General features: G+C 41.8%; 5 protein-coding genes and 1 long non-coding RNA gene across 7 annotated transcripts; 2 read left to right on the top strand and 4 right to left on the bottom strand.

Moving 5' to 3' along the window:
- Nucleotides 1-3,268: 3,268 nt before the first annotated feature.
- prop1 (PROP paired-like homeobox 1) lies at nt 3,269-6,768 on the top strand. Its single transcript, XM_082556411.1, has 3 exons — nt 3,269-3,704; nt 4,655-4,884; nt 5,366-6,768. Exons 1-3 carry the CDS (start codon nt 3,611-3,613, stop codon nt 5,735-5,737), a joined length of 696 nt encoding a protein of 231 aa, XP_082412537.1. The 5' UTR covers nt 3,269-3,610; the 3' UTR covers nt 5,738-6,768.
- Nucleotides 6,769-7,573: 805 nt separating this feature from the next.
- mcfd2 (multiple coagulation factor deficiency 2, ER cargo receptor complex subunit) lies at nt 7,574-11,437 on the bottom strand. 2 transcript variants are annotated; one of them, XM_082556414.1, is made up of 4 exons: nt 11,316-11,437; nt 10,615-10,788; nt 10,361-10,520; nt 7,574-9,480 (listed from the first exon to the last, which is right to left on the bottom strand). In XM_082556414.1, the coding sequence occupies exons 2-4, from the start codon at nt 10,782-10,784 to the stop codon at nt 9,349-9,351; spliced, it is 462 nt and encodes a 153-aa protein (XP_082412540.1). In that variant the 5' UTR covers nt 10,785-10,788; nt 11,316-11,437; the 3' UTR covers nt 7,574-9,348. The 2 variants fall into 2 exon arrangements, with proteins under 2 accessions (XP_082412540.1, XP_082412541.1); XM_082556415.1 differs by having other exon boundaries at nt 10,615-10,785; nt 11,316-11,425.
- Nucleotides 11,438-13,534: 2,097 nt separating this feature from the next.
- Nucleotides 13,535-82,715, top strand: ttc7a (tetratricopeptide repeat domain 7A). The gene is made up of 21 exons (XM_082556388.1): nt 13,535-13,649; nt 14,418-14,604; nt 18,335-18,498; nt 18,691-18,859; nt 24,153-24,283; nt 24,461-24,585; nt 25,400-25,478; nt 26,426-26,595; nt 28,394-28,457; nt 28,792-28,929; nt 33,483-33,566; nt 34,161-34,265; nt 40,682-40,799; nt 42,454-42,511; nt 42,616-42,688; nt 42,797-42,957; nt 50,981-51,097; nt 54,288-54,400; nt 54,933-55,067; nt 58,609-58,811; nt 78,359-82,715. Exons 1-21 carry the CDS (start codon nt 13,593-13,595, stop codon nt 78,575-78,577), a joined length of 2,670 nt encoding a protein of 889 aa, XP_082412514.1. The 5' UTR covers nt 13,535-13,592; the 3' UTR covers nt 78,578-82,715.
- On the bottom strand, nt 56,008-74,066 carry LOC309719972. Its single transcript, XR_014280372.1, has 3 exons — nt 74,056-74,066; nt 64,212-64,251; nt 56,008-56,129 (listed from the first exon to the last, which is right to left on the bottom strand). It is a non-coding gene; the product is annotated as an uncharacterized lncRNA (long non-coding RNA).
- Nucleotides 82,716-88,656: 5,941 nt separating the features above from the next.
- Nucleotides 88,657-97,066, bottom strand: stpg4 (sperm-tail PG-rich repeat containing 4). The gene is made up of 9 exons (XM_082557648.1): nt 96,836-97,066; nt 96,277-96,395; nt 96,075-96,131; nt 95,447-95,701; nt 93,703-93,767; nt 93,376-93,421; nt 90,935-91,039; nt 89,610-89,664; nt 88,657-89,109 (listed from the first exon to the last, which is right to left on the bottom strand). The coding sequence occupies exons 2-9, from the start codon at nt 96,304-96,306 to the stop codon at nt 89,066-89,068; spliced, it is 657 nt and encodes a 218-aa protein (XP_082413774.1). The 5' UTR covers nt 96,307-96,395; nt 96,836-97,066; the 3' UTR covers nt 88,657-89,065.
- Nucleotides 97,067-99,101: 2,035 nt separating this feature from the next.
- On the bottom strand, nt 99,102-103,144 carry calm2a (calmodulin 2a (phosphorylase kinase, delta)). The gene is made up of 6 exons (XM_082557743.1): nt 103,014-103,144; nt 102,122-102,152; nt 100,969-101,112; nt 100,759-100,865; nt 100,541-100,676; nt 99,102-100,373 (listed from the first exon to the last, which is right to left on the bottom strand). Exons 1-6 carry the CDS (start codon nt 103,014-103,016, stop codon nt 100,345-100,347), a joined length of 450 nt encoding a protein of 149 aa, XP_082413869.1. The 5' UTR covers nt 103,017-103,144; the 3' UTR covers nt 99,102-100,344.
- Between the last annotated feature and the right edge of the window lie 14,791 nt (nt 103,145-117,935).

Raw genomic sequence — 117,935 nt, 5'->3', positions numbered from 1 at the left:
GCACAAGCTGCAGCCCAATAATAGAAAGATGGAAAGATAAACTTACGGGAACAGAAAAGGGGATGAAGTTTATTCTTTGCTTGCTATTGGTTTGTGCTGCGTTAAGCCCGTGTTGTAACAGGCCAGCAGGGACAGCGGTGTTCAATATTGCATTTGCTGTGACATGAAAAAGGCATGAATCACGTTAACGTGCGCAAACAAAAAGCGACATGTTTGCAGATAAAACGCTACGCACAGGCCTCCAAAGTGTTCACAAGCCATTTCACACACATGCTCCCAGTTACACATCATCTGCAATTTGTCAAGACTGTCACCTTCTAGTGAATCATCCTCGCCTATTATTCCAATCCACTGCTTTTGTGGACTTTTCAGGATATCTGCAGTTTGGGTTTGAACTTAAGCTCAAGAATAATGAAGCTTTTTAAAAAAGAATTTTTAGCCCACCATCACAGTTTGAGACTGTATATAAAGGACGGACCTGAAAAGTAAAGCCAGGCTAGACGGGCCTTAAACCTGCATTCTTTTAATGGTCAGCAGGGGGCGACTTTTCTATAAATCTGTGCCGTAGTTATTACTTGATGTATGATCTCAGTAAATATTTTGCAAATAGTGTTATGGTCTCAATTGCCAGATTTCCAAACACAAAATGTCATTTGTGTGGTAAATTCTGCACTCATAGGAAAATGGCCAGTAAAGCAGCGAGTGACTGAAGCCGTTATGCTGAGTGACGTTGTGTCTCTGACGTGTTTCTCAGTCAGAGCCAAAGTCCACTCATTCAGTATTCTGCTTTGCTAAAACAAACTCCAAAGAATTGCCGTTTCAGTTTTTGTTGGGTTTTCTAAGCCTGTTTTTCAGACGACAAAACAGAAATACCAGATTGAATTAGAAAGGAAACCTTGACACCCTTGGAGTGCTCAGAGTAGAAAAGTGCTATGTAAGTATCACTTAGTTATTTCAGCTGCTGCCTGCAGAGTGCCCGGATAAACTCACTAGCTGTTTAACACTAAACATAAAGTAACAGATCCCAGAGGATGACAGTCAATATTAGACAACAACAAAATATCCAAGTGAACTGTACACAGAGAGAATATGTTGTGTCTGGAGCTTGTTCATTAAACCCCAGGTTACCACAAATGAAATTAACAATCAGCCAATGTTACATTAAAGCAAGGTAAGCTATTTAATAAAACAGTTAGTGGAAGATCAGCACAAAGCTGCACAAGAAATACATTTTTTCACAGGCAGTTCTTCTGAAGGAACTTTAGTGTCATCATCTGATTCTTTAAAGCAGTGCTTGTGTTCATGTAAGTGGTCGGTGTTATCATTGTTCACGTAAAACCTGCGTTAGCTGTTTCACATTTTTGGCCTCAGGATAAACAAGCCGTGAGCACAAAATTAACAGCTTTAACTGGATATGTGGAACCTGTCAGCAGAAGCTGGCTTATTTCCACATCCAGCCTTTGGTTCCACTTCTGGTTAAAAGTTATTTTTAGTGGCTTAAATGAAGTTTGCGAAGCTCCGCATCTGGGACGAAGAAGAAGACGTATGATAACTTCCCCCTTTCTCTGAAATATGGCTTGGAGTTTGTGATATGGATGCTCTGTGCATTAAACCTCCCAGGAGTTTATTTTTCTCCATTGTCTTTAAACAAAAAAAGAGAAGAAGAAGATGGATTTTAAGAACGTTTTCCACATTTCAAGGAATTATATTTATTAAGAAGATAAAAGGAAGTGCAACTGCAAGTAAAACACACAGACAGGCTCGGGGGGGGTTTCTGGAGGGGTTTGTGGCTGGGTTGTCTGGAACAGGAAACGTGAGCTCTGAAGAGGCTTGGCACATGTGCATGCACAAATACACACACACACATAATGCAGGCAGGATGGAAGCTCTTCCTGGACACACAGGATTTGGCCCTGGCAGACGGCATGTCACAAGGAATCAAATTATATGTTAATACGCTGAGAACCCAGAACAAGGCGAGGGACTTTCTCAAGGAAAAGTTGGTTCAGACGATCATGCAGGCCTTGCTTATACAGTGAGCCATTCAATCACTCTACGTTGTCTGTTAGACTTTCCTGGCAGGGATCCTGGTCCCAGGCAGGACTACGATCTGCTGGATCACACACGTGTAGAGTCCAGCATTTGAACTTTTGATTTATTGGTTCTTGGGAATTGCACGTATGGCTCAGGCCAAATGGCATCTTATAATATTACACAAGGAGAGGGCCTGCTTAGAATGTACTCCTAATGTAAACGTGTAGTCTAATAGGGCCTCTTGCATAAGCTACTTAACAGTGGATATGTATATACGGAGCACATGTACAAACAAATAGCATTGTTCAACAAATATAGCGCGTGATGAATGGCCGTCTCGCGCTGATAAAAAGCCAGCTGCTGCTCTCCAACTATGTGAGCTGTCTTCTTGCTGCCCTGTCATGACTCAGTGCTGAGTGGGACATTAGTGGGTCTCTTCCTGGTATCAGGGCCATTCCTCTACACTGGGCCTGGACTCAGTTTAGCATCATGGGAATTTCTGAGAGCAGCTGAGGGTCCCGGGAGGTTACGCTGGAGTTCAGCTGAGTTAATCCAGCTGACGGGGTGCTCTTTCAGTCGGGAGACAGTGAACCGAAGGCTGGAGGTGACCACGGAGGGGTTGGGTTTATGGAGGATCCCCAGTCCCCCACCCCCCTACAGGCACCACATAAATCCATATGAAAAAATATTTATAATTCATGTTCAATCTTTGCCTCAACCTGACAGAACAGTGCCACCTGGTGGTCACATAGAGCAAAGAATATCCTCTTTAGCCCACATGTTCAAGTTTTTATTCCACATGTTCAACTTTCACTCAGTATATTTATTTCATATAGCTTTAACATTTTTTTTTACATATACACTTTTCTATATTTTCAGCTTTTATTAGATTTTTTTTGCATGTATTCAAGTTTTTATTCCACATGTTCATCTTTCATTCAACATATTTGAAGTTTGGATTTTACATTACTTCCCAGATTTGGATGTATATATTCATCTTTCACATATTTTCAGTTTTCTTCCCATAAGGGGAAGAAAACTGAAAATTTTTGTAATTTTTGTATATATACAGGGTTTTTTGTATATATTGATATTTCATTCCAAATATTAAACTTTCATTCTGTATATTAAAGGTTTTTAATTTTATATGTTCAACTTTTTTGCTAAAGACTTAATGTCTTGTCATGTAGTCAAGTTGTTATTCTAAATACTCAACTTTCATCCCATATATTCATGTTCTTTTGCATATGTTGACAATTTTATCCATATATTCAAGTTTTTATTTTATATCCTCTCTACATATGATACATTTCTTGCCGCTTTCTACTGAAATGTGCATTCTTTACATTCAACTTTCTTTGCATATATTCAAGTCTTTGCAATGGTGCACTGCAAAACTGTAGATGAGCATGAAGCTACTAGAACACAACCGTTGGTTTCTGTGCTGGACCAGCAGAAACATACGGTGCCTTTCACTCAACCGGCCCACCAACACAGGTGAAGGTAAAACAGATGGGTGGGACATGTGACTTTAAGTTTAGCTGCGTCTGTGTGAGGGGGGATCAGAAGTGAAGTGATGGCCCAGATGAAGGTAGCGGGAGAGAGTGTGAGGATCCACCAGGACAGCACGGATCTTTACTCCGACATGACTACAGTCAGCTCCAGTGCAGGTGAGTCAAACAACATCCTAATGACCCCGTTCTTGTGTTCTTCCACAGCATCTACATTAAATTAGTTCTAATTTTATTGACACACGAGTCGCACATTGTATATTGTCAGCTTTGTTATAAAGAGTTAGCAAAACCACTTTATGTAAAGAAGTGGTGTTATGTTAATTCCCTTTATTATACTGTCATCCTGCTGATTTGGTTTACTTTGCAACCTTTGGATCACCTTCTTAGCTTTTAAGGCAGTATTTTCTATGTTTACCATTGATAGATTATTTAATCAGCTGCGATGCTTTGTTGTTCTCGTACTCTTTAATAAACAGAGTATAGTAGTGTTGGAAAGTGATGAACACACGATATAAAAGTTTAAAGCTTTAGAAAAATAAACTGTTATATAAAACCTCCCTACTTTCAGCTTCTCTGATTTTCACAGCGGGGCAGCTCCGCATGTTTGATTTGGCAAATTTTTTCCCCCCGCTGGTTGCCCTTCCTGACACAATCCCCCCCCCGCAAGTTACCAAGTTTGCTCATGTAATCATAATAATTGCCTCTGCCATTCGACATCCAGCTGTTTTATAATGTCATCTGATACCAGCAGACCAAGTCGACTCATTTTAAGGAGATGAGTCCCTTTGCTGGTGATTGTGGTAATAATCTTGGACAAATCCTCCAGTTTCTGGTGTCTGTTTCTCACGAGCTTGTGTTTGCCAGCTAAAGCTCTCTGGCTCTCAGGTTGCCTGATGCCAGTGGGAACCAGAAAGTCGGGTAATCCCTCCTTTTTTTGAGACAGTCATTGGTGAATTGCTGCTTTTTCAGTTAAGGCCGCATTTCTTGTGTCATGTTGAGGAAGTGAAGAAATAAGACCTGGGAAATTTTTCCCTAAAAAACAAAAAAACAAAAAAAAAGGATCCACACAACCCCTTCCCCTTTTCTTTTCTCGCCCCTGAAAACAGATATAGGAGAGTCGGTGAGGAAGGGGACATTGTGCGAGACCTCTGTGGCTGTAGGATTCAATAGACGGAGCAGAGCATACCCCTCCCCAGCCAGAAGACGCCACCGCACCACCTTCAGCCACAAACAGCTGGAGCAGCTGGAAGTGGCGTTTGGACAAAATCAGTATCCTGACATCTACTACAGAGAGGAGCTGGCTCGAATCACTAAACTCAATGAGGCTCGCATACAGGTGGGATGGTCTTCATGTTAGAGCTCTCTGACAACTGTGGCTTTTTAGGAGTTGGGGTGTGCAACTCTAAAAAAAAGAAACAGGGCGGGGTGTTTTAGGCACAAATGCTCAAAACTGCTAATAAAACAGTTCAACAAAAGAGCTGGTCTACATCTGCAAGCCACTTTGCAACCCACCTCTAGTTCAGCTCTTTTTGTTCATTCTGTATCTCACTAAATCAGTAACAAATCACTGATACCTTTTGCTTTGGGAGGACCTGGGACAGTTACAAATATAAGGGACCCTGACCTCTGTGGCGTATCATTGTTGGATGAATGCTTCAGATTTTTGTCCCAAAGTTGTGTTGCAGGAATGCTGCGTGCAACAGTCTGATCAATGATCCTGATTTGGTTCAGTCTAATTCAGTGGTGGCCCTATTTGTTGCTGAACCCACCATGCTTTGTATGTAAAAGTCTCGACTAACCCATCCTTGTCTCAGCAGGTGTGGTTTCAGAACAGGAGAGCCAAACAGCGTAAGCAGGAGAGGGCCTCGCAGAAGGTTCTCCCAGTGGGAGTGATGCCAGGCCACAGGGCGCTTCTGGGAGGCGTGCACATCCAGCCGTCCGGCATGTCTCGGCAGTACTACCCCCAGCCCCTGCCCCACATCCCTCGCCTCTCTTCCATGTTGCCCTCAGGGGCATACACCCGCCACCCGGGGCCAGGTAGCCAGTGCCCATGTCCCGGCGCTTCCACTCAGCCAACCTCCCAGCGGCAGCATGACGACTGGTACGGCTCGCTGAGGAGCAACCTCACCTCGCCCATGTTCTCGCTCACCTCCATGCCTCCTCTGGATCCCACCTCTCACTGGAGCTAAGAAGCACCAGATGTTTCCACACAGAATACTAAGAAGCCTCTTTTTCATCTTCACAGTTACACACATCCTGTTTGCTCTCTCACTGCTGAATTTTCCAGCTAGTCTGTAAAATAAAATGTATCTTCTTAGCCACACCCGAGCTTCCCCAGTCCCTTGGCTGGAAACGACTGATGTCTACTGGATTTATAGAAATGCAATAAAAGGTTCTTTGAACATTAAGGATACTTTTTTTTTTTTTACTTTGCAAAAAAAGGTTAGCTCAAGGAGCACACACTAGAATTTGTTTTTAATTTTATAAACCTTTCAGCTTCATGTCATGGCTTTCATAGTTCCCTAATACACCTACAGGTAACATTACTACAACCTAAAGTTGGGATGTTAAATGAAATGTAAATAGAAACAGAATGCAATGATTTTCAAATCCCTGTTTGAATTTGACAAATTCAGGTAATCTGGCTTCTTCCCACAGTTTAAATACACACAGTTAGTGGGGTTAGGTGATTCTAAATTACCCATAGGTGTAAATGGTTGTCTGTTTCTGTGTTAGCCTTGTGATAGACTGGCGATTTGTCCTGCTTCTCTCCCTGTGACAGCTGGGATAAGTGGAAGAGGATGGATGGAGTTTAAAACTATGGTGAATGCAACAATGATGGTTCATGAGATTTGCAAATCACTGCATTCTGTTTTTCCATGTGTCCCTGTTGCAACACACATGAATACAATTCATTAGCAAGACACTATAGAACTTGCCTGCATGCTTAGGTGCCAGTTCAGCCATTTGATTCATGTTACAGCAGCTCATGAGTGAATGAACATGGTGCAATAAAAGTACTTTTAGAAGTACATTTTTCCAAACACTTACATTTACCTCATTTTACTTAAGTAGAGTTAGTGGTTGCCACTTCAGCATGCAGTCAAGTTCTATACTCTTGCTAATGACTTACTAATTTTATTCAGGTGTTGCAACAGGGACACATGGAAAAGTTGCAGGACACCGGCCCTCGAGGACTGGAGTTTGAGACCCCTGTGAGAATATCTCATTGGCATAATGCTTTCCCTAGCCCAGGGGTGGGCAACTTCAGGCCTCGAGGGCCGGTGTCCTGCAGGTTTTAGATGTGTCCTTGATCCAACACAGCTGATTCAAATGGCTAAATTACCCCCATAACATGTCTTGTAGTTCTCCAGAGGCCTGGTCACAAACTAGTCATGTGTTTCAGGTGTGCTGACCCAGGGTGAGATCTAAAACCTGCAGGACACCGGCCCTCGAGGCCTGGAGTTGCCCACCCCTGCCCCAGCCGCTTACCCCAACCATCAAAAATGAATGCCTAAACCTAACCATAACCTAACTTTAACACTAAAACCACATTTTGAGCCTAAAAAATGTTTTCAAACTCATGTGGATGGGCACTTTGTCCCCATAAGTGACTGTTGGTCCCAACAAGTATAGTAGCATGCCAATTTTCTGTCCTCACAAAGATGTCTAAACATGTGTATGTGTACACACACACAGACACGCACGCACAAATCCTTAATAGCCTCGCTGCCCCTGCAGCTTTGACATGAAATGTAATATTTATTTAGGATATGAAGACGTACTTGTTGTCCCCTTAAAGGAGGTGGAGTTCCCGCAGTATGTCTATATAAATAGTTTTATGTCCTGATATAATTATAATTATGTCCTACATAGAAACTGTGGACATACCTTCTGGATCTGATAATTGAAGCCAATGCACAACACTTTCAAGCTGCATTCTTTCTAGTGGTCAGCAGAGGGCGATCCTTCTATCGTATCTTCTTTTTCCAAACGTGACCAACAACAAATAACACAGACAGCACTACATGAAAAAGGTGTGCAGAATACAGTCTTCTTTTAATATTTCACATTACAGAGACAACACAGTCGCATCTGTTATGCTTTTTAAATATTTGCACTCAGAAAAACCTGAGTTGACTGAAGAGTTAATACTAGATGGCAAAAATATAGAGAAGTCATCAACGTGTGGCAAAAAAATAAAACTACTTCAGAAGAAATCACAGATGAATTGAACAGACCTAACCTGACATATTATACTCACGTCTGTTTTAAAGGCAGCTAAAGTCTGAAGCAAATGTGTTGTGTTCAAGTCCTTTCCTGAAGGCCCGTAAAACAGAGTCCGCTTTAAAAAACTAACGGCAGTGTGCGTTTAGTCTAGCTTATCCAGTGATGAAGAATCTGCAACACGCCGCTGCTTTACATTCACTCTGCGAGGACAGGTGTGCGTCGAGCTCCTGCTGACTCTGCGATTATCACGCCGGCTCATTTTTTTTGTCGTTTTAATCGGGAAGGTGTCACAACTGAAACACAGACAGTATTTCTGCTACTGTAACCTGCAGCCTCGGGCTTCACATCAAACATACGGACTGTGATCAAGTCAAGGTCACTTTCTGTTGTCATGGGAACCATCCTCACACAAACAGCAAATTAAACAGATTGACAGGAGGAACCATTTGGCCCGCTGTGTTCAGCATGAGTGTGCTTGTAAATGAGTGTGTCCGTCTGAAGCAGAACTACTTCACATAAAGGGGACCCATCATGTCATATAAATACACTTTTACAGTGTTGGATGTTCTTGGCTGTATATTAAAGTAAAGCTCAGGTTTCAGATTGATCTAAACGCTCCACTTACCTTTTTTTATTTTCAGTATGATGTCGATGAGAACAGATATCCTTAATGTGGTTGTGCAGTGGCCAATCAAAGATCAATAAGGCATATTCTGAACTCTGAATAACACAAAGCTACTCTCGAAAGTCCCAGAATAAAAATATAGAACTGGAAATGAGTAGAACAGGTCCCCTTTAATGTGAGGACACTCTATTTACAGACTGTTGTGCTGCCAGAGAGAATCAAAGTGTAGCACCACTAAAAGAAAACACTCTACCCAAGCTTTTGTACATGTCAAGGATCAGTTCACCCAAAATCAAAGGCAGCTTTGCTTAGAATACAGTATTTAGAATATAGTGAAGTCCAAGCTTCACTGTGGAAACCGGAAGTTACAGGCGGTTAACCAGGCCTCAGTTAACCACCTGCTTGTTGTACCTTAATCACTTCCTGTTCCTTTGTTTTTTTAATCCACACACTCGGAGTACTGCTCCTCCAGTCGTTCAGGGCTTGTGTGTGAATGAGGCCGCCTTAAAACTCCCCACCTGCACATATGCAGCTCCAAAAAACAGGGGATTCAGATCTGAAAGTATACTGCTAAGGATTAACTAGAAAAATACCAATTTAGGTGAACTGGCCCTTTGAAATGGCATCTACACACACACACACACACACACACACAAAAAAGGTCCTAATGAAGTGGAAGACTCCACCAGACTGAAACAAAGGGCATCCTGTGTTCCACCCTTTTTGTCATTTATCAGATTACTGCTGATTCAGCTTGGAAAAATCATCCGTCAGAAGTTTCACGAACGATCGATACTCCTGACCGATAATCTGTAAGAAAGAAATCAAAGACGGTCCTCTAAAAAGTTGTGCGGCTTCTCAGTTTTGGCTGCAGGTACGCTCACCCTCCAGCCTCTCTGCTGATTCCTCGCTGTCGTCGTGGACGGGAAGCAACAGAAAGACGCTCTACTCCAGCGATTTGGCGAACTCTGCGTAATCTATGTAGCCGTCATTGTTTTTGTCATCGTCCTTCAGAACGTCATCGATGAGAGCAATGAGTTCCTCCTCTTTCATTGGCTGGCTGCTCTCTCCTCTCTCCTAAACAGAGACGAGCAGAGCAGCGAAAACGATTGGACCTTTCTGTGCGCAGGAATCGTGAGGCGAAAAATGTGTCACAACAATATTTTTAATCACAGCCACAGAAATAAAGGAGCAGAAAACGTGTCAGCTAACAAAACTGTTTTTTAATCGCTTTGGTGTCACGTTGCATGAATTCTTTGTTTCCTAAGGGGTGATGGATCCGCATTGTCACCGATTTTGTCCCACACACACTTCCTGACACCTTCCTGAACATTTAAAAAGTTAGCGGGATAACAAAGATGAGGCTCAAAACCTACCAGCTAATTAAAGCTAGTAACGGGCTTAATGGGAGACAGTGTCAATAAAAGATTCAGAGAAGTCTCGGTGCACAAGGGACAAGGCCGAAAACCTGTACTGATTAGCTGTGACCTTTGTGTGTATTGCAACTTGGTGGCAAGTTGTGCCTTTGGTGAGAATACCTTATTTGTGCAAGACAATTCCTAACACACTGTGCAAATATTCCAACAGCATGACTCCCATATAAAGAAGTCCTGGAGCTTAAAGACCGCCTGCAGTACTGACCTGTCACCCACTGAAACATCTGGTGCGTTATGAAACAAATTTAAAAAATATTATGATGAGAAGAGACCCTGAACTGCAGACATGCTGATATTCTATATAAAAGAAAAAAAAACACTAGAGCAAAGCTAACATTTACAGAGTGCTGCTAAAAGATAGGTAAACATGCCCCTGTCCCAACTTTCTGAAACACAAAGCATTTAAATGTCTCAGTCCCATCCCACAATAAGAAGGGTATGAGGAAGTGGGAAAGTAACCGTTATGTATCCTTTTAATGCCAACTATGACAAAAAAAACGTGCTCACACATGAATTCTCACCTCTCTGTGTACATGTGAGATTGCTGTTGCAAGCTCCAGCCCGTCCAGCAGGTTGTTCCCATCGTAATCGTGCATTTTGAAATAGTGCAGCTGGAGCTCCTGGGGCGTCATGTCTTTCTCTGGTTTGTCTATGACGCCCTCTAAATGCTCCATGATGTGGCTGCCACCAGAGGAACAACAAACAAACACAGCTACTGATTAGACAGAACCCAAAGTTCACCTCGTCCTGAGTCGTGCACGGCCATGCCACTCACTCTTTGTCTTGAACCATGTTTCTATCCAGGCGATGTTGGCTGGCTGCACTTTCTACGATCTGCTGCTGATGGTGGTGGTCTGGGTTCATCTGAGCGTGAGCGCACAGAAAACAGCAGGATATAAAGAGGAGCATACCCCCCCACTGCACACTACACCTGCTGCTCCTCATTCTGCTGCGGAAAGGCAAAGACTGAGAGTCAGCAAGTTCAGGAACACAGCTCCTGAATATCTATGTTGGACATCACCTTCTTACTACTCAAATGTCCTCAGTTTAGCACCTCACTTACATCCAGCAACACATTTGAATGTCCTTCTTACCGATTAACATGTTTCTCCTGATCAAACTACATTCACACCTGTTTTATAAGTTTGATATCTGGCTCTATAAGACAACAGCAAGGTGCTACAAATAAGCACCATGTGTTTATGGCCCATTTTAACAAAAAACACCACAGACACACACAGTGCATGGACCGCACTAATAGGGATGTTTCTGCAGTAAACTGTGAGATTACACTGCTATGCTAACTCAGTTAAACAGCCACATTAAAAGAGGGATGTATGACCGTTAGCTTGAGAGCCATTATAAGATAAATACAGCAACAAGCTGCATCTCAGGGCTACGCTGAAATAACATAATTTCATGGGTCATGACTTGGTGTAACTGGTAAAGAAATAAAAAAGATGTATATGTACTTACGTTTAAATAATTTCTATCTTCACCTGTATCCGCGAACAGTTGTGCAGTTGTGCGTAGTTTGCTGCTTTAATGATCAATCCGAGCTTTCTCGGACTGAGCGGCTTTCCGTAGCTTCACTTTGACACGACAGCTCATTGTGATTGGCTGCAGCTATCCGAGAGCGCTCAACTGGGGCAAGATGATTCCCTCCACGTTATTCTGAATTCTTCGTCTTTCTCTGTCTAAAGCTAAAATTAGTTTTATTATTTTGTTGTGGGTTACAGTAAGATTCGTGTACAATTGCTATACATTAATAAGCTCAAACTAAACCTTGTAGAATATTCCGTATAGAATAATTTTATATATTTCTAGTGCTTTCCGTTTTCACGAACTAGCGTTTTGATCATTTGACAGAATTTACGAATTCATGCGACAGACATGCTGTTGAATCACCTTTAGCGGTAATAACTTGAAGGTTTTTTGTAAACTTTTAGTTTTTGTATGACTTTACAAGCCTCTCTCGTCATCGTGGAGGAATTTTGGCCCCAAAAAGTTGATTCTGTTCATCTGGACGTAGCGTTTTCAGTGGGAGATACGTTTCGTCACTCATCCAAGTGACTTCTTCAGTCTCAGCTGACTGCAGGTTTCCCCAATCTTATATTTGCACAATGACTAAAACCAGACCACTGAATGAACGAAGAGCTGTGAGGTCAGTTCCAACCTTTTGGGATTTACCTGGATGATTGAACATGCATCAAGAATTTGGTTCATTGGTCTTTGGTTGCATTCGTTTATGCACAGCTCTCCCAAGGTCCCAGCACAGCCTTTCAATTAAGTTTCAATCTGGACTTTGATCCAAACCGTCACCACTGTGCATGACACTATGAGGTGTTTGTGCTCTTATCCTGTGTTTGCTTTTGGCCAAACATCTCCAGTTTAGTCTTGAATCTCTTTAGTTCCTCAGAATCAGTAAGAATGTACTCCCCCCCCACAAGACTGTATGTGTCAGTGTTGTCTTCCCTAATAAAACATTAAACGATAGATGGATTTAAAAGAAAAATCTCAGTAAAGATTTCCTGTCACAGAGGCAGGCATATTTTCTCTAATGTTGGGTGTTTTTCACATCTCAAATATGAATATGCTTAATGACAAGTTTATGGAACCAGTGAATCTTTTGAGGCCAACCTAATTATTCCCATCCCACACAGCATTTGTGATCTCAGCCAATAGCAGCACAGCGTCAATTCCTCTCCTGTTGTGCTATGAGCATGCAGGGGTCACCACGGGAAAAAGATCCACATTGTTTCACTTCCTGACACAACCTTTGCCAGCTAAGGACTGGTGTTGTGCCAAGAAAAAAGTGATTTCCAGTATTTAAACTCTTATAAATGACCGATAACCTGTCAAATAGGGTTATGTCAAGAATCATATAAAGTCATTTTAAACCACAAGCAACTTTTCCTACCAGAAGGTAAAAGCAGCAATCAGTTTTTGGCAAAGTGAGTTTTATATACTATTGCTTTATCCAGCTAAAAAGACACATCAACATTAAAAATGTATTTTCTAAAGAGGAATATGGCCAAGAGGGCAGCAGAAATTGCAACAAATATAATGTAATAGCTCTCAAGAGATATTTTAAGTGGCCAAAAAGCACTAGATTGAATATAATGTAATTACAATAAGGCTGGATCATAAAGATACCAGCAAAACATGTCATTTCTTTCCTCTCCATATATAACCCCTCCATAAATCCTGTTGACTACAGTCTTTTTTACCAACATAATAAAATACGTTACCCATAAAAAACACACTCTCTTTTTTGGCACAACACCAGCTGAAGGAGTATACACTAGCTTGTGACCCTCTGATGTTGGGCTTTTCTTTGTCTGTCTCTTCCTTGAATAGAACCAGCAAACTTCACATCAAATTGTGTGACCCACCAAACCACGGAGCCACTCTAGAATTTGGGGTTGGCGAAAATTCCCACCGGGGTTCAGAGAGGCCTGGAGAATCCAATGATATGTCCCAGATATTTACATATGTAAAAGTATTCCTACCATAAAGTTCTAAATATCCATGAACACACACATACACACCTCCACTTAAAGAGCCCCCTTTTTGTATGCTCAAACGAAGCCACGCCCCCTGGTGGCGGACCTATCTTATCGGGTCACTTTGAGTTGAGACGTTCTCTACGTCAGCAGGGGGCGTGGCCGCTCAGCTGTGAGGTCTGTCAGCACCGCACGGCACAGGGTGGTGGACACGACAAGAGGGACGAGCGTCGTTTATGTCAAGCAAATGTCAACTTTCCAGAGAGAAAATGAAGCAGCTAAGTCTCTGTTCAGGAGGCTTGAGGTTTTATTTTAATGTCATAAAGTAGCTGATAGATCCTGAGTAGTCAGTGACCCTCGTTTCCTCTGTATGTGCACCCTGTGCTGTGGTTTCATGGGTAAATGCTCACTGTGTGATTCCCCCCAGCGTCCCCCATTTAGTTGAATTATATTTTACATCACATTCCTGAGCTTGAGCTTGATAAAGCGCAATTACACCTCACAGCGCAATAGCTGTCAGATGTACTGATCCAGCGTCAGTGAACCAAAGATTTACAACAGATTTTGTTTTTCACTCATTTATTTAAAAAAAACAACCCACAATATGTGTCTGTACTGTATATCCTGCCTCGGCTGGGTTGCCCACTTTGCTGCAGCATTCTTTGCATTGCTGTTTCTTAAGCTCTACCTGATCCAGTTAAAGTGTTGACGGCAAGAGATTAGGGGCATGGGTTTTAAGAGGACTTCCTTCCCTTCAAACAGCTACAGATCAAGTCCTCTCCAAATGCCACACTCATTTGAAGTTGAAGGGGGAAAAGCTTTAGACAGAAAAGCAGGAATGTGAATGTTATAATAAACACGAGCAATAGTTCCTGCACAAACAGAGTGTGCGGGTTCTTGGGGCTTCCTACAGATGTGTAATGTAACAGCAATTAAACCCATGTTAACGCCTGCATGTATTTCTCTGGACTTTGCTGCTGTTGACTTTCTGTGCCCGTAATAACCCACACCCCACCCTCCACCAGTCTCCCTCCGCACTCTGTGATTACACATTTATTTCTCCTGGTCCTAGTCTGCAGTTACTCCCATCGTGTCCGGGGAGTACAGTCACCATCGGGACAGAGCGGCGATGGCATCCCGGATTTCTTTCACTCAGGCCCGGCTGGAAGCGGAGCTGGAGCGCTACCGGGCCGAGTGCCAGTGGGACAAGATGCCGGCGATAGTTGAGCAGATGCAGGCTGCGCGGATCCACGAAGACGGTGAGTTGATGGTGGTATGCACCTGGGGTTTTTTTTAAAGTTCAGGTGGCTGTTGTCACTTCCTGGCTGTTTTTTAACTGTTCATTGATCTGTACACTGTAAAAAAAAGGAAAAAAAGAAAAAGTTTTTTAAGTTTCGGGAAGCTGCTTCCAGGGGAGAAGCGGTAAGAAATTCTCTTAAACAATTAAAAGTACTGAGGATTTATAGCAATATCCACGAGCTTTAGTTCTAATGATTTGCACAAAACACTCACTGAGTGTTGATCAAGCATGGACATTTTTTGCAGTGTTTTTTGCGCACAGGTTGGACCTTGATCTCTCAACACTGGCTTCTGCTTGTTGAAGTTTTTCTAAGCAAATCTATTCAAGCGTTGATATTACAGCAATAAATGTGATGTGCAGAGAGGGTCACACAGGGCAGTAGGATGGCCTCAATGAAAGTTTACAGTAGACACACTGAAAGGGTATATAAATAATTAAAGGAACTGAGTGGCCTTCTGCGTGCAAGATGAGCAGTATTGCCTGCATGCAAAACAAGATTTTTCCAACAGGTTATTAGCTGCCTGCCTCTGCCCTTGAAATCACTTGACACTGTACACGTGCTCAAAGAAATGCAAACACGCATATTGTTTCTGTGCCTCATAAAGCATTCATTTGGTAGCTCACTAATGCACCTGCCTCCAACCCTCACCTTAGCAGAGTAAATATGGGCTGAGGTCCTGGCTGATAGTGCAGACCAGCAGTTTCTCCTTGCTCGCACACGCGCTCATGTGTTAAATTAATGTGGTATTTCTGTGAGCATGCATGACTCACACTGTAGCTGATCTGTCAGGAACTGTGTGTGGAACGGTTTTTCTTTTTAGATTAGAGATAGAGGAACTTTGTTTCAAGTAAAGCAATAAGCTGTTAAACTTCCAACCAACTGTAAAACTGTAAAAAAGCAGTAATAGGTGGTGTACTCTGCTTTCAAGTTTCAAATGTTTTTCTTTGGGGAGTTTGCTGTAGGTGATGTTGTGAGGAAGATGTAACAGTCTGATTTTATCTCACTCAAACAGAAAGGACAGATGGGGGTAATGCGCTACTTAAAAACAGCAGATCTTTTAGGATAGCTACTTGGATAAGGTGTGTAAGGCAGACGAAGATTTGGAGCTTTTAGTAAAATACGGGAAGTACAGTATATTCTACTGTGTAGTAAATGTATTTATTTATTCATTTTTATTTGTGAATTTAAAAAACATTATGTGACCATTCATTTTATTCCCCACAGGTATCGCACGTATCCTTAAAGCTACTTTTTGTAAAAACCCTTTATAAATGTAATAAAAGCTTTCACCACAAGGTGTCTCCATTTTACCAGAAAGTTGTAGTGTAGCATTATATTCATCTGTGTACATCTGAAATTATTTCATATTAGAGCATTGAAATGTTGCTTCTAACTAATCTAATGTTTCAATCTCAATTTAAAAATGTCAATTTCTTCCTTAATCAAAAAAAATTGTGTTCTTCAGCTACTAAAACAGACCTCATAGTAACACAGTGTCTGGTTTCGTTAATTCACAGCAAAATCTCCAGTGTTAAATTAACACTAGAGAGTGTCTAAATGGGTCCACACCTCTGAGTGTTAAATACAACACTGTTGAGTGTTAAATTAACACTTTTGACAGTGTTATATGTTTAAAAGTAACCTAGTCAGTTTTGAAGATTAACAATGGCTAACACTGAGCAGTGCTGATTTTCTAACACTGGAATATTTCTAACATTTTGAGTTATTTTCCAGTGTTAGAAAATCATGGACGTGAGGCTTCTGAAGTCTCATTTTGAATCCTCAATATTAGCATTTTCACCATTACAGTTTTGGTTTAAAAATTCTGGGTGTAATGAGGAAAGGGATGTTGGATGTTATAAACTAAGCTGGAAAGTGTGTACTCAGGTCAAATTAGAAAGCTGTTTACCCACAGAGGTTTAGCTTAGAGGAACACAAGTTATTTTACAAAACAGGTGGCTTTCAGACATACCAGAGTGGAAGGCACGCCTGCACAGCTAACATCTTAGCAAACATTTAGAGTGGTGTTTCTGTCCACCTTAATGTTAGTGCAGTGCGTGCTATCTGTTACTCCATTTTGGTCTGCACTGACTTCTAAAGGGGTTATTTGGCTACTAAGCAACCAAATGCTCTACTACTTTAACTGACTAGCTAGCTAGTTGCTATACTTTATCTGCCTTAAATCACTCTTAGCATATTATTAGCATATCTGGTTACAGGGCTAACCATCAGCTAACCAGTAGTGTTTGAAAATTTGCAACTACCTCCACTTAATGTTAACATTAACTAACTGGATAGCTAGTTGCTGTACTTTATCTCCCTGCAAACCCTGAGTTTATAATCTTCATATATTAGCATATCTAGCTATAGGGCTAACCTTTAGCTAACCAGTAGTGTTTGATAATTTGCAACTACCTCCACTAAAACACAATGAAAAAAGTAATTTAGTAACTTCAGTGTTTCAAACAATCTTGAATGAGCTTCTTTTTTCCTTCTTTTTTATTTTTTTTTTAGCAAAAATAAATAAATAAATAAAATAAAAACAAGAAAGAATGCTGGCTCCCAGAGGGAGATGTCTGACAGGGACAAAGTAGGAACAGAAGAGACCAAATCAATGCTGTGAGTTTTTCATAAAAGAACAAGCAATGGGTTGAAAACATCCGGGAATTAGAACTAAAAAAGCAAACTTTCTTTGTGTTTATCACTATGAGTGACCTCTTTCATAAAGAGATCCATGTGCTACTATGAAAATATTGAAACCAGCATTATTACTCACGCTTCAAACAAAGTAAAGCTCATCAGTAATAGCAACGAACGCTTTGATCCTATTCACAGGAGGTTCAAATGTTTATTGAAATCCAAGGAAATTGTTGACTAAAGGGGAGGTGATTAGTAGGAAATGATAAGGCTGCTCCTAAAATGAAAATAGAGAAAATCAGATAATCAGAGCAATGATGATATTCAAGAGAACTGAGTGTGAGCAAACTACAGAGTAAATTTGATCTTTCTACTTGATAAGTCTTGAAGTGAAACCAGAATGTTTTTGTTTTTTTATCTCAGTCCTTACAACACCGATTCTTGCCAAAGTCTAGGCTCCAACTTGACGGTGCAGTTATTACATTGCTCCTAATGTGGCCACGGGCTGAGACACGTCCTGGTGTTTAGCCCCCACCTTCCCCTCGCAGATATTTTCAGCCTTGACTGTGCTGATAAACCAAACTTGCAAATATGTCAAGTATATCAGGGCATAAACACTGCGCGCAGAGCTGGCAGTGGTAAACACACATACGCACGGTGAAAAAGCCAAACAGGAAAGCTTTAATCGAGTGTGTGTACACAGACACTGAGGTTTACTACTGGACTGTAACTGAGTGCAAGGCTCCATCTGAAGCGGGTTGTTTTACTACACATGTAAACTTTAAATCGCTGTAGGTGGATGGGAGTGTTTATCTGCTGATACCGAGATTAAAGTTCTTTAGGAAAAATATTAGGAGAAATGGAAACTGTAGTTTCTAAACAGACTTAAGGACTCAGGCATGTTTAAACTGCTCTCCCTGGGAATTGCTGTTTTGAATGGACTGAGGGAGGTTTGCTTTGGCTACAGAAACAAATGACCTGTGACCTTTAGCTCAGACCTTCAGCATACTCCGCTCACTGTGAATCTTTTTGATGCCGCCCCCTCCTTTAGATGATTACGGGACGCTGCTGATGGCAGAGGCGCTGCTGGAGGAGTGCGTGCTGGAAAACATGGATCTGCTACGCAGGTCCAAACCTTTGGTGGACAAAACCCAGCCCAAACTGTGCAAGGCCAAAAGACTCCTCAATACCATCCTTAGCCGAGGCCGTCTAACAGTTAGTCTCATCTAACTTACTTCTGACATCTGAGTTTTAGACTTTGCTCTGCTTTTTAAAAAACGACTTCCTTCATTTAATCAAACAAAGCCCTAAAGCCATTGTTTCACAGAGCACCGACAGCTTCTATAAATTCCATCCTTTTCCGTGGCTTCTTCCTATTCAGCATTTCTTTATATTGCTGTCCTGCAGCCCCGGTATTTGAACGAGGCTCTGCTGCTGATGGCCAAAGTGCACTACGTGCAGGGACGCTACCGGGACGCCCAGGGAATGTGTGCCAGGGTGGGGCTGGAGGAGCTAACGCAGGATGACCAGCCGACCTACCACCTCCGCCTGCTGGCTGAGGCGTTCGTGATTAAAGGTAAAAAATGTTTTTCTTTCCTATTTCTAAGAGTTTAATTGGTTGGTTCTTGATAGCAAAGAAAAGAAAAACTAATTTTGAAGAGAAAACAAAGATAAACACTGCAGAGAATCCAATCTGTTGCATGTGCAGTAGGGAGTGTGTAGTTTTCTGCGCATGCTCTCTGCTCAGTTTTAACTGAATATAGTTGGTTACATAATCTTTCTGCACTTCCTGTCCTGTATGGCTGTCTACTGCGTGACTTTGTTTCTTTAAGCTGCCATGATCGACAGTCGTTGCAATGGGCAGCATTAAGAAAGAGATTTGCACATCCACTTTTTTGCAGGTACACCAAAGAGAAAGAAAATCCTACAGTGTCTTGAATGCATTTAAGTTAAGAGGAGTGAGCTTTAATCTTCGTACTCACACGGTAGTGGCTGTTTTTAAGCTGCAAGGCTGAAAGGTCGATGAAAAAGCAAAATCACTGACAACACGGCGCACTCACCAGCACCAGAGGACAACGAGGGGACAGCAGGAAGCAGGAGGGCTCGTGGGAAATGTCATGGGGGAGAAACTAGCTTAGTTTGGACCAGGACTTGAGGTTTTCCTGATCATTTTTATTTAATTTTAAAGGACGTTGGCAGTAGCTCCTTTGGGATGAGGGGGGTTACAGGGCAGGTAGCTCAGGTGTGTTCCACTTCATTCTGCAGATGCCCCTCAAAAGCATTTAGGTATGTGTCTAAGTAACGATGCATATGAACCCAAGGACACGAGGTTTCCCAATGCATTTCACTGTAAGGCGACAGCGAGTGCATGTGATTCACCTCACCTTCCTGTGATTTTGACTTGTGGCCGATCAGCGTGTACCGCTAACTGCAGCCGTGCTACTGGTTCTACACTATGTCACTGACTGACAGCTGGTGGCAGCAGCGCACCGCTAGCTACCAAGGACACGTAATAATAATAAAATCTCTTTAGACCTTAATTGATTTTTTCGCACTCAGCAGCAATAACATTTCTTTTAATTTAGAAACAGGATCATTACTTAAAAATATACCTGACAGAAGCCATTAAAACTTTTTCCTCTTACAAACAGTAGACTCTACACTTTAACGCTCCACTAACTCCAGGAACTCCTCTCTCCACTCCTGAATGTGTGATTTTAATGCCAACTGATTGTCACACAGTCTTTGTGTGAAAGAGTGACGATATGTCCTTATTAATGAAGCCTGTCCCAGTGAGCTCCATAAACCTCTAAAATCCTTGGAGGCACAGTTAGTATAAAAATGTCACGCAGGAGAAATTTGACTGCTTGTTAATACTGCCAGGTATGAGTGCTGAGACAGACCCGTGGTGGTTTTAAAGAATACTTGCGAGGTGGAAAGCATACATTATATATTGCAATCTCAATGTTTTCAGGACGTTCCACCAATGTCGCATCTGTGCAGTGGTCTCACTCTAACCCTATCTACATGAAATATAATGCACTTCATAACACAGCTGACAGTGTTTCAGTATGGCTTCTGGATGTCTGCTACACCGCTGCACAGTTTACATTTACAGCACATCTCCTGCTTGTCAGCCTGCACCTTCAGTAAGCAAAAGCAGCTCTAAGAACTGGCAGGTTTCCTTGAAAAACACCAGCAGCAAGGTTGAACTACTCTCGTCATACATTTCCTTAATGATCCCTTAACTAATCCCTCTGATAGGAGCTGTTACAGCCTTAAAATCACAATGACCTTTTATGGGGTTTGGAAGTGGAAATGGAAGGGAGGCAACGGGCCAGACTGTGGATTCAAACGTTGCACGACTGGAAAACATCAGCTTGATTGGGCACGGAGCTACTATTGTGTTTTAACCTTAAAGATCCTGATGAAGCGGTGCATTTTCTTTCTATGCATCGCTGTTCTGTCCCGCAGACACCTCGAGGGAGCAGATTGGGAATAAGCTAACAACGTAAAGCTCGTCTGGAAGCTGATTTCCCACCTCTGGTCTTTGTCTTGACACGTTTTTCTACAGATGCTTCTTTTAAAAGCACAACAATCATGAGTCATACGTGAAGGGAGGATTTACAGTTAGTCACAATCACAAGCTGTCTCAAGCCCAAACATGAACGCCCCCCTCCCCCTCCATCACTTTTTATTTTGGAGTCATTTTAAAAATATGCTCTTTCCAGTCAGATACAGCCTTAAGTGTTTTTTTTTTTTTTTTGCTCTAATGTGACTCACTGAATACCAGCATCATTAAAGGTCACAGATCACATTCACAGAACATTACACTGGAGGCCTGGATAATCTTGTTTCACTCATCATAATCATCATCATTACGCGGCTACACTCCCTGTTTCCTGATGATCGGATGTGACCTCACGCTCATCAAACTGGAGAGAATTTGTTGCAATAACTGTCAGATTTCTTTTGATTGCTTTGAAGCCCACTGAAGGATTGTCTTTGCAAACACTTTTAACGTAGATCAGATCCTCCGGGAGCTGCTTGTCTCCTTCCTGCACTTTTCCCAGGGTTGCTTTGGAAATGAAGTCAGATGTGAATACTTGGATGATGACGTCTCCTTATTTGATTTAGCTTGGCGTCTGGCTTGAGACTGCTGCCCGTCACAGGCCTCCTGCGGTCTCGAGAAGTCCTCCCCCCCCCCTCCCACTTGTTTGTACAAATAAGTGCACTAGCAGACATCATCTGGACAGCACCAGCCTGTTAACGGCCGCTTCTGTACTTGTGCATCAGAAATGCAATTATAAGTAGAAAAAACAAACAAACAAAAACAAAAGGACAGTGTTCAGTTCAATTTTTATGTATACAGCACAAAGCTTTAAATTTTAAGGTGAAAGCCCCTCCACAAAACCAAATGGAAGAAAGGAAGAAACCTCTGGGTGAACCAGCCATCTACCACAACTGACTAAGGGGGATTAGGGGAAAATGTAGGCAGGAAGGATGTTCATGAGCATAGAAATGCAGAAAGGAACTAGCCCTAACCCTCTACAGGAAGACAATCAAAGCCCTAAAGGTGATGCCTTCGTTTGTATAACTGAAAATGGCCATGCAGACAGGATAACCATAGTTATTAGATGCTCATCCTGAAGGAGACGCTAACATTTGTACCAATTTTCCATCCAAGAACTGCTGAGATACTTCACTTGAAATCACAAATACTAACCTTGAGAGATGCTCGAGGAAAAGTCATGGGATCATCTAAGATCAGGATTCATCCTCTGGGACTAGTAAATATTGTCAGAGCTGTCCAACGCACATCCGAGTCTCATTTTAACAGACTAAACTTACTTGTATTTTCAGATCTATCTCGGTGAAGTCTGTCAGAGCAACTGAGCATTGCAAGTGCAGACCGAGTAACGATGAATGGACAAACAGTTGAAGCAGTAAAGTTTGATTATCGCCACTTTCAGTCTATTTTGTGAGGCTCAGCCTCTGTATTTCACATATACGTCACAACATTTACCCCTAGCTGCCACATTTCGAAAAACCCTGTTTGAAATGTTGTTATTAGTAATACTAATGATTTTATCAGGTAAACTGACCTCTTCCAGTCACCCACAGCTCCTGTATTACATTTTCAGCTTAACCTGACCAGCTGAAAACTAAAGCAGTTACATTTTTAATGGTAGCTTTTGTTAGTTTGTTTGCTTACAGTGGGGCAAAAAAGTATTTAGTCAGCCACCGATTGTGCAAGTTCCCCCACTTAAAATGATGACAGAGGTCAGTAATTTGCACCAGAGGTACACTTCAACTGTGAGAGACAGAATGTGAAAAAAAAATCCATGAATCCACATGGTAGGATTTGTAAAGAATTTATTCGTAAACCAGGGTGGAAAATAAGTATTTGGTCACCTCAAACAAGGAAAATCTCTGGCTCTCACAGACCTGTAACGTCTTCTGTAAGAAGCTTTTCTGTTACCTGTATGAATGGCACCTGTTTGAACTCATCATCTGTATAAAAGACACCTGTCCACAGCCTCAAACAGTCAGACTCCAAACTCCGCCATGGCCAAGACCAAAGAGCTTTCGAAGGACACCAGGAAAAGTATTGTAGACCTGCACCAGACTGGGAAGAGTGAATCTACAATAGGCAAGCAGCTTGGTGTGAAAAAATCAACTGTGGGAGCAATCATCAGAAAATGGAAGACATACAAGACCACTGATAATCTCCCTCGATCTGGGGCTCCACGCAAGATCTCATCCCGTGGGGTCAAAATGATCATGAGAACGGTGAGCAAAGATCCCAGAACCACACGGGGGGACCTGGTGAATGACCTGCAGAGAGCTGGGACCAAAGTAACAAAGGTCACCATCAGTAACACACTACAACGGCAGGGAATCAAATCCCGCAGTGCCAGACGTGTTCCGCTGCTGAAGCCAGTGCATGTCCAGGCCCGTCTGAAGTTTGCCAGAGAGCACATGGAGGATACAGCAGAGGATTGGGAGAATGTCATGTGGTCAGATGAAACCAAAGTAGAACTTTTTGGTATAAACTCAACTCGTCGTGTTTGGAGGAAGAAGAATACTGAGTTGCATCCCAAGAACACCATACCTACTGTGAAGCATGGGGGTGGAAACATCATGCTATGGGGCTGTTTTTCTGCCAAGGGGACAGGACGACTGATCCGTGTTAAGGACAGAATGAATGGGGCCATGTATCGTGAGATTTTGAGCCAAAACCTCCTTCCATCAGTGAGAACTTTGAAGATGAAACGAGGCTGGGTCTTCCAACATGACAATGATCCAAAACACACCGCCCGGGCAACAAAGGAGTGGCTCCGTAAGAAGCATTTGAAAGTCCTGGAGTGGCCTAGCCAGTCTCCAGACCTCAACCCCATAGAAAATCTGTGGCGGGAGTTGAAAGTCCGTGTTGCTCGGCGACAGCCCCAAAACATCACTGCTCTCGAGAAGATCTGCATGGAGGAATGGGCCAAAATACCAGCTACTGTGTGTGCAAACCTGGTAAAGACCTATAGTAAACGTTTGACCTCTGTTATTGCCAACAAAGGTTATGTTACAAAGTATTGAGTTGTATTTTTGTTATTGACCAAATACTTATTTTCCACCCTGATTTACGAATAAATTCTTTACAAATCCTACCATGTGGATTCATGGATTTTTTTTTTCACATTCTGTCTCTCACAGTTGAAGTGTACCTCTGGTGCAAATTACTGACCTCTGTCATCATTTTAGGTGGGGGAACTTGCACAATCGGTGGCTGACTAAATACTTTTTTGCCCCACTGTAGTTAGTCGCTGAGAGCAGGTGCTCGTAAAAAAGCCACGGTCTCTCTCCGTGCGTTTCAGGTCTGTCTCTGGATCACCAGACGCTGTCTGCCGTGTCCCGTGTTCGTCTTTCTGAGAGAGAGGAGGAGTCCCTGTCCTGTTACCTCAGGGCCTGTGATGCAGCTCTGTCCTACCTGCAGGAGCTCGATAAGGTGGGCTTTTTATGCCCGTGTGAGAGCATGAGCGTGTGTGACCCTGTTATGGCTGTGTTTGGTTTGGCATTTTACTCCATTTTACTGTTTACTGAGTTGTTGTAATAATCTTTTGACAGAAACTTTAAATTTCATAGGGGGTTAATAATCTTGTCTGTTTTATCTCTGTGTTTTCAGGTTGTAACAACACCCCACATCAAGTCAGCCAAAACCATTTTACTTCACTCACCCAGTGATATTGAACTGGGCTACTTCCTGCAGGCTGCATTACAGAGTGCTTACCTTTGTCTGCTGCATAGGGGGTGAGGGTAGCAACCATAACAACCATATTATTTTTCAAAAGCAAAAAATAGACCAGCAAACATCTTTACACATGCTCACATGTGACAGTATAATTCCAACGTCTTTGATAAGAGTACAAGTCAGATGATTTCAATTTTGTTCTGATTATATTTACATAATTATTAAATAGAATTTGTTACATGTGTAGCTGCAGATTGGATTCTTGTTTTGTGCACTGCAGAGTTTTATTGCTGATTCCTCCTTTGATCACAAGACTCGCTCTGCGGAGCAGAGAGCTGTGTGCTCTGTCGTTTAGCTTGTGTTAAAGTGAAGAGGAGAAGAAGAAATCAAGCCTAAGCTTTCCAGCACCACTTGACCTTAGTGCACCACAGATGCATTTTTACTCGTGATCAATAGGTGGCAGTGTTGCTCTTAGACATAGAAAAGCAAGGTGCGTTTGAATGGTCACATAGGAACACCATCTCTGTAGAAAGTATAATATTATGTCTTACTCATTCATCCACTGCCCATAAATGAGGTCGCTGTGAGTAAAGAAGAGTTCGAGTGTGTTGTCTCAGTCAAAGAAAAACTTTTGCTTTGATTACATGGCAACAAACGTCCTGCAGGACTTTATCTCTGTAACACTGTGATACTAGATCGCCTAACTTCTTCTTCTTCTGCACATTTATTTTTGTTTAATGTTACACTTTCACACCTACATGTCACACTGATATATGCTTACTGTGTGTGTGTGTGTGTGTGTGTGTGTGTGTGTGTGTGTGTGTGTGTGTGTGTGTGTGTGTGTGTGTGTGTGTGTGTGTGTGTGTGTGTTAGTCATCTTGCACAGGGTGCTCACCAGCTGCGTAGAGTGCTGAGGGTGGTGGAGTCACGAGGGTCTCAGAACTTCAGAAAGGTGGGCCACCTCTCACACACACGCATGCACGCACACACACACACACACACACTGCACTGTATTCTAATACTTAACCATTGTGACATACTTCAAGTCCATTTACTCGACACCAGTCGTATGCTTTCACCAGCTTTCATGCAGTTTGTATGTGTAATATTATACATACACATACATAATAACACAAGAACAAGTACTAACTGACCTGCTGCCATATGATGTGCAGGTGATTGGTTCAGCACAATTTGTAATCTAGAGAGACTGTAGGCGAACGCGCCTTCCACCAAAGCCAGTGACCTGTCCACATTCAAATGTAATATTTTCTTTCTTTGGGACTGTTCCAACTCTGCACCAAATCTGATGAAGTCCAGTGTTTTGGCTTTAGAGAAAAACACTGAAAACACATCTTTATACGGGAATGTTTTCTGTAAAACGATCAGTAAAAAAAAAAGAAAAAAGAAAGTTATTTCTATTCTTATTATTATTATCATTCAAATTTTCAAGTGGACAGATTCTGCATTTTTCTGTCATGTGTATAAACTGTTACAGCGGTGAGTGGATGATCATATTAAACATGATCACATATAGTCAGATATGAGTAATCCCTGTAAACTGAAAGTTCAGGACTGTTCTTGAATCTGTATGATGCCAGTGAGAGCGGAGCTCCTAAAATACAATCAATTCAGTTACAAACTGTGGTTAAGAAGCCTTTGCGAGGGGCAGCCAATCAGGAGAAAGCGCACTTAACAGGAGGGGGAAGGGAGTTAAAATAGTTTGTTTCAGACAGACTTATTTATCGTATCCTGGCTGCTTGAGATGAATAAAGATTGAGAACTGAGAATCATACAAAGTTAAACCATGAAAGCTGAAAAACAGCATAAATACAGGACTCAAAGTATCAGTATTCCACACCTGCACTAATACAGCATCTGCATGTGGCTCCATCCTAGTCTGCAGCGAGAAAACTAGCAAAAGTGTTGCTGAGCTCTGTGAGCGAGGACAGCTACTGGCCCCCGCTGGGCCCCCCACCCTCAGCCTGGCTTCACAGAGAAGGAGCCGCCGCCTCCAAAGACGCCATCTACCCCACTGTTAAACCACCACATCGCTACAGCACAGAATGGTTTGTACACTCTCTGTTTCTTTTGTTTTCATTTCAGTATTTTTGGTTTTCTGTTTCAGTCTGCTCTAGTCTAATCGTGCTAAATGCAATTACTTGAGTCATGCTAAGTATTTAGCTTATAAAGCTATACATGACTGCTATGATGGTGTTAGTTACTTCACCGTATCAGCTGACAATAGTGGACAAAGATTATCTCACTAAGGAGTGTCGCTTTAGTACTTTGAGCCCACGAGTATCTCTTTTGTCTAAATTACCCTCCTGTTAAGACCTTGGTGCTTACTGCAGTATGACCCGAGTGTTGACCTGCTGCATGACAACCTACATTAACTCCCATGTCCACTGACTTAGCAACACTAAGATGAATTTCCCTTCCATCCATTTTCTTAACCACTGATCCAATTTCAGGATCTGGGAGGGCTGGAGTCTATCCCAGCTGTCATTTGGAGGGAGGTGGGGTACATGCTGGGCTGGCTGCCAGTCTATTAGAGACAAATGTGAAACAAGAAAATAGTTTTTTGGTTGGACACCATTAAGATGGCCCCCAAAAAACAATATTGTTCTTAATAATGTGATGCCTGTGATGGGATTTTGCTATTTTTGTCTCTTCTGTAAACACAACATGTCCATCAGTCATGGGTTCCCTCCTTTGTTACTTTCCCAGAGGCTGCTCTATTTTCTCTTTTCTGGGGCTGGGAGGGACGGTCTATATTCTTTATAGATTGTGAGATAAATTTGCTTTTTTTGTTTCCTAACAAAATTAACCTGATTTGTAACAAAACATAAGCATCGGAGTTAAAGAAGAACTATTACTTGTCAATAGTTTAGCTGAAGGTTGAACTTTTAAACAGGTTTTGTCTGGAGAAACAAAACAAATCACACGGTCTTTCAGGTCGTCTGTGATGTCTGAAGCTGATTCGGGTGGTTTTCACTGCGCCTGTGGTTCAGCTCTGTCCTGGAGAAACCACTAGAATGCCACTAGAGGTCATCACATCCCAGGCTTAATTAACACTGGCTGAAAACCTGCTTTAGAGGAGGTTAAAGGGCTCAGAGCGAAGCCAGACTTCAGTTCATTCATTAGTTCATTTCTGACACCAGAAAGCAGGCTGCTGTTTTATCTGTGCTATAGGGCGGTTCTTTGAACATAGTGCTTATATAACATAACATGTCAGCGTAGCGTAACGGCAGAAGGCAGAAGAAACCCTTGGCCAGCCCGGACAGGACAAACTGGTTATGTGCAACAGCACACAACAATGATCACCACATAGTTGTCTAGTTTCTGCCCTCTTTGCAAAGGAATCCTGCGCTTGTTGCTCGGGCCCTGCAAGCCATACTTAGTCACCGCAACATGACTAAGCTAGCCCACACTATCATAAGTGAAGATCTAAATCCATGTCTGAGATTTGAAGGAGAGAGGAGGAACAGGAGAAACAGGCTGTGCTTCGGCATTGTTCGTGGCTTTTGTTATCAGTTGCCTCCTGAAAAGGCCTCTGTGGTGTCTGGTAAACGTGTCCTTTAAAAGGACACGGAGTTGATGAGAGGGGCAAAGAAAGTGATGAATAGAAGGAAAAGTGTAAGACCCAAAGAGTGTGTGTTTGAGAGAGAGAGAGAGAGCGAGAGACATCTGAGATACTACTGTATAGTGATATATCCAGGGTGGTCTGTATTATGTTACAGCTCCACAGGTGAGACAGAAACGTGACACTCACACCAGTGTACTTCTGGATGTGTGTGTGTGTGAGTGAGAGAGGGATAAAATTCCCATTCTTGGTACTATTTCCTGCTTTCTGTGTCCTGGCAGTTGCTTCTGTCCTCAGGACGTGGTGGAGGAGGCCATTTTGCTGCTACTCATCACAGAATCCATGGTGAGATGCTCTCACACACACACACACAAACCACAACACACACACACGCACACATTCGTTTTCATATATTTGTGGGGACACCTCATTGACATAATGCTAACCATCCAAAATGAAGGCCTAAACCTAACCGTGACCTAACTGTAACCCCGACACTAAAACCACATTTTGAGTCAAACTCGTGGGGACCGGGATTTTGTCCCCATTAGGGCTGCTGGTCCCCATAAGCTTGGTAAAATTCCAGTTTTGGTCCCCACAAAGATATGTAAACACGCACACACACATCCACCTTTCCTTGCTTCCTCGTCTTCCTCATCCCGCGTCTCTCTTTATCCAGGCCAGCGGTGACGCGGTGATCAGTCGTCTGCCGGATCAGGCTGAGGCTCGCAAGACCAGTCTGCAGGACGCCACCTCAGTCTATGACCTGCTCACCATCGGCATGGTCAGGAGGGGGCAGTACGCCATGCTCTCTGAGGTGTTCTGACACACGCACGCATGCAGACGCACACTATGCTGGAGGTCTAAGGGGAGGCGAGCAAAAGAGGGAGAGATGAGATGTGTTAGTGAGAGCTTTGCCTTTGCCAAACTTTTTAATGAATGTCCTTATCACTTGGAGCACAGGGATTATGTGTCTTTTTCTCTCACTGCCTCTCAGTCTTTTCTTCATCTCTCACCATCCCCCACACTGCCTGTTCTTTTCTAGTTCTTCTTCTGGCTTTGAATTCCTCCTCCATTTTCTCATTTTTTGTTTAAACTGTCCCCCCCCCAGTGTGACTTTCTACCCAGATGTGGGAAGTTTAAGAGGCGGAGGTTAGCGGGGTTGTCTCAAATTAGGTTTGTCCACAAGTCTCACTGATTCATATATAGCATATGGGAGACCACACACGCTGAGGTAGTTCCACCTACACCAGTGGATCAATTTGCTGATGTATGAGGCCTGCATGGGCCATTTATTTAAAATCAGGTGTCAGCCAGTCAATACATTCCCTCTTTGACGTCGTGAATAAGACTGATTGCATCCTTACTGTAGCATCAGTCAGTCCATGGTGTCTCTGTGGTAAGAAATCATGTTTTAATTTCATACCAGGAATTCATATTATTGTTATGCTTTCCCTTCATATTCAAGGAAAAGGAAAATAAGCAACCTATTCCAAAGACTTGTCTATCAAAGTAGTAATACTAAGGAATATAAACGTTATCTCTTATTCATATACTGTAAAGATTTTATCTTACCACTGATGCATTTAAAAAACATAAATCTCTAGAGCTAGTTTACTCTTGTACGCATTCCAGTTCAGTTCAATACCCTTCCTGTCAGTGGAAGTCAGAGTCAAAGGTCACGGTTCTCATTTTGTGCACAGAATGTTTGTCTGAAGCACAAACTGTCACAGTCCTGGGTCGTAACCCTGTGTTTTTTCATTTTCTTATATTTTGATATTCATTGTTTATGTGCTCACGTCTATTTTGCCTACGTTGCCTTGTTATAGTTATCATCAGATTCCCCTTGTGTCTTCATCCCCTGTGTTTAAGTCCCCTTCGCCCTTCGTGTGTTTCTGCGTGGCTCATGTTATCAAGTTCGTGTCATGTCTGTGTCCCATCATGTTTCCTGTTTTACTTTGAAAGTCTTGTTTATATGTTCATCGTGCTTAGTGCTACTTTTCCCTGTGGCGTCATGATGTTCATTTTTGTCAGCTGTTTCTCCATATGTTTCCACTTCCCCTGATTACCTCCTGTGTGTATTTAGTCTGTGTGTTTTCATTCTGTCTTTGCTAGGTCGTCTGTGTTACCTCCCTCACGTCTTCTCATAGTTCTTAGAGTTGAGTCACAGTTTTCATAGTTTTTCGTTTTCCCAGTTTACGTTCTAGTTTAGTTTCGCTACTGTCCTTGTTGCTTTGTTTTGCCTTCTTGTAATCAGCCATGATAAAGGCTTGTTTTCCGTTTGAAACTTAAGTCAAGCTCCGCCTCCCTTTGTATCTGCATTTGGGTCCACAATTCACAGCTCACACAGTCTGCTCCCGCAGATCGTGACAGTAACTTAGTAACCTGAGTTGAAAAGTTCCACTCTTTGCTCTTTGTCTCCAAACAGTATTTCAGTCTTGAGCTGTGGAGGAGAGGAAAAAAGGCAAATGTTGTACTAAATAATTGGAAATAAAGTATCTGAATTTCAGAAGCGGGACCACGCCCCCAAACATGCTCCTTCCGGTTCTCATCTATATAGGTTCCCCCAGTTCTACAAGCTGTTCGTTCTTGTTTACATGCCCCTCCCTCACTCCCCTTTTAATTCTTTAACTTCTTCACTTATATTTAGTACACGAGGATCTGCCAGGCCCGGGAGCCGCGGCCAGTCCCCTTCAAGGCCTTCCTCAAACCGCAGCTCAATTCATGCCCAAGCCATTCACCTTTATCTACTAAAACGCTATCAAACCTCAAATGAAGACGTGGGCCCAGCAAGTGAAACTGAATGATATCCCTTTAATCTGTCAAGTATGTGCCGCAGCTCCATCTTAGTTTTATATAAGGTCTAACGTGTTTTTCCTGCTTACAGCACTGTTATGTCTCCTAATGTCCACTGTGAGTAGTAGCAGAAACACTTTCATTATAACATAAGCACCTGACTGAAAAACTTTAAAAGGACTATTGCTAATAAACTTAATTAAACTTTAGTAAATTTTATTTTTAAAATTTAAACTCTAGTAATTAATAATTCACACTAATCACTGGTGATGTCATAATTTATGTTTATTTATGTCAGTTTTTCAAACAGGAAATAATCATTTTATGAATTATACCCACTGGGATGGACTAGTGACCTGGGAGTACCCCACCCTCTCACCCAAAGTCAGCTGGGATAGGGTCCATCTCTCTAGTTAACAGGATGTCTGGATGGACAGATGGATAGATGTTTGGTCAGTCTCAGGGCTTCAAATGCTGCCCTTTAGTCGACACAGCTGGTTTCTCACCTGTAAGGTGTCTCTATGTGATAGTCAGCTTGTCAAATTTTACCTTAACCCACCCAAACATTGTCATTAACCCAGTCATGTAGTTTTGGCCTGATTATGAAACCAAACATGAACTGTAGTTTCCAGAATCAATGTTGTATAATTTAAACCTCCCACCCCCCACCTGCCTACTTGTGCACTCTTTAAAGGTACACCGTGTAAAATCTCACCGATAGAAGCTTGAAGACTGCAGTCAGCTGAATTCGGTTTTCTTACCCCTCCCAGTTCAAGTGCATAATTCTGGTGGTTGCTGTAATCCAAACAACTTTAGTCATCATTCATCTATAGTGAGTGTCTGTTGTTAGACCGCTGTTTATCCCACTTTTAAATATGACTGTCTGATGACAGCGATGCTAAAGAGAGTTACTGAGGATATCCTGAACTTTTCTGTCAGTAAGAGCTGCTGTTTTAGCCGCTGTTTTAGCTGCTGTTAGCTGCTGTTTTAGCCGCTGTTAGCCACTGTTTTAGCTGCTGTTTTAGCTGTTGTTAGCCGCTGTTAGTGAAACTTTCTTTGAAGTTAATTGAACATTGTTGGACTCTTAGTGATGTTTAGTAAATAAACTCATACGATGTGGGAATGTAATCAAGCGATTTTTAGGATACTCAAGCCTAATATTAGCCTGCATATTGTTAGCTTTTAACCAACTGTTGTTTCTTGTTTAGCCAGCCTGACAATATCTAGGAGTAACTGCAACGATATCGGGAATAAATAGTAATGTTTTTGCATGTTCCCTGACTTCAGGCATAAGGTGAATTTCATGTGGTGGGTTGAAGTGAGGAGGAAGAGGATGAAGTGGAAGTGGAGGAAGACATAATGAGAAAACGATGATGAAAACATAGCTGTGCATTTATTAGATGGTCATTATAGTTTAAAAGATTTAAAAGCTATTTGTGATATTTATAAGGTGTAGTTACGTAAGTGGTTGGAAGTTGCTGTTGGAAGACATAATTTCACACTAATGAATGAACACAATTTTATTTTTTTTCCGTTACATAATTCAGAAAATTACTTACTATATCCTTAAAACAAGTGGCATCCTTGCAAACACTGTTCATAGGTGGTTCTTGAACCAGTTTTTAGAAAAAGTTATCAATTAATAATATCTAATTAAATTAATTCCATCAATTTTCTTAAACACATATGTCTCAGCTGACACGTCTATCACAGGGCTAATTGTCATTCCATTGTTTGTTAATAGTGCAAAACTGTAAGCATTTAGTCCAGTTGATACAACAGTTATATATGGTGCAGCTCAAAGTACTGTACAGTAGGAGACTTAACGCACTTGTATCTTTTAACCTCTGTTATTACAATTTGGCTGAAGCTTACTTCGAGCTCTATATATTAACCCTTCTAAACAGAGGTTAAGTAGGGATTTGTAATGGTTTGGGGCCTGATTTAGCTGGGTTAACAAGGGTCAGCAATACTGCCAGTAGCAGCAGAGACAGTTGCAGCTTCATATAGCTTCATAAAAACCTGCAGTGAACCATTACATTTCTTACACGCTTCAGTTCATGTTAGAAAATACAGAGCCCATTCACGACTACAATTAGCTACATATTCCACACTCTCTTATTCAATTAAATCCTACAGAGGTTGGTATTGTGTGCCTTTGCTCTATTCAGCATGGCATCTTTGTCTGCATGTTACTTTGTGTGCAACCTTTCTAATAAGTGCACATTTTTTAATCCTACTACTTGGCAGACCTTTTTTCTTGATGTAGCTCGCTTCTGCATGACTGACAACATCTGAATGAGCGGCGCTCCACGCCATCCTGTGCTTGTCCACACACACATCACTCACATCATTATGTACTGAAACAGCACAGAGTGGGTGGTGAGCGCTGACTGACAATCGATTTTGAGCGAGAGGAATGTGACTACGAACACTGGCCATTCAGCTTTGTGACTGTAAAGGAAAACAAAAAGCTTAATGTCCACACCGAACCATCCACTCTTATCGGCGCACTCTACTTGTACAAAGTTTCATAACTTAAACATGTTTGTGTATTTGTTTTTCTCCTCGCAGTGTCTGGAACGAGCCATGAAGTTTTCATTCAACGAGTTTCACCTGTGGCACCAGTTGGGCCTGTCACTCATGGCCGCCCGGAAAGTGAGCTCATTTCTCCGTTTAAATCAAACACCACATCACACCCAAAGGAGATAGCTATCTTCTATCTATTCTATCTATCTAGGTATTCATGGTAATGAAATGTAATCTTAAAAAGGCACATTTTTTAAATGGGAGTCCTCAGAATACCTCACAGTGCTCTTTCAGTCTCTAAGTGTCTGTGTCTGCGTGTGTGTGCGCACAGAGCCATGCGTGTGACAGAAAAATTGATGTGGATTGCATGATAAAGTGACAGCAGATCAATGGTGAGATCTAGAAATAGGCTGCTCCCTAGAAGGAGAGGGACCGCCTCAGTGTTGTCAGATCTGCTTCTATTTAGGGCCCGCGGGCGTGCACGCGCACATGTGCTCACGCATGTGCACGTGCACGTGGTCCATTAATGATTGACCTACATGTATTAAGTGACCATGTGTCTAAATGGGTCTATTAGGGCTGTGTGAGGACAGTTAATGTATGTTTGATACAGTCGCTCAAAAGCGATCCATGTCATCTGTGGCTGAATGATAAGTGGCTGCTGTTTGCTCATTAATCACAATTTGTCATTGACATTTCCGTGTATGTGTGTGTGCGTTTCAGGGGGTTGGTGCTGTATCTGTATTTAAAGAGTGTGCCAGGATGAGACCAGAAGACCCTTCGTTGCCCTTGTTGGCTGCTAAAGTCTGCATTGATCAGCTGCATTGGGTAATTACACACGTAACATCTACTTGCAAAAAAGGGGGAAAAACTTCAACTTAAATACTTTCAAATAATTTCTGGCTAATTTGGCTTTATGCAGCTGCTACTTGCGGAAGCATGATTGGTCTGCAGCTCATTCAGGCAAAGAGCTTTAGGCAAGGCAAGTGTGTGTGTATATATATGTGTGTGTGTGTATGTATATATATATATATATATATATATATATATATATATATATATATATATATATATATATATATATATATATATATATATATATATATATATTCAGAATACTTTATTGATCCCTGGGGGAAATTATTTATATATATAGCACAATTCAACAACAAGGTGATTCAAAGTGCTTTACAGAGACATTAAAAACAAAAACAAATAAAAAGCATGATTTAAAATTTATTTAAAAAACAAATAAACAAAAAAAAAACAGTATATAAAATCAAAACAGATAAAATCAGAACAGTAGATAAAATCAGTAGTTAAAATATAAGTTTTGAAATTTAAGCTTAAAAGTGTGGATTTGGTGCTTTATTTAAATGCAGCTGAGAACAGGTGAGTCTTCAACCTGGATTTAAATAAACTGAGTGTTTCAGCTGATCTGAGGCTTTCTGGGAGTTTGTTCCAGATATAAGGAGCATAAAAGCTGAATGCAGCTTCTCCGTGTCTGGTTCTGACTGGGAACTGATAAAAGACCGGATCCAGATGACCTGAGGGATCTGGAAGGTTCATACTGGGTCAGGAGGTCACTGATGTATTTTGGTCCTAAACCATTCAGAGCTTTATAGACCAGCATCAGAACTTTAAAGTCTATCCTCTGACGGACAGGCAGCCAGTATAAAGACCTCAGAGCTGGACTGATGTGGTCCACTTTTTTGGTCTTAGTGAGGACTCGAGCAGCAGAGTTCTGAATGAGCTGTAGTTGTCTGACTGATTTTTTTAGGTAGACCTGTAAAGATGCTGTTACAGTAATCAAGCCTACTAAAGATGAATGCATGGACTAGTTTTTCCAGGTCCTGTTGAGACATCAGATCTTTTATCCTTGATATATTCTTGAGGTGATAGTAAGCTGATTTTGTTATTGTCTTAATGTGTTTTTCTAAGTTTAGGTCTGCATCCATCACTACACCCAAATATCTCACCTGGTTTGTGTTTTTTAGGTGTATAGATTGAAGTTCTCTGGTGACCTGTAATCGTTTTTCTTTGGGACCAAAGACTATTACTTCAGTTTTGTTTTTGTTTAGCTGGAGAAAATTGTGGCACAACCAGTCATTAATTTCCTCAATGCATTTACCAAGAGCCTGTACTTTACTTAACAGATGTCTATGCTTCTGATCAGTTGATAGAAAAATCTATTCAATGCTTAAATAAAGGAAAGAGAACTTAAAAAAAATGGTTGAAAAATGCTTTGATTAGAATGCTGATGATTTCCTTTGTTTGCATGACATGTACTTTTAGGGGCAGATCTGTAAGACTTGCCAGTTATATAATCATAATTATTATATTTTTAAAAAATGTTTAAGTTGTTTGACTTTCGCTGCGATGTTTGGACTAAATTTCCCAGGCACACATGTTGTGGTGTAAATTTACTATATATACACATTTCTGTAGGTGGAGCTGTTTTCCTTGTCTGTTTTGCAGTGTGCTGGAAATTATGCCATTAACTATAAAGAAGTGACACAGAGATGCAGAATAGCAAATATATCCTCATACATCCTGTGTCCAGGATTTCCAATATAAACATCAAAAGAAATTTGCATTAATGAAACACAAAGTATGACTGATTTATTGTTACATTGACTGTTCTCTCATTTCGGTCCTACTTTTTGAACTTTTTGTTTTGCAAATCACATCTACACATGGTAATAAAAGTAAAACATGACATACACAATGCTATTATTTGATTATCAAAACCAATGCAAAATTCAAAAGCAGCAAACTAAGTGAAAAACCAAGTACAACCATATTGGACCCATAGGAATTAAAAGGGTAATTAGCAGCAATTGATGGTTTTGACCATTCAGGTGTGTGTTAACTCAATACCAAGGAGGAATCTGCAGAGAAATTTCAACCATAAACATCATAAACTCTACAGTTACAATGTTAAAGTTCATGAGTAAAATTGGAAAAAGATTGAAAAAGTATGGCTTGCTTGGAAGTGAGAAAGACATGGCAGCACTGCTCAGCTTTGTGTTGCATCTGGACAAACCACACAACGTCTGGAACAGAAGTGTCCAACTCCAATCCTAGAGAAATACTGTCCTGCAGCTTTTAGATGTATCTTTACTCCAACACAGCTGAATCAAATGATTGGATTACCTCTTCAGCATGCCATCAAGTTAGGAAAACGCCTGGTAACAAGCTATTCATTTGATTCAGGTGTGACAGAACAAAGATGCATCTAAAAGCTGCAGGACAGTAGCTCTGTAGGACTGGAGTTGGACATCCCTGGTCTAGATCATGTTTAGCCATGATACACAGCGCCACGTTTGGCCAACAACACCTCATATCACATGTCAAGCACGGTGGAGATCTTAAAAATCAAGGTTTCTATATTCACCAAAATAACTGTGATTATTATTTTTGCCATAATGAAGCAGCCCTGTTTGCCACATGACAACGACTTTCACGTCTCTTCTTCTTAAAACGGATTTAGCAATTACATTGATACATACTAATTAGCTCTTTTCAATGAAGTCATGCACGCACCCCTGCATCTGCCCTCAAAGCTTAACATTTACTTTACATCTGGTAACATCTGCATGTCAGCACTGTCACGGTAAGTATATTAGCAGTCTGGTATTAGCATTTAGCTCAAGGCAAGGAGCAGCTAGCGTGATTGAGTGTTATTTCTTGATAATGTGAACGCTCATAACTGACAGAGATGCTGACAGCGTAAAAGGCTTGTCACACAACCAGCCTGCAAAACAGTATGCAAAAGTGTGGGACGCCACAAGCAAATGACGTAGTTCATTAGTTTTAAAATGAAACAACGTGCAGGAAACAAATCTTAGTGTACCGTTGCTTTATTTTAAACTTCAGAAATGGAAGATCAAGTTCACACGTATTTAGAGAGAGATTTTGTGTCATGATACGGCTGTGTGGCAGGCAGGATGAGGACCCAATCGCAAAAACTCACGGACTCAAGGGATGAAGCTTTATTGCTTAACAGAAGATGATAGGCGATACAAAACTAGACTGGGGAAAAACTAACATAAAGCTCACCAAGGAACACAGGGAAATCCACGCAGCATGAGGGAGAACGTGACACAGAACTGAGGGAGACGCAGACATAAATACACCAAGGGTTAACGAGCGGAGTGGGAGCACACGGGGAACACAGGTGACACTGATAATAATCACGAGACATGGCAGGAGTGAACACAACACTGACGGGAGAGGTGAAACAGGAAGTACAGAGGTTCAGACAGGAGGAGAGAGAGCACGAGTAGAACACCAACATAACGGGCAGGGGAGACACGGAATAAACACGAAAGGGGACGAGGGCTCATGAATACACAGAGGGGCACACAGGGGGTGAGAGTCACAAAGGGAAAGCACTCAGGGAACAACACAACAGGGCAACTCAGGAAACAGAGCCTAAACAGGGAACTGAATACAAAGACACATGAGAACTAAGAATACTGGGCCAACATGGCCCAGGATCATGACATTTTGAGCCTGACTTGCAACCACAGCCTTTTTAAGATCTCCTCCCAAATTTTTACTGATGTTCACATCCGGAATCTGTAGGGACTAGTCGGAAAACTTGAGCTTGCGTTTCTTGTTTGTGCGTCAGAGCTGCGTTGTGAAATGGTGCACTACCACGCTCATGTCAGTTAAACCTTCTTTTAGCTAATTTGCAGTCATATGGGGGTTTTACGTTGCCTTTCTACCCAGCAGCCATGTAAATTTGTTCTTCCAGAGCTTGCCTTTCTTTTCACAGTTGTCCTTAACTGACGTTTCTTAATGCCATTTTGGAAAGTGGGAATTACAAGCTGGAAGCCATTTGATATCATTTTATAGTTTTCCACTGCTTTGTGGGTGTCAGTTAAAAACATTTTTACACCCTCAGTCAGATGCTTGAAACAGCCCATGGTTTAGTGCTACTAAAAGATTTAAGTAGTTGGAAAACAGAACAGCTTTGCTTTTTAAACAATTATAAAACTAAGATTATTGGGATAAAATGACTTTTTGTGGTTAGTTTTTTTGCTGCAGAGCTCTAACTTTGTCACAAAAACATCACTCGACCCAATTGGCAGACCTTCCAACTAGCCATACTTCTTCAGTCTTTTTCTAATTGTACTGTCATGAATTTTAACATTTAACATGCTGGCTGAGGTCTGTAGAGTCTGAGATGTAGCTGCTGGGATTTTTGCAGTTTCTTTCCCTCTTGGGAACATTTAGCTTTGTGTTAAGAGATGCTCATACTTGCTGATGATTAGTTCATCAGGTGCATTTGATTAGCACCACCTGGCTGCTGCTTACCTTCTTAATTCCCATGGAAGCAGTTTTCTTGCACATGGTCAGCTTTGGCTAGTACTTACAAGAATATAACATAAAATCGAGTCACAGAATTGCATAGTGCATCTAATGTGCTGATCAAAAGTTGTAAGACGACATCACCGGGTCCTTAATATTTGGCAGGGGTCTCGAACTCCAGACCTCGAGGGCCGGTGGCCTGCAGGTTTTAGATGTGTCCTTGATCCAACACAGCAGATTTAAATGGCTAAGTTACCTCCTCAACATGTCTTGAAGGCCTGTTAATGAACTAATCATTTGATTCAGGTGTGTTGACCCAGGGTGAGATCTAAAACTGCAGGACACCGGCCCCTCGAGGCCTGGAGTTCGAGACCCCTGATATTTGGGATTAATGCTGGGGTCAGTCAGGCAGTTACACACTACTACTGTGAATCCCGGGCCTGCTTGGATACTCCTTCAGTGCATGATCTCAGCAGGAAAGAGAAAATAACATCAACAGTGTTATTTAGTGTAGAGGGAGAGAGGGAGTTGGAGAGAGAAAGAGAGATTAGAAAAGTGGAGCTAACAGAGGCAAATGGAGAGAGCACATCTGTCAGTGGCTGGAGATCATGGCAGGCTGGAAACACTAAGGAGCTTACAGCCGTAATCACAATGGGACACTATGGTCGTAGTGCAGTGTGGCATTACATAAATGTGCCACTGTTATCCACCATCAGCTCCACTGGACAGTCTGGGCTGATATTTACTGCAGCCAACAACGTTACGTATTTTAACATTTTTTGCTCTTTTCTGTGGTTTTTCGTAGGTTTCTTGTAGACATATCTGAAATCCCCCAAACCAGTGACATCACCATGAACTGTGGGACTCTCGATCTTGCACGTAAAGCTGCTTTTCTAAATTCCTGAAGAGCAGTTTTTTGCAGATTCAAGGTTTTCCACAGACAATGGCGACGTGTTCTTTCTCCACACTGTTCAAGGGGAGGAGAAAAAACAAAACAAAATCATAATCTGCCTAAAACATGCACAGACAGGGTCCGCGTGTAAACGGCTGGTCTATTGTGCGCAGGCTTTAAAAGAGCGAGGGCTGGATTCAGAGGAAGGGAGAGAGAACAGAGGAGGAGGATGAAGGGAGGAGGAGGACATGAAGCGGAGGGGGGGGGTGTCAGAGCAGTTTGCTTGCTGTTGCACTGGTGTGCTGTCAAAGGCATTACCCCCCCACCTCCACCCACGCCCATCTACCCACCTGCCCGCCCGCCACCAGCCATACCTCACACGGAGTGACACACTTTTTCCTCAGCTCAGAGCACCTCGGCTCGGCTCAGCCACACACCGCCTGCAGTCTACTGCTGTGTGTGTGGGCGAGCGTGTGTGTCCTTCAGCAAACTCTGCGCTGTCCTTCAAGCAAATCTGTCCGGACTGTCCTCGCACTAAACTCACGTCCCTCCCCACTGCATCGCAGACACATTTTGCTGGACAGACTGGCAAAGTTTTCAGCTCACTTTACAGTACCTCACAATTCACACAGCAAATATAGATTTTTTTTATTTTTATTTTTATGAGTTTTATCAGTCTTATCCATCATGCTCACCCATGAGGGAGGCATGTGATTGATCCCAGCTTCGCAATCAGAGTCTCAAAGAGCCACAAAAGCCCCAAAAAGAACAAGAAGTCGACTGAGTCGACTGTAACAGATGGTATGGCTTCTACAGAGCACTGATCTCCACATCACAGAGTCAGCTGGGGATTACGCAAAGAGATCGAAGACAAAGAGACAGTTCTGCGCGATGCTTCGAACAGCCCAATCTCCATGTAGCTTATTGTTTCACCAAAAATTGATTCAACTTGGGTGTTTTTCCTCGTCCCTCTGCCGCATATTCATCCCAGCTAACATCCTTCAGAGGTTAATGTGTTTATGTGTGTATGCAGATCAAGGAGGCAGAGGCTCTGTCCCAGAGTGTGGTGTCTATGGGGGAGGAAGCAGGAGAATTTCTGCCTAAAGCCTACCTGGCTCTGGGACTCTGCTGCAGTCTGCAGGCCTCTGATGGTAAATCTAACCACACAATCTGAAGAAATATATGGAGAACATCCTATCCAAAATAAAAACAATACCACTGGTCATTTGTTTGGAATTCCCTGAGAAAAGCAGCAGTTTGTGGTCATGCAAAGAAGAAGGCAGCCAGCTACAGAACCTTGTAATGAGTTCAGGGCTGATGTTGGGTTCACTTGATTTCCAATGGACACAGTTTAAATTGTGTCCACTGCCAGCAGGAAATAGCTTAGTCGACAAGTGTTAACTAGATCTTACTGTCTATGGGACTTTTTATTCTGGGTCTGTGAGAGTAGCATTGCCTGATTCAATAATTCATGTTTGCCTTATATTAGACTGGACCTTTATAAAACCTGTCAGTTCATCCACTCTCTGAAACAAGTTTATATCCTGGTATTCTTTTTTCAAACTGCTCCCCAAAAAAGGAACCGAGCAACAAGTGTAGGGAAACTATGTCCATAGCCAGAGCTTTGCCCTGAGCTTAGTGAATTATCTGCTCTCATTGACCTCATACGAAATGGAGCGTTGGAGCAATCTAAAACCTGAGCGTCAGTCAGCATAATGCAAAACTGTAAGTGAAGTGTAGGTGAAGGCAGCTAGCTAGAAAACCTTGCGATGAATTTGAGCTGTTCCATAGGACACAATTTACCGTATTTTTCTGACCATAAGGCGAACCGGATTATAAGGCGCATTAAGCGAAACAAAACAGTCAGATAAGTCAAACTTTACTCAACTCATTCTTCTTGCTTCCTCCTCTTCTGTACCATTGATCCATTAATGTAGAATTATCTCACAGCTGCTCTATTCCCATGTTGTTGCTGTATATTAATGACTAACCTCGTATTGTGGATGGATTATCTCATTTGTTCTCCCGACTGAAGTTTGATCTGTTTACAGCATCCTGCCACGTTAACTTTTATTGTGATAGCAGAGCTGTAAGTTTTAATGTTTCAGAAATCTCTCAGTCAGAACATGGTATATTATATTAAGGTAAAAAATAGCGAGCTAACTTTCTGCTAACTCCGTAAAATTTCAGAATTTCCGGTTTCATGGATGCCTGGATGTTAAACTTAATTGTTACACCTGGTTAAGCAGCAACGCTGATCATTTTATTAAAGATGAAAGAAATTAGACAGTTTTTAACTCTCAGTGTACCGCAGTGTTTGTTTGACTTTGGGACCTGAATATGACGGAGTTTTGGACCCAGATTACTCCTCGAGGCTCCTGCCTACGGCAGCCGTAATGCTCCGGCAAGCCATCAGGCGGTGCGGCTTCGTAGCTTACCAAAGTCGTACTAAAACATTATTTGACTAAAACAGATTTTTGAGCACCGTGTACCACATAAAATTGGTTCAAGGCCAGTAAGCACAACCAGAATTCATACATGCGGTGCACCGGATTATAAGGCGCACTGTCGATTTTGAGAAAATTAAAGGATTTTAAGTGCGCTTTATTAGTCCGAAAAATACGGTAGGTCTCATTTCTGGCTAATAGGAAATAGTTTAGTCAGAACTGTCTAAGCTACTTGTCAAGACACAGGCCTTCATATAACTGCCCCTGATTCCAACTCTTGTTTTAACTTGTTTGAACCGTAGTCCATCATCAGCTTTTATTTTTATCTGAAATTGTAAATTTCCCATTTTTCCTGCAGCTTCTCTGACCACAGACCGAAACGACTTCAACAAAAAGGCACTAAATGCTTTGAAAAAGTAAGTCAGGCTTGTTTCATTCTCTATCACGTGTTTCAGCCACGCAAGCGAGCCACACAGTTCAACAGTCCACCCTCACTGAGCTATTTGTCTTCCCTCTACAGAGCTCATTCACTGGACCCTCAGGATGCGCAGATTGCCATGTACCTGGCTCTGCAGCTGGCCATCGTACGCCAGGTAAAAGCAAGCCAATGGAATCAATACTGAAGCATATTTTTTTGTTTTTTTTTGACAAACTTGTTTTTTTTCTTTTTCTTTTTGACAAATTTGGTGTTTATCTGGCAGGTATCAGCAGCTATGGAGCCCCTTCAGGCAGCTTTATCTCTCTGTGGGGATGACTTACACTCCCTCCACCTGCTCACCCTGCTGCTCAGTGCCCAGAAACACCACCGTCATGCTCTGGACACCCTTACTTTGGCCCTCGGCCAGCACCCTGACAACTTCAAGTAAAACCTACTATGCCATCCCACACACACACATGCACACACGTACGCAACAGAAAATGTTGGTGGACTGAGGATAATTCAATCGATCGCTGCACTTCTAACACTTTGTAGATTGTTTTTTAAGTGTGTGTGTAAGAGAGCTCCAGAGAGCGGTGCAGCCAGGTTCTATCCTAACACCAGTCCTCTCCGTAGGGATAGGGTGTCTGCTCCGCTACACAAAAGGCCAAGCACACACCACACACACACACACACACACTTGAAGCCTTATTTAGACGTGCCAGAGTGGAAGTCTGCATTGCGGTACCGATGCCCCTCATACACCCTTACCCTTTTAACACTGCAGCTCTGACCCAGACCTAAGCACTGCTGTCCTGGCTGAGCTAAGACATCCTAACACATAAACCCACCTGTCCGCTACGCTAAGCACACACACTTTGACAATTGAAGTGAACTCATTTTGGGCATGGAGGAAAGTAGTGATGTGAAAGGACATGTTGCAGGTTTAAGGGCTTGAACCTTTGACCTTTGGCTTCAGGGCTGGTATTACTAACCATTTCTTCACCTTTGTGCAGAATCATATTCGACCAAGACTTTTAAAGTATACCAGAGTTAATAGATAAAGTATTGTAGTAGGCAAAGTACGCAAGATCATAAGTATGAGAAAGTGATAAGAACGATTTTTAATTAGAATCCGGTTTGATTTGAAGCAGGTTGGTTGCAGCATGAGCCCATAGCTCTAGTTTCTTTCCTAACAGTATTTCACTCACATAATTCTAGTCATCCGGCACAAAAACATCTAAAAAAAAAAAAAACATGCTCATTAGCAGTGGGAAAAGCTCTATTGTATCTGACACTGACAACATTAACTATCAAGGCCAATTATTTCACACTAACAATAATTTGGAAGCATGTTGCATCATCTTTCTGATGTGTTTTCTTTCTATCTCAAAGCCCAGTCAAGCATTACAGAGTACAGCCATTTGGGGTCAGTGTTGGCCTCCACGGTCGCAGAGCAGACAGATGGGGTGCATCCATAGATCAGGAGGGAGAGGAAATGCAGACAAGAAAAAAAACAACAAAACTGATCAAACAGCGAAAGGAAGGAAGGACACGAGAGCCTGACAGAAGGAGAAAAACACAGAGTGGGAAAATCCAGGAAAGACACTGTTGATTACAGAACTGATTTACCGATCTGTGCTGTAGGTACAGTCGGTAGCTCGCATGCGTTCTCCCACTGTCTCGATGCACAATCACACACTCTTAGACACACACACCTCCTTCGCAGAGACACTTGACTGCTTTGACCCATTTAAGAGCTCTTTTCCGGGCTCAGCCAATCACATCACTCTCTGCGCCAGGAATCCCCATCGCCCCGGTAACCATGAGGTCATATGGATAGAGCAGGCAGCATCGTTGTTGTTTCCAAACTGTTGTTACAGATCACTACCAAGACACTGAGTCAGAAAAAAAGGAAAGAAAGAAGGAAACATATCTTTTTGTTGGTAGTTTCCTGAAAGGAACAAATGAACCATTAATCGAGGTTTGCCAGATGTATTATTTGTTATTACCTGTAATAATAATTTACTGTCAAGTCAGTAACACATTGAAACTAAGCCATCAGATTAGTGGAGAGAGAGGCATACAGTAGCGATGTGAATAGGCTGGCTCTAGTTGCTTAAGCCCAAACTATTAGCCAATCAATAATCATGAAGTGCATAATAGCATTAAAAACATTATAGCTAAAGTGATAGCTGGTCTAAGTTGGATTACAAAGATAAAGTTATGAGCAGGGCACTGGTGAATATTTTTTTTTTGCATTAGCTTTATACTGAAAGATTTTCTAGTGTCAGTCAGTGTTGCCAACTTGGCGACTTTGTCGCTATATTTAGCTAGTTTTCAGACCCCTGAGTGACTTTTCTTCTAAAAAAAAGTCTCTAAAAAAAGACGTGAAAGTGCGTATCAACAAGCTGTAATGCAGTCAGTTCTTCTTTTACTCTTATGCTGTTTTGTGGATCACAAGGTTTAAAACTACTTATAAACACACACAAAGTAACTCCACCAGAGTGCCTATTTCGGGTCACTTTTGCCGGTCCAAGCCCGGGTAAAGGAGCAGGGTTGGAATTGTGACATTAAAAAAACAACAATTGCTAAAAGAAATTTAATTTGTAGTTCTAAATAAACTCTAAATGCATTTAGGACATTTTTTACTCACTTTATGTCTCTTCCACGATGTTATTTCTCTCTCCAACAACATAGGTTACAATTAGATTAGCATGACCAATTATGCAAATTAGGCGATGACGTCATTTAGCGACTTCTAGCGACTTTTAGGACAACCAATAGCAATTTTCCTTACTGAGGAGTTGGCAACACTGGTGTCAGTGTGTTCCCTTCTGCATCTCCCTCAGCTGCTCTCTTAGCAGCTGTTTTAGCAGCAGCAGCTAGCAGCTGATTAGCTTCTTGATATCCTCTTTCTTATCCTATTTTTATTTGCAGTAACTGTTTTTAGGTTTTTTTAAGTGATGTATGTGAAGCCAGTCAGATGAAGTGGAGCATTTTGGCAGCTTATGATGAAGTAGGTGGAGACCAAAAAAAGAGCCAAAAGAAGAGTCACCAGAAGTGCAACTCAAAATGCTAGTTGCTAGCTGCTAGTATCTGCCTCAATCGGTTCATTTTAACTATTCAAAATTGAATCTATGAAATAATGACAACCTTGTAATTCCCCTTTTCCTTCTTTTCACTTTCTTTCTCACCCTTAGCCAGCCAGCCTTTACATAATAAATTAGTGAGGAAAGCCAGATAAATTTAGTTTCAGTGCTAGCTATATAGCTAGCAAGTTGTAACCTGGTGGTGTTATTGAGTTGTGTGGATATGTACAGGCAAGAATAGCTTTTCCTAAAAAATTAACTAAATTTCTATGCAGATGACACTGTTGTGTGACTGTGTGGCAGCAGCTTTTTAGCTCACTGACTGAGCCATCTAAGGTTTTTCATAGGCACACCAGTGTTAAATCTCAAATTTATATAGTAATGCATCAATGTCTCCACCTGAACCTACAGAGTATGCTTGTTTCCATACTGTCATGCAGACAGAGAGGAATAGTCAAATATTATGACGGCCTTTTGCAAACACTGTATCACTGAACTTGCAATGCAATGCAACCAGCCACTGCAAACAGAAACATGGTCCTAAATCCATCCTAGAACATTCTGGACCATCTGGACTGAGGCCCATTTTCAGACCTCAAAGTCAGAGAATAAAAGATCCAAAAGACTTGGTGTGAAAGGATGTGTTTTCTCAGTAACGAGCTCATTGAATATCATTTGCTTTGAAAACGTGAGCGAGCATCTGAGATCAAAGCTCGCATTCCGCGACAGTCGTGCATGTGTGTGTTTTGTGTGTGTACTTGTCTGCTGTGGAGGGGGCGAAGAGGATGCGACCGTGTGTTTGAGATCGTAATCTTGCTCACGCATGTTTGTGTGTCACTGCATGTGTGCATGCATGTGTGTGATTCTTGTTTGCCACTGCCTCTCTGCACCACAGCAAACTGTCAGCTCACTGTAGCATACACAATTTCTCCTTCCTCCTTTTTCTCCCACATCCTCTACCCCCGGCTTCTGCCGTCTTCTGTCTCTCCGTCTCATCCTATCTCCTTCTTTCTTTCTCTTCCTTTTGTTGTCTCTCTTTTTTTTTTATCTTTCAGTCTCCATTTCTCCCTTTTCTTTGAAATTTTAATCACTCAGTAAAGAGGCATGCATTTCAATGTGAAATGGGATTCTGCTACAGATTGAGAGAGCTGAGGCAATACAGGGACGAGGGGGAGGGTTGCATGTGTGCATGTGTGTGTATGAGAGGGAGAGAGAGGAGTAGAGACAGTGATTGTGGTCTCACAGTTTGTACTAAAGAGAATGATTAATCCCAGCCTTTGATTCTGCATTCATCTAACGGGATGTTGCAGCAGGAGCGTGTACTGCTACATGTGTGTGTGTGATTCTGCACAAGCATGTGTTAGCCTGCACATGCAGGCCTGGATTACTATGTGCTCTGAGCAAGCATGGGTCTTGCGTGTTATTCTCTATGGATGTGCATACTGTATAACTGTATACTCATTATATACTCGAGTGTGACGCACACGTGCACTTTTCTGTGTGTGTGCGTGCACCCATCTGCCTGTAGAGTATCCGCACTCTGATCTGTGGGAGTGCAAAATGAGTAATACTGCACATGTACCACTTTTTCTAAGGAACATTATTAGCTATTTTTATATGGAGTTTACGCTGGTGCTCACCGCTCTTAGCCAGCCACCACTGAGCTCTTACTCTGAGCTACACTACTCACTGCTATGCATCCTCAAACACTCCACTCTGCACACACCAGGCTCACTCCCAGGAGGCTGGAAATGACAGCCTTTGTAATTTCATGTGCAGTTTTGAATGTTGTAATCTTGATGAAATCTGTCTGTTGTGGAGCTGTGAGGGAGAGCACTGATTGTAATAGAGGAAAAGGCTCTATCCTTGGATGACTTAGATCAGTTGATATTTCTTTTTTATGTTCACAGTGAATTAATCGTGCAAAAACACGCTGTAGAATGAATATATGACTTTACTGTGCTATATTTTCAACAAACTTGTTTTTTTATTTTTATACCTTCTAATATGCCATATTAGAAGCCCTATATCAGTGACGGTGACATCTTTTCCTAATTTTACCAATTTCATATGCCGATGTTCCTGTTTTCTGATTGCTACAAGAATAAAAATGTCTTGAATGCAAACATAAGTCTTTTTCAACCTTTCCGTTGTAACAGTTTGCTTCACTTTGCTGTTTTTCAGATGACGTTCATCATGTTTGATGCTACTGAAGCCTTTCACTAACCGAAAGGGCAAAACACATCCCTTTTTAAGCTTTTAATCTGAAAGTATATTCCAGCTGCTTTTACTTTTACCAACAAGTAAAAGATATTGGAATTAACTAGTAAATGATGACAATATTTGTACATAAAAGATGCAAGTAATGAAATTAATTGAGCTTTTCCCATCATTTTAGCTCCAGTTTTTATCAAAAGTAGTGCAGCCTAGTGAAATTTAGCACTACAAACATTATTCAAAAGCCTTTCAACACTTTCCAGAGGTCCGAAAACTCGCGTTTGATTATTTGTTACAGTATCAGAATATAGTTAGAAACTGGCATCTAGGGAATGATGATGGTCTAATCTAGCCATGAAGCCTACAGGTAGATGCCGGGGTGGTGGATGGGTTGAAAGAGCAAGCAGCAATGCAGGGCAGTAGTGGCAGCATTGACATATCAGCGGGAAATATGGGAAATTTACAATTAAATAGACCAGCAAATCGGGATGGTGTGTTTGCCATATTGCATGAGGGGAGCGAGGCGTGTAATTCACCATCCGCTGTCTCCCAAAAATATTTTTTTGATGCAACATTGCACCTAACAATGTCTGCAAAAGGCTCACATATAGTGGGAACTCAAGAGCTGAACTCATAGTGTTTATGCAGAGGAACACTTGAAGCTCTACAAATAAGATTTAGTTGATAGAAAATGACAACCATCTTCTTGAAGATGTTTGTTGTTGTGGGTGGCTATGGCTCCAGAGGTGGAGCAGGGTATCTACTAGTTTGAGGGTTGTTGGTTTAATTCCTGGTTGTTCTAGTCTGCATGCCAAAGTATTCCTGAAGAAGATACTGAACTCTGAGTTGCTCCTGATGAAATCATCAGAGAAAACACTTAAATATAGGGGAAAATTCTTGGGTTAATGACACATGTTGTATAAAGCACTTTAGGCGCTTCAGTACAATGGAAAAGCGTTATATTGAGGTGAGCCAGTCCTTTGAATATTCTAAAAGATGCAGGATATTAAAGCAGCAAGAGACATTTCTTTTTAGTTTTATAGTTTTATCGTTCATTGGATTATATTGTATCCATGTTTTCATGTTGTTTAGGCCAAATTGTGACGCTACCATCATAATGTTGCAACAGAGCAACATTTTTCCAGTCCTCTGTGGTCCAGTTTAGGTGAGCCTATGTATATTGTAGCCTCAGCTGACAGGAGAGGTACCCGCTGTGGTCTTCTGCTGCTGTAGCTTGTCTGCTTTAAGGTTTCATCTCTTGTGTGTTCAGAGATGGATGCCTTGGTTGTGGTGATTGGTTGTTTGAGCCCCTGTTTCCATCCTATTAGGTTGAAGCACTCTGGCCAATCTTCCCTTGGATCTCTGGTATCAACAAGGCATTTTCACCATTCCCTGCAAAGCTTAGAGATGGTTATGCGGGAAAATCCAAACAGATCAGCAGTTCCTGAAATACTCAGACCTGCCCGTCTGGCACCAACACTTAAATCACCTTTGGCTGATTAGAGAGTGATCAGTGAGTGTGCACAATATACAATAACTTGAACTTCATTAAATTAAACAAGGGATTCAGAACAACAGGGTATCTTTGCTGATTTCAAAGCACTTTTTTAGTTATGTAGCTCCATTAACCATATTAATGGCCTCCTATGAACTCCAGTTTTCTTTCAGTTTCAGAAGAAACTTGCAAATTTATTTCTTTGCAAGCTCTTATTTTGAAATTACCATGAAGGAGTGGGTTTCATTAATGACAAATTGAAACTGACTGGAAGAAAAAAGCAAGATTACTGTAATTTATCTATGAATGAGTATGAAATTTATATTATTTGTTGTACAAACATTACACAATATAAGTTTTACATGCTCATTTGAAACTCAGCAGCTTTATTAGAAAATAATTACAAACTTTCAGGTTACACGGTTCTTTGTTCACGTGAGATACACCCACACACACACACTTTGTCACATCTTAACACTTAGATGGGTTTACATCATCACAAAGCTTCTAAACGCTTTGTCACACCGGTAACGGGGAGTCTAGAGAGATGCACACAACCACACGTACACACTCTGGTGGACTCCTACTGGCAGGCGTATCCTTAACTCAGCGTCCCTCGGCAGCACTTGTCATCTGCATGTCAGCAAATCCAACCCCGTTCCTCCCACACTCGTACATTTTTTTCTTTTCAAAAATCCCTCCATCATTGCTTCACACCCTCCGCACACACTCCCTTCTCCCAGCCGTGCACCGACCCGTGAGTCAGTAACGAGGCGCATTTCAACAAGAGTTTTCTCCCCTGACACGAACTCCTTTCGCTCAGCCATTGATCCTCACCTTCCCTCCATCACTTCATCCACCTCTTCTTCATCCCACCGCCTCCCCCCTCCAGACTCCCTCCCTCCCCCTTGACAGGAGAGCACAGAATAATTGGAGGAGCCTTCAACAGAGGCAGTGGACAGCTTGGCGTCAGATGTTGCAAACACCATAGTCTCTCTGCCTCTTTCCCTCTCTCCCTCCTCACACTCATGGATGAGTGATGCCCATGACAGACCCCATCCTCTGAGAGCCCCTTCTGGCAATTACTACACACACACAACGGCAAACACACACAAACACACACACACACAAACACACAGACATACAGACTTTCACATCAGAGACTCCCACATCACTTAACCAGTTGTCTTCAACTAAAAGGGCCGAGCGGAAACACTCTACAGCCTCCTCTCATCAGCCTCTCAACACACACACAACTCTTAAAGGTTGTTGTTGATGACTATCTTTACTGTCTCTGCTTCTGTTGATCCATATGTGCATTATTCTACATGCAATATGTTTATGGGCTCTAAGCTCCCAGGTACTGCACTAGCACAAACACACATGCTTGCATGCAAATTTATGTCTTGTGATGTGTTTTCTAACTCTTGTAACCAAATAAGGTTAAAGTCTGTTGCAGGGGATAATAGCTGGTAGCTTTTACATCCCCTCCAATCTTTTATGTAACAATAAGAACTGTTCAAGGCTTTCAATCTCATGCACTCAGTTTACAGATTAATGTGCATATTAGTTAATCTTATATGAACAGATGTTCTGGTTATAAAAACAAAACAAAACAGTTCAAATTTAAACAAAAATGCATTGTGGCTTTTTCTTGTTCCAGTTTGCTGTTCACAAAGGTAAAGCTTGAAGAGGTGCTGCTCGGCCCGGCTGCAGCCCTGCATACCTGTGAGGAGATGTTGCAGCACTGGCAGAGCCGCTATGATGTCAGCCGCTCCAGGTGAGCATGCACAAGAGAGATAAGCATTGGCGCTACTTTGTTTATCGTGCGCTGCAAAATGTGCATTACCGTTTAGCTCAAATAGTTTCTGTGCTGTTGTGCACGATGAGGCTGGGAGGGGGCGGCTGTCTCTGCTACGGTGTTATTCAGTGTGTGTGTGTGTGTGTGTGTGTTCACGCATTAATGCTTTTTCTGATATAATGTTCTACCTGTGACCTGAGTGCTTTTGAGATGTTGACCTTTTTCATGTTTTGAATACCAGAACTGACATACAGCAAAGCTCATTATTACCCTTCATAATAACTGAACACTAAAGGCACTACCAAAACCAATACAAAAATACAAATATAAAAAAAAACAAATGCAAAAATTATATTTATTTATAAATGAAGGCTGGTAGAACGATTACAGACAAAAATTTGCATGGAATTTGTATTTTCTTTGTAAAAATTTCCCATCTAACTCTTTATTTTCATATAGTTCCTGAAGGAGCTAGGAGGATGAACAACAAATATACTCTTTGACCATTTCTTAATCAGAGTTTAGCATGAAGTCAGTTAAACATCTGGGATATTGATCTGGTCAGTTTGGCAGCAGAAGGGGTTCTCAATCAGTTTTAGCTCCTTCATGCCATTGCTCAAGAGCTCTCTCTTGGTGGTGGGTCAGTGAAGGTCTGTAGAAGCGTATCTGAGGAGAGACACACAGGCCTTACAGGGTAGGCATCAGCACCCTGACTGCCATTAGGTATTGGGTTAAAATTCTGGTATGGTGGGTCCTGTGTTTCTTTTGGTGCACAGCAATTCCTGGACTCATGTGACGAGAGTATGCAGGCAGCTCCTGGAGCATGAAGGAATTGATACCAACGACTGTCTCGTGCTCGCCTGACCAACATTTGGACAAAAAGTGGTGCACTAAGTTAAAGCATCAGCTAATGCTAGCTAGTTTGCTAAGCCAGGTACCTCCATAGACTCTATTTATGTATTACACAAACAAAATTATACCTAATAATAAATACTAAATGTTGACACATTAGAATTTCACTGACCAGAACACAAGAAAAAATAATTTAGATGGTCCATACCTCACATCAGGTGATAATCATTGCATCCAGTACATTGGAGAGGGCCACTTCAATGACTCAAAGTAGCTGATGACTGACTCTCAGGCATAGCTTCCACACTAAACTCCTTGTAGACGTGTGTGGGTAACACCAGTAGGTATTTTTTTGAAATCTCTATTTAAATTAGAATAAAGCTCATTTTAATAACTCCAGGTTTGAAAAAACTACATCTACTGACTCACCACTTGAATCTGATTAAAAACGACTTCACATTTTATGACTTTTTCCAGAAATAAGGTTTCAAATATCTTTTCCCCCTGAATGTTGTGCATTTACTATGCATCCACAAAGCTGAGGCTTCACTAATGGCTCAGTCAAGTGGTTCTTGAATAAATGGCATGCTGGAACTTCAGGAAGTGCAGTTTCTGCTACAGTAACAAGTATAATGCTCGACATCACACTGGTTACACTGTGAACCTCTGCATGGAAGCATGCATTAGTGTTGCTACACAGTAGAGCTGGGCGATATGAGATTTTTTCATATCACGATATGTTTTTTTCATTTCAGGCGATAACGATATCTATCACGATATAAGCCAAATAACTATATTTGTAAGATTTAAATGTGCCGTTGCTCACAAGTAAAATGTGAAATAATCAGCAGCTTGTTTTGATTTAAATATTTATTTCCCATAATAAGTTGAACAGAGTAGATGTACTTAAGGAACATGAGACTTTTTCAGATAAATAAAGGCAAATATTGCAAACTACACAAAAGGCAGCCGCTAAAGCGTTTAAGTTTCAAAATAGAACAAACAAAGCAGACTACTAAATTGTCAATTCCACTTAGAAACAAAATATTAATTCTAAAAATAAATCTTAGTTTGTTTTACAGAATAACAGAGAAAACTGACTAACTTTTGTCAATATCAAATAAACTGAGAACTAAAAGGAAATTCTCAATCTCTCCTTGTTGTATAGCTGAGCTTTTCAAACAGTTTTAACAGTTACTTTAGTCTGACAAAAGCCGAATGACGAATTAGCGCTTCCAGTCAGAGACTGAGCATGCACCGGTTTATTGTATTTCCAGACTTGCTTTCAGCACAATTTACAGTGCGCGCTACTCTGTTTGACTTGAAATAGCCGAAATACCTTCACACTACGGAGCTTCTATGGCTCTTCCATTCGACAATCTCTCCAGCATTGGAACCATCATCTGTTTTCTCTTCGGTAACCTTCAGTCACGCTCTCGGTTGATTTTCTCTAGTTGGCGCACTCATTTCCTCCATTACCCAGGCGGCACGGCGGCTGGCTGCTTCCCAAACAAATACACACGTGCGGCTTGGCACTTGTACTGTACGTAACAAGTCACGTGACGTGACGCTGCGGCTGTGATTGGTTCGGCTCTGCGCTACTTAATTTGGATTGGCTGTTCTTTTTTTTTTTTCTTTTTTTTAAGAGGACAAGAGCAGTGAGGCCTATCGCAATAGTTTAATTTTTCTATCGAGAAAAATTTATTTCGCAATACATATCGTTATCGTTCTATCGCCCAGCTCTACTACACAGTTAGCTCGCTAGCTCATGTTTCATTGGCTTTTTTCTTTGACCTCTCCTTCTAACTTGATACAGAGAAAAGATGCAGGAGGAAAGAACTGAGGAAGCTAATAAACTTTAATGTGCAATTTTTGAGACTGCATTTATTAAGGAAAAATGTTGTACAAATATGTATTTTTAAAAATGGACAAATACTTTTCAGAACAATGTAATTTAAGCTAGCCTAGCCATTTCAAAATGTTTAAGAATATCTATCTATCTATCTATCTATCTGTTGACCATTTCCTGACTTATTTTTCCTTTATGCTGCCTTCATGTTAAAAGTGAGTCATTGATACTTTTTAGCTTTAGCATAACCTTTAGCATAGCAAAATGCTAAAAGCAGAAGGAGGACCTGGCTATCGCACACCTTTGCTTTTCCTTTTCATTATTAGCAAGCGAGCTGTAATACACAAATTATGTGTATTAAAGCCAATTTATTTAAGATGGACTTGATCTTTAATTTCAGTCACAGGTGGAATCTCACGGATAAAAACAAAAACAGTACATGTGAATGTCCTCTCTGATGTGTTACAGCGAGACAGATGACAGCAGCAGTATACCGATGCCTGAGAGGACAGAGGTCAGCCCCAGCGGCAGGAAACCCTCCATCCACCTCATCCTGCCTGACTTCCAGGACACCTCCACTGGTCTGTTCTCTCGCTTGCTCAAATCTTTTAGAAACGACATGTCACTGTGCATATTTGGATTGCAACATGCCGAATTGATTAGTTTAAGTTAAACACATCCTGCTCTCTCTATGGCTTTGGGTAAATAGCAGTGAGAAAGGTGAATTTGTAGGTCAGTCTAAATCCCCCAGCTTTTGACCTATTCTGGATTAAAAGCCCTGTTTGCTTGTCTGCAACCCAGTTCCGGAAACCAGATGTGCTGTTTAAATATCAATGATGTGACTCACACCTGTGTTTAGAGCAGGATCTGCAACCTGCACATTTAGTGTTCAGGGATTCAGGACATTATAGTTACTGGCTTTGAAATATTTTACTTTTTTTTCTCTACGGAAGAAAACACAGTTTCTGTCTGCTTCTCATCAATGCTAACATATGCATATTCATTGTTCAGGTTGTAAATCACCACTTTAGTGTTTAGTTGGTTTAATGTGCAAGATGAGGAAACATTTGCAGCACTAACAGCTCCCATTTCTTACCTATGATCCTGCTTCAGGTTCACAGAGTCCTTCGTCAGTTGCACTATCCCGTCTTGAAGCGGCTCTGTCCGAGGTGTCAGACCTCAGCTCTACCCGTCGCCATGGGCCCACCTATATTTGGACCATCCTGGAACGCATTTGGCTGCAGGCTGGTATGAGAGCGCACACTTGAATGAAAATGATATTTCAGGAATTATTGTGGTTGGGATCTTTTGGGATTTGAACCTCTTTTCATCCTCATCCGAGATACAAGGTCAGCCCATATCGTGAAACCATGTTGGGGTCCATGAGCTTTAACTTACTGGTGAACTAAAAATGAAATAAAGACAAAGCTTGCATTAACTTTGCTGGACAAATGAATCAGATTCAATGTTTTATCCTAGTGATCTGAAGCCCAACAGTAAGAAACCATCCAGTTTTTTTTAAATAAAAGCTATGAAGTAGACAACGAGGCCACAGCTCAGCAAAGCATGACAGTGTTTTCATGAGCAGCACCCGTCTGCTAAAACACCATGCTAACACGTTAGCTGATAGATTACCTTGTTCACACTGCTGGTTCAGTATACTGGCATGCTAATGTTTATCAGTAAGCACTAAAGCCAGTCTGCAGTTCATGTAAAAAGATTGCAAAAAGATTGTGACTCGAGTCACTAAAGCCCCTTTTCCATTAGTACCTACTCACCCAATGAGAGTGGTTGTTGTTATAGTAATGTGTCCGTGCGTCCCGTGACGTAATTAGCGTGATCCACGAACGCTTAAACAAAGGTGGATGTCGACGCAACAGTATACCTGCTGGTTGGTCTGTAGCTTTTCGTCAGACTCGGGGACCACGGCGTTGTTGGTGGTTTTGATTTTCGTGAAGGAGACGCTCTCATGGCTCACTGAGTGATTCCCCGACCAGCCAATTGTTGGCATGCAGTCTGATGATGTCACATTTTAGTACCTGCTCAGATCGCTTATAACCCCGGCCGAGCAGGTACTATTTTAGTATCTGGTACCAGGTACTGTTATCTAATGGAACACCCTTAAACCGTAGTGAACCGTGCCGAGTCAATCCGAGTGGGTACTAATGGAAAAGGGGCTTTTAAGCAAAATGAATGACTGAAGCAAATTACTGGTAAACTGTTTGATAGTTATTGAAAACCTAAAACTTACATTGTTGACTTCATGCTGAGGCAAATATTAGGGGACCTTCAAAGTAAGTAGTCTTCATCCTGTGGCAACCATAAAAAATTCTGTGGTAGTCCTTTCAGTGAACTTCGACCAATGTCATAGATCTGCCTCGCTTTCTGTACATGATATTGACAACAGAGAGCGATCACATCCACGTCGAACGTGTGGAGATTTTAGTTCCTTTATGCTACTATACACTGTAAAAGGAGCATTTGAGTTGTAGTTCACATAATGTAGTGTTATAAATAATTGTCCATGATGCTCTGTTAATTTAGAGCAGCTTGTGGCATAAATCATACAGTGTGTGGCAGTCTAAGAAGTTATCTAAGCACTGTGCGTAGGTCTTTCTGGTGATGTCACAGAGCAGTACCAGTACCTGATACCACAACAGGGCATACTTTTCAAAATAAAACAGGAAGTAACTGGAAATGGCAACTGAGTTAACTCACTCAGACACCAGATGCAAATGTGTCTTTACAGTAATTGCCTCAATAGCTATTGAAACATTCGACTATGTGTCAGTGATGCCCTCACCAAAGAAATCCAGGTAACCCTACAGTAAATACAAATACAATCTCCGCTGGCACCTTTTAATGAATGTGCGATGTTGCAGTGAATGAAAGCTGTGCAGCCTCGCTGTCTTCCAACGCCTTGCTGACCTGTTTATCAGCTCAGATGAGTTTCAGTCGCTCAAGGGAGTGAGACACTGTTTGTGCGTTCGGTTCATTGTGAGCGTGCGTTTTTGTTTCGGGCACAACAGTCACTGAAATTCTCAGAGAATATTAATTTTGCTACATGCGAAACCCTGGAGAACGCAGCGTTACAGTATAGCAGATTTTTGGAAGAGAATATCTATTTGCAGGCTTGTTGGTGTTTAAAATGAAATAGCTGAATAGTTGACACTGACGTGTCTCAGTGCTTAAATACATTTGGCCACTGCTCTGTTAAGGAGACAATGCTCAGTTATCCACATTGCTGTTGCCTCCACCCTTCTTCAGCCTACCTGAGGAAGTTCACATAAAAGAGCAGAGCATGAGCAGGAAATGAAGGCCGAGGATCTGTTGCACTTGGCTTGAGTGGATGAGCCATGAGAGGCAAGAATGGAAATGCACACAGCGAAGATGCCTTTGCTGTATTCGATGCTTTACGACACAAGAGGGGTTGAATGGAGCCAAGCGGTCACGTCCCCCGTGGCTTTGTGTAATCTGAAGGTTATTTTCTATGTGTAACCTCTGAGCCTCTGCTATTCATCTGCTGAGAGCAGTGTGTGTGTGAGAGAAACCAAGGGTGTGGCCCCTGGCTCAAGGCTGGACACCAATCCCCCCCCCCCTTCATTCTTTCATAGCATTCCTCTTCTCATCGGTCACTTCCTCTTCTTATCTTACATTCTCTTTGGCCTAACAGAAAAACGCACACACACACACGGCTCTTTAAAAGGAATACATTTAGCAGTATGCGAGACTCACATACTTAGCTCTAAACATATAAATATTCTCTGTGCATGCAGGCACTGATCTAACAGTTTTTTCCTATGAGCAGCAGGAGAAAGTCTTACATAATCGCTCACTGAAACCTTTTTCCCCAAAATGAAGCCATGAAAAGGAACCCTGAGGCAGCTGAAAAGGGTTTTTGTTTTTTTTCTTCCGTTTTTTTGTTTTCTCATCTCGCAGAGGTAGCATGCGTGCACTAAGTATTTCCCATCTGTGCATCTCTGAGATACAGGTAAACAAACAAAACATCCGCTACCAAACACACACATGGGTTCTCTGCACTCGGGAGCAGACGGCTCTCTCGATGTATTTGCACAACAGCCCTCTCTGTAACACGTGCGCACAATGCTGTCAGTGTTTTAGAGCTGAAGGGTTTCCTTCTCAGGGTTTCTCTGCCTGTTGACCCAATGTCCTCTCACGTAAATGATTGACAGGTCTCGCTGAAGCATCCGGTCCGCACATTGGTCTGCTCCAGCTGAGGGGGCAGGTCCTGTGGTCAGCTCTTATTTTTGAGGTCTTATTGGAGAGTAAAGTGCTTGTGGGCGTGATTCTGACTTTGTGTGTGTGTAAACATTTGTGTGTGGGGTTTGTCCTCATCTTCCCAGCAGCAAAGAAAGGAGGCAGGCAGCTTTAATATGTGATGGCCATATTAGGCAACAGCTTCATGACTTTCAGCCACTACATCGCTCCGACTCTCACTTTCATGGTTTGCGTGTGTGTTTGTGTGTGTGTGTGTGTGTGTGTGGTTGTGTGTAGTATTTGAGCACTGCACAGATATTATTTTTACATGATGCTGCTGAACTCACAGCAAAGTTCATCACAGTTACTGTCACAGGGTTACTCAGGGCATTAATACTCTTATTCTCCTCTTTTTCTTTCTCTGGCTCTCCATCTTTGCTTCATCACTTCCTTTCTTTTATTGTTTTCCCTCCTCTGTCATTCTGTCCTTTTTCTTTCCCCCCTCCACCTCTTTTCCTTTCTTGACCTTTTCACCTCCTTTCTTTACTTCTCTCTCCGTGTCATCCTGCAGGAGAGCTGTTCATGGCAGACAGTCGGCTTAAGGAGGCTCAGTTCTGTATAGCCGAGGCCAGTTCGCTCTTCCCCAACTCTCACTCTGTGCTGCTGCAGCGGGGCCGCCTGGCCGAGCTCCGGGGCCACCTGGACGAAGCCAAAGGCCTGTATGACGAGGCCCTGGCCATGCATCCTACAGGAGAACGGATACTGGTGCACACGGTGAGAGATAGCGGATGCTTTAGAGGCTGCAAAATTAAGTTAGAACTTATGTAACGCTCTGCTCTTTCAAGTGTCACACATGCAAACATGGTGTTCAGTATCCTCTCTCACACACATGCACACAAACACATGATTGGCTACAGTGACATGTTTAAATGCTATAATTTAGTAAATTAAAAATTAAATCAAAACTGACGTAATATGCAAGCGGAACATGTGCAAACACTTATTTGATGTCTGCTAAAAACACACACACACACACACACACACACACACATATACACATATTAATGAAGTATTTGCAGTACTTCTAGTTGACTGAGCAAAGTTATATAAAAGTGTACTTCACGCGAGATCTTTTACATTTGGACTTGCTGTGGATTAGCTCACACGCTCTGACTCAGACAGTGTAGGGCTGTTTAATGAAGTTAAAAGTTTTCTCAAATTCACCAAGTTAAATTACGTCACAATTAAATTGCATCAGCTGCCTTCAGCCTTCATAAACACGCCTCCCAGAGAGTAGGAAAAGGCTTTCCTCGCAACAACAACAGCAATACGTGTAGATAAAAGTACATTTCAGGGGACTTTTGTCAGTCAGACTAAACCATGTCCCACTGTGGTCACATGTTCTTATAAGATAAGATAAGATAAGATAACCTTTATTAGTCCCACACGTGGGAAATTTGTTATATACACAGTAGCAACATGGCAGTGTGCGCACACATTTTTAATTTGATATTTAAACAATTTTTTGAGTTATTATATAGATTTTAATCCATCTGATCAAACAACTAAAGACAGCACTCAAGACACAGATGAATTTGAGCTCTTAGCACTTTTATATTCAGTTACTGTATTAAACTATAACCTATACACTGTATTAACAAAAGTAATCACTCACCCTTCCAAATCATTGAATTCTTGTTTTCCAGTCACATCCACTGGCTGACCTCATCAATGTGCTTCTGGGAGAACGGTCAAAAACTTCAATAAAGCCTTCCCAGATTAAGCTGTTATATCACATTTCGACATCATTTTAAACTCTATAGATTATGAATGTGACGTCACTCAAGCTCATATGTGTGTGAATGCAGACCAGTGAATACTTTTGCCAGTATAGTGTACATAAAATGAAGCGGCTGCGGATTTACTTTAAACCTGCAAACCAGCAGGCGGCGACTGCTCTGAATGCAAAAATGAAGACAGATTCTGTTGTGGTTTCTCACAGGGTGCGATTTGCACATTGCATGAGAGCTGTCTGCCGTGCTGGATGTGGTACAATCACTGGCTGATAGAGAAGAATGTGCATTTGCCCGACTGGTTGGCAGTGGTTCCTAGAGGTTGCTGGCTCTCACTGGGTGAAATCGGATTTAAAGAAGGTGCTCCACCAAAAAAACAAAACAAAAAACCCTACAGTGATTGCTTTGGTTGCTAACAGATTGCTACAGTTGGCGTTTGTCTGCAAAATCTTGCAAACTACTAGGCGAGTGGTAGTACAACTTAAAAAAGTGTGGCACAAATCAGAAATGGAGAAGGTTCACTTTCAAAGTAAAAGTTTTGCTCCACAGATACAGTCATGTTTAAGGAGTTTTACTTCTTAAACACGACTGGTGAACAGTCTCCATTTCCTGTTTGTTTTGCACTTTTCACAGTTTCCTTAGAGCTCGGAGAGTAGCTGTGTTTGTAGACAAGGACTTTGCTTCCATTCAAACTACAACCACTGCATTATGTTAGCAAGCAAAGCAATAACGAGGATGTTTTCACCAACCCATGCAGGAACACACATTTCTCCCTAGTGACAGATGGTTGCCAGGAGGAACACTTTCCATCTCTATGATTATGTGACTTCCTAGCGACTCCCATCAACCTGCAGCAACCACTTGCAATCATTCAAGGAATTTTCCCCTTGTGATGGGTGCTTGCCACATACTCGTGGACCTGTCTGTACATGTTCTCACTCCCAAAGTGTAACATTTTACGCTAGGTGACAAATCGTCGATATGTTACGCTTCCGGGCACCCAACATGTCCCTATATTACGAGATCGGAAAAATGAGGAAACATGAGAACCGTTTGGAATGAATCTACACATGCTTGTTCATTTTACTTAAATCGCTTTGTAAAACACTATCTAATGTCATTAAAGTTCTGGTTAACGTTAGGGATAAGGTTAGGGTCAGGGCTGGAATACATGGCTGGAACGAGTAGAGTCATTCTACTGGATTTCATCCATAACCAGGCGTGTAGCATAAAAACGCAGAAGGTTTTGCGTTCGCCTCTGGAGTGACAACGGGCTGGTCTGTAGGCCAGTATGACTGGCTTTTTCTTTTCATTTGAGCTTAAATAGTTGATTGTCACACGTCAGAAATGGTGGAAGAGTAACGTCACGTGGTTAAAGGTTATGCGTCTGCAAAACCTAAGAAGGAATCTGTGTGAAAGCAGCCCTCAGCTTCATCTATGACCTCAGAACACTTTTCTGACGAGTTTATGGTCTCATAGGCACAGCTTGAAGCTTCACAGCAGGACAGCAAACCAGTGGGTGATGTTGCCTTTATCATAAAGGCTATAATTGTAACAGATGCTTATTAGCTGCTAATATTAGCAATGGTAGCTTCTTTGCTCTTTTAGAAGCAAAACAAATCCCTCATGTTTCAAACGGCTGTAGATTATATTAGCCTCAGAAACTTAGTTGTACTGCAAGTTAATTTGGAATTTTCTTGTTTAAGCGCATTTTTTAAAGTTTGCCATGTGCTTCTAATAGTACTTACACTGTTATAAGTATAGTACACTTATACTGCCTCATACTGTTCATACTGTAATCGTGTAGTCTTTCTCTCCTCTGTGGCGTGCTGTACTGTGTCATTGTCAGAACTCTGAGTGGTTCAGTCCTGTTTATCGCAGTGCGTTGCTGTCGTCCTCTGAGACGTGCCAATTTGTTGCAGGCAAACCTGAAATTTCAGAAAATAGAAGCAAACAAATTTCGCTCCATCACCAGCAAATGAAAAATAGCGCTTAAAGACTCACTCTCTCTTTCCTGATCACTCCCCCACATTTCTTTCATCCCAGCAGATCCTCTTTCTCTCTCACTGCCGCACTGTAAAGATCCTCTCTCGCCCACTTCCACCCACTCCCTCGCTTCTCTCTCGCTCTCTCAGTCTGTCTTCCAGATGATCCACAGGATTAACCACAGCTCTTCTGACCTTTGAACTGACTCTGTTGTCACAGTGAACGAACCAGAGAGGGATATTCCTCAAATCCAAACGCAGCACTCGACACTCACACACACACACTCACACACAATGACTGCGGTCTCCATAGTGACCGGAGATGTGCTGGCTGATATCACTTTAGCCTTCTTGTGACCACATAAGGCTAGTGCTTTTGCTCCTGCAGCGCACTTTTGGATGCATGTGCGTGTGTCTGTGTGCGTAGAAGTGCAGTCCCACTGGGTTAGACAGAGGTACGCTTCTCTTCCATATTTGGCCTGTGGGAGAACCAATCCCAGGGGGTGAGAAGTTGAAACAAAGCCAGCTGGCAGCGTCCGTCTCTGGGTCTCTTACAGGACAGATGTGTTCTCAGTCTGAGTGTTTGAGTACGTGTACGCATGTGCATGTGTTTAGGCATGACTGTGTTTGTGTATGCCAGCCTTCCTCCACGGATTTGGAGCACATGTGGACTACTTGGGCTTGCTTTTTTTAAGTAAACTATATGTGTACACTTGGACAGAGGCACACATTGTAATAGACACAAATTGACCCAAATACAAAAATTCTGCTTGTAGAACACTAAAGTTTATGGACTATACTATGTTAGGCATGCTAATGGAGGCTTGCAGTAAATAACTGCATTCTTGCATTGTTATGGAGCCTGTGGGACAATGTGTGGGACATTTTATTTGGAGCTTCGCCCATATTTGTGACTTGCATCAGCCGGCCAGAAATGAGCCTACAGTTACTCTGTGGTGCTGTGCGGCTCTGCGTTCATCCATTTATTTTTACACAGTATCTGCTGTGGACATTTTGTGTGCCAGTGGCCCATTTTCTGCTGTGCCTTAAGGGGAATTCTTAAGATATTCTTGGTAGATATTCTTACACCTCAGTTATTATTCTGCAAAAGTACCTACTGTACTTTCCATGAATGTCCTTAAGATGTTTTCATGGTAACTATACTTTAAAGATGTCACCTTTCTGTGGCTCAGCAGTTAATGTGATCTGATATTTATTGTGGAAATGCAATTTCATTAGGAGCCTGTTTACAAGTGGTTTCCGTGGGCTTATCATGCGTGCTCAGTGTGTACTGCACTGTACATTGCTTTCACTAGAAGATCGGGGGCCTTTCTTAAAGTCATTTAAGCTGCATATAAACTGTAAAAGATACGTTGCTTCCAGATTTAGGAGTGAAGCCAGTGCATAACTACCTTAAACGTGTAATGTTTCTTACATCCAGTTGGGGGAGACTCATTGGATTGCAAGAAGCAGTGTATGTTTAGAAGTCAACAGAAAAACGGCTGCTGACTCGATCTATCCTCTCAGTAAATGCTACCTTGCTAGTTTCACGTCTTATTTAAAACAACATGATGTTAATTTTGTAAGCTATAGTCTGTTTTTTAAGTTAAAAAGTGTGACAAAGCTCAGAAGCTAGTGTCACCATTCAGCAGTCTTCTTGAAATGCTGCAGGCGTTGTCTGAATAATTTTCATTTCAAAAGTCACTGACATTAAACTGTTAGCTTCGATACAGTTCAGTTTAGTTCAGTTTTATAGATATAAAGCCAAATCACAACAACAGTTGCCCCAAGAGCCTTTACATTTTAAGGTAAAGACCCTACAATAATACAGGGAAAATAATCAGACGACCCTCTGTGAGCGAGCACTTTGGAGACAATGGGAAGGAAAAGCTTTTTTTAAAAAGGAAGAAACCTCCAGCAGAACCAGGAGCAGAGAAAGGTCTAAGTCTCCTAACAGCCTGTGAGGTTTCCATGGTGGGTTCTTGTCCTGCCTAATTGAATCCTACAGCAAGGCTTTGTGAGTCTGATGTTCCATTTGAAATCACATTTCCTCTTCAAGGAATACTTTTGTGAAAAAAAGTTATACTGTTAGATTTAGCTAAGAGCGTCAGGCCCAATCCACATGCCTGCGCATTAAACCAGAATTGAAAGGTGATTATGTCTGATTAGCCGAATTATCCAAAAGCCACCAAAGTTTTTCAAAGTTCTAAGACATTTTCTTTGACATGAGTCCTTTATAACACAGCATCGTGTAGATTTTCCACTCTACCCATGTTAGACGGGGAAAGGGAAATGTGAGTAAGAGAAACCCATTACTGGAATCGATGCAGAAGCTCACCAACCCATGCAATGTGGCTACCATCTTCCCTTATTCACCCGCACACTTCTTTACTCACTGCACTTCATGTTAGCATCAGCTGTGTCCACATGGTTTCTCTGTAAGAGAGGGAAAGAAACGAAGCCATCAGACGGTGACTCACTGCTCTGGTCAGCTGCTGGTTTTGGAGTATTTTTGGATGGATGGAGGGTGCGGTAGTGAGGGAAACCAGTATATGACTATAGTATGGTGTTTGTAAGTGTGCAAGTGTGTGTGTGTGTGTGAGACCAGGATTTTCAGTTTAATTTCTCGATCGCTGCAGTCCACTGGCTACAACTGAGCATGCATTACGTTTGTCTATCATGGGAGTAGCTATTACACATTTGTCTGTTTGTGCTGTTAACCTCATTATGGTAAGCATTTGGTCGACTTGTGCGTATGTGTGGCATGTGCGCGTGTGTGTTTGTGTTCTGACAGTTAGCTGATCCTGAAACATGGCCCAGCCTTGCTTCCGGCGCGGTATGCAATGAATCTGACCCACTCCCATCATCCTCCACATCTCATCTCTCCTGCTCTGTAGTGGAGCCTGCTCTGAGTCAGCCGCACACAACGAACCCATATTCGTACACAGCTTCACATATGCATGCATACTCTCAAGGACGAAGGCTTTGCGCTCAATGAATTAATCGCGTTCCAATTATCAAATGCCCCCCCATGCCTGTCTCACTCGCTCGCACTCTCTCTCCTCTCTGCGTGTGGGAGGGGGTGGTTGTCAGCTGATTAGATAATGCAAATACATTATTTATATCACTTTGCTCGTTCTCGCCGCTTTATGGGATTGCCTAGCAACCAGGGAAATTTATTCTATTGAGCACGACCTCTGATAACCATGGAGAGAGAGGGAGAGAGAGAGACTGACTGTATGTGAGAGAGTGAGAAGATGGGGTGGGTGAGTTGATGGTGGTGGTGGATGCAGGGAGGGGTGCAAAAAGAAAGACGATTGGGAGTTGGCTGGTGCCTCCGTTGCTATGTATGGCTCATCTGGGCTCACTTATTTTTTCCTTTTTCTTTGACGCCTCTCCTTTTTTTCCCCTTCCCCCCCCCCCCCCCCCCCCCTCTCTCTCTGTTCATTGTTCTCAGTTTAGCTCGTTCTTGCTCACTCACACTTCTTTCCTTCCTCTCTTTCTTTCTTTTCCTTACTTCTGAGACTCCAGTATCAACTCTGTCCTTCATTCTTTTCCTCTTTCCAAGTCGGTACGTGTGTTCGTGCAAGTTTGTGCGTCGGTCTTTGTTCCAGTATATATTTATATAGGCGATGTAATGTGCTGTAAGGTGAGAATGTACTTGAAGGAGTCAACCGTAGCCACACTGTATGTGCTGCTTTTTCCCCAAACAAACACACACAAACATGCCATCCAGGTGCGTGAAGATTTGTGTGGTCATATCACCCCAACAAAAGTGAAAGTAATTAATTAAAATGTTTTAATCTCGGTAGGAGTGTGTGTTATGTACTAAATTCTCCTGGACATCCAAATTAACCAGCGATGCCAAACAGATCAGGATGGGACAGCAGGCCTTTTGTACACTTTGAGGAACACCTCTACCAAAACTTGCTTATTCCCTTTCTGTTTGAGAGCTAGGAACAGGAATATTACCGCTCAACTACTTGAATGCTGAATATAAAATCACAGCCAGTCGGTATGTAGATTATCATGACACACATGAACCTTTTGGCAACCTTGAGTCAGAATATTTTCTACAGTTCTCAGTTCAAGGAATACTTGTGTGAAATAAGTTATACTGTTAGGTTTAGATAAGAGCATCGGGCCTTTTGACAGTTTCTTGAGTGTCCTGTCAGACACTCAAAGCACAACAGAAAATGGTCCAGCTCAGATTTTGCACTACAGGAAGGTGCCTGGATAGAGGGTGCAGGAAGCACCTCTAGGAGAGTATTGGCGCACTTTTTGCACAACAGCACAATCTCACATCGAATAGACTGTAGTGAGCTGGGAAGTTAAAGACCATCTTGCGTCCAATCCAACTAGACATTTGCACCTCTGTCAGGTATCGCCGTTGAAAAGTTCCCTAATTATCGCACTGTATGTTGTATTAAAGGTTAAAGTATCTCGAGACAGCCGGGGGTTAAGAACCCACTGTGGAGGTCCTAGTGGGACTAGATACCTTCTAACCCTTTAGTACCCAATGCCTTCAAAATATAAAGAGATATAATGGCTGGCCAGCAGTTGGCAACACAATGTCACCCCCTGTTTTGGACGTTTGAAGCTGTACATGTTCATTCTACGTTGGTTTGCCAAGTGGTGGATGACTCTGAGCAAGCTGATGGGATCTGTATAAAGAGTTTCATATTTCACTGAAGTCATAGTTCTCCACACATCTGGACTCTGCCTTCGGTTCATTTCTCCACGTATTGTTCTTGGTGTTTATTTACTGTTTGTTTGTTTGGTTTTTTTAAGGGTAACATTAAGAGCTCTTGCATACCAGCATTAATATATTTTCTAATGATAGGTGCACACACTACATTCACCATCTCATCAATCAACATACGTTTCCACAACTCAAAGCTCCTCTTCTGCTTTACTTTTGCTCTATGAAATAAACACTGAAGAATGGCGGTACGTCTAACAACCTCGAAAAGCTGCTTCAACTTGCCTCCCAAAATACTGAGCTGTCAATGGAAGAAACAGTAAACTTAATATTACTGCTGTCAGCGTTAATCTAGTTAAAATGATATTAACGCCATAACCGCATTATCGCGGCAAATCTCCGTTAGCTCGTTAACGCGGATTGCCGCGTGCGAGGGCTGCACGGCGTCAACGCTTTAGCGCGGTTAGCTCGTTAACGCGGTTAGCTCGTTAACGCGTTAGCGCCATGCAGCCCCATGCACGGGGCGATACGCGTTAACTCGCTAACAGAGATTATCCGCGTTGATGCAGTTATGGCGTTAACGTCATTTCAACAAGATTAATGCTGACAGCACTACTTAATATTAATCCAATAGCAGTCAAAGACAGGTCAAGCCAACATAGCAGAGGTAAATACTAGAGATGGACTGATCCGATATTACGTATCGGTATCGGTCCGATACTGACCTAAATTACTGGATCGGATATCGGAGAAAAATAAAAAATGTAATCCGATCCATTAAATATCACAAAAGCACCTCACAAAACTTGCAACACGCCGTAACTCGCCTCAGAACGTTAGCACGTCGAGCAGTATGCATCACGTGATAGAGCGGCTGTGGCATGCGGGACCTGTCGGTGGTCTGGATAGCATGTGGAGCTTCGCTAGCAACCCGGCATTTCATCTCCGACAAAGTTATCCCGAGAGAAGTAAAGCAAGTGTGTAAGTCCATCTTTGAATGTAAAGCATTCCTGCATTAAGCTTAACAAGCGATATATGGAGCGACTGCCTCTTCTTGCTGCTACTTCAATCATGAAACTGCTTAATGATCAGCTGATCGGCTTTTCTGTCGCGAGTCCGTTTCTCTTGTTTGTTTTTGGCCCACTTTGCACCAGAAAGAGGAAACCAGCGGCTGAACAACAGCAGCACGTTTAAGCTTGATAAGCTGTTGTTAGAATTTATTTATTATTACTTTCTACTTGAGGATCTTTTTCTACGTAGCTGACGCTGGTAACTGTGCAGGGGCAGATCTAGCAAAGTTTAGCCAGCGGGGCCGATAGGGCATTAACAGGGAAAAGGGGGCACAAAGACATACTTTTCTTTCTTATTCTCATTTAAAATGTCGAGCTTTTAATAAATAATTATCTGACACCCAAAGTTTTAATTTGATGTAAAATGAATAGAAGTCAATTACTGTATATAGTGACTATTAAGTCTAATATATATACCCTAGTAAGTGTTAAGGTTCAAAATTGAGGAGGAGAGTACAAACCACCCTTGGTCCAGAAGCTCTTGGTCAAACAATGATTTTTAATGAATACACACGTGTGGGAAGACACTCTGTACGCCGACAGCAAGTAGTCTTCAACTTAATCAAAGCATGAACAGATATTTTATAGCATCAGGGTTTGATTTACTGACGCCCCTTCATGCGTCACAGATACATTTTATACATAGATCAGATCAACACCACAATGACTTTTAACCCAGAAGATCATCTTCTATTTTCATGGATGGTACTTTCCGTTCTTGTCTTAAAGTGAATTGTTCCTCTTTCTTGCCAAGACAACAAATCTCTCCTCTAAATAAATCTAACTCATGTGTGTGTGTGTGTTGACCTCACATGCTCTTTGTGTCACCTCTTCACCTACTAACTGTCTGTGTCTCGTCCTCAAATGCTCTTTCTCAATTCACCTGTTGCACTTCTGACCTTTTACCAGAACAGAGGCTCATCCTTATGTGTTACAACCTAACTGAGACTATGTATATGTCCTCTACTAAATAAATGTTTTAACCAAGAACCTCTACTAAAACCTTAATATAAAATGACCTGATATAAGTGTTTTGTAAGCATGTATTGCAATTCCTTCTATGTTCTAGTTTTCCCTCAGCATGTATCACCTGAACAGTCACGTCAGTGAAGCTTAAGACCTTTAAAGAACCTGAACATCAACTCAAATAAGCACAGATATGCATTGTGTACACAATAGTTATAACTGCATCTGAAATACAAAATTAACATCATCATAAACATCTTAAGGCCATCTTAAAGCTATCTGTTACATTGTTAAAGCCTCGTCTTAGCCTGCTGCTCAAAATAACTTCCTGCTTCTGCAAACTCTCTGCAAGCCTGTTTCCTGTCAGCGTGTGACTTTTAGCCTTTCTGAAAGACACACACTGTTCAACCCCTGAATGCAATATAAACTCCAGATTATATTATTAATGCAATGGTAATAATGATGATTATTTAACAATAGCAGTAAAATAATTTCCCTGCTCCACATAAGCTACTTTTTCCTTTGGGAAGGTACCATCTGTGCAGTCTGCAATTTTGTTGAAGAAAGATGTTGAATCTATTTAATATTTCTTGAAAAATAATTGATTTCTGTGCATTTTTTTTTCACACTGCATCAAATTAAGGTTGATTACGTCGATTAAGCATCATGAGGTGGAGCGTGAGGGGTGGTTCCCTATTTTTTATTTATTTATTTTTGTTGTTGCTGGGAGTTGGAACCCTATTAGTTAGGTTGCTTAATATTTACGCTAAGCACTCTTTAAAATACCAAAATAGGGAGGATGGAGTAGGTTTAAGTTTATTAGATTGATCAGTATTGCTGAACTATGAAATATTTTTTTTTGCATACAGGTATAACAGAATAGCTTTAGTGTAGTTGTTGTTTTAAACTTGAGTATGAACTTATACAAAATGCAGCAAGATATTTAAAAAAACAGTTTTGTTGATTAAAAAACATTATATCGGATTCATATCGGTATCGGCAGATATCCAAATTTATGATATCGGTATCGGACATGAAAAAGTGGTATCGTGCCATCTCTAGTAAATACAATAATCTTGGCTCACTGTGCCCATACCTGCCCGTCCAGACTTGACTGATTAAAAGTTCAAGTAAAGTCTCTCGTCTTGGTTGAATGCGAGGGTATTATGCCATGACTTGTTCGTGTGTAGTTGATGTGTATAGATCAGCAGATGGTTTTGAGTGCTATACCAAACTGTAGGATCATTTAATTCTCTCTAGATCAGGTCTATATAGCCACTTGTACCTTAACTTCTAATTTCCTGGATTGTCTGGACAGTCACAGCTCTGTAGGCGGCACGGCTGACAACAGCAGATTGAAAATCCAAATTTAGAGTTCATCTGTCTCTCCGCTGTCTCAAAGACGTTAATTTTTTTATTCCTTTTTTTAAAACTGTGAAAATATTCATATGATCATCTTATCCCAAAATGATTTTGTGTTTATGCCCTTTAAGTATGTGACCATTATTCTGCCTTCACAAACCTTTTTAATCTATGTTTGGCTTAAGAGTTAGGCTGCGTTGTATCCAAGTACTTTGTATGCAAACTACGATGACTACGGACAATTGAGGCAGAAAAAGTTTTTGGTAATGAAGAAGTTATCGAATGAATATTATTCTTAATAAATCTCCGGGGAGCCTGCTTAGCTGCGGTTGGTATGCTAGAGTATTACAAAAACCTCTTTTTGTCTTTGTACTGTATGGAATATGAATAATATAATAATGCTGACACCAAAGAACAAGAACTCATTTCCCCAATGCTAATCAATTCTATAATCAAATCTCTGTTGGTTGTGCTTGTTTGCGACATCCAGGAAGCCTTTTTTTCCCCCCTTCTCTTCAGTCTAGTCGAAGGACGTTCACTTAATTAAATGTTGTTTGTAGTTTGAAGCATTTCAAAAGTTTGCTTAAAAAAATTGGCTTGAAAGACTGATGAAAACACCAGTGCCCACTCGTAGAGTTTGGCTCAGCTCAGTTCGGTTGTGCTTAAACGGCATGAAAAGAAACAAACCTGTGCTGCCAAGCTCACTGAGATCAGCTTTAGGTAAAACTGGAGACAGATGGCTGGGAGTAATTAAAGACCAACTATTAGATACCAGTTTTCTCCACGTAATGCCAGAAACATTTGATGGCAATTGAAATGCTTTTGAATTTGTTTGTTCTCTCTCCCACTCACTCACAATATATTATTTGTACTGGCTGAATTTCTAATCAAATTTGATCCAAAGACAGACACACTCACACATGCACACCAATGACACTGGGCAACAATGGCTTAACCGTCAGCATTTTTCACTGTGTTTTCCTCAGACAAGTGGACAGCAGGAGTGTCGGCCCTTTGATTAGTGGATGTCCTGTGTCTGGATTTCTCTTCTTGTAATAATTCAGCAAGAATCTGTCCTCTTCTTCTTTCTCTAAAATTATTTCTCAGTTTAGTAGTTTCATAAACATGCATTTGCTTTCCTTCCAAGGACATTAATTTCAGTCTCATATCTGTGCATTCATTGCCAAAGAAGATGTTGCAAAATGCTTTCTTAAAATCTTGTCTGGTCAGTAGTGAACAGTCACACTGGGGAATATAGTTGTTGGAGACTACGGTGCAACCAAAACCCCTGCGAGCAAGTACAATGGCCATGTGATCTTGTTGGCTTTGTAATGCTTGCTTCAAAGATGGGGACCAGGTTTGTAAATAATTGCAGCCAGTTGGCATCTTCAAAGCATGTTTGGTGTGTCAAGATGAAGATAAAATATGATGTCAGTCTACTATCAGTCTGCTACCGGTCTGCAATCAAATGAGAGCTGTTACCTGTTTAGGATAAAACAGTGATTCACTGTGATAAATTGGCAGAAATTGCATATCTAATCGGTTATGACTTCAGAGATTTAAAACTTAAATTCAGAATTTAAACGTAATTTTAAAACTTAAAAAAGAAAAATGACAGTGATTTAACTTCAGGGTGAAATATGAGATTTGCAAAAAGTCAGAAACCAGCAAAGAGATGCATGACAGCTGAGTTGCACTCATTGTCTCCAATTAACTCAGATTGATGCCAATGCGTTGACAATTTGTCTAAATGTATGAATGAAATAGCAATTATTTCAAAAATGTGTTTCCAGTCAGTCTGAGTCAGACTGCAATTATTTGGCAACAAGTTACCTCCCATCAAAATACCTGTTCAATTACCTTATTAATCCACAGTGGTCACCATTTGTCATTTATTCCATTGCTGGTCAACCTCTGTGCAGTAAGTTTGTCACTGTAACTGTTTACAATCAGTCACAGAAAGAAAACATTTCAGACACTGATTTTCTTACTTGTCACAGGTGGTTGTTGTTTTTATTCTACTGTGACTGAGACATAACTAACACTGTTGTGAGCCAGATGCTGGTGCTAATCATCTCTTGAGTTTGTGCCAGTCACATTCTGTTTTGTTCTCAAGAAACGTTATCGTTTCCTTCACTAGAAAAAGAGGGGAGCCAACTAATTGCTAATAACTGTCAATTAGCAAGCTCTAGTTTTGATTTGGCCTTCTGGTCCTGGAATCACATCCATGTGCTTTTTTGGATGGCTCAGTATCCTAAGTGTGAATGTTGTTCTTTCCCCTTCTGTGCTCGTCTGTTTTGAAGATAAAGGCTTTACCAGACTTGTTATCAGAACTACTGCTGCAGTAAATATACATTTTACCCCAGAGACCGGAGGTTTCCAGCCGATTGCATTGTTTCTAGGCCTGTTTCGCTACAGCAGTGAGAACACTACTTACTACAGCCTTAGTTAAATGATTGCATGTTCATTTTTTACTGACAATACATGAATTTAACTGGGCTTACGTTCTTCCTATATATTGTTATTCTGACTTGAGGGGAATTGAAGTTCATATTTCATTTACTCCATGAATGCACTATAAACCATCAGCATAATATGTCCTAAATGTTGAGTGGATGGGGCTCATAATCGTTATGATTTTCCTCAAAAAACAACAGCGATGGGATGCAATTGGTCAATTTGCTCAAAAGTGGAAATTCAGCTTCTGGTTTTTACAAGCAAATCCAGCATTATGTTGTGTCTGGATCTTAATGTTGTCACTATATTTATTAATCATATTGACTATTCACCCTAACTACTGTTCCCTGCTGCAGCCAGAGTCGCCACACAGGAGTGTCCTTGGTTTCACAGATAAACTGTCAACAAGCAGCTTAGAAACATACTTCCTCTAAATCGCCTCATACCCCTAAGTTAGACATTTCCCATCTGTTATTCTGAGCTTACCACATTCCACAAGCTGCCCTTTTATCTTACTTAAAGAAGAAAAAACTGTTTTTCAGTGTTTTACAAGAAACACTGATATTTACTGGAACCCAATGTCTGTCAGTTAAATACGGAAATGGCTTCCTGTAAAACACAGTACTGTATATTAAGTACAGTACGGTTAAGCTGACTGACCTATAAACATCAACTTTTCCATAGTTAACAGCCTAAAAGATATAGGTTACAGTGGAAGGCTAAGACTGTTGGTGTGTGTGTTAGTCCAGTAGTCAACTGTTAATACCAAAAACATGTTGGAACAATGTAGCCAATGTGAGTTTGGAGACAAGGGCACAGATAGTGAGATGTGGAAGCTAGTGACCAAACCAGCAGCAAGGACTGTATCATACATCCCTGCACATGTGTGCACTGATGCACACGTTTGTACACACTTTTACAAGCTTGGAGACCTGTGTGCACATCCTGCATTTCTCCGTACCAACAGTTTTGTTGTTTTTCCATGTATTCCACCCAGCAGAAGTGAGAAAAAGGAGAGCAGAGGAAAGAAGGAAGGCAGAGTGTGCACTCTTATTGAAAGTTGCATCAGAGCCCCTAGACAGCTTTGTGAATTTCAGCCCAATTAATCTCAAGCTTGTGAGCAGAGACTGCATAACAAGACTCGTCTGTCTGACCTCAGGCCATCTCAGAGTATGTGTGTTTGTGTGTGTGTTTGTGTGTGTGCCTGTGTGTGTGTGTGTAACAGATAGAGTAAGTCAAGGGATGATTGTGCAAGACTCGTTCCCTGTTGTCACCTTGAGTATGCATGTGACACTGGAGCTTGTGTGCGCGCCTTTAGACGATGCTTATATGTGAGGCAGATTTGACTCTGTGCAGTTGGTCAGTTGCATGAGGTTGTGTTGTGTCAGACTCCCCATGGAGCTGTGCTACAAAACGACAAAACCTAAGCAGTGGTATGATCTTTAACATGGTGACAACAGTTATCATCCACAATGTTCTTCTCTTTTGCACATACATTTTTTAAATATATGCACATCAGTGGTAATGATCTTACAGATTACCAAAAGTGCCAGCTATAGCTCATTCTTTCCTCTCCTCAGCTTTTTGTAAAGGAAAACCGTGGATTGTTTATGAACATACTGTATACATAGTATATAGAGTATGTTCATGAAGTGCAAAACCAGTGGGTGCATGCATACCTACCACAGTTCCTGGTCTAGCCTCAGGTAATAGTCACCCCCCACTGCAAATGAGCTTTTTGGGAAAATAACGTTCTGTACAGGACCATACCAATGTCTTTGAATGTTCTGGACAATTTAGTACCATCTGTGTAAACTTAAAAATTTGCCAAAGTTTGGAACTTGTGAAGCTTAAAGAGTTTTTCCTTATTATTGTTATATTTCCTTATTTTTACATAACGACATGACCGCCCAGTATTAAATAATAGGGATTATTCACAACAGTGAATCATGCAAAGCTACTGTAGTAGAGTCCAAAAATCGTGGAGCTGTAAATAAGCAAAAAAGGGACATTTAAGATGACTAATGACAGCGATTGCCAGTAATGGCCATAACATTGTTCTGAATACATGAAACAGTGAATCTGATATAAGCTGGTCTCTGTGTTTTTGGTAAAAAGTCTTTTGTTGAGGCTTTGATAATATTAGTAATGAGTAAAACTTACAAGAGACCAGTGGAGGATGCATTTACCAGTGGTTTCACTTGGAGTGCACAGCTTCTTGTGTGTAGTGAGACGTAAGCATGACTAACATCAGTGGTATGTGGCTTGACCTCGATTTTTAAAAAGTATGTTAAATATATTTACAAAATAAAAACTACAGCTGAATTGAAAGACTTGAAAACTGTGTGACATGGTTAACCATCAGTGTGTACAGGTGGATTAAAACGATTACTGAAAAATGAAAGTGGTATATTAACAAAACAGCTGGTTTGATCTTGTACATTCAGTCAAGCAAGTGATTTATGTTAATGTTAAAGTGTTGGTGGAGTCTTTTGGCCTAGGTAGATAGTAAGAACAAACTTATCTGTTAGATTCATAAATCACAGAGGTTTCCACACAATGGCCAGACGGTAACTGATCTCGACAGTGAAAGCAGAGCTAACAGCAGCTTGTCTAGCATGCTCGTCTCGCATCAGTTTCCTGCCAAAAACCAGACGTTTATCCACGTTGTGCATGTGCAAACAACCAGAAAAGGCTGCCGGTCTCCTTTTATTGGGACCTGGATACGGCCTGTGGGTGAGACCATTGTGAAACGGAGTTAAATTTTGCTTCCAGAGACAATAGGCAACAAGATAGTAGTTATTTCAAGGATTGATGCAGACCACTCTTTAACATGAAAGGAGAAAGATTCCTTTTACAATGGCAAATTTTAATGGTCTGTTATGAGCTCTCGTGGGATGCCACTGGCTAACAGTGGTGGTAAGCAAATACTCCTAGTGTGACATGCTAGCTGCATTGTAAACCTTTATCTTTCCCTGTAACCTTTTACCTACAAAATCTATCACATATGCATTCAGACAATTTGCAGTTTTTATAAGGCACCATTTAGCGTGGGAGATGATTAGCAAAATCATACTTGGTAGAGCAATGTCATTATAGCGGTAATACTTAATAACTCATGAATTAAACCTTTTCAGGTAACTTTCACATCAGTGAGGATCCTTTTTTTTTAATGCTGCTTAAGGGGAAAAACTTAAATTTTTTGTCTAATAGTTATTGTAGTGGTGGAGATGAGTGTCCTTCAAAGGGTGGCTGGGCTATCTCTTAGAGATAGGGTGAGGAGCTCGGTCCTTTAAGAGCTGCTGCACCTCCACATCAAAAGGAGCCAGCCGACTTGGATGAGTAGGATGTCTACTGGATGCCTCCTAGGCGAGGTGTTCTGAGCATGTCCTACCAGGAGGAAGCCCCAAGGCAGACCCATGACTTGCTGGAGAAAATATACCTCTCAACTGGCTTGGGAACGACTCAGTATTCCCCTGGATTAATTGGAAGAGGTAGCTGGGGTGAATAAAATGTCTGCGTCCAAATGGAGATAAGCGGTAGAGTATGGCTGGATAGAGTTACACAGCATTCTGGGAACATGTGACTGTTGTTATAATAATAAAGAGGTTCAAATGAGTCCGCAATAATTCTGAGATTTCTCACGGACTTCGATTATCGGTGTTGGGCATGCATTTGTGCTAAAAAAAAAAAAGGTACACAGATGCTAAACAATACAGTTTTTATTATTTCCGTCTGAAAATATTTTAATTGATAATTATGTTATGACAAACCCAAACCCAGTAAAACACAGTTAAGTCATTCAAAAAGTGACAGTCTGCGTTGGCAAATCATCTGCAGGAAGAGCAAGTAACTCGCATCTACTTAAAGGATCCCTTCAGGCCGTCTCTCTCGCTAACCCTAAGCCCACTATCAGTTTTCATCAGCGTATGTGTGCGCTTGTGCACGTGTTACTGTGTGCACACTAACATACTGCATCATCTTTCTGCAGAAGGTCGCTCCTAATCTCATCATTTGTGGATTTTCTCCCTTCAGCTGTACAATCCCAGCTGAATACATTTTTGTTTTTTGTCATCCTGACTCGTCTGCAGGACAGCAGGCATTCTAATCCAAGATTTGGGTTTTTAGCAAAAAGCCACCATCTGCTAGCTTGATCTTATCATGCCATAAAGCGTTTTGATGGTAGACATTTTGAGTAAAAACATAATATGAGCAACTAGGTACTAAAATTAAATGTAAAATCTCCATTCTGTGAAGAGTATGCCAAAGGTCATCTTTTATCCTCCAACTTTTTGAAAGTGATTATTATTCAGTTTTAATGTGTCAAACCTAGCTATCTTAAAATAAAAATGTAAATAAGTTTACTCGTTAGCAATGTTCCCTCTAAGCTGCTCACGTGCGCAATTGCGCACTGTTGGCACGGTCTCTGCGCACAGAAAATCTGCGTTGTGCACAAAAAAAAACTAACCTGAAATGAAATTAAAATTAATACTTCAACAATCATGTTTTGCAGTGTTAGTCAGTAAGTGACTGGCTGCTCCCATATGGGATTAGAACAATGCCACCTTATCCCATAGTTCAGCCGACGCGTATATACGCAGCCAATCAACGTCATTGACAGGCTATGACAGCGTCCTTATGTGCCGACACCGGTGTTTTAGTTAGCAAAGCGGCGTGGCTGATGTGGAGTGAAGCCACGTTAATGACAACGTGTACAACCATTGGAGATGTGAGCAGGACAGACGGAACAACTGACGGAAAAAGTGTGGACTTTATACCAGTTTTTAAATTGTGTTGATAGGCCACGTAAAACCAGAGTTGTGATAAAAATATGCAATGTTTGGTTTTCTTCCTGAATACTGTCGTTGTTTATATTTACTGCGGGAAGAAACGGTAAAAACGGCGTTTTATAAGCAAAAAGGCCTGTGAGCAAAAACACCCCCCCCCCCCCCCGTCCCCGCCTTTCCTATTGGTCCAAAAAAGTACCATGTCGACCAATCAAAAAATGGTATGGCAACGTGGCATCTTGTTGTTAAGAAACGGGGGGAAGTTTTAGGAGTGACGGCGGTGTTTTGAGATGTGAGAGATTCGAGACGTTTAGCACAAATCTTGTGTAGTTAGTGTGTAGTGTAGTCAATAGTTTTGTTGTGTGTGTCAGAACAACGAGGCGACTGCTGAATGTTACAGGTGTTACAGCAGTGATACATCTCCTGCTGTCAGGCCTGCAGGTATCAGGCTGTTGTTCTCCTTTATCTCATAGTGGACAGAAATTATGTTTTGGAGTGGCACAAATAATTTGTGTGGCATCAGATTTGATGCAGAACAGCTGATTGTTCTGTAAATAGTTTGAAATGTTTATTTTAAAAAACCGCCTTGGCTGCATTTAGAAAAATAGCTGCAAAAACTTTGTTGTTTGCCAAACTGAGTTACTTTTTTGAAGAAGTAACTATATAATTAATTGCCCAACATTGGTCATCATATACTGTATTTTGCAGACAGAGAGTTACAGGACTCTCTCCCAGACCACAGACTCATACTCATAATACAAGTCAGAGCTTTATAAAAAAAAAATTATAAAAAAAAAGTAAGTTGTGTTTTTACTTCCAATAGTGTTAACATACTACACAGTTCATGAACAAGATTTATTTATTAATTTTTATTGTAAGTGGGCTAAAGCAGTTAATTAAAAGTAGTCTAACATAAATGTAAGTGCACACGTCTGATGTCGCTCACATTGGTCAAAGGGATCGCTCAGGGAGTTTGTGTGTTCGCTCAGACACGTGAAAAATTAGAGGGAACATTGCTCGTTAGTTACTTTTTTCCCCAAAGGTTTTAGAAAAATCCAGTTTTTGTTTTCTAAGCAGGACACTTCTTTCTGTGCATAGAGAGTTTTAAGGTTTTGAAAACAACTTATGAAGTGTGACATTAATGCACGTAAATGTAAAACAATTTTTTCCTGCACCTCTCCATCATTCTGTTCATTTAGGGCCGTCTGCTGGTGAAAACTGGGCGTGTCCACCTAGGCGAGAAGGTTCTGCGTGATGCGGTTCAGATCCACAGCACCTCCCACGAAGCGTGGAGTGGACTGGGTGAAGCTCTTCAGTCTCGGGATTGCAACCAGGCCCCCGACTGTTTCTTGACAGCCCTGGAGTTGGAGGCCTCCAGTCCCGTCCGTCCCTTCACTGTCATCCCCAGAGAGCTCTGAGATGACGGCCTTGCAGTAGCATGGAGGTTTGGGTTGGGGTGAAGATTTTGGCTAAAATGTAATGATGAGCTGACGAAAAGACAATGGAAACATGAGCTTTAAATCAAAAGTTAGTTTTGGGTATTGGGTCTGTTTTCTTGCTGTTGGGGAGAACAGACTGGTATCACTCATGTATTTACAATATTTGAAGACAAAATAAAATAAAATAGTATCTATTTCCCCAACTAGTTGGCAAGTGGTTGCTGTAAGTGGCTGGTGGTTGCAAGCATCTAATTTGTTTCAAAGAGGTAAATTATGCAGCATGGAAGACCTTGATTTGACTGATTTGGTTGCTACCAGGTTGCCACAGTCAGGTTTGTAGTTTGAAAACTTGTCTGCAAACACTTGCCGAGTGGAAGTGAAACTGAAAAGTTCAACACAAACAGAAGATCGAGACTGCCCGAAGTCGAAGTAAAAGTTGTGTCTTTCATGCAAATTACAAACAACCCGGACAAGATAATGATGACAATCAGGTTTTTGGTGCAGCAGCCTCCAGCAGCCACTTGCCAACTGGGGCTTTGCAGGACTATGTTAATTATCAATTGTGGGAAAAGTAAGACTTTTTTCAACCAAAAGAAAAAACCAAGTTGACCAAGTAAGTGCACTTGGTCTGGAGAATTCCCAGTTAACCAAAAAAAAAAAAAAAAAGAAAGACCTCCAGCATAACCAGTCTCAGGAAGGGTGCTTCCATCCCTGTGTGCTGCAGTGTGCTGCAGGTCACTAAATTGAAGATATAAGTTTTCATTTTCTGAAAAATATTTATTTTGCTGTTTTGGACTGAACTAGGTGAGCTGTCTCCTCGTGTTTCATATTTTTCTTAAGCGTGACTTCAGGTTTAAGGGACAGAGGTTTGAGTGGTATTTATTTACTCATCTAACTCTAAGTTTGTTTTCCAAAATTTTAGCCATTCCTTCATCAAGTATATTTTAAAGAACAAACCGTTTAACAAATCACTTTTACCTCAACTTGAAAAAGTAATTAATCTCAGCAACTTTCTTTGTTTCTTTGATAATCCAATTGTTCAGTCTGACGTCACTAGCCGTGTCTGGGCCTAAACTCCGCTGCAGGTCCATATATCAAACGATCACTGTGGCATTACTGAGAGTTGAAAAACTGTCTAAAGTCTTTCATCTTTAATAAAATGATCAGCGTTCTGCTCTACCAGGTGTAACAATTGAGTTTAACATCCAGGCATCCATGAAAACGGAATTTATGACATTTAACGGAGTTAGAAGTTAGCAGGGAGTTAGCTCTCTAGCTTCTATCTAAATACAATATAGCATGTCCTGACTGCGGGGTTTTGGAAACAAATTAAAACGTACAGCTCTGCTATCACTTCCAGCATAAATGAAGACAGAAAACTAAACAGCAGTGACGTTTGTAGGGTTACTGAAGTTGGGCTAGCTGGTATATAATGATGTGCTACGTGACCACTAGCGACTTAGCTAGGTTAGCATAATATAAACAAGCTAACTTTTTTTCCCACTCGATAAAAGTTAACGTGAGTGTTCTCGGTGGTCAGGAACAAATGTAATCGCATGGCAGGATGCTGTAAAAGGACCAAACTTCAGCCAGGAGAACAACTGAGATAATCCATCCACAATACGAGGTTAGTCATTCATATACTGCTGCATGGGCTGTGCTGTAGTTATTACATCCTAAGGTTTAAAAACTGAGCTTAAATAAATGATTAGTGGTAATAAAAGCCGAGGGAGGTCAACAGGGATCACTGACTGTTTTAGGAGCTTTTTGAGATCAAATAGAAGAAAATACATAACATTAAACATGTTAACAACACAAAAGCCATATTAAACGCAGACTACTTTAGGCCCGGAAGTAGGATTCGTCGCATCATCACTGAACAACCGGATTATCAGTTTAATAGCTCCATAGTGTTAGAAGCTAGCAATGTGAACATTGCTAGCTTCTAACACCACCAATTGTATTAATGCAGTTTGTGCGGATAAAGAAAGAGAGGGCTTTAGGTCTTTGCATATAAAAAACGGCTGTATAGAAAGTTAATATTTTAGCATAAGTAGCGTTCTGTTGTAAATCGCCTATGGAGTCTATGGAGGGATATTTTTAATGATCGCAATCACCGGGTTCATAAATTCAGAGATGTGCCAGTTACATCTTGACATAAAAAGCATGTTGTTGTGTTCTGATACATGTGGCAGTGCAGATAGGTGGATATTGTACATGCTGTTTATCACAGCAGCAGCTCCACTTCATTATTATTTGGACCTTTGATGTATTTTTGATGATGGCCTTGACTGGTGTAGCTTTTTATGCAGGCACAAACACTCCCTCCTGCTCATCTTCAAAAGAACCAGCATGAACACGTCATTCCATATGGCATCATTATATGTGTGTACATGATGTATTTTAATACATGTGTATCTGCTCCCTCTGAATGATCCCTCTGGGATGTTAGCAATCTTCTGTTTGTACGGTACAGTAGGCCCTCATCCATGCACATATGCATGGGTGTGTGTGTGTGTGTTTTGGGGGGTGGGGGTGGGGGGGTGCTTGACTCATCTGTTCATAATGCCGTCCATTATAAACAACAATGGCTTTTAAAAATCACTGCTGGATTTTGTATCTTCACCTGCCTTGTCACTTGTGACTAATGGGCATCACTTCCGAGTGCCTAACCACATAAATGTGAGCAGTGGGACTGGGCTGCTGGCTTATGTAATACTGCCAGCACAGTTTTCTGCCTCCAAACTCCCTCCTCCTTTCCCTCCCTCTTTCTATTGCTCTCTCTTGCTCTCTCTCGCTCCCGCTAACCCTCTATGTCTCTTGCCCTCTCCCAGCTTGGCTGATGTGATGTGATGTGGCTTCGTTGCCTAGCAGCCATCCCCTTGTTTGAGTAACTGGGGAAGTGGAGAGAGATCTGGTCCTCTGAACAGCATACATATACAGTGGGAAGACACAAACAGTCACTACACACACATACACACAGATGCACGACGTGTGGTTTTACAAGTTTGACAGTGTCTGTTTGATGTCTGCTGCTACCATGTGAGGAATGAACCAGCTATAATCAATGTCTCGGGCTGGTGTAAATTGATTTGTGTTATGGGAAGAGTCCCTGGCTTTGCTTTTAGAGAAAAAAAAAGCCGTCTGTTCTTCTCCCTCCCTGCAGCGTTGCAAGCACCAATCTCTACCTTCCCTGTATTCTTTTTTTTTTTTAAAGAACCGCCCACGCCCCGATCGCTCTTGGCATGAAAATCCCTCATTCATCAATACTTCGATTTTTGGACATGGAGGTTATCTATCACTATCGCCTCTTTTCTGCCATCGGAATAGTCTATTTTTACTCTTTCTCCCTCCTCACTCACCGACTCTCCCTTGTTCCGTCCTCTCCTCATTAGCACCATGTGAGACACCTACACAGGGGCTTCGGGAGATGAATGGTCTAATCCTCAAGGGGAAGGAGTGAAGTATTACATGGTGCACAAAGATACACACATACTCTGACAATGAGAGACATGCGATGAAGTCATTTTGAGGTACAGCACAAGTATATATGCTTAAACATATAGTATACACACACATGTACACACATTCATACTTACACTGTCACTGTGATGCCACCCATGCACATCACTCTGGTGTCACTTTCATACCTGAGCAACACACCCTCCACACCTCATGATAAACAAACGTACATGAACCGCGGTGACCGTTTTGGGGGAGGTTTCTATGCAAGCGTGGTATTCAGGTCATCAACGTGGATGCCAACCCGGCAGGGGCACATAGAGGGCACGGGCTGGGCGGTGCTGCTGCTGCGGGGCGCCAACAAGGAAACTGTAAACCATCACTGTGATGACCAAACAAGGCTGGGGAGTCATGGATGGGTGAGGGGTGTGATGGAGGTTATAAGGATCAGATGTGGTTTCATAATCTCATTTATTAATAAAATGACAGATGCGTCGGAGTTGATCCCCAAGGGGAAAATGTGTTCGAGCATTTTCAGTGTTCACGCGTTGACATAAGAATGTATTCAAAATGCTGTAAAAATCATTTGTAAAATAAAAATGAAAATGTTTTGATGATTGAGATGAATTTTCAGTTAAAAAACACTAACAAAAAACCTCAAATGTTTGCCTGTAGTTTTACTATGAGTTACACTATGGTGCTGTTAATAGCTTCAAATTAGCATCTGCCTGAATCAATATACTTTTGGCTATAATGAAAATGTATCATCATAAAATCCACAAGTGTCATTTTCAAAGGTTGGCTAAAAGGCAAGGCAAGTTTATTTGTATAGCACAATTCCACAACAAGGTGATTCAAAGTGCTTTACAGAGACATTAGAAACACAAACAAATAAAAATCATGATTTAAAATTGATTAAAACAAGCAAACAAACAAACTAACTAATTAACAAACAAACAAACAAACAAAACAGTATATAAAATCAAAACAGATAAAATCAGAACAGTAGATAAAATCAGTAGTTAAAATGTAAGTTTTGAAATTTAAGCTTAAAGTGTGGATTTGGTGCTTTATTCAAATGCAGCTGAGAACAGGTGAGTCTTCAACCTGGATTTAAATAAACTGAGTGTTTCAGCTGATCTGAGGCTTTCTGGGAGTTTGTTCCAGATATAAGGAGCATAAAAGCTGAATGCAGCTTCTCCGTGTCTGGTTCTGACTCTGGGAACTGATAAAAGACCGGATCCAGATGACCTGAGGGATCTGGAAGGTTCATACTGGGTCAGGAGGTCACTGATGTATTTTGGTCCTAAACCATTCAGAGCTTTATAGACCAGCATCAGAACTTTAAAGTCTATCCTCTGACGGACAGGCAGCCAGTGTAAAGACCTCAGAGCTGGACTGATGTGGTCCACTTTTTTGGACTTAGTGAGGTCTTAAAAGACATATCTAACATATCTAACATTTTTTCTCATGACTGCGTGCTTTCTGCAGACTTACTGTACTAGCTAGTAGGCAGTTAGCTTGACCTAGCATAAAGTTTAAGCTAATAGAGGAAAAGGATTTTTTTTTCTAAAGGTAAGTAAATCTGTTTACTGTAACTTCAAAAGGTCGATATTTAACACAATGTGTAAAGTCCAAAGTTGTGGAATTTATGCCATTTTTTTTAATAATGCAAAATAGATTTTTGTACTAAGCTATGCTAGCCTTAAATTTACATTTAACAAACAGATATCAGAGCTATATTTACTTTAGTGCCATTCCACAATTCTGACTCTTATGTTACAATTCCCAGTGTTACAGCCTGACAAAAAGTGTTTACAGGTTGGTATACAAGACATTTTTGCCACTGCTGATAGACGGATGCCAACACTGTTAGCTAGCTATGGATACAAGTTGCTAACCTTTCTAGTATTATTAACTTAGCCCTCCACCTTCCTGTGTGAATAAGGTCAGTTGTAGCTCTGAAAGAATCTACATGCACCATCTAAAATCCTTTGCCAGACACTAGAATATCTGATATACCTGCTTATTGATATAAAATAGGTGTTATATTACTCTCACATTGTTGCCACCCTGCTGCCAGCCTAATATTTTGGACATGCTCTGGCACTCATTTTTATGAGGCTGAAATTTTCAAGCAAGCAGGCCCAATAACGCCACAGTAAACAGCAGCCTGGCCAGCAGTTTGTTGTCTTCCATCAATCGCCAGATCCAAAACTTGATAGCCCTCCAGCGCTGTTGGTCCACGTTCCACACACTGTGCGCCAGCGCCAGCACCATTACCCACTTATACAATGACCCCCTTGTTCACTAACAGTTGCTCATTGGAGCTGATTAAATTTTTAAATGTCATTTAATAGAAGTGTAATGTACCTCCTTTGTGTCTGTCAGCAGCTTGAGATGGGCGGTGAAAGGATACCTAGTTAACCTCCCGGTGTGTCGGACCGCCTGCTAAATTCCTTGGTCGTCACCCTTAGTGTAGGGCTGTAGTGTTGAAAGTGAATGAGCCTGAAGCCCTCTGAACATAAACCTGCAAATCTCTTTGTCTATCCCCACTCCTGGTGTTTCAAGGTGATGTGTTATACAGATGGAGCAAGATGGAGCTAGTACTGCAGGGCCATTTTAACTCAACGCAATGTCAGTGAAAACAATGGCTGCACTGTTCAAGGGTTTATTTGTTTGGAGAACTTTAGCTGGGACTTAACAAACCAATAAGAAGTCCCACACCAGTGCTGGATTAGAGTATTTTTAAGTAACCTCACATTCTTTGAAAATTCCAGTGGTCTGCCTTCGTCATCGCTCCGAAGCTGGGTCACATTTTCTCAGCATGTTGTTTAGTGTTAGCTGTTAATTTGACATCCTCAACTCTGGCCCAACGGTGGAGCTGAGTAGCACGGTCAAATCTTGCTGTAAGCTGCCAAAAACACAGATTTATTCCAGACGTTCAGTGATGCGCTGCATTGCTTCCTGAATGGCGACCGGATCTCATTAAGCTGTTCCCAGAAAGAGGAGTCAATGTTTGGGCTGCTTGTACGACTTACCCTGGCACCAGATGTTCTTGTACCCATTAAATGAGAGAATTCCACTGTGCCAGCGCAACTGAAATCATGCTTAAAACACATTTGCCGCCACATGAAAAACTAGCAGAGGTAAGAAACAAAAAGAAGGACAATGTGTTACTTTGATGTTTGTACTCATCATAGATTAAGAAAAATTGATATGTTGGATTATGTTGATTCCCCACGGAGCCTTTAAGAAATGAGTGTGTGTGCACGTGCTCGCAGGTTTGCGCATCAGTTTGCAAAGCGCATTTTTAAAAAGCAAAAGATCACAAGCGCGTGTGCATTCGCTGCATTGCATGGATGTGCAAGTGTTTATTTTAATGCACCGTGCATCTACGAGGGTGAGCTTGATTGACAACAGAGGAGCGGGTGCCTGGCCGTGCCTGTGGTCAAGGCAGGCTGTGGGAGGTGGAGGGTGTTAAGTCATCAGTATGAGGCATATGTCAGAGATCAGTGCTGTACTGCGGAGATCATTTAGATGAGAAGGGAGGAAGGGCACCAGGGATTGACGGAGTCAGAGATTACTGGCGGCTTGGTGCCTTGACCGCAGGCCATTCTGGCTGTTTGTTACACACAAACACGCACACATATCTCTCCTACTGTATCTTCCTTGCAAGTGCTGACTGTGGAGATCCAGCTCTCCAGAGAGTGTATGCAAAGCCCCGTGTTAATAAGATTGCCTTCCACTCTGAGTGGTAGTGTATCCTCTTTTGTCTCTGGAATAATGACAGGGGGAATAAGAGACTGGCCCTTCAACCTCATCAAGCTTTTAAGTGTCAGCAACTGAAGGAAAACAGAGTGTGTGTGTGTGTGTGTGTGTGTGGGAGGGCTTTAACTGTTAATCTAAGTAGATGTGCTATGATAGTGCTGCACAAGACTTCCATGACCACCGTCCCAAATAGTCATGTCAAGACCGTGGCTCAGGGGGTTGGGAATCGCATCTGTAACCGGAAGGTCGCCGGTTCGATCCCTGGGCTCTCTGTCCTGGTCATTGTGTCCTTGGGCAAGACACTTTACCCTACTTGCCTACTGGTGTTGGCCAGAGGGGCCGATGGCGCGATATGGCAGCCTTGCTTCTGTCAGTCTGCCCCAGGTCAGCTGTGGCTACAACTGTAGCTGCCTCCACCAGTGTATGAATGTGAGATTGAATAGTGGTATTGTAAAGCGCTTTGGGTGCCTAGAAAAGCGCTATATAAATCCAATCCATTATTATTATAAAAGATTCAGCCGGATGCCTCAGAAGTAGTTTGTAACCTCTTCCACAGCAGCTGGCTGAATTGTCAGTGGTGTTTTTTGTTACCTCGCAGATGTTTATTGTCTGCTTGGAATGATAATGTGAAAAATCACTGTGGAAATCCTCCATTTTAACATACTGAACCAGACCTAGTGAATTAGTCCCACTTCATGGATTACAGCAGTGAAAGATGCATTTAAATGGGTGTTTTTCTAGAATCATTCGGTCGTTCGGTAAAACAATAAGCTGTAAATGCAACGCTTAGATACAATCAGCTGTACTAAATTGAAATTGTAAGTTCAATTCAATTCAGTTTTATTTGCAAAGAGCAAATTCCCTGAATGAGCTCTGTATTGTAAAATAAAGACTCTACAATATTAGAGAGGAAATCCCAACAAGTACACGACCACTTATGAGCAAGCACTTAGTGACAGTGGGAAGGAAAAACTTCCTTTTAACAGGAAGAAACCTCCAGCAGATCGAGGCTCAGGCAGCATCAGCCATCTGCCGTGACCAGTTGGTAAAAACAGGGATACCTATGAAACTCTAGTTGTCTGGACCAGCGGTCCCCAACCTTTTTTGCGCTACGGACCCGTTTATGTCCGATAATATTTTGGACTGGCCTATAAGGTGTTGTGGATAAATACAACAAAATAAAAACAGTACCGGTACCCCCCCCCCCCCCCCCCCAAAAAAAAAAAAAGATGTGTTCATAATACACGGGAAAAGACACAGGGAAACCGAGTTAATGATAAAAACTATTTAAAAAAAAACAATAAAAACCCTGAAAACCATACATTTCACACCCGAGCCTTAACTCTCGTGGCCCGGTACCAAACGGTTCATGCACTGGTACCAGTCCGTGGCCCGGGGGTTGGAGACCGCTGGTATAGTTGGTCTCCAATGACTCTCCGTAGTCTCTTTTTACCTGCTGAAAGTTTCCCTGTGAATACATCAGCCAGATAAATAGCTTGTAAGTCTGCTGTTTGGGCCTACACATAAGAACGAAGCAAAGGGCTGAAAAGCCCTAAAATATTTCACACAGATGAAGGAAGATGCGATTGCGTGATTACAAAAATCCATTTGATCCCCCATGAATATGAAGAGTATAGGTGAGTGCAGCTTCAGTGTTCAACTAGCAAAGAGATTAGGGTATGCTTTTTTTAAAGTGAGGTAGCTACTGGTGCTCAAACACTTGATGGGAAATTTACAGATTCTGGCCGATTTTCTTTTCTGTGAATCAGCTTTAACATAACTGTTCTTCGTCCTTACAATATTACTGTATGCGTTGGACTCAGTGTTGGTCAAGTTACTTGAAAAAACTAATCAGTAACTAATTACTGTAATCCCGTTACTTTACTGATTACTTATTTTCAAAAGTAATTAATTACTTAGTTACTTGGTTACTTTTTAAAAACACGATTTACAAACTGAATAGGTAATAAAGAAATAGATCTTTCAGCCCAATTCTACTTTTTCTGCATAACCCCATCCATCCATCCATCCATCCATCCATCCATCCATTCGCTTCCGCTTATCCTTTTCAGGGTCGCGGGGGGCGCTGGAGCCTATCCCAGCTGTCAAAATGTAATCAAATGGAAACATCTCTTTTTAAAACTTTAAATCCGTTAAATTTATGTATCAAGCAAAAATTTAATTATATGCAACATTGTCTGACTGGAAGAAATTTGTTTAAACCTATTTTCTGCACATTCCAGCACATAAAAGAAAATATTTTTTTTGTGTTTACACTCACTCTTTCAAATAGATGTAAGTGAAACACAGCAGAAAATAAATAAAATCAAAGACTCAGCGGTCCTGTTGCTCTATTTTCACCTGTAAAGCAGGAGTAGGGTAGGCAGAGGTTTACCCTGATGCAGGTGTGCCGCGGCGGTCAGTTGAAGAATCCGCGAGTTTCTCTGTGAATTTCCCATTACGTCGTTGCGCACTCGGTGCTTGCTTGGAAGTTTAGGGGTCCTTTTCGCTGTAAAAGAAGTTTTCTTCCCACGCACAACGGACGCTAATGTTTTTGTCACTTTTTATGGAATCAAACTCAAAGTAAGGTCAGTACTTCCACGCTTTAAACGCTGCACGCTCATACTCTCTCCCACACTTGATATATGATCCACTGTTGATCTGCACACAGCTGTTGTCACAAACGTCGCACTCGCTTACGTCACTGTCGTGAGACATTCTCGCAAAAAAAATCACGGTTTTAGTAACGCAGTAACGCAGCGTTCCTACGGGAAAGTAACGGTAATCTAATTACCGTTCTTGCAATAGTAATCCCTTACATTACTCGTTACTTGAAAAAAGTAATCAGATTACGCGTTACTGCCCATCTCTGGTTGTACTTAACACAACACTCAAATACTTAATAAAGTGGGCTTTAATCCCTGGATCTCATTAACAGAGTCTGGCTGGGACGAAGAGCTGAGTACACCTCAGTTCCCTCAACAACTCTACAATAAAGCAGTGCATGCATGCTCAGCAAAAGTCCTGTCTGGGTAAATAACAGTGTCCAGATTCCTAACAGTAACAGCTTGTTTGTTATATCTGTGCCTATCCCATATTGCATTGTAATCTACAACAGCATTATGTTCACTTAGAGGCGATTCCTATCTGCGCCGCTCTCCGTGTCCCAAGCTTGTTTGTTTCGTTGAAAGAAAGAGCGAGTATGTGGAGTAGGTAGCGATAAGAATAGCTGTTTTATTGTGTGCCACTGCCTTGGCCTCTAATACCGAATGTGTTATCTGAGGGTGCAGCATGCCACACTAAGCTATGTGCATGTGACGCATGGCTGAGCAGCATTCCTCCTCCTGAGTGCATCGCAGGGCAGAGATAGTAGGAAGGCAAAGGCAGCCTGACTGCCAACAGAGAGGGAAAGAGGAGCGAGAGAGGGAAGAGAGATGAAGGGAGGGCGCAATACCGGGAACATGTAGTTAAGTGGAATGAAGTACCCTTTGTTGTAGATAAGATCATTCTGCTTCCCTGGCCGGCGTCACTAAAGCAATTTGAGCACGACGAATGTAGCTGATTATGTTGTTGGCAGACCACAAAATCCCTCACTGACATGCAGATAAACGTTGCTCCAAGTAATAAAAGACCAAAGGTTTCCCCTCTTTCATGCAGCCATGATTTTACTTTTATCTTATATTTAAAACACTGGATTATGTGACTTCACTCTGTAAGTTGAAACAATGACTAAATGCAGGGATGCTTGTATCGTGGAAAATTAAGACGGCTCCTTAACATCTTTGTGCAAACGACTTCCTGAAAGGATCATAGGCCCCCGGTCCTGGAGTGTTCTGTGAAATACACAAGTAACTGTAATTACTTTTCAATTTATAATATATTGTCAGTTTGTAGCTTTCTAGTATGAATTCAAATAATTCTAAATGCTGTAACCTTTGATTGCTAACAAACAGGAGACTGCAACCAAAGAAACAAACAAAGTGTAAGCAATATGGGGTCTAAGCTTCAACACATCTCAGTATTTAATATCCAAGTACTCCAAACACTACAGGAAGAAGGGAACGCCATTCATTCAGAAGATATCCCCTCAGTTGGTGTTTGGTGCAGAGCGGTTTCTATCACATCCATTTAAAAATTACCCATGAGTGTTCAGCTGAAAGCCTAATCATACAATTCACACCATTAGCTTTCTTATAAGATCGTTCAGTGAGACTCTACGGCCCATGGACGGAGGCATTGTCTTCCTGAAAGAGAGCACTCCATCGGAATGGAAATGTTCACAGTATATAGATTATAAATTAGAACAACTTTGTATTGATCCGCAATACAAAAGGCATGTCTGTGAGAATCGTAATGTATGGATGTTACTACAGGTTGAACCCTAATGTATCTGTAATAATTTATAGACTACATCTACTCTGCTGAAACAATCTGATAGAAATAGTTGCTCTTTTATTCTATATTCTGCTCTATGCATACTGTTACAATGGTCCATACTTATATGCAATAAATAAATATGGTCAATGTTTCAAATAATGAGAATACCTGCGAGCCAAAACTGTGCAATGCATTAAATTGTCGGCCATATTTCCTAAATGCAGCTGTTATTTTAGGCACTTTCCTTACTGAAACACTAACCAGTTGATCACTATTGACTAAATATCCTGCCATCTGTGCCTCAACCCTCTATTGAAGTCATTTAGGACTTTTCCTCCTGCAGTCTTATGCAAAATTAGAATCATCCGCGCCTGCTAGACTCATTGTTTTGCTTTGCATCTGCTTTCTCTTTTAATCTGTCTCCAGTCCGTGTTATCCGTGCCCCATTAAATAAATTCGGTGTGTGTTTGATTTCTTTATCTGTTACATAATCTTGTGATGTTATATTTTATTTACAGGAGTTATCTAAATCCCGTTTAATAACTAATCCCTTTAAAATCAGATGAATTTCCATTAAAAGCATGTAAAAATATGATCATCATTGAAACAAATTGAAAAAGCACCTAATAACATAAAAATGTTCTAATGCAGCTAATGTAAAATACGAAGTCTTAAATTAGTAATTACGGCATGTAGAAAAACACAAGAAATGTAAATAAGACTCACTGAGTGCACACCGTGTAGCCGCGGCAACGTGGATTTGAAACAGGAAGTGATGGCTTTAGCTGGTTTGGTCTGTGGGTTGTAGTGGCATGGAGCAGGGCCATCTTTCTGAAGGAAATAGCAAGAAAATATTGATGTGTCTAGCTCTGTGATTAACCTCCAGGGTGCTTACCCACCAAGCTTAGAGCAAAATTGTCGAAGACTAAATAGAAGATGAAGATGTAGCACCAAGATGGCCAAAATGCTCCAGAACAAGAAGCTTCACCAACTAAAGGTTGATATCAGCCATTTCTATCTTTTATATACAGTTCACAGGTTCATGGTGCACTACTATTGCACACCATGTCCTCTATCATTTTTAATTCCTTGGCTCTTTGATGTTTGCTCATGAAAACCTGTTGTTGTCCCAGTCTGATACTCAGTGATCTGAAGGATGTGCTAACCATGTACACCACTTCTATTTCGAGGTCTTACATTTAAGACATACAATATATCAATTCAGTCCTGACTTTTTAACCTTTGCCAGCAGATGTGTGGTACACAGATTAGCAGCGCGGTCACTGGTTCAAGCCCTGACTGGAGCCTCTCTGCGTGGCGTTTGGATGTCCTACCTGTACTTGTGTGGGTTTCCTCTTCTTCCCACATTCTAAAGACATGTTAGGTTAACTGGTGAGTGTATATGAGATAAAGTGTATGGAATAAAGCACAGTATGAACTTATGGCATTAGTCACACGTGTCTTGGCTAAAGAGCTTTGAGTGGTCGCTACAACAAGACAAGCACTTATATAAATATCAGCGCATTTCATCACAGGTACATTCAAGGCTAGTTTCTGTCAGAACTCGGTCAGTCCTTCTTCCTCTCTGTGCCTTTCACTTCTCCTTTCCCGTTACCCACTAACACACATACTGGTCATCACCAGCGGCGTGCCATGCAGAAATAGCATCACCCCTCCTCCGCTCTCCTCCCCAGACATAAGACTGTCGTCCTGTCCCTGAACACAGGACGGGCCTTTTATTTTCCATCCCTCCTTGATTCTGACAGAAGAAGACAGGATAGTGCTTTTTTCCCCTCTACCCTTCTCCTTGCAGCAGTGGCTACTACCATTACATGCCATTTGATTCCAGTTGCCAGCTCACTTGATCCTCGGTACCCTGCCTGCCAGCACCTCGGCACGCCTGCCTCATGCTAACAGAGGTGCTAATGCAGGTGTATTTCATGGGAGTCATCAGGCAGCTGTGAAACTCTTGTGCATGTGTGTTTGGGCCAAAGCACTTGGCATACTTTCCTGCTGCGGTACAGTGTGTAAGAAAGGCTCTCCTGGGCGACGTAGGTACCTGGCATATTCTGCAAATGTCTGTGAAACTTTTAAACTTTGACGTCTTTTTCCACCGGTGCCTTGATATTCATTAAAGTTTTAAACCTTTCTAAGATTAGGTGAAATCAAAAAAAGAAAGAAATATCTCTAAAAGATTTTCTTAAGGAAAGTTTTATAGAACTTTGCAGTTTTCAGTTGTGTAGTTGAAGGTATCACTACTTTATGGGAAAAGTACAAATGGAAAATAATAATAACTCCACCCACTGGGTAGATCTCAAATATGTTCAGCCGATTAGAAAAGACATGAGATTTCTTCCTCTGGGGGTCCTAAATGAATGCCACTGCCAGCTGTACAGTAGGCCACATTAACAGATAACAATAGAGAACATCCACATCAGAATATGTGCAATTTTTAAATGAATTCAGGTGAGTTTAAATCTCAAGGCTTAAATCTCAGGTAGTGCAGTTAAATCAAAAGAACAACATATAAATCTGAGACGCAAAATTTCACCAGAAAGGAGAAATTAAGTCAAATCAAGCTAAATAAGTAAATTAAATAAATATACTCCATGTAAGAAAGTCAGATTCGTGTTTTTCTGAGTTACAAGTGGAAAGAAATTTCACACCGACTTCTTCATCACATACCATTAAGACTCCTCAGCTTTGATATTCTAATGTTTCCCACATGCAGCTGCTTAACCTTTGACAAAAAAATCTTGTCTCTGAGTTGCTTTGACACCAGCGATGGCAGAAAACTGCTCCCAGCTCTGTAGTAATAACACCCTCGGGATTTCTTAGCGCCTTTCCTTCTCTGTCAACACTCAGCAGCTGCCAGCGCAGCTCAAATATCCATCGGCTACCAGCACCGACGCTGCAATTTGAACCAAAGCTGACTGGTCAACCAGAGCAGTGCCATAACAGGCCTTCAAATGGGGGAAAACGATACAGTCAGAGCGCCCTGGGATCGGTTTTCTTCAACCCTTGCGGTTGTCATAACTGCCTTGTGCACATTAGGTCATAGCTTGTAATCAAAACCTATTGAAAGTGTATTGTAAGGAAACTTTTTGTGGACAATGGAAAGACTGAATGGTGTTAATAATTGGTCCTGGCGATCAGATCCTACTTACAGGCAGAAAGCTGATCCGCTGCACAGTCGAGCGAAACATCACATGCCTACGAGAACAGGAGATAAGAGAAGGAAGGGGGCAAAAGAGCAAATAACAATAAGGAGAAAAAGTGAGAGAAGAAATGGATAAGGAAGTTTGTGAATGACGGCAGAGGAAAGGAGAGAGCAACCTGGTGATTGCTCCTCCATCTTTGAGCTGCATGGAGGTGAGAGAGGGAACCAGAAAGCCGGATGAGGAGGAAGGATTTCGCGATCAAGGGATGATTCATGGCTTGTCTGCGCCGCTGTGATCTGAAAGTTAAAGAGTGGCTGTTTGTCGAGCGCTTACTTGCAGGGAATCTTCTCCACTGGTCTCGCTGTCACATTGTAGTCACATGGCGAAGTGTTTATGTGCTGGCAGAAGGAGAATAAGAAGATAAAGATGTTTTTTTTAATATATACACCAAAGTATCACCCTGAGTTAGTTTTTGTTTTTTGAGGGGGGCACCTATTGTGCTTTAAGTAAAGTATGGATGATAGCTGGTTACATCCAAACAGACTTCCACAACGGAGCAGTGAATAAATATTGCTGAAGTAAATTACACCCCTAGGCTAGTGAAAGCAGAAGTCTATCATTCAAAAGTTTCTGCTCATAATGACTTCAGTCTCTATGGGGAGGTTCCCAGGTTTGACTCCAGGGCCTGAAATCTATACCTGCTAAACTTTACTGTTAGTATATGTGGCTGTAAAATAAAAGATTTTTCTCTTTTTTATTGTTTTAACAAATAACCATTTACTCTTCCACGCATCAATAACCTTGACTTGCTGTATTTATTTTTAGTTGCATAAGAGCCAGATTAGTTTGATCATATTTTCTTGTGCTGTGTGGCACAAAGTGAATTCAGCTATGTGAAGGAAAACGTTTCCACTGGACTATATGCAGTGCTATGGAAAGCTAAGTAAAGCCTTGCTGTTTCTATTGGATTTAATGGGGCTGGTAATGTGGTCTAATGTCTAATCAGATGCATTTGATTGATTGATCATTAGCAAACGCAAGCATTTCTAGTTTGCTCGTCTGGAGCATTCATGTGTGTGTTAACTGCAAATTCAGGGTCAGACCGTACAATGCACAGAGAAACTGCAAAAAACAAAGGGTTGTCAAGCTAATATGTCTTGTTTTAAGTAAAAAAAAAATGCCAATGAAACCAGTGAAACTTCTCCAGTTTTTCTCTAGTTTCAAAATTCACTGTTTGAAACAAGTTCCTTCGACTCACTGAAATGTTGCCCTGTAGCTGATTGTGTCTTCTTTTAAGTGTAATGAGATAATTTTGACTAGAAAATAAGACAAATATATTTGGTAAGATTTTGAGTTTTTGTAGTGTAGTGGACAGCGCTGTGTTTGGCAAATCCACACAGAACATATCAGCACAAACACCTGATACCAAGTGTCAAGGACAATGGTGGAGGGCTGGTTATTTGGGCTTGTTTTGCAGCCACGGGACCTGGGAACCTTGTACTCATTGAGTCAGCCATGAACTCCTCTGTAGAGTGTTCTGCAGTCAAATGTGAGGCCCTCTGTCCAACAGCTCAACATTGGCCCAAACTGAGTCATGCAACAGGACAATGATCCTAAACACAGCAGCAAATCCGCAACAGGATGCGTTAAAATGTCTCAGAGTCTAAACTGAAATGCTGTGGCAGGACCTTTAGAAAGCTGTGTATAAACTAATGCCTTTAAGAAACTGATAGTCGTAAAGAAGCTCCCCACCTTGATTTGTTGACATCATACTGGGTTATTTAAGCTATCTCAGTGATTAAATGTTAAGTATAACTTCTTCACGCTAAAAGAAAGGGGAACAATTTAGAGGTGCACCTTGTTTTACCGGTTAGTAGGTAGTTACTGGAGCCACCTAATATTGAACTGGGCTGTACCTGACCCACAATGTAAACCTTTGTTAACTCAAGAAAAGAAGCTTCATACTCAGCAGCAACTGGTTGGTTACACATGGCTTCTGTCTCAAGTGAAAGCAAAACTAGAAAGCAAAAACTATGAAAACTTTCAAAAAGGATCAGTAAATGAGTCTCAGTGCTACCTTGTCTCTAATTCCAAGGGTGAAAATGTCGGGTCGGGGGCAGTTCTTGAAAGAGTAGGAAGCCTGGTGCATCAGGACTTCCTGGGTGGAGTCTGTATATTCATACGCTCCAGGCAGCAGCAGATCCCCCTTACGCACACCCAGGGTCTGAGTTTTTCTGCCCACACCTTTGAAGCCGTAAGTTTTTTTCACAGGGTTCAGGTCAGCCTCCTCAACGAAGTCTCGGACGTGGTAGGTTCCCGGGATGGGTGTGTCCTGGAAGAGTGGGAGCATGGGGAATCTCTGACCCACGTTTCTTAATTTCATAACTATTTTACAACAGTTCAAAGTCTGACATTTTGGAACAATGCAAGAGCAATGCTGCAGTAAGTTCATGGATGGGTGACCTCATGAGAGACAGCTGTTGAATTCCACTGAAGATGCCAATTTCACTCAATTTCCAGCAACCAGAATGATCGAAATCATTGATTAGTTGAAGGTTAATATTAATGTCATTATTTTCTAATGCCTGTCGTTGTGATGTGTCATTTTACTCATGCATGTAAGTGGCATGTGGGTTTTGGGCTGTGCTGAAGCACACACTTGGTTTCAGAGAGTCCGTGAAACCAAACAGCAGTGCGACACCTACTCTCAGTGCTCCCAGCCACCAGCTCCCCCGGCCACACAGCTCCACCGTGTCATCACCCTGCAGATAGGGACGAGGCACAGGTCACACCAGACTGCTTCTGCTATGATGACATCGCTATGCCAACGATGTGTTGATTCGTCTCCCACCTTGTCCTCATGAAACCACACACAGAGTTATGAGGGTTTTAAAGATAAAGCCTCACCTTATCTGTCCTGTGACCACTCCGGGACATGTCACCGGCTTCAGAGGCGACTTTGTTTCATCGTCCTGCGCCGCGCTCGCTGTCGTTCACTATCTGCTTAGTGGGAGATCCAGTGACACCTGACCACCATTAAAACAGGGATCGTTACTATAGCAGCAACTCCACTATCGATCAATTTTTCAACAAGCTGGCCTCGCAAGGGGAGCTAAATTTAGATTGGCTAGTTTGGCTGAGAGTAAGACACATCGGTGAGTCAGCACCGAGTTGCTGTAGGTGCTGCAGGTGGTTATGTGGTTGTCACTGTCTGCATCCCATCCATCCATCCATCATCTTTCATTGTCCAGTTTCCATAATCATAGGGATGGCAGTATTCAACATGTGATATATGGAGGAATACTGTCAATTTAATAAGAATACACAGAAAACAAAGCAAGACTGCATCTCTTCTTCATCACTGTCTGCAGGAAAACTGTGTGTGTGTGTGTGTGTGTGTGTGTGTGTGTGTGTGTGTGTGTGTGTGTGTGTGTGTGTGTGTGTGTGTGTGTGCAAACGCTCACACCTGAGATCGTACTCCAGGATGAACTCTTCTTCCCTCTTTATTTCAGTACAGCAAAATTCAAGACCGCCAGCTGAAGCGAAAATCTCACTCTGGGAACAGAAAGCGCTACACTCGGCCCGGTTGCCAGGCTACATGCAGCACATGGCTGGAAGGAGCCAAGAATTCATGCTTCCGCTGCTTGTCAAGGAAGTCTCATGTGACACCACAGCGCACTAGGAGACATACACACATCTTCACCCTGACTCCCTCATGTACAGTCATCTCCAGTTCGGACAAGGCATGAATGCAGGAGACAGCTTCAGCCTAGTGTCGCATGTGCAGCGTAATTAACAACTTTTTTTATAAGCAGGCTGCGATGACACTTCATCTGTGAGGGTAATTTTTTTTCTTTTTTAAAAAAAAGTCTTGTGATAATTGGTTTTAACACGATCAGAGTTTCTTGTGTGATCGATTCACACCTGAAATCGCCGTGGTGTTCCTTTTCGTTCTGTGCCTTGGAACTGCAGCTGGTGCCGCGTGAAAGCAAGAACCCACTCATTTGTGTCACTGCACATGACACGAGATGAAGCAGAGTCAGATCGGGGGGTAGTGCAGTTACCTTTTCTGTGTGCTAGCTGTTACCTCGGTGCATTTTGTAATGCTCTAAATGTTTAAATGTGCTTCCACAAGGGAGCTCTGAGTATGCATGATTGGCCAAGCCACAAACAACTGCAGCCTGCACTGCTCCCGGGGGGGTGGAGGTCAGACCCTTCACATAACTTCACACATAAGACAAGTTTCATCCGGTTCAGCATTATGATAAAAGCTACAACACCACACTTGGTGGATGTTCATTCAACTTTTACAGCAAATGAACAAATCACCAGTACAGTGCTGTGCAAAAGTCTCGAGTCTTAATATTTTGCTGAGAAAATGAGAAATAGGTGCAAATTTAAATAGAAATTCAATGTATGAGGCAAAAAAAAAGACTTTGTACAATTCTAATTAGCTTGAAATTCAATATGACCACCTTTGTTGTTTAACTGTAGACACTCAGTGCTGTACCTTCCTCCTGACATCTTCCACACATGTTGATGATGATTTGAACCAGAGATTCTACATTTGGATTCATCACTCCATGAGACCTGTTGCTTCTGATTTTCAGTCTAGTTATTGTGTAATTTGGTGATGCAGCCTTTTCCCCGTTACCTTTCCTTGAGAATGATCTTCCGACAGCCACCCACTCCACTGAGGGTATTTCTGATGAGGCCTCAGTGAAACATAGATGGATCAACCAAAGCACCAGACACAGGTCTCAGGTCTGTGTCAAGTCTTTGCCGGGTTTCTATTTCCTAAGGAAGTGACTTTCAGATCCTCGCCACATGCTATTGATTTTGAAAGCTGCCACTTCTTCCGTCCCCGACTTGTCTAGGTTTCTCAGTTTTTCAAGGACACACTTCACACTGTCAACAAGTTTTCAGCTTGTTGGTGCAAAATAGCTACTTTATGCCTGTCAAACATATCTTTGACATTTTTCATAGATTAAAAGTACAAGTCTGGATCATTGGATGTAAAATACAAATATATAAGGAGCGGTTCCAGACATTTGTTCAGTACCATATGACACAAAAATACTTGTACTAAATATTCAGGCTTTCAGGTACATGCATCCAGCAAACTCAGTTAAATTATTTTGATTCGTCATAGATATGGTTGGAATAAAATCAAGAACAAGATCATCCCTAGTAATGAAAAATTAAATTGTACGTTTGGGTTTTTTAGCTTAGTTTTCTGACCTGACACTTTCCCATCTACCTGTATGTGTTACTTTTATAACCTTCATTATAAAAGATTGGGACCTGATCCAAATTTTAGACAGCTGAGAACACCCAGCATCTTCTGTCAGTCTTTGGATTCCCTACTTGAATAGGTCGTCTGATCATCCTATCATTTAACCTGTCAGCGCTCCTGTTTGGAACATGTTTCCTTTCAGTCACCCAGTTGCAGCAGCTCATTAAGGTATGCACACTGTTTTAAAATGTATTTGCATATTTTGATTTGTGCAGATATTTGTATTAGAAATGCAAATTACAAGGTGATTCCTTGATCCCTACCACCAGTGGATTCAACAACAATAAACTTAGCTGTATGCAACATCACATTTACTGCAACGCTGCAAAAGCCAGATGCACATCGTCAAAGTGCGGTGATTGCATCCCCCCTCCCAAAATGGGCTGCAAAAAAAAAAAAAAAAAAACAGCAAACAAATGTCACACGGGAGGCAGCACAGAGGTCCACAATAGAGCTTTATTTTGTCATTCATCAAAATAACAAACTTAGTATCTCTGCAAGCTACTGTAACAAACTCATCAGAAATAAAACAGAAAATAAGAGTCCCACACAGGTACACCTATTTACACCATGGTTTCTGATACATGTTCAGTCACCCACATCTTATGATTGGGGGCAAATGCCACGCAAGACATGAGGCAGTCAGGTCCTACATGGTGCTGTGCTGGCTCTAACACACGGCCTATGCAGTCAGATGGGCGAGCTGGACAGTACAAGGCTAATCTAATTTCGAGTACCATTGTGTGTACTTCAAAATAGAAGCCTTTGATCCCACTCAGTGCTTTTATTTTAATGACAATGCACATCTGATGTGAGCTTTTCTGAACATTAAGAGGCATTGGCTGATGCTCCTCAGTGCTGTGGGGAGGGGGGTTAACAGGGGGACTTAATTGGTAAACATCTCATGTATTCCAAGCAACAAGAAGAGAAAAAGAAAAAAACCAAACCTATCAAAACTGGAGCATCCTGTCTTCAATACAAAATGGGAATTATTACAGGGTATACAAACTCAACAATCCATAACCGAAAACAAGACAATTTTCAAATATGGGTAGATTGTAAATTTTATTGGAAAAAAAAATATACAACTTGGAATGGATTATTTGACCTGTGGTCATTTAAAAAAAAAAAAGAAAAGAAAAGAAAAAAAAAAAGAAGTAGTGAGTAAAACATTAAAAAGCATGGTAAAATTTGTGATTTTTCTGGTATATAGAACAGCAGATACAAAAAGAGTTTGTACGAGTACCTAGGAGATACACCCGTGTCATTTTTTTGCAGTAGTGCAATGCTGAGATTTCCATATATACTTTGTCCGTAGTCCATGCAGAGTTTCAACTTCTCTACATCGTTTCCATGCCAACAGTGTTGCCAAGTGACAACCAGCTGACAGGTTTCCAATGTCACCATGCGTGGAGGGGGCCCCGAGCACATAACAGGAAAATTCCAAGTTCTCCAGCTTCCAGGGGCCTCCACGGCATCTGGTTGTATGACCGTTCTGTCACTCCAAAACACCATGACAGCAAAAGAAAGGGACATGGGGACAAGAGCCTATGCAGTTTACATGCAGTTCCTTTGGACAGCAGAAGGGGCAGGGATGAATAGGGGCTATTAAGATTTTACAGATAAATTACACAAAGAAAAAAGGCAAATTATTTATATACGAAATCTGTACAAGGCCTTCACTTCGCCGTCATCATTTGTACGAACTCTGCAGGGTTGAAGAGGGGGGAAAAAAAAAAAAAAAAATTATAAAATTTTACATTTAAAATGTCAGCCCAAAATTTTTCCAAAAAAAAAAAAAAAAAAAAAAACAAAAACAAAAAACACACAAACAAAAACAACAACCCCCCCACTAATAGAGAACTATATACCAACCTTCATAGTTGACCTGTCCATCCCCATCAATGTCTGCTTCTCTGATCATTTCATCCACCTCTTCATCAGTCAACTTCTCACCAAGGTTTGTCATCACATGGCGCAGCTCAGCAGCACTGATGTAGCCATTCCCATCCTGAGAAATCAGGTCAGTCAGTGAGCTCCCCTTCTTACAAACTACAGTGCATATGTACACTAGAGCGGCTGGATGCATTTACCTTGTCAAAGACACGGAATGCTTCTCTGATCTCCTCCTCGCTGTCTGTGTCCTTCATCTTCCTGGCCATCATGGTAAGAAATTCTGGGAAGTCTATCGTTCCATTTCCTGAAGAAAAGAAGTTTTTAAGAAGCAGCACATTTGAGCTACTGACATCTAGCACAGTGACTGTAAACTGCTGGAAGCCTTTGAGGTTTGATCGAGTTCTCACCATCAGCATCCACTTCATTGATCATGTCCTGCAGTTCTGCCTCTGTGGGATTCTGGCCCAGAGAGCGCATGACTGTGCCCAGCTCTTTGGTTGTGATGGTGCCATCTCCATCCTTGTCAAAGAGTGAGAAGGCCTCCTTGAATTCTAGTTGCAACAAAGAGAGTTGGCTTTTTAGTGAGGGGAAAAAACAAAACAAAAACCACACCTGTAAAGCAATTGGCAACAACTGGCAAGACACCACAACATCATGTCAAAGCCCACTTTTAAGACCAAGCTCATAATTGTATCATTAAATGTCCATATAAATCAACTCCGAGATACTGATGAGACCCTCTTGAGTTCCAACTACAAGTTTCTGGCTAAACAAGAGCACCGACCGCGAGGCGGAGCAGCAGAGGGCAAAGTTGTGCTACATCAACGACAAATGACAGCCCCGTGCAGCTTTGGTGGAGCCCTGAGGGATGACGAACAATGACACACTCATCAAGCGTGATGAGGCCAACGGGAAATGTGTAGTGGCGTGCAGCAGCTTGTCAGTGTCAGGAAAACTATGAACCTGCCCTGCCATTTCCAGGGTCAAACACATAGGGCAACACCCCTTTTTTGTTCTGACAGAGAGGGCCTGCTGTGCACAGCGGGAATATCAACAGGGACCGATTTCCGTGGGACAAGCCGCAGGTCATGCGGGAAGGTATAAGGAAGCCACTAAATCGTATGAATCATCTTTATAGACTTTACAGGCCTGCATTATTTACATAACACCTTATTGTAGCATACCAGCGCACCAAGCCCAGTATACTACCACAAATGTTCTTGTAGCACTCCCATTTCATGAGCAAGTACCTCACACCATACGCAAGCATATAAAGGTGAGCACCAACAGCTCGCCAGAACGCACAGCTCTGTCAGATTACATCATTTATTACATGGCAACCATGAAAATGCAAAGTTTTCCATGAGGGAGTCCTTAAGCGCTCCAGTGCCAGTAAGCAACAGCGGTTTCTTTCATTCCAGTTTTATGACCAGCAGGCTGCTCTGTGGAACGCCTTAAAAGGCAAAAGTATAAATCCACTGCAATGGGATGCAAAGATCCATAAGGTAGGCCACTTGCAGTTATGAGGAAAAGTAGAAGATCAATGCAGCCATGTCTTACCAGCAATCTGCTCTTCTGTAAGTTGATCAGCCTGCAATATACACGAACAAAAAACAGCTTTTAGTATGCCAGACAAGAAAAATAAAAAATATACACACGCCTCGCGTTACACTTAACCCCCCCATGCTGGTTTACGTGGATTCTCTCAAATCTACAGCCGCGTTTTGGCACAGCTGCTACAGCTGACGAAAATTATGTTATTACAACAGCAATATTTAGTACTACCAGTAAATTTGCACAAAGGCATTTTCTTGACTGTAAGCCAACACTTTGTCCTACAGAAGAAGGAAAGAAAAAAAAAATCGCCACGCCATTGGCAATTGCGCGAAATATTGGAGCGATCTTCGAAGACCCCAAATTTGCGGTATAAAATTAATGTTGTACAATTTGGCGGTAAACGTTAGCTAGGCAGAGCCGCACTTAGCTAGCTACCATTACATGCCGGTTCATCAACTCAAGACAACGCCACACACGTTCAGCACAATGAGTGACTAATACAGCAAGTAATACCGCGTTTAGCAAATAGTCACAATACAGCTTACTCGGTTAAAGGATACTAGGCGGGACACTAGCTAGGACGCAGCTGAACTGCCATAAAAAGCAACGTTATTGGGACACTCGACGCACATGCACCATTTTAAGTGTAAATGCGTAAACGGTGCTCAACAGACGTTATACTTTCATTCAGACTAAACAGAAGCTTCCTCGGACGGGTTAGTTTTGCCTATCTACTGTAAAGAAGACGTTTACTCGGCTAGCAATGCGGTAGTTACAGCAGGCATTTTTGAGTTACGTTTTATTTCCGTTCATTCCGACCGGAAAAAAAAATAACGGGTTAGAGGTTTACGAACGGATCCAACCCGCAAATGAAAGCCAGTCTTATTTCCCTTACCATTTCGATGTAGATGTAGTGGCTGGTTCACGACAAATTCGTAATAACCCTAAGCCGAATAAGCTTTCAACACTCTCTATGAACACACTGACACAGAGGCAACTGGACTCGCCTTTAACGGCTATTCGAAACTCCTCCTCTTTTTTAATATCAATCCGCCAACTCGCCTCTTCTACAGGTCCCTAATTATTATTATTTTAAAAATCGTAATCGATATCTATACAGTAAGAACAAGAAACAAGTTAAACATTCATCTATGAATGCTGTGAAGGTTTCGGCTCTGATATTTATAATCACACCGCGTATCCCCTGCGGTCTACATAACGGCGGATTAATACTTTCTGCTACTACGTGATGGGGCACAAGCTGTAGCCGAAAGAAATCGCGCTTTCTGATTGGTTTGTTTGTACCTGCAATGCGTCACTCCCATGGTCTGCGCTGCCGCTGCATCTTATCCATAGACATCTCAGTCAGTGCCACAGGCACAGCAGACAAGCTTGTTGCATAGTGTGTATACATATGGGCAACGTCTTCAGAGAAGCACAATAACACAATTCTGATAAGTAATTAGCTACCAGTAAGAAAAATGATTACTTGTAAATGAGCTAGCACTGACCCAGTTTGTGCTTCTATTTATTCTATTACTGCAGTTTTCTCATTTCTGATTGCATTACTTATATTTTATTAGTGTGCTGATAGCCATGCTGTTTTAAATGGCTGTTACAAGGTTACCCCAGACTGATCCTGCGTTCCTCCTTTCTGCTGTGCAAGTGTTCATCACTTTGAATTTTATGCATAATTAGATGCAGCGTCAGGGATGGAGTGTTTGGGTCTAATAGTTAGGTGTTACAGCTCATGCATGTGTGCGAGTGTGTGCACTGTGCACATTTAGATGTGTAATATGTAAGTGGGTCTGTTGCTGTCAGATGATGCTCGGGTCTCATTGTGCTGCTGCTGGTGTGGATTGGAGTATCTGATAGCCTGATTGCTTATGCCTGACTGCTCTCCTGTCTCCCAGTGACCACCTGTCTCTACCCTGGCCACGTGGGAGACGGCGGGGAAGAAGGTGGAGGAGGGTGGACAGAGATGTGTGAGGAGAAAGATTTGAAGAACAACTCTGGAATGTACTAGAATCTCCAATGTGCCTAAACAGCCTCAACCCCCTGCCTTTCTCCCAGTTCTTCTTATTATTAGAGACGAATGTCACACTATAAGCACAAGCAGAATTTGTCACATTTATATGGAAGAAATGATGACCCAGAGTGCTTTCCGATTCCATCTGGGCTGTTTACAGAAGTGCTGTTGATCGTGCCCTGTGAGCCGCTGAGCAGCCTCAGAATGAGCCGGCCAAGCCCACTCTACAATTGCGAAACAAAAAGTAACTAATCTGAATCGTACTGGATTCTTTTCATTGAACTCTGTTTTGTTATTTTCCCCTATTGAGGTTTTTGTCACTGTGCAGATTAGGCAATGCCAGAGGTGACGGCACAGAAGCCTGAATCGGTCACAAGAACCAGTTAAGCTGATCCATGTGCGATGACTGTACACTGAGATGTACGAATTCACTTTGCGTCTCCTTAAAAACACTTGGCAAACAGGACAATGTGGACTTTTATGCACTTTTGTCAATGCCGCAGACATTTAACTGCTTTCAGCTCTCACGTTATTAAGGAACGTCAATGGGGAATTGCTCTAATAAGACCTTTTTAGACACAATGGTACACTGTTGGGCCATAAATATTTCAAAAACATAATAGCTTTCCACTTTGGCCTCCTGCCCCGGTTTCTATAGCTACACTTTATCTAATGTGCAGTATCGGCTGTTTGATTGGTTGATAAAGTGACTTTCAATGCCCCCCAGGTCTCAGAGCGCCTCGTTCCGGGTCAAAGGTATGTACGGGCTGGATTTTAATAAGGATTGGGCATACTGGAACTAAAGAGGTGTTACTTAATGGTCTATAAAACTTGAAACCAGGCTCCATGATGTAAGCCAAGCAGGCTTTAAAATGAACACTAGGCTTAACATGGAACACTATACAGTATTTGTTGCAGGCATGTTTTGGCATTATGGATGTTGGGTATCGTGTTAACTCCGGGGTATTATTTTTTTTTATTATTTATTTAGTTGCTCAGATTAATCACAATGCTCAAACCACTGCAGGGCACTAGCACATATTACGTCTCCCCTCTTCTTATCAGCTCTGTGAATATGTAACTACCTCACGTATTGCTTTCTTATCAAACGCTGCCCAGCCCAGAGCTTGTTTTCTTTTTATAATACTGCAGTTTTCATTACTGTACTGCAGGGGTCAAAGTTCGCTTTAGTTCAGTGGAAATCAGCTCAAGTCAGCCCTCCATCTTCATTAATACATTGCTTCCCCCAACACGTTAATGCTCCTTCCCACTGACAGCAGTTAGCTTTAGAGGTGGGTGGATCGATCCAGATATTGATGGTATGGATACCAATGCTGCTATTGGTACTGGAATGATACCAGTACAATAGGAGGGATACTTTGTTCTATCCTCTAGGTTCAGTATGCAGCCCACTGAATTGTGTTAAATAAACTACCTTATTGGAAATGCTATTTATAGCCTATAGCATGTTTAAACAACAGAAGCGGACCCAAAGCGCTTTAAGAGACAGCCATTTACATCCTATGTGCTAGCCCTGCGACAGACTGGTGATCTCTCCGAGCTGTACTCCGCGTCTCGCCCTATGGTAGCTGGCATAGGCTCTCAAACAAAACAGCTTTCAAGCAAGTTGTGCGAGGACTTTGAGGGATGTGAACCGCGGGTGACAAATATGAGACGATGTTTACCTGTGTAACCGAAAGACGCGGGCGCCATTTTTAATGGATGAGGATTTGTAATGCACCTGCTGTTTCAGTGCCAAGTGAGAGGATTGCCTTTCATGGCAGAGAATGGCTGTTAGCCGTGTGTCAAGCCAGTAGTGAAAAGAGTTTTTGCATCGTGTCAGCAACGTACACATCGGGCGCTGCACCTGTTTGCTTTGGAGAGCGTGTTAGAACATCTGAATGCAACTGTGTATGTTGACATGCAGGGATGGTCAAACAGCAGGGGGGAAGGGTACGTTTTGTGCATGTATGTATTTTATTTTATCTTCTTATGAGGAGAAAATTCAAGGGAAAAACAAGTATCTCAACAAGGTGTCTGAAATAGCTTCACTGTTCCTTAGCACTGATTCTCACAGTATGTGGCTCTCTGCTGGAGGGATGGAGCACCATTTTTCTATAGTGTTTTGGTGAATTCTCTCCCAGAATGGGAGGCAGAGCCTTCACCTTTCAGGCCTCTCTTCTGTGGAGCCAGCTTCTTTAACTTTAGGCTTAAACTTTCCTTTTTGATAAAACAAGTAGTTAGCGCTGGATCAATGACTCCGAACCCTCAGTAAGTTAAGTCTAGGCTTATATGCTGATATAACGAGTGGTTCTTCTTCACTCACCTCTTATTGCTCACTATGCATATACATCACTTTGCACTTAATCATTAGTTACTATTACTCTCTGGCTCTCTTTCACAGCGTATCTTTTGTCCCGTCTTCCTCGCCTCACCCCCAACCAGTTGTGGCAGATGGCCGCCCCTCCCAAAGCCTTGTTGTGCTGGAGGTTTCTTCCTGTTAAAGGGGAGTTTTTCCCTCCCACTATTGCCAAGTGCTTGTTCACAGGGAGCTGATTGTTGGAGTTTTCTCTCTATTATTGTAGGGTCTTTATCTTATAATATAAAGTAATTTGAAGTCACTGCTGTGATTTGGTGCCATACAACTAAAACTGAACTGAACTGCATCACTGGGTGTTCAAGCGGGTTGAGATCGGTTTCCTGCAAAGATCATGACACATGGAAGGGACCGCTGTTAGCAGGATAGAAAGAGAAAAAAGGTGACTACTTGGAATATCTCTCTATTGATTTACAGCATTTCCCTCTAATTAAAACCCTCCCATGCCATAGGTACATGTCACTGTACTTTGACCCCTTGTTAGGAACAAAGGTTTGGGTTTTTCCTTTAATCTGTCACCTGTCTGTACATCTGACCAGCCTCTGCAAATAATTCCTGATTACTAGCAATAGTTCCCAGCACACAGTGGCCAGACATCTGGTCCATTCAGTAACGCTGGAAACCACTCCCTGTCAGCAAGAATGGCTTTATAGCCATTCAATAAGGGTATTAGCCATATAAGGTCTAACAATGGGCTAGCCGCTCATGAGTCAATCCCATAGGGCACCCTGGCCTACCTGTTACTGAGAAAAGACTTGTTTTTCAAAATTACATCATGAGGCAGAAATGATTAATGGTTTCAAATCGTATAAGAGGATATAGTGTTAAGCATGCACTTAGTTTCCTACCCCCTCCTCCCGAAATGTGTTACTGTTTGTAAAGCCTGGCACTAAATCAAGTGGAATGCACCCCCCTCCACCAAAAAACAAAACCTGCACATGCTAGTAGTTTTATTTGATAGGATCTGAAGGACAAAACCACTTACTGGCTGTCACTACAGTCACTACAGTTTATCTTTACTCGCTGGCTTTTTATTTTCCCTCCTGCAATTCCCCCACCCGCCCGCCCCAACACAAACTCTTTCCTTGACTCTGTCTAACTCTGCCCTTCTCCCTTCCACCCTTTCTCTCACTGGCTCGCCTCCAGGTTGTCTGCTGCAGAGTTCAAACACTGCAGCCTTCAGCAGCACAGTACTGCTTGGAACCATCCAGAAAGGTGGCACTACAAAGCTCCGATGCCAAGGTGAATTCATCCTCACAGGTGCTACCCGTGCTTTCGCACAGGGGTCGCAGGGGTCAGGAGCTCAGCTTATTGTCTGTGCTTCTTTCTTTCCAGAAGTTCCCCGTACAAATGTTCTGTGTAGTGTGGGTGTAATCTCAGTTTACTCTCTCAGTCAGCCCTGTAGAAAGTGAAACCAGAGGAATCAACGAGCATCACAGAGGTTAGGCAGGGGCATTTCTGTGCACGAGCACCTTCTCTGGTGTGCAAAAGAAGTGACGGGGTAGAGAGTTGCAGCAGCTCTCGCGTCCTTGACCCTTGCTGGAGTGCGGGCCAAGTCTGTCTCCGCAGTGGCAGGGACCTGCAGGGCTGCCTCGCTCCGTGCCCCCTTTCAGATGATCTCATTCTGCAGGGGGTAGCTCTCTCTGCTGCATGCTGCAGCCGCTTCCAGATGAAGGCTGCAGAACAGGTGTCAGGCTGTCTGTGTGTGCGTTTATGTGAAGCTGTGGGAGTGCTGTTTCTGCTCAGACCCAGCTCGTAAACAAATGTGATTGAGCCAGTTTGTGTGGAAAGTCTCAGCTCTGACCCCTGGTGGTAGGAGCAGGAATTGCATGAAGAGTTGTGAAAGGAATACTAATCAAATGCAATCCTGGAAAATAACTGTCTATTTCGCTAAGTGCTGTATAGAAATATAAGTATGAGGTTACTTTAATTTACATTAGGATACAAAGATATAGTTAATAAACAGTCAGAAAGGGAGCATTAAGCCTGTAAGTACTTATTTTATTTAAAGTACACTTTGTGGATAATACTTTGGAACTTTTACTGAAGGTTTTTACAAAACTTTATGTACATGCAGTATTACAGAGTACCTCTCCTTTCAGTTCAACATATTAACTAACAAGCATACAAATCTTTTAACTGCCGATTGGTTGAGTAGGTGTGGTTCTTTGTTACAGGCAGCAAAGATTAAACTGCTACAGGACTGTTGTGGTTGTTTAGACTGTCCACTTGTTTAAATAACATAAAACCCATGTCCCCAAAGGCTGACGCCCTTATTACCATCCATGGCATAAAATACATAATCAGCTAAAATTTAGACCTTTTTTGACCAACACTATCCTGTCTTCCTTCTCTCACCCCAACCAGTCACGGCAGAGAGCCCCCCCCCCCCCCCCCCCCCCCCCGAGCCTGGATCTGCTGGAGGTTTCTTCCTGTTAAAAGGGAGTTTTTCATTCCCACTGTCGCCAAAGTGCTCATAGGGGGGGTCATATGATTGTTGGCTTTTTCTCTGTATGTATTATTGTAGGGTCTACCTTAGGGTCTACGTTGCCTTGAGGCAACACTGTTGTGATTTGACGCTGTATAAATAAAACTGAATTGAATAATTGAATTCTATTAGCACGATCCAGCTGTCAGCAGCTTCAGTATGACTCGTATCAGCTGGCAAGAGGATGTTTGCACATCTGTACTATCCTTAGCCAAACAATCATTTTGTACCCAGCATTATAAAGTGACATGATTGATGCAATAGCAAAATTCATTGCATCCACCCTTTCCGCTCTTGAAACAATATCACAGGGTTGCTAAAGTGGCATTTTATTTAGACTTAGAAATGGTTCTTACTTGCAGAGTCTGGGAGGTTTTACGACTGACAGCTTCCAGCTGCAGCACTGAATCACTCTTGCTTTGTCAAATTTATTGGGACACAGTCAATCAATAAACAATAAAGGGTGTCACTTTCACAGCAGATAAATACCTTTTAAAAAACAGCGACATCTACTTTTCATGGATTGAAGTCTCGGCAGAATAATAACACAAATTGAATTCATTGTGTTTTACTGGGTATGAGTGCTGCTGGTTTTGTCAGTAGGGATTAATTTTACTTAATTTATTGTGAGCAGATCCTGACATCGGGTATTCTGACAAATGCTAATGTTGCTATCAAACAAGCTGTTGGCGTTGGATCAGCTGGAAACCAAGGACCACTGCAGTGGTTTACTTTTCATCAGCGTCTCCAGCCAAGAGGTTGTCGAATTCTGCTGGGTAAGACTCTGACTCTAAACTGTCGATCTTGGCACATCCTTCACTGGATCAATGGAGAGGATTGGAAATAACTGTCTTTTAAAGTCACTCGGGTTTGATTACTTCTTTGTGATGGGATAAATCAAAATCTGTCATCTCAACATTTTTAAACACCTAATGATTAGCCACAACATTAAAACCACTGTTAGGGAAAGTGACAGCCCTCTGGCATCCCTGGGGCGTGAATTAGTGATGTTTATCATACAGGACTAATTTGCGCTCATTCTCCTTTGCATGGATGCCTTGACGCATGTAGCATAAGAGACACTGAGCAGCCATCCCCTGTCGCTCGTCATGTGTCAAAAACATAGCTGGGGGGTACGTTTTAACCAAAACCACCATCTCTTCCTTAACCCTAACCAACCAAGTTGTTTTTACAGAATAAACTGAGTGGAAGTGAAAGCAACAAGCACGGAGGAACAAATAAGTGCAAAACCAGCGCTCAATTACACCTCATGCTTACAGTGCATCAAGATGAGAAGACACTAGAAATGAACAACATTCTGCCCCAGCACCTCACCGACGGCAGCCTCCTCCCCAGCAGAAAAATACACCATGACTTCACAGCAATTTCTTAAAGATAACAACAAAAAGAGGCTGACCCATAGTTTCATACTCCACAGAGTCCACAGGATGCCCTAAAACAGCCCACAGCCGCAATGATCCACAGCTGAGACCACAAGACGCCTCATCAAGAGGTCCCATGTCGACGCGCTGATGGCTGAGAGGTGATCTGGGGCACGAGGGTGGCATACACAATTGTGTACTGTATGTGGTTTTAATGTTGTGGTTGATAAGATGCAAATGTGCGTGAGATGTATGCAGCTGTAAGCGTGTGCTATCTATGGCGCTGCCTTGGTACGTAGTAGTCCAGGATTCGAGGGCTGCAGTGAGTAATGTACTGCAGAGCCGGGTCTGAATAGTTGAAGGGTGGAGGGTTGTACTGCTCCGGGATGTAGTTTGGATACAGGTGGGGGATTCTGGAAGAAAACACACAGGCCAGTCATACTGAAGAAGTAAACATGAAATCACCGCAGTCTACAGGTCATGATTCTGTATTCATATGTGCATTTTTCCAGACAAGGAGATGGTGGCAGAGTCTTGGATTAAATGGGTCCATATGTAGTACAGCCTGGTTGCAGCATCGACCTCTATCGATAGCAGGTGTTCTCTGTAGATTCTACTGTATTTTCTTCTAATCTGATTAATACCCGTCCACGTTTCCACACAATAGACAATAATTTCAGTCAAATTTATGGAAATGTTTGGATGGGCAGCAGTTGTTGTGGAATACTCACTGACTCATGCATATTCATGCAGGCTCCAGCACAGTGTTGAAAGAGGTTGAAATCTGGGGCTAAAGCTGATTAAAAACATGAAACACACATCCCGAATGGCTCTCTAGATTCACCGTCGTCTGATTAGCCATTCACTGGTGTCTGATGGTGTATAATTACAGTTGTTCTTTGTGCAAATATGTATATCCTCAATGATAATGAGGTACAGGCTGTGGAACCTGCTGTACCATGAGTCATTCTGTGAATAACAGACCCAAAACAAAAACACATATCTTGCCAAGTGATTCTTTGTAATGCTGCCAATTGAATGTGCAAACCTCCTCAGACCCTTTGTTTGTTTCTTTATTAGAGTAAATTTTGTGATATTGCTCAGTCTAAACTGCAGTCGGAGTGTTGAAATGTTATATCCAGAGCTGATTTTATAAGATATTTGATGCAGCCTGATGGAAAAAGTGAAAAGAAGGAAATAAAACTATAGCTGCTCTATCATAAGGACTACAATGGTATTATTAAGTAATCCAAGTATCTGTTTTTCTCTGAAAACATGATAACTACCTCCCTGGATTTTTATTGTTCACTTTACTTTAACAATCTCAGAATGCTTGTACCGTCCCCTCCCTGTCTCTTGGTAAATGGCAAACGTCAGACTCTTATATAGTGCTTTTCTACTCTCGGAGTACTCAAAGTGTGCATACAACATGCCTCATTCACCCATTCACACCAACTCATACAATATATCCTCAAGTGCAATCTCACCAATTGCACTTCAGTGAATGCATTCACACTCTGACGGACACATCGGAGAGCAACTTGGGGTTAGTATCTTGCCCAAGGATATTTGGCATGCAGACTGGGGAAGCCAAGGATCGAACCACCAACCTTCCAGTCAGTAGCTGATCTGCTCTACATCCTGGGCCTCAGAAAACCAACAGCAAGCCACTCTATTACCTTGTTTGGATGCTCTACGTCCGTGCGGAAGTCATAAACAGATCTGCGGTGCACTTTTTAACGCACACACACACACACACAGATATATATTTAATATTTATCTGGATATATCAGGTCATCGAAAGGACTACATAAAAAACACATAATATAAAAAGCTTAAAAAGATCAAAAACTACAGTTTTTGTTGTTGGTTTTTTTTGAAGAAGACATTTCAAAATACAGTTTTTTCCCCCCACACTATAAGGCACACTGAAAATCCTTTAATTTTCTCAAAAATCAACAGTGTGCCTTATGTATTAATTCTGGTTGTGCTTACTGACCTCGAACTGATTTTATGTGGTACTTTGGTAAGCTATGAAGCCGCACCGCTAGATTGTCGGAGCATTACTGCTACTATAGTCAGGAGTCTTGCAGAGTAATACCTACTGTGCTTCAACATAATATTATGGTGTGTGTATAAGGACCCCGAAATGGCACCTGTTAAGAGACACGCTGAAATTCCCCAACTGTCAAACTCAGACACTGAAGATGAAGAATTTGATGGATTTGTGGAAGAGGAATGAACTGAAAAAGCGAGTGTATTGTTCTACACTTTTTGTGTTACAACTGAACAATGTTGAGAGTTATTTTGAATCAGTTGAATAAAGTTCGACTTATCTGACAGTTTTGTTTCGCTTTATGCGCCTTATAATCCGGTGCGCCCTGTAGTCCAAAAAATAAGGTGTAAATTGTAACTTTCTTGCTTTCTTTCCTGGAGCACTCTGTGAACCAGAATCTAGCAACTAGCAATAAATAAATAAACAAAAACATGTTTGGGAATTTGAAGTCATTTCCAGTCCATTGAGATGAAAAAACTAAAGTCAATATTTTAGATGAAAAATACACAACCTAAAAGTCAGTTGCATGAATTAAAGACAAAGCAAGCTCATAAAGAAAGCGCAAATAATGTGTGTCTTCCTCACAGCTCTAATTCCCTGCACCTGTGAACCAGTTTTCTTATTTTGGCTGCTCATAAAGAAGGGGAAGGGGTTATCTGTCTCACCCTAGCGCTAGCATCCTCCTTCACTACATCTATGAATCTTCACTGTGGTCTTCGCTTTCTCTTCCTGCCTTGCAGCTCCAGCTTCAACATCTGTTGTTCAATACAGGGAGTGCAGAATTATTAGGCAAATGAGTATTTTGTCCACATCATCCTCTTCATGCATGTTGTCTTACTCCAAGCTGTATAGGCTCGAAAGCCTACTACCAATTAAGCATATTAGGTGATGTGCATCTCTGTAATGAGAAGGGGTGTGGTCTAATGACATCAACACCCTATATCAGGTGTGCATAATTATTAGGCAACGTCCTTTCCTTTGGCAAAATGGGTCAAAAGAAGGACTTGACAGGCTCAGAAAAGTCAAAAATAGTGAGATATCTTGCAGAGGGATGCAGCAGTCTCAAAATTGCAAAGCTTCTGAAGCGTGATCATCGAACAATCAAGCGTTTCATTCAACATAGTCAACAGGGTCGCAAGAAGCGTGTGGAAAAACCAAGGTGCAAAATAACTGCCCATGAACTGAGAAAAGTCAAGCGTGCAGCTGCCAAGATGCCACTTGCCACCAGTTTGGCCATATTTCAGAGCTGCAACATCACTGGAGTGCCCAAAAGCACAAGGTGTGCAATACTCAGAGACATGGCCAAGGTAAGAAAGGCTGAAAGACGACCACCACTGAACAAGACACACAAGCTGAAACGTCAAGACTGGGCCAAGAAATATCTCAAGACTGGTTTTTCTAAGGTTTTATGGACTGATGAAATGAGAGTGAGTCTTGATGGGCCAGATGGATGGGCCCGTGGCTGGATTGGTAAAGGGCAGAGAGCTCCAGTCCGACTCAGACGCCAGCAAGGTGGAGGTGGAGTACTGGTTTGGGCTGCTATCATCAAAGATGAGCTTGTGGGGCCTTTTCGGGTTGAGGATGGAGTCAAGCTCAACTCCCAGTCCTACTGCCAGTTTCTGGAAGACACCTTCTTCAAGCAGTGGTACAGGAAGAAGTCTGCATCCTTCAAGAAAAACATGATTTTCATGCAGGACAATGCTCCATCACACGCGTCCAAGTACTCCACAGCGTGGCTGGCAAGAAAGGGAATAAAAGAAGAAAAACTAATGACATGGCCTCCTCGTTCACCTGATCTGAACCCCATTGAGAACCTGTGGTCCATCATCAAATGTGAGATTTACAAGGAGGGAAAACAGTACACCTCTCTGAACAGTGTCTGGGAGGCTGTGGTTGCTGCTGCACGCAATGTTGATGGTGAACAGATCAAAACACTGACAGAATCCATGGATGGCAGGCTTTTGAGTGTCCTTGCAAAGAAAGGTGGCTATATTGGTCGCTGATTTGTTTTTGTTTTGTTTTTGAATGTCAGAAATGTATATTTGTGAATGTGGAGATGTTATATTGGTTTCACTGGTAAAAATAAATAATTGAAATGGGTATATATTTGTTTTTTGTTAAGTTGCCTAATAATTATGCACAGTAATAGTCACCTGCACACACAGATATCCCCCTAAAATAGCTAAAACTAAAAACAAACTAAAAACTACTTCCAAAAACATTCAGCTTTGATATTAATGAGTTTTTTGGGTTCATTGAGAACATGGTTGTTGTTCAATAATAAAATTATTCCTCAAAAATACAACTTGCCTAATAATTCTGCACTCCCTGTATATCTGCTACCCCTCCTCTTCAAATGTCCAAACCATGTCAACCCTTTCTAACTTTCTATCCTTTTGTCATTAACCGCCCTTAATACTCGTCTGCATCCACTCCACCCCATCCACACTGTCTTCATTGTGCATTGCATCTGTTGCTTTGGATGGTTGACCCCAGCTATTTAACTCATCCATCTTTACTACCTCTAGTCCTTGCACGTTCACTGTTACATGACTTTAGATACTGCCGCCCTCTTATTCACATACATGTATTCAGTCTTGTTTCCACTGCCTTTCATGCTCTCAAATTACAATGTGATCTGTGAACATCATAGTCCATGGACACACCCTTCTGACCTCATGCCTTCGTTAGTCTAACAGTGACCACTCTGAAGCCTGTGCCCCCAGTGCCCAACACCTACATCTAACATCAACATGTAACAAAATTCGATACCTGATATACTGGGTATATTTTCAATACCAAATTATACACAAAGCTAGCAGCTAGCAGTTTCCCCATTGCCTGCCTTCATGCTAAGCTACGTTCCTGCTCTCTGTAACTTCATATTTACCACACAGATATAAACGTAGTAACTTTCTCAGGTAAGTCAGCACACAAGAAAATAGTAGTCAGTAGTTTCCCTTTCAAAAAAGGTTTAAGCTATTTCTTTAAAACAGGAGCATCAAACATAAGACCCGGGGTTAGATTTAGCCCACAAAAGACTCCAACTGGAAAATGTTAAGAAGGGTAGAGATTTTGGACTTCTAACTGTGTTTTCATAAGTTTTACAGGTTTTCCTACTGATCAAGACCTCCCACGTGGTCATTCATACTGCACTAAAGCAACTAAAGAATAGGTTAAAAAACAAAAATTATTCTGTGAATTAGCAAAAAACTAGCAACCAAACTTTTGCTGTAATTTTATACATCTATTTTAGATACATTTGGTCCACCATGTAAAATGAGTTTGACATCCCTGCTTTAGAACATTGCAATAGCTGACTGATTCACAGTGCTGTTTTAGACATTTTGCTGAAAGCCAACATTGTCTCTAATTATAAATAAAACCTGAATGATTTGTTCCACCGATGAATGTTCTCCCCCCATCAATACACTGGTTTAGGCTTTATTGTACCCGTAACTATTCCTCAGTGTTACCCAAGTGCAGTTTCATAACTCGGCCCAAAGCTGTTAGTAGGAAGTGTCTTTGTTTAATATAGCAGTAGAGTGGGCAGTCTGTACTCCAACTGAGAAGTTAAATAGAAGGACGACAGTGCTGCAGCAGCAGAACAGCAGACAGGATTTAAAGCCTTCAAGTTGCTGCAGAAGATTGTCTCTGGGCAGACCTACTTGACTACTGTACCTTGAAATGCACAGTGTGTAACTGTGTTTGTGCGCAAGCAGTGTATCTGCGTGTTGGCCCGGTCACTCCTTGCAGCAGTATATCTTTTGATGACCTGCAATAAACCTCGTTTCACCCTGCCCAAAGGAGCTGCTGACCCACCTGAAAGCGTGTTTTATATTTATTCATTAGAGTTTTAGTGCCCCACGAAGGTCTGGCTAATTTGTAGGCTTTGTCTCAGCACAGCTTTTGTGAGGCTGTAAAGCTCATTACAGACCAGAACACATGAGGCCTGATGCATGGTGCTCACTGTGCGCCAGGAGACAACAGTGTCATATGAATGAAAAAAAAGAAACACTGGAAATTAACGCCGCTATTCTTGGATCTTAAAGGGCAGTGAGTTCATGGAACATTAATTCTTAGCTATCAAAATGTAGTGTTAGTCAATGAAAACACTAACTTTTATACTTCAATTTGCATTCATGTTATGTATAAATTTAAAACTGTATATAAGCTCGTGTCACTCACTCTCCAGTAACAGTCTTCTTGCGGCAGCAGAAGACGCAGGCCAGAACAGCCAGGAGCAGCAGCAGCAGCAGAGGGATGCAGATGCCCAGAACCAGCCCCAGGACCAGGTCTACCTCTGTGTCTCCCACTCGGCCTCTTTCTGTAATAGATCAGCCACTAATGAGCCAAATAAAAAACTTTGTCTTGTCTTTACAGGCCCGTGATCTCTCAGCCTCAGACACAACACATACAACTCAGTAAAAGGAAGACGAGTGAGATTTCTATCAAACAATGGTTGCTATGCAACCTGAGCAGCGTTTTGAAGGTTACTAATTTGGTAACTTGATGTAGAACCAGGACGGACACAAGATGCTCACCTATGATGCAGGACTGGCGTTTATTCACGTCAGTCTCGTTGCAAATACACCGGTAGCCACCGTAGGTGTTGATGCACAGAGCAGGGTGGTCACACTTATACTCGTTACTACTACACTCATCCACGTCTGTAGGCAGGGAAACAGTCTTACTAACACTGTTATGCTTCTGCTAATAAAATACACAAAAATACACGCATAAATATCCAAATAATGACGTCAGAGTATGTATGTGTCGTCCATGCAACAGCGTTTATGCTAATGTCTTTAATGCTGAACTCCAGTTGAGTAGATTTTTTGTGTGATTAAAAGTTAAAAATAATCTTTATTTATCTTGTGCCATGTCTCCGTGCAGCTTTCCAGTTCATCGTCTGTCTTAAACAAGCTGTGTGCATATAAACCAACTTTCTTCTGATTAGCTTTCCCTCACAAACAGAAGGCTGGATGGGTGTGGCTTCTCTGCTTGCAGCTATATTATTGACATCTTACAGAAACAAGTGGGCTAAAACCTTTGAGAAACCTGGAATTTAGAGGAGTCTGAAGCCTGAACTCTTGCATGCTCTGACCTCATTACTTGAAACTTTGGCTGTGTTTATAATCGGCATCCACACTAGTAACAGCGCATATACAGATAAAAGATATTTTACCATTAACTTCTATGGCATGGATGCCATAGTGGCTGCTGATTCTGGTCAGGTAGTCTGTGATGTACCAGTGGGGGGTGTCACTGGACACTTTGATTCGATATTCGAGCACATCTGGTGTGAATCCCTGATTGATCTCGGTGATGTTATAATACTTGTTTGTAAAACCTCTGGTTAACATCTCATTCAACTGAGAGAAAAAAGAGATTATGATTGTAAACTACTGATAAACCTGTATTACTGTTACAGATGAACGTGTTACCAGACATCTCTGATGTACAAACACACCTGTTGGATCCC

This window comes from Aulonocara stuartgranti (assembly GCF_965226115.1).
Source record: "Aulonocara stuartgranti genome assembly, chromosome: 13".
In the NCBI taxonomy this organism is placed as follows: domain Eukaryota; kingdom Metazoa; phylum Chordata; class Actinopteri; order Cichliformes; family Cichlidae; genus Aulonocara; species Aulonocara stuartgranti.
The sequence above is the reverse complement of the archived record's forward strand: the minus strand, read 5'-3'. Positions and strand labels throughout refer to the sequence as shown.

Excerpts from the sequence above, each read along its gene's own strand:
- prop1 (XM_082556411.1), top strand. The coding sequence starts at position 3,611 with ATGGCCCAGATGAAGGTAGCGGGAGAGAGTGTGAGGATCCACCAGGAC. Across the intron at positions 3,705-4,654 it reads TACAGTCAGCTCCAGTGCAG|ATATAGGAGAGTCGGTGAGG; the intron begins GTGAGTCAAACA and ends CCCTGAAAACAG. Across the intron at positions 4,885-5,365 it reads TCAATGAGGCTCGCATACAG|GTGTGGTTTCAGAACAGGAG; the intron begins GTGGGATGGTCT and ends TTGTCTCAGCAG.
- mcfd2 (XM_082556414.1), bottom strand. The coding sequence starts at position 10,784 with ATGAGGAGCAGCAGGTGTAGTGTGCAGTGGGGGGGTATGCTCCTCTTT. Across the intron at positions 10,521-10,614 it reads AACATGGTTCAAGACAAAGA|CCACATCATGGAGCATTTAG; the intron begins GTGAGTGGCATG and ends CTCTGGTGGCAG. Across the intron at positions 9,481-10,360 it reads TCTCACATGTACACAGAGAG|GAGAGAGGAGAGAGCAGCCA; the intron begins GTGAGAATTCAT and ends GTCTCTGTTTAG.
- ttc7a (XM_082556388.1), top strand. The coding sequence starts at position 13,593 with ATGTCAACTTTCCAGAGAGAAAATGAAGCAGCTAAGTCTCTGTTCAGG. Across the intron at positions 18,499-18,690 it reads TTAGCCGAGGCCGTCTAACA|CCCCGGTATTTGAACGAGGC; the intron begins GTTAGTCTCATC and ends GCTGTCCTGCAG. Across the intron at positions 42,958-50,980 it reads CAGCACCCTGACAACTTCAA|TTTGCTGTTCACAAAGGTAA; the intron begins GTAAAACCTACT and ends TTCTTGTTCCAG.
- stpg4 (XM_082557648.1), bottom strand. The coding sequence starts at position 96,306 with ATGTCCCGGAGTGGTCACAGGACAGATAAG. Across the intron at positions 93,768-95,446 it reads CCCTTGGAATTAGAGACAAG|CACATAAACACTTCGCCATG; the intron begins GTAGCACTGAGA and ends TCCTTCTGCCAG. Across the intron at positions 91,040-93,375 it reads AGCGGATCAGCTTTCTGCCT|AAAGATGGCCCTGCTCCATG; the intron begins GTAAGTAGGATC and ends TATTTCCTTCAG.
- calm2a (XM_082557743.1), bottom strand. Across the intron at positions 101,113-102,121 it reads TACAGAAGAGCAGATTGCTG|AATTCAAGGAGGCCTTCTCA; the intron begins GTAAGACATGGC and ends TGTTGCAACTAG. Across the intron at positions 100,866-100,968 it reads CAATGAAGTGGATGCTGATG|GAAATGGAACGATAGACTTC; the intron begins GTGAGAACTCGA and ends TCTTTTCTTCAG.